The sequence below is a fragment of the Bactrocera dorsalis genome, chromosome 6, assembly GCF_023373825.1.
Source record: "Bactrocera dorsalis isolate Fly_Bdor chromosome 6, ASM2337382v1, whole genome shotgun sequence".
Lineage (NCBI taxonomy): Eukaryota > Metazoa > Arthropoda > Insecta > Diptera > Tephritidae > Bactrocera > Bactrocera dorsalis.
This window is the reverse complement of record NC_064308.1, coordinates 18473912-18618090: the sequence shown is the minus strand read 5'-3', so window position 1 is coordinate 18618090 and position 144179 is coordinate 18473912. Positions and strand designations below refer to the sequence as shown.

The window sequence follows — 144179 nt, the reverse complement described above, 5'->3', positions numbered from 1 at the left end:
ACTGGTGGTTCGCCTTCCTCTTGGATCCACTACAAGGAGGTGGAAGAAATACTCAGTGGTAATAAGGCAGTAAATTTCAAAGAACTCATGCAAGAGAGTATAGGTAATATAAAAATGAAATTTTTGTTTGCTCTTTTATTTATTATTTTATTTTAATTCAAGATGTGGAACCAGATGACAACAATGGTTGCTCTGCTATCTACCCTTCGACGAGCAGCCAATCCCAATCCATTTCAAGCGATGAGCTTTCAGGACTTTCGACGACTCCGGAGTCTGCAAAAAGAAGGAAATTAACCCATGAGCGTTTAATAGAGAATTTGGAAAAAACTTCAGATATGTTTGAGAAAGAAATGGAGTCCATGAGAGGGGTGCAAGAAAGAATAGTGGAACTAACCGAAAAAGCAGTTCTTTCGGAAGAGAAAAGGAATGATATTTTAAAAGAAATGAGTGAAAATACGAAAAGTTTTTATAAAGACCTGATTAATTTGTTAAATGAAAAATAAAAATAATAAAAATAACAAACTTACAAAATGAATTCGCAATCGCTCTTCTAATTGTTTCAGGTTCTGCTTCAAAATCTGCTGCAGCATCTGTGTGCTCGGGCTGTTCCAGGCGTACACTACTTTCGTAAGTGGTTTGTTCTTCTATCCATTTGTGGTTGATGACATCATTATCACAATTTAAAAAGTTATGCAATGAACAGGCTGCTTTTATTATAAGAGGAACATTTTTGATGTGGTTGTCAACTCCTTTCCCTATTCTCCTAAAACGAGCCTTTAGGTGTCCAAATGCATTTTCCACCACTCTTCGGCATTTGGACAATTGGTAATTAAACATTTTTTCATGCTCTGGAGGATGTACTTGGAATGGATAGGGCTTCATTAGATTGTTGGCAAATCGGAAAGCCGAATCACCCATAACGCCTACAGGAACATTCACGCCATTAATTGTTTTGCTTTTTGCAGTGAAGAATGGGTCCTTCAATGCAGTATTTAGTTTGCTACATTGGAAAATTTTTGAATCATTGCATCGACCTGGGCAGCCAACACTAATGTAGAGGAAGCGATATCTGGATAAAAAAGAAATTAATGAAAATATCAAGTGAAAATTCATTATACCTCTAACCTATAATCCACAAGGGCAAATAAAACTGTAGAGTACCACCCCTTATAATTGTAATAGTCCGTGCAATCCTTCCCAGGTGGCCGAACTTTAATGTGGCAACCGTCTATGGCACCGAGACATTGCGGAAAGCCAAGCTTCTCAAACCCATGAACACACTCATCCACTTTTTCACTGTTCGTTAATTGTTCTGTCAAATAAATGGGACGCAATGATTGCCACACTTCTTGGCAAAAAGCAAGAAATATTTCGCTGACGATTGCCTTCGAAACACCGAATAGTCGTGCAACAGTTTCATACTCCGCCGAAGATTTTAATGTGTAGACGGCAACAGCTACCCTTTTCTGCAATGGGATGCACTTCCTATAGCATGAATCCTGTTTAGTAATACCTTTGACATATTCACACAATATTTCAAAGGTTGCCCTGCTCATGCGAAAGGTTTCCTTAAAAACGCGGTCGTTCATTGATGGAACATCCTTTTCCCAGAAGTTCCCATGTCGCTTCTAAAGTATATGTATTTAAATGTGTTTATAATTTATTGTGCTTTTTTTACTTACGTATGCCCAAATACTTCTTGGGTTTATTTCCTTACAAAGAGGTATTGTTGTCAACATTAATATTTTATAATAAATTGATATTACTCGAGCTCTTCGTATCCGTAATTCCTGCTCACTTTGTTGGATAGCAATTTTATATTCTCGGCTACAGGAATTTAATGCAGCTAGATATTTATTGCTTTCTTCTTGGTTTGCAGCAAACAAAAGTAAACATTTTTTCAATTTTGAATCCATCACTCATTTATTAACTTATTTTTTACAAGAAGAAAATATGTAAACAAAAAAAAAAACACATATGGATACAGCTGTCAATTTCTCTCATTTAACTGGGTTATCTTTGCTATATGTGAACGCAACAAGGTTAGCTTCTAGGTTAATTTTTGTTAACCATAACCTGCTTATATGTGAACGTGCTATTACTTTATCTATATTCACTGTTGTAGTTCATTGAGCTATTATGAATAAATGAATAACTATTTATCAACTCTTCAGTGTCACGCAGAGCATGGATAAATTGGTACGAAACTCTTTGATTCGAGAGAGCGCTGTCAAAGTCCACATTTTTTATAACATTTGCCAATGATGCCACTATGGAAGAAATGTGTTAGGGAATTTTTAGTAAATGCTTTGGGAGTTTGTAATTTCCACACCACCGCTGAGGTATACAAAAGGCGCGTTACCGAAGTTAGTTTTGGGTGCTCGGTTCCCCTATAAGCCTATATCACCCATATAGGTACAAAATAAAATCACAACATTTATTAGTATTTATAATTTATTATTTATATTACTAGTATTACATTTATTTGTGCTTATAAATTATAATTATAGTAATATTTACATCTACTACGCTACTCCAAACAACATATTAAATTGGATCTATTAAATATTATAATACTATTTACAAAATTACATTACATTTCGCAAGTATGATATATTTTTTATCATGCAATAAATTGCATCTAAAACAAAATCAAAATAGGCACCATTTATGAAAAAATATTTCTAAATTTCACTAAATAACTATATTTTTCTACTAATTAAAATTATTTACGAACCTGGATCCATCCTTTTCCTTGTTGGGGAAATTGAAAAACCGTCGCGCTCCTACGCATCCAGCCACACACTTATTTTTAGTTCTCGGCATTTTCCTATAATACAAAAACATAATATATTTATATACATGTATTTACGATGGCTTTAATAATACACTTACCAACTTTATTTTTAGTAAAAACATTTATACACTGTATTTTTAATAAAAAACACTATATTTTCACAACACAATTACTTATGTACTCCACAATGAAAAATAACGAACTGATTTTGTCAGTTATTTTTAATGGGATTTTGTCTGGCAATTCATTGTTTTGCTTGTCACCTGATTCGTAGCCCATGAACTTTCAGTATTGCCATACCAAACCGTGGGATCATGGGCTCTCTCAGAAAGCGAAGAGAGGAGTTTCGGATCAATTTATCCATGACGCAGAGTGATCACTCTCCCAGCAATCAACGCGCTCTTATTCTGTAAGTGTTGGCGATGCTGTTACGTGTTACACTCATGATACTAAAAATGCATTAGAGAACAGATCTGTTACGTGGGTGGTCATTGCAGCTTAACTTATATACTTACACATACTCGTAATGTCAAATAGGCGATTCAACCTTAATTTATTATCTATTTTATACACACAGAAATTAAACAACTAACGTTCCCTCCTTTTATTTGTTCCAGCTAAATGATTGGTATAACAATCGAACATGATTTTGTCTTGAAAATAATTCAAATTCACTGCCGTTTAGTTTTACCCCATAAGGGTGCTCAAAATTCAGAAACATTTTTGAAGTTATACTTCTTATACGACACCGGAAAAGGTTGCGATAGATTTAGGTTGCGCAACTTTGCTCAATATGAATCTAACGCGACCTTGCTCCATACGAATGTAACGCAACCTTGTCTGCGAAGATGTTCGAGCAGCAAGCGAAGCGGTGACAATCGGCGATCGTTTGTTCGTTTTTTTCGGCACAGCTCGGCTTTTCTACCAACAACACAATGTTGCCATGCTTATGGTGTTGTTGTTTTCGTAGAACAATGCTTCAATTTTTGGTTGGTGACATATTCACATGTGTGCGCATATGTATGTTTGTATGCTTGTGCGTTATTGAAGTTATACTCCTTTTTCTTTCGTTTTTCTTTCATTTCTGCGAATTCTCAACTATTTTGCGTATCTTTTGGTTGAAATACTCTGCGTTGGCCGTTGAGAAATTAACACTATACTTCACAGAATCATTTCTGTGTGTCTTCATTTCCATTTTTGGAAATCGACCCGCGATGACGAGGTATATCGTTTTACCTGACAGCGTGAGGTTTAAGAAGTTAATTTCTAATTTTGTCTTGTGGCATATTAGAAATGATGTTTCTTCGAAAATCGTTCGCTTACAACGGATAAAACGACTTCTGAGTGGTGATTTTAATGACTAAATTCCTTTTGGTTGAAATACTCCGATCCGCCTCGGATTGTCACCCCTTGCCCATGTAGCAGCTTCTCCTACAAACATGCGTAAATATGTATGTATGTATACGTATGATCGTGAATACATATCGACGCAGATTTTTGCGAGAAGCACCAGAAAGTTGTGCAATTTATGATTTTTAGCTTTTGCCATCGTCGCGAAAAGACAACTTGTTGTCAAAGGCATGCTCGGGGAGATGTTACGGCCTCTGTTTTTATGAATGAAGCGAGATCCCTTGTGGAATTTGCGCCTGCGTTCATGAATGAAATCGTTTTTGTTGTACAATGTACTACACTTGTTCTCCGCCAATTTGACTTGTGAAGATCAATTTTTTGTTGGTGACATATTCATATGTGTACGCATATGTTTGTATGCTTGTGCATTATTTGTTTGGCAATGTATGCAAATATATGTACATATAAGTATATATGTGGCTAAATGAGCTTCAGTCTCCTGCCCCACACAACACCTAACCACAACAATAATCCCGCATCCAGAATACTCTACACTCACCGCATTAAAATATACGTCACTAGCACGCTTCTTTCACCACACTCATCTCTACACCACCTACAATCCACATCACACATAACGACATTATCACTACATTTTTCACCTCAACCAAAAGGGAACAAAAGCGGCGGAGAAACAAGTTCGCCACTTTCTTTTTTTGCGATCCGCCAACGAAAGCCGTGCTGTTCACCCCGAGTGCCAACTTTTAATATTGTGCCAAGATCCAATTTCATAATTCGAGCAAATTTCATATTTTGGTTATACATAAAATTCAGTGAAATACATTTGGAGAATTTTGAAAGTTAATTGTAAAAAAAAGGTTTAATAAAATACATTTTGTGAGTTTTTTGGCGGAATTGTGTGTTGCCTCTTTTTTATATAAGATTCCGAACGGTGAGTGCGAGGAAACCAATCGAAAAGTACATGGTCCTTCGAGCCCACAGAAAGGCACTATAGAAAAAAAAATCAAATTTAAAATTTTTAAAAAACATAAAGTGTGCGGTGACATTAATACATATAAAAACGAAATAAAAAGAAGGAAGCTAAATTAAAGTGAAGTAAAAAAGGGCATTGCTGTGACAAAACGGAGATAAGAAGAATTATTATCATACACACACTTAAACGAAATTCATTTTTAAAGCAATAACAAATATAAGTATTTGTAATTATATGAACATGTGTATATACATAATTACATGTTCAGGTGTAAAAATATAAAAACGAAAAATAAGTTTACAAAAAATAAAAGTAAGAAATCTAAATCAAACAAACGCGCCGCGTTATAAAAATCTAATTAATCTAGTACATAATTCGGGCGCGATCGGACAAAAAACAGCATAATAACAACACACAACAGGAAAACCGGAACGCTCAGGCGCTGGACAACAGGACGGGAAAACCGGAGCACACAGGCATATAACTCTTTCTCAAAAGCTTACTATCCCCCAAAACCCCTTGAGGCGAGATAAAGTAAGTGTATCGTTTCTCATTTATATTTATTATATGTATGTACATATGTATGATAACAAACGGATTTATATTTAATATAATCCGTTTGAACGGCACAAACCGCGCAAATTTTAATTATATATATTATCTATATATATAAAACAGTAAAGAAAAAAATCTTTTATTTGCCTATTTGCTTACCCCTGTGTTACGAACACACGTAAGAAGCTAATCAAACAACAATTTAATTTCAAGTATCCACTTGCAAGATTTTCCGTAAGAAGATTTTCCGTAATACTCCTTCTGTTCCTCAAAACAGCAAGCAGTATATCAAAAATAAATAAACAAAAGGCACAATAAAAAGACAAGAAGAGAAAGAAAAGAAATAATCGATTCGATCCTTCTGTTCCTCAAAACAGCAAGCAGTATATCAAAAATAAATAAACAAAAGGCACAATAAAAAGACAAGAAGAGAAAGAAAAGAAATAATCGATTCGAACATACATACATACATACATATCAACTAAAAACGACTCCGTATTATATTATACGAAGTTAAAAATTTTAATATCGTAACATACTCGTATTTGCAAAAAGAGGTGAACACTTACGCATGGTGAACTCTCTTTTGATTCGTGTCGCGCAAAAACAATACAATCATTATATACAAGTAAATATACTTAAATATACTTGAATATATATGCAGAATAGGGGAGTATTAAATATAAAATAATCAAATTTGAATATTTGCAATAATTATCCGACATTTATTTAACATAAACGGTCCGGTACAACAACAAATATATACATATACTTACATTGGCAAATATTTCCTTTTGTCTTCGCTGCATACTTTTTATTTATATTATAGCGCATTACATACAGACCAGGCACATATACGAAGAGTATTGACGCCTGTAACTACGAAAGTGAATACGAGGGCATACGAATAAGTCCTCAAACTTATATATATATACACTCATTTAAAATACACAATATATTTATCATATTATTGCTTAAATACTTCAAAAAACCTGCGTAACACGACATACGCGTATTTCAATACATTACTCGCTAATTCGGAAATAAAAACTCTTATTTACGCAAAAGAGTTTTCGGGTTTACAGTCGTCTGAATTTATACTAAAAAATTCACTTTTATTAATTTATTGATACTAAATGAGCACAGACTCTAAAGATTCTAAATCTACTCAATTTTTAAAAATTCCGAAAATGATTTCTGATGACAAAAGTCCAAGTACACCAGCAGAAGCTACACGCTCGAAGCAAGGTGCTACAAAGCAAAAAAGGGGAAAAGATATTTCTTACGCTAAATTCATTTCTGAGAGTGACAGCTTAATAAGATACTGCACTCGTTTTTCATCTTCACCGATTCAAGATAACTCTGAATCGGTGCTAGAAATCAAAAATCAAAATATTGACAATTTCTGGACACGTCTCCAATCTGCATATGACGCGATAGTAGAAACTGACGACTCAGATCTACCCGAAAATTTCAAAACCTCGGTTTACGCCAAATATGAAAATTGCCTTGACCAATATGAAGAGACAAAAGCCATGATCTCCGATCAATTGAAATTAATTAAAGCAATTGCACCTACTCCACAACCGAGAATAGAGCTGCCACAAATTCAAAGCCAAGAGGCGAGTTCAGGCATTCACCTTAAAGTGCCAGCATGCGATACAGAAACATTTCACGGAGGTTATGAACAATGGCCGTCCTTCCGGGACATGTTTACGGCCGTGTACATAAACCATCCTAAATTATCACAAGCGCAAAAACTATATCACCTCAGATACAAAACCAAAGGTCAAGCAGGCGTAATAGTCAAACAGTTCGCATTAAATGATTACAATTTCAATTTGGCTTGGGAAGCTCTAAAAGAACGTTACGAGAATGAAAGAATATTGGTCGACCAACAAGTCACCATATTAATGAACTTACCAAAAATTCAGAAAGAAACAAGTGAGGAGTTCATAAAACTTCAATCCACTGTTTCAAATTGTTTGTCGGTTCTATCGACACAGAATATTCCCACAGACAATTGGGACCCCATACTGGTAAACATATGTACCGCCGCATTACCAGAAAAATCATTACTTTTATGGGAGCAATCGCTCTCATTAAGACGAAAATGCCCAACGTGGCAGCAGATGAAAGATTTCTTAACTACCCAATACGAAATTGCGGAAAGGGTAGATAAAAAGACGGTCAGAACCAAAAACGTTCAACACGACCTAAATCGAAGTTTCATTAGACCCCAAGCTAGTAACAACAACAGTTTAAACAGAAGCTTTTTTAAAAATCAATCGTTCACATCTGAACAAAATAAATTAACGTCATGCGAACTGTGTAAAGGGGGGCACAAGCTAAAATCTTGCGAAAAGTTTAAAAAACTTAATATCAATGAAAGGAACAACGTTGTCAGATCGAAAAGACTCTGTACAAACTGTTTGTCCCACTCACACAATCTCAATAATTGCGAAAGCAAATTCAACTGCGCATATTGCCACAAAAGGCATCATTCTATGTTGCACTTAAATAACTTTCCCAACACACCTCAAAGTAGCGCTTTCTCAAAAAGAGCCACGGGTTTAGTTGCAACCGCAACTCCCGAAACACAAAATTCCGAATTTTGCCAAGAGACACCATGCTGCTCCAAGGCATTAAAAACTCAAACGCTGCACAGCGAGATCCAAAGTATGGTACTACTACCAACAGCAGTCGTCTTTATCGAACACCGAGGCAAACTGTTTAAACTCAGGGCCTTAATAGACCAAGGATCACAAAGATCATTTATTGCGTCTAGGGCACAAAATAGGCTACAACTGCCTACAAAATTAGCCAATTTTGAAATTACGGGAATGGGCGGAAGAGTAGTTCAAAACTCCAATAAAATCTGCCCCATTACCCTAATTTCCCCCCAAGCGGATAAGCGCATTCAAGCAGATGCAATAGTCTTCCCGCAACTCACGAACATGCTTCCAAGCTATCACATAAATAGCAAGCATTGGCAAAAGGTTACACACCTAAAGCTAGCAGATCCCAACTGCAACACCCCCGCTCAAATAGACCTTCTATTAGGCAGCGATCTTATATCACAAATTATAGTAGAAGATGTTGAAAAAATTTCGAAAACACTACTGGCGCAAAATACCATTTTCGGTTGGGTCCTAAGTGGACTAGTTGCGGAACCAGTCACAACAATGACAACTCAAGTTGAGGAAATCTCAAACGTGTACCTCAATTCACAATTGAGAAAATTTTGGGAGTTAGAAGAACTCCCATCCATTTCAAGTACAACACCAGAAGATCAGTATTGTGAAGACTTTTACAAAGCCACAACTACTAGATCAGATAGTGGTCGGTATGTCGTACGACTACCTCGAAAACAACACTTTCCCGACACACTCGCCTTAGGTCACTCTCGAACCTCTGCAATACAGCAGTTTCTAAGTATGGAAAAAAAACCTACTTAGAAAAGGTGAGCTTAAAAAAGATTATGATGGTGTCTTAGAAGAATACCTCCATTTATACCACATGGAGGAAGTAAGCCCATGCGAAAAAATCATAAAAGGCAAATATTACTCATTCTACTTGCCACATCATGCAGTAGTAAAGCCTGACAAAAAAACCACAAAGGTTAGAGTTGTCTTTAAAGCCTCGAGATCCACTAGCTCGGGGAATTCCCTAAATAATATTCTATTTACGGGACCCACACTCCAACCAGATTTAATGCTCCTCATATTAAATTGGCGTATATAAAAATACGTATTCAATGGGGATGTCGAAAAGATGTATCGACAAATACTGGTACATAAAGAGGATCAAGATTTTCAGCGGATTATCTTCCGAAAATCTGCCAATAGTCCACTACGCGTTACCTTTGGCGTAAACTGTGCCCCATATCTAGCCATCCGTACACTCCACGAACTGGCAGAAGACACAAAGTCAGAATTTCCTCTGGCAACAAAAATTTTAAAAACACAATCGTATGTAGACGATATCTTGTCTGGGAGCCACAGCCTCTCACAAGCACACGAGTCCTTATCACAAGTGATAAAGGCCCTTAACACCGCAGGGTTTCCCCTAAAAAAGATCACAGCTAATCACCCAAATATCTTGAAGAATATACCAAACGACAATTTGTTGGATACTAATTTCCTTATATTCGAAAAGGACAAGTACAACAAAAACACTGGGCATCCAATGGAATGCGATATCGGATAGTGAAACCTCTTCGCTTAGAAAGATGGTTCCAGTTCGCTAATAATCTGACCGACATTTCGCAGATACAAATTCCACGGTGGGTAAAGTATTCCCCCGAATACAAAGTGGAACTACACGGCTTCTTCGACGCCTCTGAAAAGGCATATTGTTGTTTTTTTTTTTTTTTTTGTTTTCGGAGGGGGAATCTTTCATAGATACTGATGCTTAGTTGTATGCAGTATGCACGATTCGTACTGCTCGCTAAAGGTGCACCTCATTCGGGACCACGCCTAATAAGTAATATCTTACTGTATTGGACTTGCGGAACAGTACGCCTACGTACTTAACCCTTAACTCCGTCATCTGTAGCTTTATGGAAAGGTCCTGCGGGACCGCCGCTAGGCATTACATCGCAGGACCAGCTTAGCCTACTGGCTCACGTCATTAGCTCGCTGTTTGCGGCTCTAGCTTCACTACTTCTTTGGTGTTCGGCTATTCTCAGCTCCTGCAGTATCAGAGCTGTCGTCCTCTCCATGGCATGCCATACTCGTCTGTTTTGCAGCATATGCTTTACTATGTTATCAGGAGTTACTCGGCCTGCCACTTCTATCTCCAGGGCCTGGCGCTCCACAGAAGAGCAAGTAACACCATTGTCATGACCATACCTATGCAGGTACTCTCTGAAACATCCGTGTCCTGTCAGAAACTGCGTCATGTAAAAGTCTGTCTCGCCATGCTTTCGTTCCACCCATTCTTGTACTTTCCCGATTAATCGGTGCGTCCATCTTCCCTTTGTTGCTGTGTTCCAGCGATTTTGCCATTCCTCCATGCTTTCTTGTCTTTCCGCTTTTCGCTCTGCCGTTGTCAGCTTTCTGCCTATACTTTTGCTTTTGTCATAAATCCGCTTCAGTTCTCGAGCCATTATATCTGGCGGCATTATCCCAGATATAATGCTAGCGGCTTCATGAGATACCGTGCGGAATGCGCTAATAGTTCTAATTGCGCTTAGCCGAAACACTGATTGTGCCATTCTGGCATTGGTCTTTTGCATAAGCGCTGGTCCCCATACAGGTGTGGCGTACATCACAATTGACTGGCTAACCTTGGCCAAAAGTGCTCTGCTACTTTGTCTTGGACCTCCTATGTTGGCCATAATTCTGGTTAGGGCCGCATTTACTCTGGCAGCTTTTTCGCAGGCTTTCTCAATGTGTGTTTTGTAGCTCAGTCTCGCGTCGATCATTACACCAAGGTACTTTAGTGCTCATCGTGTTGTAATGATGTGTCCGTCAATGTTGAGAGTGGTATTCTCTAGTTTTTTTCTGCTCGTAATAAGCACTGCTTCCGTTTTTTGTTCCGCGAGTTGGAGTTTTGAACTGTTTAGCCAGAGTTTTATTTTTGCTACCGTCTCACTACATATCCTTTGAATATGATGGAGTTCTTTGGCCACTATGGTTACCGCTATATCATCGGCGTATCCGATAATATGTACTTCCTTAGGCAGTGGGAGGCGTAATATTCCATCATACAGGACATTCCATAAGAGTGGACCCAGTACGGAGCCTTGTGGCACACCACCAGTTACCGTATACTCTTTTGGACCTTCGTCTGTGGCGTAGAGCAGTAGCCTATCGGACAAATAGCTCTGTATGATGCTCAACAAGTAACTTGGTATTTTTTTCACCTGTAACGCACGCAGTATGTGGGGCCAGTACGCCGAATTAAATGCGTTTTTCACATCGAGCGTTACGACCGCGCAGTATTGTTTATTGCCGTACATCCACCTTTTTCCTTCTATGGCCTTTTCCGCAATACCTGTGAGCTTCTTAATTGCGTCAACAGTTGAGCGTTTTTTGCGAAAGCCGTATTGGTTATTTGATAGGCTGAAGGCCTCCCCTTCCAGGTAACTTTCTAGTCGGACACAGATAATCCACTCCAACATTTTTCCCATTGTGTCGATCATGCAGAGTGGGCGGTAAGAGCTCGGTTCCCCTGCTGGTTTATTTGCTTTCTGCAATAGCACTAGACGTTGCCTTTTCCAGATTTTGGGGAATATTCCGTCACGTAGGCATCGTGTAAATAGCTCCACAAATGGTTTTGGTTTGTATTTCACTGTGAGTTTTAGGACCTTGTTTGGGATTCCATCCAGGCCTGGTGCTTTGGAGTTGCCGAACCGTTCAGCCGCTTGTAGCACTTCGAGCACATTCACTGGCGCTGCATCTGTAGTCTCTGCTTTTTCGAGGGATAAACTTCCAGCTTCTTGGCTTTGCTTAGGAAATAGAGTCCCTACCACATTTCTTAGCAAAGAGGGACAGGTCGGTGCTTGCCCCTTGCCTCCTCCTATCCTTCCCATCACTATCTTGTACGCCTCTCCCCATGGGTTTTCATCTACTTTTTCGCATAACATCTTGAAGCAAGAAGTTTTGCTTGCCTTTATCGCTTTCTTGAGGGCCCTGCGCTTTTCTTTGAAGATTTCTCTCATCCTTGTAACATTGTCGCTGCCTGCGCAACGTTGAAATAGGCGCCTCGCTTTGTGGCACTCGCTTCTCAATAAAGCAATTTCACTGTTCCACCAGTATACCGGCTTTCTATGGGCTGTTAGCTTCCTTCTGGACATAGCCGCATCACAGGCATTGTATATGTGTTCTACCAGCAATTCGGCTTGGAGTTCTACGTCAGTATCTTCTTTCATGGTATCGTCCAGCATAAATCGGAAAAGTTCCTCGTCAAGTGTTTCGATCCTCCATCCTTTGGACTGCACTCTTTGGCGACAAGTGGTTCTGCGTAGCCCTTGTGTGGGTTTGTTAATACTTATTAATATAGCCTGATGATCACTCTGGGTATATATGTCGCTTACCCGCCAGTCAGTTGATCGAATTAATGCTCTGCTAGCAAAGGATACGTCAATAATGGAGCCACGTCCATTCTTTTCGAAGGTGTTCTTTGTTCCTGTGTTCAGCAGGACAGCGCACACTGGGATATCTGTGGCCGAAATTCAAAAATTTCATGTTGTCTGATTTGAATGAAAATTTCACAGTTTGTTACCAACTATTTATACATTATTTTCCCAAAGTATTAGAATTCTATCTGCATTAGTTTTTTGTCCAGAAATACCCAAAGTTGGTGAATGTAGAGAACATCAAAATTAGCAAAAAATTTACTCAAAAGTCAAATCATTGATAGAATAAAACAACTATTGAAATTCAACTTTGTTATTATTTTTCATTTATAATATGTATCAAAGAAAAAATTTGCATCAAAATCCATTGAAAAAAATAATGCATAAAAAATTTTGTGGAACAACATAATTTGGACGTCAAAATTTCAATGTTCTTCAAATTCAAAGTGGTGCATCTTTTTAGCGCTGTCTACCGCTGTCGTCGTACATATACCGAATTAAAGCCTGAAGTCTCAGCTAAACGATAAAAAAAAGTCAGCTGCCCCAAATTGCCCCCCTTGAAAAAAACAATGTCAGAATGTCACGAAGATGTAAAAAAGTTGCTAAAAGAGACTTGATAAAAGAGAATTTAGTTGTATGGGAGGTGGGTGTAAAAGTGGGCGGATATTATTGAAATTTAACACCAACATATATAATGTCATAAAAATGCTATGTACCAAAAATCAGTGCTCTAGGTCAAAAATTAAGTTTCCCCTTATATGGGAGGTGGGCGTAAAATAAAATTTTTTAAAAAAATTTTTTCATTTTTTTCTTGATTGGAATCCAAAACAATGATGTACCAAATGTCATTGTCCTGCGACAACTCCTTATATTTTTAGCCGCAGTATGCACTAGCAGAAACCTATGTGCAGCGTCTAACACCGCGAAGGCTTTAAGCAGTGCCCTTCCTCTCTGGTTAGTGGCTTTGCTTCCCCATTCTATCGCCCAGGCATTGAAGCCCCCGCAATTATGTTTTGGGTAGTTGTCGTTGCATCTTTCACGAGTTCGTCAAGTATTTTTTCATATTCGTCAAGTGGAATACTTGGCGGTATATAGCAGCTGTAGAAATTGATCCCATATATTTTCGCTCTTGCGTAGTAGGTCCTTTCCGTTAATGGTTTGTGCTGGAACGTTTTGTCTCCACATGACTATATTGCTACCTTTTTTGTGGTATCTGAGATCCACTTGTCAGTCGTTTTATTTTTGTATTGTTCACAAATTATTGCTACGTCAATACTGTATTCGTGTACCGTTTGCGTTAATAGCTCCTGAGCCGCCTCACAGTGGTTCAGGTTTATTTGCAGGATCTTCACCTTATGTTTTTACTGCACGCTGCTATGTAAATGGGACATTTTCGGCTCCCTATTTGGTGTTCGGTGTTTGCTTTTCCATTCTTTTTGCACGCAATGCAGAAAGGGTTGTTTGTGCAGGATTTCGCAAAATGACCCTCTTCTCCGCACTTGATACAGCACTTGCTCCTGTCTTCCAAGTTTCTGCACGCCTTCGCCACATGCCCATATTCAAGACACCTAAAGCACTTCTTCAGTTGAGCTTTCTCCCGTATCCTGCAGACTGTCCAGCCGATCTTAATCTTCTGGGCCTGTAGCAAATATTTTGCTTCTTGCGCTGGAAGACTTATCACTGCTATCTGGGTACCTGCGTAGGCCGCTCTGATGGTTTTTATTGCTGATACATTGAAGAGGCCAAGTTCTTTAATTTATGCTCGTATTGCTTCCACTATGTCATCCTTTGTGGTAATATCGTCCAGGTCCCGCAACTCCACTGTGGTTTCTTGCTTCAATGTTTTGATTTGTGCCTGGTCGCCCAATATCCTGCTTATCTCTTCTTTATATCCTTCAGTGCTTCGTGTTTGCTCCTTCTTAAGTTCCAGTAGAATCTCTCCCTTGGCTGTCTTTTTTACTCTCGTCACATTTTTTCCAAGTTCTTGCAGTGTCCCATTTGTTTTGACTGTTCGAAGTATGTCTGCGTATGTCATTTCACCAACTTTAGCAATCACGATAGCATCAGGTAGGGGACGTTGTGTCGTGTTTGCATTCTTCTTAATCTTTTTTTTCTGGACCATGAACCATTCTTCGTCTGTGGCCGGTTTCGTTCTAACATCTTTAGGATAGCTACCTTTGTCCTCACTTGTTAGATCGACTATCGTTCTCATCGATAGCACTTCATGTGCGGTTTTGGTTTTTTTGGGGGGCGTTCTTCTCCCCATTTGCTTGCCGTCACGTGGCCTTTTAGGTGTTATTTCAACAACCTTTGTATGGCTTGGCACATTACGCTTTAATTCACCCAGTCGGGCGTGCTCCTCCTTGGCACATGCGTGGAGCTTCGCGATAGAACTAAGTAGCTCCCGCATGGGGTTGTTGATGGAGCGATGTGGTGGATGCATCATAACAGCTAACTTCTTTATCATTTCTCCTAATTCCGTCATGTGATCTCGTTCGCGTAGTCCTCCCATTAATGACGGCGTATTTTCCTGCAGTGCCGGAGGTGAAGATTTGGCTCGCGCAGGTCTATCCACCGATAGCACTTTTACAGGCGATCTGGCCAATCGCGAAGCCTTCTTAAAGGGATCCATCTCTGGGTACTCCACATTTTTGTTGCTGCTGTTGTTGTTGTCGTTGTTATTTTTTTCCTTTGTTTTCTCCATAAATCAGTTTTACCAGCGCATCGTGTGCAGGGGGGCGGGCCGAATTAGACAGGAGCGGGTGTACCCTCGGGGACGATGCCCCTACCCCAGTTCCCTGAGGCCTGTCCTTCGCTTTACCGGTCCCGGAATACGCGGACGAACCGGCGCTCGCCCGGAGCAATGCAGACTACTACTTCTGCGCCCAATGGACACTTTCTGACCAAGGCCCGAAGGGGCTGGTTACTGATACATATCGTGGCTAACACTTCGGAAGAGCAAGCTCACATCACCCTTTTCACACCATCAGTGGGAAACAGCTGATGGTGCTTCGTGGGACTCCCAGTGCGCCCCGGTATGGACCGGTCATATTCGCAGCCGCACCTAACATGGTGTACAGACGCTGACCAGGAAGCCGCTCACTGTGAGTCCGTCGCGCCTGGGTTTCTATCGGTCACATATATTAGAGAGGCGGTAACTATTCGCCTCTGTCACAGGAGTTTCATCGGCTTGGCTGGCTTTTATACCGCATCCTCCACTCCTGCCGCTCATCGTCGGGGATTGCTTATTCGTTGTAACTTATTTCGCAACTAACCTGCTACTACAGGCCGTCCGGCTATCCGCGACCTGCCGACCCCCCCCGGTAGCTTAGAGCTCAGCTGGGATGCCTGATCCCGTAGGATCCAAGACCTACCAAGGGGTCCAAGACCTACCAACGGGCCAAGACCTACCACTATATATGTGCGCACACAAAGCGATATTGCAACTACAAGCCACCTACTAGTGGCAAAAGCAAAAGTTGCGCCTCTAAAAACCATAAGTCTACCACGACTTGAACTTTGTGGCGCTCTGCCACTAGCAAAGCTAGTTTACATGGTGCAGACCCACTTAAACATGGCAAAATACAAATTATATCTATGGTCTGATTCCGAAATAGTTCTAGCCTGGTTAGAAAAGCCACCACACGCGTGGAAAACCTATATTTCTAATAGAATGGCGCAAATACTTGACCTAGTAGGATCAGCCACTTGGCGACATGTTGCCAGTGCTGACAATACTGCTGATCTAGGTACAAGAGGGTCCAAACCCCTGCATCTCGCCACCACCACCCTATGGTGGAATGGCCCCCGGTGGTTAACAGAATCTCCCGATTCCTGGCCACAATCGCCAATGCGCAACATAATTGCCCCCGAAAGTCGAAAAATCGACACCTACCACACAATATTGGATGATAATGACATCGTTGAACGATTTTCATCGTTCCCCCGAGCGCATCAGGTGCCCAATATGTCGTCGACCGCACCGGTTGATGCACTGCACCATTTTTAAAGGATTGCCACCACAGCAAAGGCTGCGCGTCGTCCAGGCACACGGCCACTGCCTCAATTGTCTGGCACCTACCCACACTACCCAGGAGTGTACCCCGGGAAACGTGTGCCAGATATGTATGTGGCCTCACCACACCATGCTGCACCGAACCACCAGACCCGACATCGGTCAACAATCTGGTAGCCACCACCGTGGTGCAGTAAGACAACCGCCAATAAGCCGGAATGAACAATCGCGTCGACAGCCAACCACATCATCCACCCGTATCCGGCGACAACAGAATGGGACGTCGACACGACGCCAGCAACAAACGCCCCGTCCGCGCCGCACCTCAGGCCTAAGCAACGTTGTAGCCACGCTCCAGCAGTTGCAACGACTTCTAGGCTGAAATATTCGCCTAGGGGGGCCGGGATGGCTAAATGAGCTTCAGTCTCCTGCCCCTCACAACACCTAACCACACCAATAATCCCGCATCCAGAATACTCTACACTCACCGCATTAAAATATACGTCACTAGCACGCTTCTTTCACCACACTCATCTCTACACCACCTACAATCTACACCACACATAACGACATTATCACTACATTTTTCACCTCAACCAAAAGGGAACAAAAGGGACGGAGAAACAAGTTCGCCACTTCCTTTTTTTGCGATCCGCCAACGAAAGCCGTGCTGTTCACCCCGAGTGCCAACTTTTAATATTGTGCCAAGATCCAATTTCATAATTCGAGCAAATTTCATATTTTGGTTATACATAAAATTCAGTGAAATACATTTGGAGAATTTTGAAAGTTAATTGTAAAAAAAAAGGTTTAATAAAATACATTTTGTGAGTTTTTTGGCGGAATTGTGTGTTGCCTCTTTTTTATATAAGATTCCGAACGGTGAGTGCGAGGAAACCAATCGAGAAGTACAATATGAATGTATGAACATGCAAGTCATGCGCACATGTAATAAGTATATTGATAAGTGATGAAAATATGATTTCAATTTCTGAACGCGCACATGCGTATACATACACACATTTGAGCATGTGCAGATACACAAGATAGGATAGAAGATGTATGCCTTTTAACATCGTATACTATACAAATAAATATTTTTCTTACTAATGGAAATTACATTTATCACGGCAATATTTAATAATATACATATATGTACATAATATTGCTGTGATTAATTTAATTTATTTAGTATAACTCTTCGCGGATGCATTTCTTATAGCAATGTGTAACTATATCTGAAACCGTAACGAGTCAACTTAGCTCGTCACGGTGATCCTAACGTAGATACGTATATAATCTACTTTCTGTGGTTCCCATGTTGCCTTCAGGATTTTACAAACTTCATGGCAAGCAGGATGAAAAAAATACTTATACATATAGAAATGCAACTCGTTCAGGATAGTAACTATCAAATTACACCGAAACTTATGCACATCAAGGGGTCATTTCTAATTATAAGTGCTGCCAAGGCAAGATTAAATACTTATTAATTTTAAACCCATTTTTTAATAACAGTCTGAACGATATAACATATATATTAGATTCAAATTTTAAGTAAGTAAAAAGTCGAAAGTAAAGTTGGGTTGAGAGTAGTAAAAGACATGAGAGATTGATAATTAACAAAACAATTGTTTGCCAGTAAATTATTTAATTTTATAAAAGTATAATTATACCATCATTGAATAAAGTTTCAATTTGACTTTGCAAAAATTAAAAAAATAATAATAATAATTTTAAAAGTAATGGCTTTTTGGGTTAGTCCTGATCCAATCGAAGCTAGGAGCAGTGACCATTACTAGTCCTTGCAAATTCATCTAAAATCAATCGCACAAAAAAAATTAGTTTTATTAATAGATGATCTAGTGCCTAATAAAATATATTTATTACTTTTTTAATCGATTTCATGTTTTTAAAAGGCTGTATAAATCTCATAGAAGTCTGCCGAGCGGTCACCAATTAAAAAAAACCTAGTTTTGAGAAGAACGTATTTGAAGTTGGAGCTGCTGCTAGTTACTTGATCTCGAACGTGGCAGAGCGTCCGAGAAACCCTTTGCTAAACATCGAATAACTCTAAAAGTATAGTAGAGGATCCGGCTTAAGAACAACACCCCTCATTCTTTTCCGTGACAAATTATTTTTTTTTTTAATAATAAGACTTATTGATTATTCAAATGAGAAATGATTGACAGTCTATATCTTAGCAAGACTATTTTTATATATAAATTTAGTCTCAATCAAAGAAAAAAAGTATATAGAAATTGCCATACAATGTTTGACTACCTTTTTTTAGGCAAGAATACGTGTCAACCAGGTGTAAACAGGTAAGCGGATGGAGTGATTTACCCTCATTCTTTTTCTTTAAAAATTAAATATGTAAATATTCTGAATTTTATTACGAATCCAACGATATATGATTGACTTTCCAAATCTTGGCAAAGCTAATGATTGACATGATCTAAAGTTTTAATAATTTCATGTAGAAAGAAAGTGTGACTGCAAGCGCTATATCTTTTTATATATACGGCAGAGAAGGATGTACAATAACAGCTGCGCATAAGACTCTTGCCAGAAAGAGAAAGGTGTGTGATTGATTTGTAAGGGCGCCCACAGAGTGGTCGCTTAAAGCCGAGCCGAGCGGAAACTCGCGTGTTGCGTAAATGGGAAAATCCACTCGGTCGGCTTTAAGCGCCCACTCTGCGGGCACCCTAAGATGAAACATTGACCTCAAAAAAGAATTTGTCATTCCTTACCACTGGTGGGGGGAAATGAAAACGTCTTATTATTAAAAAAAAAAATATTTTGTCACGGAAAAGAATGAGGGGTGTTGTTCTTAAGCCGGATCCTCTACTATACTTTTAGAGTTATTCGATGTTTAGCAAAGGGTTTCTCGGACGCTCTGCCACGTTCGAGATCAAGTAACTAGCAGCAGCTCCAACTTCAAATACGTTCTTCTCAAAACTAGGTTTTTTTTAATTGGTGACCGCTCGGCAGACTTCTATGAGATTTATACAGCCTTTTAAAAACATGAAATCGATTAAAAAAGTAATAAATATATTTTATTAGGCACTAGATCATCTATTAATAAAACTAATTTTTTTTGTGCGATTGATTTTAGATGAATTTGCAAGGACTAGTAATGGTCACTGCTCCTAGCTTCGATTGGATCAGGACTAACCCAAAAAGCCATTACTTTTAAAATTATTATTATTATTTTTTTAATTTTTGCAAAGTCAAATTGAAACTTTATTCAATGATGGTATAATTATACTTTTATAAAATTAAATAATTTACTGGCAAACAATTGTTTTGTTAATTATCAATCTCTCATGTCTTTTACTACTCTCAACCCAACTTTACTTTCGACTTTTTACTTACTTAAAATTTGAATCTAATATATATGTTATATCGCTCAGACTGTTATTAAAAAATGGGTTTAAAATTAATAAGTATTTAATCTTGCCTTGGCAGCACTTATAATTAGAAATGACCCCTTGATGTGCATAAGTTTCGGTGTAATTTGATAGTTACTATCCTGAACGAGTTGCATTTCTATATGTATAAGTATTTTTTTCATCCTGCTTGCCATGAAGTTTGTAAAATCCTGAAGGCAACATGGGAACCACAGAAAGTAGATTATATACGTATCTACGTTATGATCACCGTGACGAGCTAAGTTGACTCGTTACGGTTTCAGATATAGTTACACATTGCTATAAGAAATGCATCCGCGAAGAGTTATACTACTGTAATCAAATTGAAAGGTGAATTTTGTCCATTTCATCTCCTTCAAAGTAATCCCCTCCCGCTGAAATACACTTATGCCAAGGAACTATGCAGTCATCAAAGCATTTGGAGAAATCCTCCGTGGTGATGGCTATCAGAGCTTTCTTCGATTCAACTTTTATATCCTCAATTGAGTCAAAACGGTGTACTCGGAGTGGTCATGTGAATTTGCTGAATAACCAGAAGTTACACGAAGGTAAATCAGGCGAATACGGTGGTTGCGGCCCGATATTAGTTGAAAAAATGGCGAAATGATCACGAATAACCAAAGAAATATGAGATGGTGCATTAGCACTTCTTTGTTCAATAAATTCAGACATAGTAAAATTTGAAGAATTCACTTTTAGAGCTTCACAAAACGACGGGTATCTCAAATGCTAATGAATATTTTGACGTAAAATTCAAAATTCACCTTTCTATTTGATCACAGTAATATAGTCTCGCTGCTGCCGAAATTAACGGATTTGTTTTGTTTTTAATATTATTTGGATGAACTGTTGATCCTTTGTATTTTTATTTTTATTATATTAAATCATGTACTCAAAGACTAATGTATTTATCCTTTCGATTATATTTTTTCTAAGTTTGTATATTTTCCACTATACTTTATCAGTAACGTTACTTCAAATTTTAGGATGTTTACGATTAAAAAAAGCTATAGGTGTCTAACGATTCAAGCGGATTACTTTTAATACAGCTGGGCGCCGGTTCGTTTTCTTTTTGTATTTGCTAAAGTTAGTGGACGATGTCAAGCTAAGTGGAAAATCGACAACTCGCTTGCTTAAATAGAAAACACTTAAACGTTTTGTCAATTATGAGCGCTTCATACACGTGTTTAATCGCAAGCAGAAGACAACCAGTCTACGGTTGAATGCTTAACATTCCCGCATTTTTATTGCGCGATATATAATATTTATGAGCCCAAAAAACAAGGTGACATTTGAATTTAAACTGCGCGCGTCGAAGGATTTGGAGAATTATTTTTTTTTTACGTTAGTAGTACTGTCAGTCACATTTATGTAAAATTTCATGTCAAAATATTCATTAGTGTTTGAAATACGTGTCGTTTTGTGAGCTGCTAAAAGTGAGTTTTTCGTTTTTGCGATGTCGAAATTTGTTGAGCAAACAATTTGCATTAAATTTTGTTTACGGAATCAATTTTCTGCTGCGGATACGTTGAGGATGGTGCAGAAAGCCTTTGGTGATGAGGCTATGTCTTAAAAAAATGTTTACAATTGGTATAGTGAGTTCCAAGCCAGCCGTGAACGTGTCGAAGAGGAAGAGCGTCCAGGGCGACCATCAACCTCAACCGACGAAGCTTACGTTCAACAAATCAAAGATTTGGTGTTGAAAAACCATCGATTAACAATTTGCGACCTTGCTGATAAAGTTGGCATATCGAAAGGCTCAGCCAATACCCTTTTGAAGGATTTTTTGGGCCTCAAGCGCGTCAAATCTCGACTAGTACCGAAAACATTGAATTTTTTGGAAAAAAGGAGCCGCGTTGAAGTGTGTGAAACGATGCTTTCCGACTACTAGGGTGTCATTAAATGAATTATAACTGGCGATGAGACTTGAATCTATGCTTACGACCCCGAAACAGCCGATCAATCGAGCGAATATCGTGCCAAAAGAGAGCCGAGACCAAAAAAATCGCGCCAAAGTCGCTTAAAAATCAAGGTCATGTTGACTGTTTTCTTCGATTATCGTGGTGTTGTGCATTATGAATTCCTTCCAACCGGTCAAACAATCAACAAGAAATATTATTTGAACGTTATGCGTCGTTTGCGTAACGCTATCCGCTTAAAAAGGCCGGAATTATGGAAAGACAATTCCTGGTTTTTACACCACAATAATGCACCATCCAATACTGCCTCGTAATTCGTGATCATTTCACTAAAAACTCAACCCATATCGTTCCGAAACCACCGTATTCACCTGATCTGGCGCTGTGCGACTTCTGGCTGTTCACCAAGCTCAAAAGACCGCCCCGGGGACACCGTTTTTATACGATAGAGGAGATTCAAGCCGCAGCGAAGACGGAACTAAAGGCCTTCCCGGAAAGTGACTACAACTAGTGTTTCGAAGATTGGAAAATAAATGAATAAATAATAAATAAAGAATTTTCAAAATAAATACGATGTCACCTTATTTTTTGGGCACAGTAGTATGTTGGTTATTTGAACTTCGTGCAGTAACAAAGTATATAAACTCAATTGCAACAATACAAAATATTCAATATTCTAAAAAAGAGCAAAAAATATAGATAGAAATTAATAAAAACACGTAGAAAAATATATACATACTATGTTACCCGGTATATGAGAAACACATGAGAAGACTAAATACGTAAAAACTTTTAGAAAACATTAAAAAAATATGCAAAATCCAATGGTTTAAATTAACAGATTTATTTCATGTACGAAATGAAGTGTCATGTAAAAGATCAAGTTTTTTTAGATAAATCAGATCCACTTAGGATAAGCGATATAATTAAAAAAACAGTTGCCTATGCCGAAAAGATTTTTAATGTGAAATACAAGCTAGAATAGTTTATATCTCAATAATGTTACAATCAAAACATTTTATAAATAAAAAACAATTATTGTGTGTTCAAAATTCAAAACAAAATTTAAAAATAGAAATAATTATAATTTTCAGAAAAACGTCGGATGGAAAATTCTTTATATTATATTTTTTCCCATTGACAAATATTTCTATGAAACATTTTCAAAATTAAACGTCAAGTACAATCCCTTGGACTCTCATACCCATACCATACGCTAGCGACATAAACGCACGGTATGATGTTCTGGTATGTACATATGTAGCTGTAGCTCATGTAGCTGGATTATAGACAAATTTTAATAATCTAAAATTGCTTAATTGTTTTTCAAACTATACTCAGAAAAGATCTATACACTTTCGCTCGCGGTTGAACCAACTGTCGAAGCAGTTTTGCCACTTTGATTGAGAAATGTCCAAAGCATGTGTTCTAACGGCATCAAACGCCTCCTCAGGTGTCACAAAACGTTGACCTCCTAGTTTATTTTATTGGTACGGGAATAAAAGAATTGATTAGATGCCAAGTCAGGACTTTCCGGTGCTTTACCCATCAAACCGATATTTTTTAAGTGCTCAAAAATTCAGTGGTGAAGAGAGATTCGCCTTCTGTTGGCAACGGTCAAAGCTTTTATTGGATTCGGGTGATTTTAAAAAACCCATGCAGTCGACTACTGTTTACTTTCAGGCTCATTTGTATAAATTTACGACTCATCGTTGTCAAAGACGTGTTTTGAAGCATCGTTATCGTATTCTTTTAACGCTTCCCTTGACCAATCGACACAAGCCCTGTTTGAGCGATTCACAAATTGTGTGACATTCAACGAGAAAAAAAATTTTCTTCAAAGAAATATTCAAGCAATAAGGAATGTATGATAGTTTCATTAATGCCTATCTATATATATAAAATTAAGTGGCAAAACTTCCTGTTCGCATACTCCTCCTAGACGGCTTGCCCGATTTCAATGAAATTTTCAGGGGTGATTGGGGTCCGTTTGGAGAGTGCACATAAGAAATTTAATGGGTGTATCATTGCACGTTTTGCAAAAAAAAAAAAATGATACATCCCGCCTATACAAATTCTCCTGAAATAATGTTTTGCCGATAGATTGGCAGTCCTGTCAAATGCCTTTTACTAATAAACAGAAACAACTGGCAGATGTTTACAATTAATAAAAAAAAAACACTGACATCGCATGTTGATCGTTTTTTCCTGAATTGATTCGATTGTTCAAAATCGCATTGGACCGCATGCCGTCTGATAACCATCGAATCGTCATCAGAGCAGACAAAATGCCGATGGGGCAGCATGTCAGACGATTCAACGCACCAACAATCGATGAGTTGGTAATCGTCATTGTTGGTGAACAGTTTGAATCGCGAGATATTGTACTGCACCGTAGAAACGAACAACTTCAGCGTGTTTCCGAGCTACACCGTAGTTATAATGCATTACAGTATCCGATATTATTCTGGAGAGGTGATGACGGCTATCACATCAATATGCGATTGATAAATCGAAGAAATGTTACTACCGATTCAATATTTTGTGTATTGTTCATTTATAGCCAAAGAAACACCAAAAAAACTCAGTGCAAGAAGACAACTACATCCTGAAATGTCGCAAGCTTTTCCATCAGTATTTAGTTGATATGTATGCGAAGATCGAGACCGAACGTGTCCACTTTATTCGATTCAACCAAGCGAAATTGCGTTCTGAAGAGTACATCCATTTGAGAGATGCCGTGATGAATGATGCAAATGTGAATAGCATTGGACGTCTGACAATATTGCCAGCCACATACATCGGCAGTCCGCGCCATATGCACGATTATACGCAAGATCCGATGTCGTATGTGTGCCATTACGGCAGTCCGGATCTGTTCATAACGTTCACGTGCAATCCCAAGTGGAATGACATCAAATGCCATTTGTTCCCCGGTCAATCAACAACTGATCGTCACGACTTAACAGCACGTGTATTCAGGAAAAAGCAAAAAGCAATGATGGATTTAATTGTGAAACTTCGTGTTTTTGGAGAAGTTCGATGCTGGATGTACTCGATCAAATGGCAGAAAAGAGGATTACCGCATGCACACATCTTGATTTGGTTAGTTCGAAAAAATACGACCAGATCAGATTGATAAAGTCATCTCAGCGGAAATTTCAGATGAAGCAATCGACCCACAATTGTTCAACGTTGTAACAAAAAACATGATCCACGGCCCTTACGGCGCTATTAATCCAACGTCACCATGCATGATTGACAATAAGTGTTCAAAGCGCTATCTTAGAGCTTTAGTTGATGATACAATCACTGGAAATGACGGATATCCATTATATCGGCGTCGATCCGCTGAAGATGGCGCTAATTCAACGGTCATAAAAGTTCGGAATCAAGACGTTGATGCACATCAATGTAGAATATTGCAACTCTGTCAAATCGATCAAAAACATCTGCAAATACGTAAATAAAGGCAGTGATATAGCAGTTTTCGGAGTGGTTATCAGAGAATAGATGAAATTCAGCAATACCAAATGGGCCGTTATATAAGCAGCAATGAAGCGGTATGGCGCATTTTATCGTTCCCAATACATGACCGGCATCCCGTTGTTCTTCATTTGACAGTTCATCTCGAAAATGGTCAACGCGTTTATTTCACTGCAGACAATGTACAACAGAGCGCAGCACGACCACCGCGGACAACACTAACTACCTTTTTCGAGTTGTGTGAAAACAATGAATTTGCAAGAACATCGCTATATTCCGAAATACCACAATATTTCACTTGCGATCCATCATCGAAAACATTTCAACGACGAAAGCAAGGGGAGCGTGTTGACGGTTATCCAAATGTCCGTAAAACCGATGCCATAGGACGCATTTACACCATCCATCCGAACAACGCCGAATGTTTATATTTGCGTCTACTATTAGTCAACGTGCGCGGACCAAGATCATTTGATGATTTGAAAACTGTTAACGGTCAGTTGTGTGCGACGTATCGTGAAGCATGTCAGCGATTGCATTTGTTAGAAGATGATATGCATTGGGACACCGCACTTCATGACGCATCACTCACATCTCATCCAAAACAAATACGCGTACTATTCGTCATAATAATATCTACATGCCTTCCGTCAAATCCGCAAGAACTGTGGAATAAGTACAAAGCCTGCATGACCGAGGACTCATTAATTATGGCGCGTAATCGAGCAGACTTGCTATATACATACATTACAAATGTATAATGATGCTTTGATATTGGTTGAAGATCTGTGCCTTACAATTGCGAATAAGGCATTAGCGCAACTTGGCATAACTGCGCCCAATCGTTCAGTGATGGATATGCTTGACCATGAGCTTCAACGTGAACAACAATACGATTGCAATGAATTGCGTGCTTTCATACAAGCTATCATTACCAAATTGAATATTCAGCAGAAAAATGCTTATGATAAGATTAAACGAGCGGTTGACAATAACGCCGGTGGATTCTACTTTCCGGATGCGCCCGGTGGTACAGGGAAAACGTTTGTGATCTCTTTGATTCTTGCAACTATACGGTCACAGCAGAAAATTGCGCTGGCAATTGCTTCGTCAGGCATCGCTGCTACTCTACTTGATGGCGGCCGAACAGCACATTCTGCATTGAAATTACCGTTGAACATCCAAGTCGTTGAAACACCAACGTGCAACATATCGAGGAATTCAGCAATGGCAAAAGTATTGCGAGGAGCTGGAATAGTTCTATGGGATGAGTGCCCAATGGCTAACAAAAAGTCATTACAAGCATTCAATAGAACAATGCAAGATTTACGACAAAAGCAACAACTTTTTGGTGGAGCATTAGTCTTATTATCCGGCGATTTTTGGCAAACTTTGCCAGTCATTCCTCGATCAACTCCTGCCGACGAAATAAACGCATGTTTAAAATCGTCAGTTTTATGGAGACATGTTCAAAGGCTGACTCTTGCCATCAACATGCGAGTCCAATTGCAAAATGATCGATCCGTAGCGGCGTTTTCGAAGCAGTTGTTGGACATTGGCGAAGGCAAAATACCAATCGATGATACCAGTTTGATCACATTGCCGAACAACTTAGGTACACTTTTACAATCGAAAGAAGAATTGATTGAAAGTGTATTTCCGAATATTGTTGTACACGTCAACGAAATCAATTTTGCCATTCACGAAAAACTGCCAGGTGAAGCTACAACATATACATCGATTGAATAGTGTTTTGAATCAAGATGAAGTAGTCAATTATCCAACTGAATTCTTTGGATCCCCCCGGTCTGCCACCGCATCGTTTGGTCCTGAAAGTCGGTTCACCCATTATACTTCTACGAAATCTAAAGCCACCGACTTTGTGTAATGGCACAAGACTTTCAGTCAAAAAATTGTGCCAAATTTGGTTGAAGCAACAATACTAAATGGCAAGGAGCAGGTGAAGTTGTACTCTTACCACGCATTCCCATGATTCCAACGGACATGCCGTTTGAATTTAGCGCTTGCAGTTCCCAGTACGTCTTGCCTTTGCGATGAATATCAACAAATCGCAAGGGCAAACGTTTCAAGTGTGCGACGTCAATTTGGAAGAACCGTGGTTCTCCCACGGCCAATTGTTCGTCACATGCTCGAGAGTAGGAACACCAAGGTGCTTATTCATTTACGCGCCAGGTGGACAAACCAAAAATGTTGTATACCAATATGTTTTACAAATGTTTTATAAATAAGTAACAGTTTTACAACAATAAATAAAACACAAAGTAAAAACCCTTAAGAGTTTTAATCGATTTAGGTGTAGCGAAGTGCACAGGCTAACAGCTAGTAGTTGTGTAAATTTCATGTTACGTTACATGACAAAGATCGTCTTTGCGTAAAACATAAATAGTTTCCAAACAACAACTGATTTTGAACAACCTTCACGAAATTCATCTTGATCCGTGAACTCGATTGGATTCACCATACTATCGATAAGAACTGGTACTTGATAAAGCTTCATCGCCCATAACTAAATCGATGCACTGTTGCTGAGATAATCCACGTTGAAAATTGTAAAAATAATTGTGCAATCTATTCCATTTTTTGGCCAAAATGAACATTTTAATTTACAGTAAACTACACAAATAGCCCGTGCGATTCTGTAACTTGAGACATTCTCGAGTCTCTAAATTTGAGATTTTAAGTTAGAGACAATTTTTGAGACTTGAGATGATATTGCTATTCTGTAAGTGACAGTCACAAAATCTATTACATTTCATTATTCAGAGATGTTTTTACACTTGAATGAAAATAAATATGTCGATAACAAATATTAAATTTCTTATAACATGGTCAAAAAACATAATTATCAATAAAAATAAAAATATATGTTGACTTTGTTTCATAATATTTACGAAATTTATGTAAAATTGATTTATTTTTCATCTTTTCGTGTTTGAGTTGCTTACAAAATATAAAGAAACGACAATCGATTAATATCTATGATGATCTCTATTCAGAATATTCAAAATGGCAGACAAGAGCTCTTTTTAGTTTTGTGACCTGCTAACTACCAGGTCTCAATATTTTGAGACTAACGCTAGGATGGAGTCATGTCACGCAAGTGAGGAAAGTTCTCTGATCGCCATTCACTTGGGAGTGGCCAGAAACGATTCATTTACATATGACTCAAGCAGCTCACGACTTCCGGTCTTTGACCAAGTATCCTCTGGGTAGCCTAAGAACATCCGTTTGAAGGCGAGCTAAATTGAGAAGGCGAAACATTCCCTGCATAGGGTTGTGCGCTGGGTTTGGGACCCGCCACGTAAAAAACACCCCCAATGAAAAGGAACAACAAGCCTCGGATGAGTGACCCCTCTTTTGATGACGACCATGGCAAACGAAATAAGGACTACGAATTTAGGGCATGCACCTGGAATGTCCGGTTCCTTAATTGGGAAGGTGCCGCTGCCCAGCTGGTTGATGTCCTCGTGAAAATAAGGCTGACATCACCGCCGTCCAAGAAATGCGATGGACGGGACAAGGACAGAGACAAGTAGGTCCTTGTGACATTTACTACAGTGGCCATATAAAGGAGCGCAAGTTTGGTGTTGGATTCGTGGTGGGAGAGAGACTCCGTCGCCGAGTACTATCATTCACTGCGGTGAATGAACGTCTAGCCACAATCCGCATCAAAGCGAGGTTCTTCAACATATCGCTGATTTGCGCCCACGCCCCGACGGAAGAGAAGGACGGTGTGACCAAAGATGCTTTTATGAGTGCTTGGAGCGCACTTATGAGAGATGCCCCCGCCACGATGTCAAAATCGTGCTTGGCGACTTTAACGCCAGGGTGGGCAAAGAAGGTATCTTTGGCACTACGGTCGGTAAATTCAGCCTCCACGACGAAACATCCCCAAATGGGTTGAGGCTGATCGACTTCGCCGGGGCCCGAAATATGGTTATCTGTAGTACTAGATTCCAGCATAAGAAGATACATCAAGCTACCTGGCTGTCTCCGGATCGAAAAACCACCAACCAGATCGATCATGTTGTGATAGACGGAAGACACGTCTCCAGTGTTTTAGATGTGCGTGCGCTCCGAGGTCCTAACATCGACTCGGACCACTATATTGTTGCAGCCAAAATTCGCACCCGCCTCTGTGCAGCAAAAAACGCACGCCAACAAACACAAGGAAGGTTCGACGTCGAGAAGCTGCAATCACAACAGACAGCCGACCGTTTTTCTACTCGGCTTGCACTCCTGCTCTCTGAGAGCACTCATCAACAACTCGGTATAAGGGAACTGTGGGACGGCATTTCAAACTCCTTACGTACAGCTGCAACCGAAACCATTGGTTTTCGGAAAGTGCAAAAGAACAGCTGGTACGACGAGGAGTGCCGTGTCGCAGCGGAGAGAAAACAGGCTGCCTACCACGCAACGTTACGATCGACCACAACACGTGCGGGATGGGATAGATACCGAGAGTTGAAGAGGGCAGCGAGACTCATTTGCAGACAGAAAAAGAAAGAGGCCGAAATGCGTAAGTACGAAGAGCTTGATAAGCTGGCCGACAGGGGTAATGCTCGAAAATTCTACGAAAAAATGCGGCGGCTTACAGAAGGTTTCAAGACCGGAGCATACTCTTGTAGAACCCCCAAAGGTGATCTAGTTACCGATGCCCAGAGCATACTTAAATTATGGAGGGAACACTTCTCCAGCCTGCTGAATGGCAGTGAAAGCACAACACCGGGAGAAGGCGAACCCGATTCCCCAATCGATGACGATGGAGCAGACGTTCCATTACCCGACCATGAAGAAGTTCGAATAGCAATTACCCGCCTGAAGAACAACAAAGCGGCAGGGGCCGATGGATTGCCGGCCGAGCTATTCAAACACGGCGACGAAGAACTGATAAGGAGCATGCATCAGCTTCTTTATAAAATATGGTCGGACGAAAGCATGCCCAACGACTGGAATTTAAGTGTGCTATGCCCAATCCATAAAAAAGGAGACCCCACAATCTGCGCCAACTACCGTGGGATTAGCCTCCTCAACATCGCATATAAGGTTCTATCGAGCGTATTGTGTGAAAGATTAAAGCCCACCGTCAACGAACTGATTGGACCTTATCAGTGTGGCTTTAGACCTGGCAAATCAACAACCGACGTTGAGCGGCACCAAAAGCTCCGTCAGGATCGGGAAGAACCTCTCCGAGCCGTTCGATACCAAACGAGGTTTCAGACAAGGCGACTCCCTATCGTGCGACTTTTTCAATCTGCTGCTGGAGAAAATAGTTCGAGCTGCAGAACTTAATCGAGCAGGTACAATCTTTTATAACAGTGTACAGCTGCTGGCGTATGCCGATGATATTGATATCATCGGTCTCAACACCCGCGCCGTTAGTTCTGCTTTCTCCAGGCTGGACAAGGAAGCAAAAGAAATGGGTCTGGCAGTGAAGGAGGGCAAGACGAAATATCTCCTGTCATCAAACAAACAGTCGTCGCACTCGCGACTTGGCACTCACGTCACTGTTGACAGTCATAACTTTGAAGTTGTAGATAATTTCGTCTATCTTGGAACCAGCGTAAACACCACCAACAATGTCAGCCTAGAAATCCAACGCAGGATAACTCTTGCCAACAGGTGCTACTTCGGACTGAGTAGGCAATTGAGAAGCAAAGTCCTCTCTCGACAGACAAAAACCAAACTCTATAAGTCACTCATAATTCCCGTCCTGCTATATGGTGCAGAGGCTTGGACGATGTCAACAGCGGATGAGTCGACGTTGCGAGTTTTTGAGAGAAAAATTCTGCGAAAGATTTATGGTCCTTTGCGCGTTGGCCACGGCGAATATCGCATTCGATGGAACGATGAGCTGTACGAGATATACGACGACATTGACATAGTTCAGCGAATTAAAAGACAGCGGCTACGCTGGCTAGGTCATGTTGTCCGGATGGATGAAAACACTCCAGCTCTGAAAGTATTCGACGCAGTACCCGCCGGGGGAAGCAGAGGAAGAGGAAGACCTCCACTCCGTTGGAAAGACCAAGTGGAGAAGGACCTGGCTTCGCTTGGAATATCCAATTGGCGCCACGTAGCGAAAAGAAGAAACGACTGGCGCGCGATTGTTAACTCGGCTATAATAGCGTAAGCGGTGTCTACGCCAATTAAGAAGAAGAACGCTAGAGACTATTTAGTGAATAGTTAATAGTCTCAATTTGAGACTTTGCCTCAAAATGTCTCAAATAGAGACTAGAGACTGGTTACAGAATCCCGCTATAACGCTAGAGACTGTTTAGTGAATAGTAACTAGTCTTAAATTGAGACTTTGCCTCAAAATGTCTCAAATAGAGACTAGAGACTGCTTACAGAATCCCGCTAAGCGTGTAAACAACACAAATAGCGCTCGTATGTCAAAACCTCAGTATATACTCGTACAGTATTAAACCTTTGCTTTGTTTACATCAGGGATGGGCACATTTTTAGCCCGCAAAGTTAGCAAAGTGCGCACCGGGCTAGATGAGGGGAATATCAGTTTACGGAGAGAAGGGCATAACAAGTTGCGACAAAAATCAATCACATTCCATCGTAACTTAATGTTCATCGCAGAGTGGTTGCGGCAATACTGACATTGTACACAAATTAAAGAGCGGAAGTTTACTTCATATCGGAATTGTACAGTTGTGTGAACAAAAAGAGGTAAACATAATTTGCAGGGTTTAGAGTTTCGCATTAAAATTTGTTTTTATTTACCTTTGCATGGTGGGAAATTCTCATCACTGTTAGGAAAAAATATATAAGTTATACTTGTATCTAAAACCAATTTTATTTAATAAGAAAACAGCACATTTTAAAACTTCACACCACCTATATTTGTTCCTATTTTGTTCACACCACTGTACATGTGATAGATCAGTTAATGGTGGTGATGCCAGTTGTAAAAATTCATTTTAGATACAATTGGGCAAACTTTTCTCAAGTTGTGGGCTTTTATACGTACATATGTATATCTGCATAAATACAAAAGAAAAGATACTTGTGACCGTTATATTTACATATTGTGTTTAAACATATTGCAGTTCCATTTAATGAAAATGCTTATATAAATATATGATTTGTGATATTTTCAGTTTGGTTGTTTTATCAAAATCAAAGAATTGAGGTTTTTTTTCTATAATTGTTTTATTAAATTTTAAAAATCTAAGTTGCCTCTGGAAATGTATTAAAATAATAATATGCGCTATAGAATTGGAACACATATTTTCAAAAATATAAGAAATCATCAAATAAAAATATACAATATTTGCGCGGTATGGCATTATTGATTGAGAGTGGCTAAGCACACAAATAGAATACAAACGCTAATGGCAAAAACATCTTCTCACTTCGCCACGAGCGGCAAGCGTTTTGTTCTCGTTTTCATTCGAACAATGTTGTCATTACTTAATACGTATATGTAGTTTTGTACACATCTAAGTTTGCAATTATAATTTTTCATAATAAAAAATATCAAAACTGAAATCAAACTATTAAAACTAGGGGTAAAATTTAGAATAGCATCCCCGGATTTCGCGGATGAAATGGGTATCACTGGAAAGGTGACGTTCTCCAGATCACGAAAATATATATGTATAGTTGCCGCCGACTTATAGTTTTAAAGATACTTGCATTTAAAGCTGAAAAATTTACAACTTTTACATTGATAATTTGTATATTGCGAATAACTTTTTCACTTATATTATGCACTTTTCACTTACTAACACTTCACTGTAACGTTTCTGTATATTAATTTTTTTAATATTTGTTGTAAATAAAGCTTTATTTTAATTATTTTATTTTAGTTAAATTCTCTGCATTTGCACAATAAGAAAAATGCTGCCATGGTTATTTTTTTCCGCGCCGCGCTTCAAAAAAAATAACCATGGCAGCACTCATATGTGTTGAAAGAAACAGTGGTTCATAAACTGAAGTTATTATTGAAATTACTTTTTACAAGGAAGTTTAAAGAAATAACTTGGTTTGAAACTTTTTGCTTCGAAAATTATATATTAAATAAGAAGTAGGTTATCTGATTTAAATTTTGGTACTTGGTACAATAATGCGTGGAGCTATAGCAAATGACATTAAAACAAACATATAATTTATTATTTCAAATAAACAAAATTAAATGCTGATATAAAGACATATTAAAAAAATGATTACTAAAATCAAATATTTTTTATACTTTTTGTTATTTGTCTTATATTTTATAAATTTATAGTAGTTATAAAGAAACTTAAAATTGTTAGGCAATTTTACTGTTATTACCCACAGTGCAACTTCCCATATACATATGCGTGCGCTCTCATTTGTAAACATGGTGTGGTAAAATACGTTGCTCTTACTTCCCTCTTCATGTTTGCCCGCGATGATCCCCTCACCTGGCCCTCAAAATGTGCAGTCGTGCCCGCACCATGGATAACATGATACGTAACTTTAGCATTGGCTCTCTTTTTCTGTCAAACGCGTTCCCTGATTATTTGACAGCGATGGAGTTCAGGGAATTTTTGACAGTTGATTTCAGAAAAGGCGGGATGCCAGAAATAAACCGCTATAATTAACTGACAAAATCAGTGTGAAACAGAATTTCATAGAAGTGGTTGCATATTTGGAAAAGAAAATTTGTATGTGTTCTGTGTATTTATGATTTTGCATTTTGATATTTATATATGTATTTTCAAAGTTAATAATTAAGTATTTCCGTATAATTTAGTGAAAATGCCAAAAGTGAGGAAGTGTGTAGTTGGATGCGAGGGCGGAGAGCATATTTTCAACTTTCCTTCTAAGGAAAAGGATAAAGACAGGTTAGTCCAAAAGTTAAAAACTACGAGTATTTGTATATAGTATTTTTTAAATTTAAACTTTGTGCATGATATTTTATAGAGTTAATATAGTAGTTCTTAAAAATATGTAATTTACTAATCTAAGTACATATTGTAATATTATATTTGTAATTAAATTCTACTGCGTATGTTAAATAAAAGTAAATATTTTATTGTATCACAATATTGATTGTAGTACAGGGTGTAGAAATAATTTAAAAAATTATAGTATTTTGGTAGGAAAATTATAATTAGAATAGTATATGTATATATTACGTGTAGTATTTAAAAATAAATAATAGTTTAATAAGTAGAAAAGTAGAATAGTTTAATATTTGCTTCAATTAAAATAACTATAAATAAGATTTTGGTTGTAAGGTGTAGGGTTTCTTTGTTTGTATTTTTACTAGATATTTAATTTGGCTCAATCGGTTGGGTGTAGGAGACACCAAAATTAAACATCTGTTTGCCTGTGATCGGCACTTTTCCTTAACTATGAAGTTGAGAAAAAAGCTAAGGCTTAATGCTGTTCCGGACACACATTTGCCAAATGCACCGGAACCTAGTTTTAATAATAAAAATGTTTTCAGTTCCAATTCGATAATTGAAATGGGAACGGAAGATTTTTCTTTTTTAAATAATGATACCGAATCAGGATTGCTTGATAACGGTAATAATTTGATGCTATTAGCATCCGTGGCAAAAGAAGCCCAGGAGGAAGTAGGGTTTTTAGGGATAGCTAATTCCAGGGAAATAGGTAGTCAAACAAATTTAAGTTTAGTATCAGGAGCTCTTAGGGAACAAAAATTGGTGGAGGAAAATTTATGTTTGAAAAATAAATTAGAAGAGAAAGAAAGTTAGAAGATTTAGCAAAGAAATATAGAAGAGTAAAGAAGGAATTAAAGGAGAAAGAGGAAGGTTTTGATTTAATAGGCCACTTTAATAGTAATTTTCCTCCACAGATAAGCGCCATAGTGCGCAATAGTATAAAAAATTTCAACCGAAATCCCAATGGTCGCAGATACGACCGCTATTTTAAAACACTGGCTTTAGGCGTATACTTTTTATCACCTTTAGCTTACAGACACCTTAAGCCAATCCTTAGGTTTCCGGATGAGAGAACTCTGGACGAGTTTGTTTCGGAATGGCCCCGCGATCCAGGATGTAAAAGCAGTAGTATTAGATGTTTAGAGTTGAGAAGTCGGGGATTTAGTAAGGAACAAAAATTCGTGTCTATTTTGTGTGACTAAATGGCACTTAAGAGTCATATGCAATATTTATCTAAATTTGATAAAATTGTAGGAGTTGAGGATTACGGCGATGAAAATCGCACTTGTAGAATAGGTAATAGTGCGATGACTCTGATGGTCCAAGGTATTGGTGGAACACCTTGGTCTCACCCCCTATCGTATTTCATTGTCCATGGTTCCTGTAAAGGTGATGTAGCCAAAAAATACATTTTTGAGGCCATTACCCAGCTACAAAACATAGGTCTTAATCCATGCCATTGTGTTTGTGATCAGGGTTCTAACTTTCTCAATTTAGCTAGGGTCTTAGGGGTTTGCGAAGAGCGCCCATACTTCAATGTAAATGGCAAAGAGGTGTTCTTTTTTAATGATTGTCCCCACCTTTTAAAAAATACCAGAAATTGTCTCGAAAACTGTAAAAATAAAGTATCTTTTAAATCGCGTCCGATAAGTTGGTCCGATATAGTGCACTTTTATAATAAAGATTCGCAAAATCACATTCGCTGTCCACCGAAACTGCCTGATGCTCATATTGAGCCAAATAATTTTCAGAAACTGAGTGTCAAACTTGCTAGTCAAGTGTTCAGTGACACAGTCGCTTCCGGAATATTATCGATTTATAGTTCCGGTCATTTGACTTGTCCCTCAAATAGTTATTGTAATACGGCAGAATATATTTTATTTATTAATAAATTATTTGATATATTTAATAGTAGTAATTTGAAGCTATTTTGCCCAACAAAAAAGTTTTTTCGGCAACACCCGAGCAGTTGCAATTTTTAGATGAGGCTCTTAAACTTTTAAAGACGATTAGGGTTAACGATGACACCGGGGCTGACATCACTTCATCTTTCAACTACCTTAAGGGTTGGATCCTTAATATAAATAGTTTAAAACGATTGTGGCGATTTTTGTCACGCTCAGGTTTTCAACATGTACAGACGAGACGATTATGTCAGGACAACCTAGAAAATTATTTTGGACAAATCAGAAGGGGCGGTGGCAGATGTGTAAGGATAACACCTTATATGTTCTGCAATTTGTTTAGAAAATCATGGGGGTTGCGTTACGCCAACTTGGTAACCAACGGAAACTGCGAACCGACAGCTCCCAACGAAAGCTTTTCTCCTAACATTTCGAATGAAATAATAGAAAGTGTGTGTAATGACCGTTTAATGCAGGACTTATCGTGGCAAGAGTTCCAGGGACTTCCACGACCTGAACATTCGTTCAATAGGCTAGGATTAGACAGCAACTTCGAGGTAGATGATGTTGAGGTAGATTTTTTTAGAGACAATGCATTTGCATATGTTAGTGGCTATTTTTATTTAAAAATATTTAGGGCACACACTTGCTCTCAACCCTTACCTTATTTAGGAGATGAGTTTTCAGTCGAATATCTCTTTACGCAAGAAAGGCAAATTGACAGATGCAATTTAATTAAGCCGCCTCAGGGATTTTTAGATTACTTAAAAGAAATAGCAACAATTTTTATTAGGGAATTTGATTGTATTTGTCACAGGATAGGCGTAGGGCAGTTATTATTCGATAAAATGAAGCATGTCAGCCCTTATAAATGTTGTAATAAAAGCGACAGTAATGCTAATCTAGCATTATATATTAGGATTCGTATATTTTTCGCCCTTAAGTTTTTCAATAGGAACCTTAGTAGACCTAACTATAAAACAAAAATATTATGTGTTTCACATATGTAATATTTTTAGAAAAAATAGCTTCAAAATTGACACATAAATATAATATTTTCGAGATAATTTTATATTCTAATTTTTCTTCGGCTTCTTGTTTCGTCTTTTTAATTATATTTTGTTATTTAAAACTGGGTTCTGGGAAACTTTGGCATTGTGTATATGTATATTTATGTAAATATTATTTTAAGTTATATCAATTAAGTATATATGTATATGTATTGAATACATATATCTTCAATTTGTGATATTTTTAAATGAATTGTTTTGTTTTTGTGTTCATTTATTATTTTAAATTGTTACATTAGTTATAAGAAATGTATTTATTTATCTACGTACATATTAGTACTATGTAGCATACATATTGTGATATTTTTTATGAATTGTTTTGGTTTCTGATGTTTATATATATTCTTTTAATTTCTTAACTATGTATTTATTTTTAATATGTACATATATATATATTTTTCTGTTGTATATGGGTGATATAGGCCTATTGGGGAACCGAGCACCCAAAAATAATATCGGTAACGCGCTATTTGCATACCTCAGTGGTAGTGTGGAAATTGCAAAATGCCCAAAAGTAGTTTATAAAATGCCCAATCTAATATTTTTCAGCAGTGGCATCATTGGCAAATGTTATAAAAAATGCCACTGAGGGCTAATATGCCCATCCCTGGTTTACATTATTATACGCAACTCTAAAAAATCTTAGGGTGTTGTGTAACACAGTTTTTGCTACTTTCATGGTAATCAGGGTGTTGTATTAGCATTTAAGCTACATATAAATTTTAAAGAAAAAGAGGGGGGGGTTTACGAAAAGTTTTATTACTCAACGTATTTTTAATATAGCAGTTCCCTCGCGAAAATACAGTTATTATAGTACACGTTTTGTCTTGTCTAGTTGAATTGCTGAAAAGAATGAGTTAATTATGCAACTTGACAAATAATTATGCACGTGATAATGAGGACCTTGTAAAGTTGACCATGTACTAACTAAAATAGTGTGCAGGGGCAGGTTATAGTGCGCATAGGTGCATAATAATGCGCATGATAAATTACTAAAAAAGAACATGTTGATGAATATTTTCGCAACCAAGCTTCTTTCGTAATATTATTTCAAACGTCATTAAACTATATATGTATACTCGTATATACATTCTTTTGGGAATGTTTTCAAGATTTTACGCATATTGGCGTTATTGCCTGTTTCAATAGCATCACCGGAAAGAAGTTTTTCAAGTTTAAAGAGGATTAAAAACTATTTACGAAATACGACAGGTCAAGATAGGCTCAATGGTCTAGCATCAATGAATATTCATAGGGATATTGATCTTTCAGTTGATGAAATACTAGAAGAATTCTTTCAAAAACCAAGGAAAATATAACACGGAATATGAGATCCCGCGTAATCCTCAATTAATCACTGAGCTTCAGCGATACTGCTTGTACAAATGTAGAGAAAGTTCGAATTACGAGTATATGAATAACAACAAAAATCTTGTAACTTATTAAAATCTATATAAATAAAAATGAATCGCCAAAATGTATGTACGCTCATAACTTTCATAAGACTGAACCAAATTTGATAATTTTTTAAAATGTTCGTTGAGGTTCAGAGATAGTTTCTGCGGAGAAAATGCGCATAATTGCCGGAAAACCCCTAAAAACAGCTCTTTTCTTTTTCTCATACAATCGAATAAATGTGTGTTCGTTAGTAACGCTAAGAGAAAGGCAGAACCAATATTGATGAAATTTTAAAGAGAATGTTCTGTGTGAATCGGGGAAGGTTTAGAAATAAAAAACCTGTGTGCTTTTCGTGAGTCGGAAAATTGGATTATTCCAAAAAGTTAATTTTTTCCATACAATTTTTTTTTCAATTTATTTGTTTTGTTTTTCAATTATTTGAATAGTTCAAATTTATCGTTTGCTTCAAAAATTTTTGAAAATTATTCAATGAAAATGTTATGTGCGTTGCACATAAAGTGATCAATTACAAGTTGAAATTTGTCACGATGCCAAGAAGAGGTCGCGCTAATATCGGTCGGCGTTCTTTTGGCATCAACATACATTAGCAGCCCAAGGCACATGACCGAGTACTCCCAGAATGCGATAACATACCTGCAGTATAATGGATCGCGGTCAATGAGCAAGCGATCGCCACGATGTCACAGCAAGACTTTTCAAGCAACAGCTTTGATGGACTTTATCTTGAAGCAACGTACATATATATGGTGCTGTTAGATGCTAGATGTACTCTGTTGAGTGGCAAAAGAAAGGTTTGCGCACGCACACATTCTTCTTTGGATAGTGGATGGTGGTTACACCAGATCAAATTGATGAAATCATTCAATCATGCGGCAATTCCTGATGCAAAGAAAGATCCAGTATTATACGAAGTGATGAAAACCAATATGGTTCATGGACCTTGCGGACACCACAATCCCACTGCGGTTTGTATGTCTGTCAATAAATGCACGAAACAGTATCCACGTACTTTTATTTTGGAAACACAAACTAGAAATGATGGATATCCACTCTATCGGCGTCGCTCACCAGAGACAATGGCAGTACATTTAGCATTCAATTTAGAGGCGTAAGTATCGAAGTTGACAACACATGGATCGTACCATATTCCCCACTGTTGCAGTTTGGTGTAATCGATAAAATACGTTTATAAGTACGTCACCAAAGGAAGCAACATGGCGGTTATTGGTCTTGAACAATATGGTCGATACTTGAACTGCACTAAATCGCTTTGTAGGACATGTACTTTTGCAATTCAAGAACGTTTTCCGACTGTTGTGCGTCTCGCAGTTAATTTGGAGAATGGCCAAAGACTGTATTTCAACCCAGAGAATACAGTACAGCCAGTGGAAACATCGCCAGCAACAAAATTAACATTGACGAGTTTTTTCTCAACTTTCGTCAGTGATGCGTTTGTGAGAACATTGCTGTATTCGGAAATACCTTGATATTATACATGGAATGCATCGTCGAATAGTTGCGCAGAAAGCAAGGCCAACCAGTAGATTGACATCCAGGTGTCTTATCAACGAATGCATTAGGACGAATTTACACAATCCACCCGAAAAACGACGATTGTTTCTACCCTCGGATGCTATTGATTAATGTACGCGGTTCAACTTTATTTGAGTCATTGCTTACTGTGAATGGTTCGATGTGTGCAAGTTTTGGAGAAGTAAGCCTGCAATTACAAATGCTGGAACACACTAATCACTGGAATGAAAATGAAGTTCGCATCCTTTTCGATATAAACATCGACATTGCCAAAGACATTTTACATCGTCTTCGCTAAAAATTGGAAATGGTACAATTTCGGTTGATACTTCCGGTGGTTCGATAGCAATTCCATCTTCCCTTTATCAATTCACGAAAGATGCACTCATCACAAATGTTCGAACATTGGCCAAATCATCGTAACTACGATTCCCTAAGTGCACGCGCAATGTTAGCTGCCAAAAATAGTGATGTTGTTGACTTCAACTGGAAGATTCAAAGTAAAATTCCGGGAGACTTGCGCTCATACAAATTTAGTTCGAAGACTTAATTACTAAATTTAAAACCACCGGTATTTAAAATAGCAATCGCTAGGCAAATGTTTAACAAAATACAAGGTCTGTCGCAAACGAAACAGGACTGTTAAAAAAAAAAACAAAAAAATAATATTTTCAAAAGTTATATTTTTTTAGTCAAAGTAGTTTCCTTGTGCTTCGATACAGCGTTTAGCCAATTAGCATTTCAAATGTGTTGAAGTCATTTTTTGGAATGCTCTTGAGAATATCGGTCGTCGCCTTTTGGATAGCTGAAATGTCCTGAAATCAGTGACCTTTCATGGGCAAATGAAGTCTTCCAAATAGGTAAAAATCACAGGGTGCCAGATCAGGTGAGTAGGATGAGTGATTAATGGTTAATATGGAGTTTTTTTTTATCAAAAAATCAGTGACAAGCGTCGACCGATGACACGGCGCATTATCTTGCAACATGCGCCAGGACCCTGCCTCACGGTATTGTGGTCGAGCACGACGAATGCGTGACAAAAGACGCTTCATAACACCAAGATAAAACACAGCATTAATCGTTTGGACAGGCCTTTATTTTTGACTTCTGAAGACGACTTTTTTTCGGTCCTCACGACCTTCTAGGAATCGCTTAAACCACTCATGCACATTACTACGGGATGGGCACTGATCACCATAAACTTTTTTCATCATTTAAAATGTTTCAGTAAACGTTTTCCCAATTTAAAAAAAAAATAATGTTTTCTCTTTGTTCAAAATGCATTTTACGACCGATGACCAAAAGCTGCTGTCACTTTTTGATCGATAACATCAATTGTAGTTATCCAATTGTCTTAAAATTTTTACGAAATGTCAACAAGAGATCAAACTTTTTATTTTCTATACCCACCAATAGGTGGCGCCACCAGAAACTGTTATATTTAAAAAGTTCTGTTTCTTTTGCGACAGACCTTGTATGTAGTTTGATTATTGTGAATGCATGGGGAAAACAGTTCACAAAACTTGTATAGTGAAAACGCAAAGCAGATTAATGGCCAATTCACATAGAATTTTTGCTTCACTTTGAGTTAGATATTTGCTTTGACAGCAAAGTTCGATGTACCCTTTTGCATTATATGTGAAAGTATAAAAAGTTTCGACGGAACATTCGCAATATTTTTTTTGGAAAACATGCTAAAAGCAAAGCGTTCAATGTGAAATATCCTTTGTTTTATGCACTACGTTGATTCAATATGAGCTATCAGAAAGTTGTATGTAAATTTGCCTTGATCGTAATGAGCGATGTTCAGACGATAACTTTTTTTGCCGCCCAAACCGGTTTTCATAGGCGAGATGATGAAAGACGAAGAGCCCGTGTCGCTCGTGCTCGGGTGGCACGCTTTGTGTTATTCTCCGGAACAGCTTGCTGCAATTCGGCATTCCTTTTCATTGTGAAATTTTTTTTTATGTTTACAACAGCGATCGGTTTGAAAGAAATATTTAAATTGGGGAATTTAAATCTTATTCAGTGATGTTGTGGAATCCAAGACAGAATTGCTTAGCTGTCAGAATTGCAAACCAATTCTGATTTTCAATGGTGTCACATAATCTGTTTGAATTTTCGCCTTTTCGAACATACGCAAAACCCATATTCGGATCAGCTGTTTACTAATGTGACAAAACTTTCAAATGAATACATTTGGAAGCAATCCTATTAAAATTTTTAATGAGTTGCGAATTAAAAAAGGTTTTTAAGAGATGCCATTTACAGAATGAATAAAGACGCATTTGTGTGTTAAATTACGTTTATTACGTTTTATAAATCCAATATACTTAAATATCCGTATTTTTTTCAAAAAACTCAATAATTAAGACATTTCGTGTTTTATACTTATGTTTTCCCCTATAAAAATAAAGATAAATTAATTCGAAATATTAAAATAACTTGATTTCTAACACTCATTTCAAATCTGTGACCGACTATCTTCTTGCTTTGTTTCTGATAACAAAACCGATAAAATTGGTTTCCGTGACACCCAAAAATTTTGTTTCGAATATCAAACCAATAATATCTGAATTCATGGCATCTATGTACTACTTTTTTGATCGGTTTCAATTCTGATTCCGACAATTATCAGATTCCACAACACCCTTGATGACTCCCTTCTTTCGTATATGAAATTATGTGATTTGAAATGAAAAGAAAGTTAAATTAATTATTTCATTTTCAATGTAACGCAGCTTGATAAACAACATTTTTGGTTTCTGTTCCGGTGTACAGAAAAGACGGTTTTCCATTTCGTGAGTACGCCACGTATATCTGGCTGTGTGAAAAACATAGCATTTCCAAATTTATGCCACACACTATGCGACTACCCTTGTGTCCTGTTGATTGTCATCTGAAAGGCACAACAAGTTGAAACGGAATACGTTTGAACTGAAATGTCAAATCGTTAAAACTCAAAGGAATTCGTAGAACCAACATTCTGCCTCCTTGTATTCGATAGGTGCGTCACAATCAGACGGGTTCCATTACACAGTTTTGACGAAACATAACGACATCCAACGTTGAGAATCTCCAAAGCCTCTCCAATAAATTTAGAAATTCCACTGGATAATTCACGGCGTCGTCCTCATTGTCAAGACGTTCGAATGTGAATTAGACAACAGTGGCGAATATGGTACTATCCATGTGTTGTCAACTTTGATGTGTTGTTAACTTCGATATTTACGCCTCTAAATTGAATGCTAAATGTTCAGCCATTATCGTCTAGTGAGCGACGTCGATAGAGTGGATATTCATCAATTCTAGTTTGTGTTTCCGAAAGAAAAGCACTTATATTGTGTTTCGTGCATATATTGTCAGACATACAACCCGAAGTGGTTGTGGTGTCCGCAAGTTCCATGAACTATATTGGTTATCACCACTTCGTATAATACTGGATCTTTCTCTGCATCAAGAATTTTTGCAGAAATGAGTTCATCAACTAACCACCATCCACCATCCAAAGAAAAATGTGTACGTGCGGCAAACCTCTCTGTTGCCACTCAACAGAGTACATCTAGCATCTAACAGCACCACATATACGTTGCTTTAAGATAAAGTCCATCAAACATCATAGCTGTTGTTTGAAAAGTCGTAGTGTGACATCGTGACGATCGCTAGCTTATTGACCGCCATCCATAATTCCGCACGTATGTCACCGCATCCTGGGAGTACTTCTTACCTTGCTTTGATGGCAAAAAGAACGCCGATCGACATTAGGGCTACCTCTTCGTGGCTTCATGAAAAGCATAAGGTGTTTTTATTTCCAAACCTTTCTCGATCTACAACGAACAACCTCTGCAAATTTCATCAAGATTGGTGCAGCCGTTCTCTTTTTTTATTTATTTTTTACAACAAGTTGAAAATATGATATTATGTAAATGGTTGCCGCCACAGTTGATTGTCATTTGACCCTTTTTATGGCATTTCCCATCACTTTGGCCAGAACTTCCAGCGATAGGTCCTCACATTCTTGACGTTTATTGTCTTTAATAGCTGCAAGAGTCTGAGGCTTGTTGACATAAACCCGCTGCTTGAGCGTATGTTAGACGCGATTGGCGGTCAGCAGATAACACCTGATGTACCGTCTGGACTTTGTACGGAAACATCTTCAAACCTTGTTCCAAAATTCGTTGTAAACATCGTCGACTGATACCCATTTGCGTGGCACGTCGTCTGGTCGATGTCAACGACGCTTTCATGACATCCTCGGCAACAGCACAATATTCTCTGCAGAACGGCTACTCCGGGGTCTGCCACGCCTGGCAGCATCTCGTGTTGTGGCAGTCTCTTCGAGGCGAGCGGCTAAACGTCGCAGGGTTTCACCAGTAGGCGTCGGATGGCCCGATATTTTTCAATATGTTGTCGGTAAAGTTATGTTTAAGCCCTTAACAAATAACCTTTACGTAAGCAGAATTTATATCAAACTATGAATATAGTCATCAGTTGCAATATATATTTGAACGTATGCATGTACATTTACAAGGTTTGTTGAAGATGTAAGTTACTATTAAAATTGAGAAAGTTAATTCGATGTGTATGCCCTACTAATTTGTTGCAAAAGTATTATAAACTATATTCATAGTTTGATATAAATCTAAGAAATATACTAGATTATTAATATTAAATTTACTTAAATTTTAAGTTATTACAGTGGAATGGTGGAAACCCATTTAATTGTTTTTATTTCTATCATATATGGTGTATGTACATGGAAATGTTTAATATTTGTTTAGATTTTAATGATGCTTAATTGATGGATAATAAACCAGTTAGTATAGCTTGATGTTGTCATCTTCGTATTTAGCGATAGTAAATCCAGTGCGTTGCTGGGTTGCTACTTAGCTGCTCAACATTCACAAGTTGACTTAACGAACTTTGTTATTGCAAGCTTTCGCGTCAGTTACTTCAACCACCCTATTTTGCAACTCATTCGCTTAAGTCACAAAATCTGCTTTAAAAAACAATTACAATGTATTAATTGTAAAAAAGAATAAATTAACAAGAATAAATAATATGATAGGAGAAGAAATGTATAAAAAAGAAATAACTGAATTAATGAAAAGAAATGACCAGAGTAAAACATTACCCTACGTATCTACAGTAGAGGCAGAAATCAGAACAGAAACCAATAATCCTATTTGGGTCAGACAGTATCCATACCCCCAAGCGGATAGAGCATTTGTAGAAACTGAAATAAAAAAATTATTAGATAATGAAATAATACAGCCAAGCAAAAGCCCGTACAATTCACCCATATGGACAGTTTCTAAAAAAGGGAATGACGAGCAAGGCAACCCAAAAAGACGCATGGTTATTGACTTCCAGAAGTTAAATGCGCAAACAATCGCTGATAGATATCCCATTCCGGACATCACCATCATGCTCCAAAACCTAGGAGAAGCACAATACTTCACGACGTTAGATTTAGAATCAGGATTTCATCAAATTAAAATAAAAAAAGAAGACAGGGAAAAAACAGCATTTTCAATAAATAACGCCAAATACGAATTTCTACGACTACCATTTGGACTGAAAAACGCACCGTCGATCTTTCAAAGATGCGTTGACGACATCCTCAGACCATTCAAAGGAGTATGCGCATACGTGTATATAGATGATGTTCTAATATATTCAGCTAACCCTGAACAACATATGAAAGATATCACCAATATAATACACACTTTACACGCAGCCAATATGAAAATCTCGGATGAAAAGTCAAAATTTTTTCAAAGACAGACAGAATTTTTAGGACATATAATTAAAAACGGTAGAATTACAGTAGATCCAGGAAAAATAGAAGCTATAGATAGGTACAAAACCCCTACAAATTTGAAAGACTTAAGATCTTTCATGGGAATGACCTCATATTATAGAAAATTTATAAAAGGATTTGCATCCATAACGAAACCATTAACACTCTACCTACGAGGAGAGAATGGTAATATTTCAAAGAATAAAAGTAGCTCAGTACATGTAAAATTAGATGACGAAGCACTTAAAGCAGTTGAAACACTAAAAAATAAACTAAAAGAACAAATAGAATTATTCCAACCAGATTTTGGAAAAGGATTTGATTTGACTGCAGACGCAAGCAATCATGCGATTGGAGCTGTATTGTCACAAGGCAAGAAACCTATAGCATTCATTTCACGTTAATGTACGTGAACTGCGCGAACTGAACAGAGTTACTCAACAAACGAAAAAGAAATGTTAGCAATCGTTTGGGCACTCAAGAAACTTAGGAATTATCTGTATGGTCTCACTAGTAATACTACTATTTACACCGATCATCAATCCCTAATTTTTTCAATATCAGAGGACAACCCAAATTCAAAATTAAAACGATGGAAAAATTTTATAGAAGAATACGGAGCAAAAATTAAATATATTAAAGGAGATTTAAATGTAGTAGCCGACGCACTCAGCCGTCAAGTAAACGTAACAACGAACGACTCAATACACTCGCAAGAATCATCCTCGTCAATCAGAATTAAAGATGTCAGCGCTCCACTGAACCAATTTAAAACACAAATTGTGATAAAAAAATGTGAACAAAATGCATTAGAAAGAGCAACAATTTTTGCAAACCACGAGAGATTTTATGTTAATTACGTCACATCACAAGACTTGATAGATACACTAACGAAAATTATTAAACCCAATATCACGACCGCATTTCACACTACACTAGAAACCTGGTATGAAATTCATGATATTATAAACTCTTCATTTAATATAGAGAAAAAGGTTTTTTGTCAAAATCTATTAAAGGACATTACGAGTGAAGAGGATAGAGAAAATATAATTAAACATACGCATGAAAGAGCACATAGAAACGCAAAAAATAATATATTAGAGATACTAGAAACTTGCTATTGGCCAAATATAAAAAATGATGTAATCCGACTAACTAGAAATTGTAGCATTTGTAAAGAGAACAAATACGAACGCCACCCGACAAAACAAGTTTATGCAAAAACACCCATACCTGAAGGTATAGGCACACAAATACAAATGGACATATTTGAAATCGATGAAACAATGTATCTCTCATGTATAGATAGATTCTCAAAATACGCATATATGAGAAAATTAAAGGACAAAAGAGAATTCTACAAAATATTAGAGGAAGTACTCATACAAATATTCCCATTTTGTAATAAACTAATGACTGATAACGAGACTATATTTAATATCATAGCAGCAAAAGCTCTATTCCATCGGCTATATATTGAACATTCAATGACCGCAGCAAACCATTCAACATCGAACGCTCAAGTTGAACGGCTGCATTCAACCATTCTGGAAATTACTAGAATTCGCATTAAACAAAATAAATCAACTGCGACTGAAGAACTATTCAACGCAATCAAGGAATACAATAGGACAATACATTCCGTCACAAAAAGGAAACCTATCAAATTATTTTTTGAAAGGAGCAAGACTGAAGGAATAAAAGAACTGATCGAAAATAAGCAGGAGTATTTGCTATCATACCACAATAAAAAACGAACACAAAAGGAATATAAAACAGGACAAACAGTTTATGTGAAACAAACCGACGAAATAAAACAAATCCACGCTATTTGAAGAAAACCGTACAAGAGAATCGTGAGGACACAATTTTAACAACGGAGGGGAAGATCGTACACAAGGACAACCTCAGAAACAATGATGATGATAACGCTAACATTAATCCTAGCAACATCCTTAGCTCAGGAAATAACCGACCTACAAGATCGCAAGTACGTGTTAACCGAGACTGGCCCATCATTTTTGTATCAAGAACATGAGTACCTATTCCATATGACGAACTTAAGCAAAATACTTAAACCATACTACAAAATCGCCGAACATAAAGGAGAGATGCCTAGTGAAGACGCAACAGAAACAGCATTGTTCAACAGAATAGAAATCCTCAGAAAACAACTACTGAATAATGGACGAGCCAGACGCTCAAGATCTCTTGATTTCTTAGGATCGATTTTGAAATTTATCACAGGAGTCCCAGACCACGTCGACCTGATTGAAATTAAAACAATACTCAACGACATAATTGAAAATAATAACAAACAAAGACAAATTAATTCCAACTTTGAAATAATGATGAAAACATTTAATATTAAGACAATTAAACAAAAAGTTGTATTGCAGGAATTATACAAGGAGTTATTTGACTTAACTATGACAATTAATTTCGCGAAGAACGGAAATTTTTATTCAGCAGCAATAAATACGGACGAGATTGAAAGGATATTAGCAAAGGGACAAACTAGTATACCGGTTATTGACATACTCGAATATGCAGACACGCATGTAGATTAGACGACACTTTCATTGTAATTTATAAATATCCAGTCATTGAAAAGAAATGCACAACATACAAAGTTACTCCATTACCCTATCGTCAAGGCATTTTGGATATGAATAAAATCGTAAGTGAATGTGGAGATAAAATAATATTAGCATCTAAACGTAAAAGTAATTTAAGTAAATATATTTGTAAACAAGAACCTAATGACAATTGTACAATACCAATGATCAAAGGTTACGAAGCCCATTGTAATGTTATCCAAGAAAATAACGCACCTATTAAAGATTTAGGACATGGTAATGTCGTATTACAAGGAAAACATATTTTAAACGGAAAATCAATAGAAGGATTGAATTTAATACAATTTAAAGAAACAATTATTATTGACTCAGAAGTATTCCACAACCAGGAACAAGAAATTAAAGATTATATTATAGCTAATAGAAACGAAAGAATTCACATTCTTGAAATATTGAAATCAGAAAACGTATATCAATTTGACAACATTAAAAAATTAAACAAATTTTTGATACCATTTGAAGAACACCCAATCAAGAATATGTTCATAACTATAGGAGTACTTGTAGTCCTAGGATTAAGTATATTTGTAATATTCAAACTATATATATTATTTATCAAACAACTGTATATCTAAGAAACTACAACGCTACCATAGAACGTGTAGGAATGACTCATCTACTCAAGACTCAAGTATAGATCAAGAGATCTATTTTTCACAAGAGAGGGGAGAGTTAATACTTTAACCTTTAACCACAACCTTATCTTTCAGTAAACATTAAAGAAAAATCATCAAAACAACTTTATCTTAGAACAATAGAAGCGCACTATCAGTACAACAAACAATAACAACCCAAATAGTTATTTACTAGTAAACAACTAGCATCTCAATAGTATGAGCAGCGATAAGCATAGCCTATATAAGCAACTGGAACAATAGCCTCGAGGTCACTTTGCCATTATCGACTGCCGAGTAACAAGTTACCACTTGTAACACTTGTAAAGATAAGTGTAATATATTCAATATTGTAGTACATGTGTATACGTTGAAATATTATACAAATAAAGGATCAGTCAGAACCAATCTCATTGGCTGACTTAAAATTATATATTTATTTTATTCATAACGAGTAAATAAATTAACTCGAGCAACTGATTTTGATTGGAACAAATTATTGGAAGAGAGTGGAGAACGCGTTAACGACGAACCACGTCCAGGACAACTATCAACATCAACTGATGATCAACACGACAATGAAATAAAGGAAGTGGTGTTTGAGAATCGACGATTAACACTCAAATGTCTTGTTGGTATCCTTGTAATGTCGGAAGGATCAGTGAAAATGATTTTGAAAGATTATTTGAGCCTAAGGAAGTGAGAGCACGAATGGTTCCAAAATCACTGAATTTTTTCGAAAAATCGCGTTCAAGTCTGTGAAACAATACTTTCCAACTACCAGATGTCATGAAGCGATCGCTGGATTTATGCTTGCGCCCCGCAAACAGAAATTAATCGATCGAACATCGTGCCAAAAGTGAGCCGAAGCCGAAAGAACCACGTCAAAGCAGATGAAAAATCAAGGTTATGTTGACAGTTTTCTTCGATTATCGAGGTGTGTTGCACACCAGAGTTGTTGTTGTTGGTTAACGGTTATCAGTCCCCGTTAGGATGGTAAGGGTTATCCAGGTTTTCGTCGACGTCATCTAGCGGGAGGCCCAGGAAACGTGCAGTTTCGACGGAGTCGGACCACAGGGAACGGGATGTTAGACGAGTGGGATTGGCGGGGCATGCAAAGAGGTGGCCAGTGTCATGCGGAGACTCATTGCATGCAGGACATATATTGGATATGTCAGGTGGAAGTTTAACCTACTACAGTATCCAGAATGAAGCTGCACTAGGTTCACTCGCGTTCTCGCGGCAACTCGAGCTCTTCGTCTGCGATGAACGGTGATTCGACTCCAAGAACGTCATTCACTAAAAGGGAGTCGGTGAAGGTGTTGACAGCTCCACTGTGAATAGCGGTCAGTACCTGGCCGAAGTTAGTTGCCTCCGAAGTCCGGTCGGCGTATTGTTTGATGTCGTCGACGTATTTAAGGAAAGACCTCTTGATGTTCCTAGGAGGCGGTTCCGCTCCAAGGAGGTGGCTGTAGGAGATATTTCTACGAAAACATCCTAACAGGAATTGTTTGAAAAGGAGTTTATTATGTTCCTTAACTGGGAGCTTAAACGTCTCACTATGTTAGTATTCGATGTGAGTTAGAGGCATCTTGTCGTGGTCCGGATTCCAGGGTTCTGGAAGTTCATCTGCATACCACTGCATCCGGGCGGCCATATTGGTGCGGCGTAATTGAAGATCGGCCGGATCGGAATTGCCTTGTATGTTGCCAACAACGTTTTTTGTCTTTTTCCCATGTACTGCCGGCTAGCGACTTGAAGATTTTGTTGCCACTCTGTACCTTGGCGTTAACGCGGCGTATGGGGAGTGAACAAGCGTAGACTATCAAATGTTACACATAAAATCTTAGGATTATTGGCAGTCGGAATTTTGACGCCATCGACTGCAATATTAATTTACTCCTTCGTCCAGTTCGTAAGTAAGAAAACGAGAAAGGTCGGAGAGGTAGCTGTTTACTTTTGAACACATATCATCGACTCCGTCGCCCGACATCAATATCGTACAATCATCAGCGTACGAGGTTATAGAAACTCCCTCTCGTGGCTGTGTGAGTTGCGAGATGAAGAAGTTAAACAGTAGCGGAGAGAGGACAGCACCCAGTTTCTGCTCGAAATAGTACGGATGATTGTCGACCGCTCAGGTAGTTCATGGTCCACTTCTTCAGTCCTGGAGGAAGCGTAGTTTCAGTTTCAATGTCCTCTAATAGCGTTGGAGGATGAAGCCATGTGCAGAAGTTCACACAAGTGAGGAAAGTTCCATTCACTTGGGAGTGGCCAGAAACGATCCTTTTACATATGGCTATAGCAGCTCACGACTTCCGGTCTTTAACCAAGCAGCTCCTGGGTAGCCTAAGGACATCCGTTTGAAGGCGAGCTAAAGTGAGAATGCGAAACACCCCTACATAGGTTTGTGCGCTGGATTTGGGACCCGCGACGTAAAAAAACACCCCCAATTAAAACTAACAAACAGCCTCGGATGAGAGATCTCCTTTTGATGACGACCATGGTAAACGAAAAAAGAACTACGAATTAAGAGCATGCACCTGGAATGTCCGGTCCCTTTATAGGGATGTCCAGCTGGTTGATGTCCTCGTGAAAAGAAAGGCTTACATCACCGCCGTCTAAGAAATGCGATGGATGGTACAATTACTGAGACTAGTAGATCCTTGTGGCAATTACAACAGTGGCCATATAAAGGAGCGCAAGTTTGGTGTGGGATTTGTAGTGGCAAAAAGACTCCGTCGTCGAGTACTGTCTTTAACTCCGGTGAATGAACGTCTCGCATCAAAGCGAGGTTTTTCAACATATCATTGATTTGCGCCCCAAATGACTTAAGGCTGATCGACTTCGCCAGGGCCCGAAATATGGTTACCTGTAGTACTAGATTCCAGTACAAGAAAATACATCAAGCTACCTGGCTGTCTCCGGATCGAAAACCCACCAACCTAATCGATCATGTAGTGATAGACGGAAGACACATCGCCAGTGTTCTAGACGTGCATACGATCCGAGGTCTTAACATCGACTCGGAACACTATCCTGTTGTAGCCAAGATTCGCACCTGCCTCTGTGCAGCAAAAAACGCAAGTCAACAAACACAAGGAAGGTTCGACGCCGAGAAGCTGTAATCACAACAGACACCCGAACGATTTTCTACTCGGCTTGCACTTCTGCTCTCTGAGAGCACTCGTCAACAAAATTCTACGAAAAAATACCGACCGAACTGATAAGAAGCATACATCAGCTTCTTTGTAAAATACGGTCGGACGAAAGCATGCCCAACGATTGAAATTTAAGTGTGCTCTGCCCAATCTACAATGAGGAAGACCCCACAATCTGAGCCAACTACCGTGGGATAAACCTCCTCAACATCGCGTATAAGGTTCCATCGAGTGTATTGTGTGAAAGATTAAAGCCCACCGTCAACAAACTGATTGGACCTTATCAATGTGGCTTTAGACCTGGAAAATCAACAACCGACCAGATATTCACCATGCGCCAAATCTTGGAAAAAGACCCGTGAAAGGAGAATCGACACACAACACCTCAGAAAATAATTTGAGCTGCAGAACTTAATCGAGCAGGTACAATTTTTTATAAGAGTGTACAGCTGCTGCGTATGCCGCTGATATTGATATCAGCAGCCTCAACATCCGCGCCGTTAGCTCTGCTTTCTCCAGATTGGACAAGAAAGCAAGACGAAATATCTCCTGTCATCAAACAAACAGTCGTCGCACTCGCGACTTGTCTCTCACGTCACTGTTGACATAATTTCGTCTATTTAGAAAACAGTATAAACACCACCAGCAATGTCAGCCTGGAAATCAAACGCAGGATTTCCTGCCAACTGATGAGTCGACGTTGCGAGTTTTCGAGAGAAAGGTTCTGCGAAAGAATTATGGTCCTTTGCGCATTGGCCACGATGAGTCGTATGAGATATACGACAACATTGACATTAGCGAATTAAAAGTTAGCGGCTACGCTGGCTAGGTCATATTGTCCGATAGGACGAAAACACTCCAGTTCTGAAAGTATTTGACGCAGTACCCACCGGGGGAAGCAGAGGAAAAGAAAGACCTCCACTCCGTTGGAAGGACCAGGTGGAGAAAGACCTGGTTTCGCTTGGAATATCCAATTGGCGCCACGTAGCGAATATTTTTATTATTATGGCATAAGCGTTGTTTACGCCAGTAAAGAAGAAGAAGTAGCGTTGTGTGATTGACTGTGTCAAAAGCTTTTGAAGTGTCCAACGCTACGAGGATCGTTCTCTCACAGGGTAGTTTCTGGTTGAGGCCACGAACTATATTAACGTCTATGACTCTTGGTGCTGTGCACTTTTTGGAATCCATGCTGGTGGTTGGCTAGGTTCAGGTGATGAGTGAAGGTCGGGAGTAGCAAGGCCTCAAGTGTCTTCACTGCTGGGGAGAGGAGAGGACGATAGGACTTCCCTTTGTTGAGGGGTTTCCCATGTTTCAGTAATGGGACCACTCTTCCGACTCTCCACACATCGGGTATTTGAAGAGTGGTCAGCGATAGGTTGAGGACCTTGGTAAGATAGCTTACTCCCGTCGAGCCTGGATGCCTTAGCATAAGCATCTTGATTCCAGTAAGGCCAATGGGTTAGGAAGATTTCGCTTTGTTGATGACATTCTGAACCTACTCATCGATGAAATAAGTATCACGCAGTCGTTTGGCATTTTTCGCAGCCGTCGGTTAACACAATCGGCGAATCTCCTAATTGAGATCCCTTGTTCGGGGGTCTCCAGGATCGGCAGGCGTAAGGTGTCGCGCTCATTAGGTAAAACGACTGGGAAATTTGGGGGGGACTCGGGGGATGTATATAGTCAATATTTCGAGCTCGACATCGCCTGACCGGATAGCTATACCCTGACATTCTAGGGTAATATCCCTGCGGTCGATGTCTTCATCGCTTGATAATACTGCATGGTGTTGCGCAATATGAAGGCTAGGCCACCATCATTATCTCGCATGCTATCCTTACGTAAGACGTTGAAACCGGCGCAACTTAGAAGATCTGAACGGCTGTTTAGCTTCTTGGACCGCTGTTATCGATACGCGTTTCCAGTTCATAAGTGCAACTATTTCTTCGATCTTGCTCTGGAGTTCGTTGCAGCTGAATTGAAGAATGCGAGTTTGTCGGGGGTGTCCGCGGGTGTCCGTGGGTGATCCTGGGGGCGAGGGAGTAGCGTATAAGTGGTGTTTGTTGCAGCTGTAGAACCCGCAGGGGCGGTTGTCGCACTGTGATGTAGTTTGGTGACGCCACTGTTGTGTGGGGGCAGACTCCTGCAGAATGGGACAACGTACGACTCACTCCACTCACGCGTGGTGCGAAAACCTGAACACGCCAGGAAGTGACACTATCCAGTACAGGAACTACACTTGACTGATGTGACGTTCCGACGTATGACGGTCTGACACACGGAACAGACTGTGTGAGGAACCAGTCGCTCGAAGATTAGAGCGGGAAGGAAGGGTGGGGAGAGGGACAAGTCAAATTGGGAGCTATGTTGCCTGTTGTTGGCAACTCGGAGAGAGTGGTGGCGCAGCTCGCGTATTGTGTGCAGACAGTCGTAGAGACTAGCGTCGTAGTATTGCGTTGACAACTTGGGGCCACGTTACTCGTAGCCTGAGCAGATCTTAAGATGGTTCCATCCATTGCATGTGTTACACCTAACCGAGGTAGAGTTTGGATGGAGCCTTTTAATGCAGAAAAATTCCTCCGGGCCTGGGTTAGACTTAATGCCAGCACGAGTCAGGAGGATATGGAGTAGGGTGGGTCGATTCCGGATTTTTTTCGATTCGGGAATTCTAATAGTGCGGAAAAGTTGCCTTAGTACTTCCTGATTCCAATGCAACTTTTTGTTTTGAGATCGGATTGCATCTTCAACCCGAACCTCGGCCTTGAAATTTCGGAAATTCGCCTAAAATCGTGAAATTGTCTACCTAGCACCTGAAATACGCATCTCATGGCAAAATGTATAAAACAAAAGTTATTTGTCACGTCATTTGCTACCGAAATGGTATATGTGATCATGGCCGTAGGACGAACCGTTCCCGAGATACGAGCGAAAAGGCGGCGCGCCACAGCGCAAGGTCAAAATTGTTGCAGCTCTCAGCTAACCTGTATTGGTCACCCAGAACCCACCGCGTAGAGGTAGCTGCTCTTCGGGTTCCTCCAAAGCCCAACCCAACCAACCAACCATATGTCAGGCTTGTTTTAGTCTGAATCTGTGTCAAATTTATTGATAAAATCAGATTTTGTACTAAACTTTGGCACTTGTTGCCTAGATTTCAGTGTAGAGCGTATAAAAAGATCACGAGATTGGGGCCAATAACTTTAGAAGATGCCTCTGTCACCAGTTTGACGATTCTCTCGACTGCCACGGTGTGAGAGGGGAATTCACTAAATTTTCATACCTCTGCAGTGTCCCCCGACAGCCCTTTTATGAGTTCTTCGCTAGAAACTGAACAAAGAACTGGTGGAACAGTCAAGGTAATAGTCTTCCAGTTAATCATATCGTAATAAGTATTAGCTTTGAAATTCAGCTTTGGCACTTTATTACATCTAACTCTTCCATTTATGGTGTCAGACTCTGCTTCTCTGGCTGCCAGAAGACGGTCAAGGGCCAACTTTCTGACTTCTATCCGTTCGTCAGTCATCATACTAAGGAGAATGTTTTCTGGAAGAGCAAAGAAAGCATTCTGTTGAATGGATGAATCGACAACCTTGCGCAGTTTAGCGGGTAAGTATCTCGACCTTTGAATTGCAGCATAGAGATGGCGCGAGCCATCTTTGATTGAACTGTTGAATCTTATTGAGAACCACAAAGGTGAGTAAACTGTAAGTATGTACTTGACCAAAATCTTTATTTCCTTTGTTGGTTTGTCAGTAGAAATGTATAATCTCAGAATTCTTTTTGCACAGGTGAGCCAGCGAGATTTGCACATGTTACCTGGATGCATCGACGCTAAATCTGAGGAACATTGACCGGAAATAACAGCTTCTGATATTTTATAGAGATAAGCTTGGTCTGTGCTAAGTTGGGTCGGATTAATAACCTCAGAAGGTAATTGGCAGGATGGAAAACTTTCAAATTTGACAACAGGCAACTTCTCACAATAAGGGAGCAGTTTACCTATGTCGCCAGAGAATGTATTTGGACTCTTTGAGACACCATCTATGTGTTCGAAAAGAGCACGGAATGGAAGTTCGTTGAAATGTAGAAGACAAACAACCCACTGTAATGGCCTACCTATTATTTCTTCTACTTTCCGAAAGATTCCACCTTTCCAACCTGTGTTCGTGTTGGTGCCATCAGCACCGACAACTTCTAGATGTTCCACATCAACTGAATTGTCTTGTAAATGTTGCCATATAGCTTGCGTCTCATCCTCAGCTGACCCGGAGAAGGAGAGGTGACGTGGCCAAAGTAATGACAACCAGGTTCCGCTATAAGAGAAATATGTTCCTCTTTGACAGTGTCGCGGTAGTACTTTTCACCTTCGCTGACTTGTGTAAGTGTATTGTCTTTGCGGCCGTCAAAATACAGCCCATATACGGAGTCAATACTTTCGGTGTTCTGGAGCTTAACACCAACACTTTTTTTTGCCCGACTAATCTTGCATTTGTCAGTGACAAAGCTAGCCTGATCCTCTGTTATCAAACCTGCTTTTTTGGCATCCAGAAAAGCCGATGAAACAATCAAGGCCGCTGCTCTATCACTTACTCCAAATCTTTGGGCAGCTAAAGCAGAGTGTTGTTATACTAGTGTGTTTTGTTTGGTTTTAGAGGATGGAAGAGAAAATTCATCATCACCATCGTTTTTCGAAGAATCAATGTGCGACGCGCCTACATTTTTGTCGTCTGTATGAGAGTCTGGCTGATCTGAATGGTCACGTGTTCTAGCTGATACTTTTCTGGTAAGTGTTGATGTTGAATAACGTTTTGAAAGCTTTTCTTTACGTTCATTTTTCTTTGTAATCTTTTTTGTTTCAGGTAGATCAATACTTCCAATGCGACCAATTCTTCTGGTTCTCTGGTCCAAGAGAAATGGTAGGAACATTCCTTTCCTTTGGACAAGTTCAAGAAGAAAAATAAATGCATTTATAAGCAGCGATGTCAAATAATTTTCCGGCAGAAGAGACAAAGTCGTCTCTTTTAGAGCTCAAACCTATTGGGTTCCTTAAAAACATTTTTTTAAGAGTCAGAAATTTCTTATGGTATGTGGTGAGCATTTGTACAACTCTGGTGTGTGAAACTATCGGAATAGATGACTTTTTGAAAGTATTTTCAACCTTTTTTGCAACTATTTCTGTAACCTCTTTACTCCTAGGTTCATAGTTGTCGCCTCGGAGTCGCCCTATACCAAATCTTTCAAACTGATAACACAAAAGAACATCCTGGTAAGTAGGTAACTGGGACTCAGAGAGATTGTACGGATATATGCCAAACACAGGACATTTCTGTCTAAATTTAAATTTAGATACAGACATTTTGAGTTCTGTGTTTTGTTGAGAGAATATAAGTGATAGCACTCGGCGAAATCGACGACAAGAGTGAAGGAACTCGATGAAAAAATATTTATGTGGAGACCAGTCCGAACGTGTCGTATGGCGCAGGGAAATGAATGTAATTGATAGAACTCGGCGAAATCACCGACAAGAGTGAAGGAACTCGATGAAAAAATATTTGAACGTGTCCTTTGGCGGAGGTGAATGAATGTGAGTGATAGCACTCGGCGAAATCAACGTCAAGAAGTGTGGCCGCAAGCCGATTTTCACCTTGCGCTGTGGCGCGCCGCCTTTTCGCTCGTATCTCGGGAACGGTTCGTCCTACGGCCATTATCACATATTCCATTTCGGTAGCAAATGACGTGACAAATAACTTTTGTTTTATACATTTTGCCATGAGATGCGTATTTCAGGTGCTAGGTAGACAATTTCACGATTTTAGGCGAATTTCCGAAATTTCAAGGCCGAGGTTCGGGTTGAAGATGCAATCCGATCTCAAAACAAAAAGTTGCATTGGAATCAGGAAGTAATAAGGCAACTTTTCCGCACTATTAGAAATACCGAATCGAAAAAATTCCGGAATCGACCCACCCTAATATGGAGCCACAGGAGGGTTGCTCTAATGACGACAAACTTAGATATACACTTACCGATCCAAACGGGGTTCGATCACCGAAAAACAGCCCTTGATAACAGATAAAATCCGGGTGAATTCCGGTGCGTAGAACCGGCTGTCGTGGGGAATGAATTGCAACGATTAATAAATTTTTGTTCATAATCGAGTATTGATTCGTTACTCTGTCTTATTCTGTCAGTTCGATTCATGTGCACCAATCGAACGGTTTGTCTTCAGTTCAGCGATAGAAAACAACATTGAATTACTAGCGATCAGTTTATACATGATTTGTTTATGAACGTTCGCATACCCGTAAATGATTCATATTCATACTTCAATGATTAAATGTTCGACGGCGTTCGGTTTGCATATACTCGTGCCCTTCCGTGCTATTTCAAATCTGTATGTATGTATATACATCTATATATATAAAAATGAATGTCATTTTTCGTTGTGACTTTATAACTCAAGAACGGGCTCACTTATCCAAACCAAATTTTTATGCTTTGTTTGGACTATTCAGTAGATGGTTTGCGTTTTGAAATTTTAAGAATCGGATATCAGGATCTCGAGAAATAGGCCAAAACGTGGACCCGGGTAACCCTAGGATGTGTTTGTACAATATGGGTAGCAAATGGAAGCTGTTGATGGTTTCTATAGTATAGCATATTTTTGATGCCGCTCCGTGACTAGGGTCTCGAGATATCGGCCGAAATATTTCAAAAATTTCACCACACATATGTTACATTTTTCTTTATTTAACTCGTACCTACTTGGAAAGCTGAAAAGCGCTCAATGTATGGTGAAATTATTTTTAAAAACGTACCAAAAACCCATTTGTTTGGTCAGATTCATCCCACTTAGCCAGCGGATTATACGTTTTCATATTAACATACATACATCAATAATAGTTTTTAGTATGTAGCAGGCAGATCGGCAAACAAAGTAGGCTTTGAAAAGACATCGAACTATATTACGGTGCATTTATTTTGCATAGAAAATACATGAATATGCTGACGCTGGTTATCAATTTTTGCAAATTTATTTTATTGGTGATGAAAATCGTGAATTGGATCAACGTTATGCAATTGCTTTGAATACGAGACGGGAAATTATTTGTGAGCTACAAAGGTTTTTCCATCAGCATAACGCATTAGTTCAATTATTCAAAATTGCTCTCGATCGTATGCCCTCTGATCATCACAAAATCGTAATAAGGGCTGATAGAACACCTTTTGGAGAGCATGAAAGGCGATTCAATGCACCGACAATTGATGAGGTTGCAATTGTAATTCGTGGTGATCAGTTTCAATCGCGTGATATTATACTTCACGGTAGAAATGACCAATTGCAACTGGTTTCGGAACTTCATCGTAGTTACGACGCATTACAATACCCAATATTGCATTGGAAAGGTGACGATGGCTATAATATAAATATACCAATGATTGATCCACGAACAGGTAAATAATATTTTCAGTGTGTTGACATTTCATCATTTGTAGAAATTTCTTAAGTCACATTTTCAACTTATTTTAAGGTCTACATGTACAGAAAAAAGTTAGTGCCATGAATTTTTATTCTTATCGATTGATGGTTCGTCCACAAGAACAAAATTATATCTTGAGATGTCGTAAACTATATCATCAGTACAACGTTGATATGCACGTCAAAATAGAAACAGAACGTCTTAATTTTATTCGTTCAACCAAGCAAAATTAAGATCTGAACAATATATTCATTTGCAAGATGCGATAGCGAATGATGCTAATATTAATGGTCCGATGCTTTAACTATATTGACATCTTCGTATATTGGTAGCCCACGGAATATGAACGAATATGCACAAGACGCAATATGTTATGTAAGAAAATACGGTCGACCGGATCTGTTCATTACATTTACATGTAATCCGCAGTGGGATGACATCAAAAACAATTTATTTGCAGGACAGTCGACAACCGATCGTCATGACATTACTGCGCGTGTTTTTCGGCAAAATGTATTTGGGGAGATGCGTTGCCATATGTACTCCATTGAATGGCAGAAAAGGGGATTGCCGCACGCACATATACTAATTTGGCTGGTACATAAAGTAACTCTGGATCAAATCGATAACCGTGTGGTGAACTAAATATGAATTCACCATGTATGATTGATGAAAAGTGTTCGAAACGACATTACTCAGTATCAAATGGGTCGCTATATTAGTAGCAATGAAGCTGTCTGTAGGATTATGTGCACGAAAGACATCCTGCGGTTGTTCACTTGGCTGTACATCTTGAGAATGACCAACGTGTTTATTTTAATGTAGCAAATTTATTGGAAAGAGCAGCGCAACCACCAGCAACTACGTTAACAGCTTTTTTCAAATTATGCAAACTGATACATTTGCGATAACTTTGTTATATTCTGAAGTGCCTCAGTGTTACACATGGAATGTGTCTTCGAAAAAATTTCAAAGACGTAAACAAGGAACAGCAGTTCATGGGGATCCTGGCATTTTCCAAACAGATGCAATGGCCAGAATATATACAGTACATTCAAACAATGTTGAGTGTTTTTATTTGAGATTGTTATTAGTTAACGTGAATGGCCCAAAATCATTTCAAGAATTGAGAACAGTCAACGGTCATTTGTGTGAAACATACCGTGAAGCATGCCAACTTTTGCATGCATTGGTACTTATTGAATTAAATACCTCAAATAGATTGCTGATTTAATATACTTGCAGATCTGTATGGACCTTTACTGCATATGATTTAAGTGAATATTTTCGAAGATATTACAGATTTGAAAATTCCGGGACGTAGTGTTTGCGGCGGTAACTTGGCAACCGGGGCGTGCATATAAATAGCGTATTGGAAGCCGCAGTTCCCCTATTACACTTTGAATTTAGCAGTGATCGGATGCATTTATTATCGTAGCTTTCTAGCGAGGAATATTTTTAAACGGAAATGATGAAATATATGCGTACAATTTCAAACTGATCCTTCCTCAATGGAGCCATGTGACAATAGAACACACCGACGCAAAAATTCGGTTTCATAAGAGAGGACTCAAACATTTCTCAGTATCAGCAATTCGTTGCTTTTGTTAGATAATAAACTTTTGAGGCAACCGCTTTGCACGCCGCTTTCGCGTCTTTATGGCGTCATTGTCCTCGGTGCTCCTTTCGCTTCTTTCCAACTTAGCAAACCTCTTTTCAACGGTTGATTTCCCTGGTGCAAAGCCTAAACTCAACATTATTTTCCCCCAAAAAGCAATGCTTTATTAACACACGAAATGCTTTATGATCCATTTTTTTGTAAACTAACACAAGTTGCTTCACAAAAATGCCATATCTCATTAACTAATAGTTATAATCAAACTAATAGAAATCATAAAGATGGTACATAGTAGTAGACAGCCACAGCACAGCGTGGATGGGTCCTCTAATATTATACAATATGTATTATTATGTATAATCTATGAGCAAAACATAGTAAGACTTTGTTCATCACTTTAAAATACTAAAAGAATAAATTATTCTTCACAATCTATGTTGTCCCCCTCAAAGCCAACGTTTTCCAATCCTCGTTGTTAAAGTCAATTTCCGGAATAGCCTTCAATGTGTGTAGCGCTTCAATTGACCACGAAGCGGTGTGTAAGTATGCTGAATAGCCAGAAGTCACACGAAGCTAAATGAGGCGAATATACTGGTTGCTTGACGATATTTGTAGAAAATTTGACGAAAAACTCACCAAGAATCAATGCAGTATGCGACTTTGCATTATTGTGGTGGCCCATAATTCTGGCCTCTTTTTACGAATAGCTTCGCCCAATAACACCATACACTCAAATAGTATTCCTTGTTGACAGTTTGGCCGGACGGAAGGACCTTGGTATGCACCAGAGAACTGCAATGAGTATGATTCAATCAGAACCCGCCAGCGTCAACTGATTTGATGCAATATGAACAATCTGTTCTTCGATCACGATCGAGTAGACGGTATGGCTAACTTCGGTTCAAATCGTATCATGTCAGTTCAAAGCGTTGCGACGATTGTTTGAATCGAATAAATGTGTAACTGCGAGTAAACTACGAGTACAGAAAATTTTCTGGTAGATTGATTTGAATCATGTTTGGTAAAAAATGCATCAGCTTTGTACATGTCAGAGGTGGAGAAACATCGATGTTCACGGGCATCGATTTTTTCGATGTTTTTAGCGAAAACATCGATGAAACATCGACATTTTAAATAAAAAAAATTAGCAGTTATTTTAGTTTATTTGAACTTTATTTTGATTTGTGATGTTTAAAAATTAAAAGTCAAATTTTCAACAAAAAATATACATTTTATTAATCACTTATCAAATAAAAAAAAAACGAAAAACAAATTAAAATAAAATTGTTTATGATATTCATGTCCCACTTCTTTGGTATATTGTCCTATCCTTAGTTTGTAAATAAAAACTAAAAACAAAAACAAATTTAATATCAATGTTTCAATATATACATGGTCCAAAGAAAATATTAGTTATTTAGGATATTGTGCTATTCCTACTATACTATTGCTTATTTTACTATCCCTACTTTACTATCCTTACTTACTATCCCGAACTCTACTATGTATATACATATATTACATATTATTTACATGTTTGCTTTTGTTTAAGAAGAGGAGCTTATCGACAACGGTCGATGATAGCCGTGTGCGACGCTCACTTATAAGTTGTTCAGTTTTACTGAAAACTCTTTCAGATTCGCACGAAGATGCGGGAACGCAGAAGTATTTTTTAGCTAACGTTTTAAACGCGTCGCCATCTGTAGTAATCTAAAATATAATTAATACAATAAATTGGAAAAATATGTTATTGCATAATTTCTTACCTGCCAGTACACAAGAGGGTCACATTTTTCCGGCTGGTTCTCCTTTTCAAAATGCTGTCTCATCAGGATAATGCCATCTGCCCAGGAAGAGTGCACCTTGTTTTGGCTTTTGACTTGTAGAAATGAAAAGGGGCTTGGTTCCTGTGTTGGTGATGTTGGCGGATGTAGTGGGTTTGCAGGTAGTTGTGTAAACAGTTCATGCTGCACAGCTTTGACACCTTCTTCCGCATTAAAGGGATTACAAAATCCGTGTTTCTTAAAGCGGGGATCTAGTATAGTAGCAATTCGTGGTATTGTGCGTGTTTCACAGCTTGTGAGCCTCTTGGTAAGACTAAACTTGATGCTCGTCAATATGTTTTTGCCTTTTTCTGTGTTGACTTTAATATTGTTTATTTTATGATTCAGTTCGCATATGACAGGGATAATTATGGACGCCGATACTTTTGTGTTTGTAGATACAGAAAGCGTCGCCTCTTCGAAGGGGGATAGCAACTCGGAAATATCATTTAAAATATCCACTTCTGCTGCTGAAAACGGCAATGGAGCGCCACGAGAAGATACCAAAGCTAATGTAATAAATTCGTTTGTCTTCAGTATGCGCTTAATCATTTCGTATGCACTATTCCAGCGAGTTGGCATTTCTTGCAGAAGAGAACGCGGATTGTCCCCCTGAGCTTCTTTAATTATGTGCATTTCGAATATGCGATCTGGCTTCTCTTAAAAAAGCCAACTACCGACTTACATTTTGTAAGAATTACGTCGAAATCGGGCAATTTTAGAACATCTTGCACAATAAGGTTGATTGTGTGCGCTACACAAGGCAAGTGCTTATACTCAAGCAACTCACATGCTTTTAGCATCGTCGCATCATTGTCAGTCACAACACAAACAACCTTATTCGCGACACCCCAATCATCAAGCACGTCCTTTAGTGTTTCAGAAATATTAATAGCATTGTGATTGGTAGTGTCAAGAAGTTGCCTTGTTGCTAAAATTGCCGACTCCAACGTAAAACTATTTAAAACAAAATGGCACGTAACTGTAATGTAAACTTCGTTTGCTTTGGATGTCCACAAGTCAGTCGTTATGGCCACAAAATCAATATCGTTAAGTATAGACTGAAGTTTATTCTTAAGAGACTCATATTGAGATGGAAGCACTACGTCGCGCAGGTGTGACCTACTAGGTAACCTGTAGCGGGGGTCCATTTCTTTCATGAGCTCTTTAAATCCGTCGTCCTCCACACAAGAAAAAGGTTGAACATCGACAGCAATCATGTTCATGACCTTACTGTCTAGGAGACGTTTTCGATTGGAGTCATTTTCATAAAAGGAAACCGATTTTCCAACAAACTTTTCTAAGATGTTTGGTTTCTGTGCAGTTCCCCCAACTTTAAGCCGATCAGCATGAACGTGCTTTAAGTGGTTCATTAGATTTGTTGTGTTTCCATTTCTTTATTGGCTTACCACAGTAATTGCATATCCCATGCGTTTTTTCGCTGTTTCTTTTAAAATGATCCCAAGCTATAGAAACATCACGCCTCCTCTTCTTTTGATCCTCATCAGGCTTTGGCTGTTCGCTTGCTGTTCCTGTAAGAATTAAACTGTATTAATGCCTATTCAATGCAAAAGCAAAAATGCATGTGAATGTGCATGTGCTTTTCTGCAGAGATTCATCTACAATGCTTTTCTGAAGATAAATTCGGATATTTAGTACTTACTTTTCATAAACCTGTCCATGTTTAAGTAGAATCACATTCACGCCAACACCACCAACAAGTATAACTAAAATAATAATATTCTGTTAATAATTTATAATGAGATTAAATCATATATGTACTAACAATTCGACTGTCTTCCTCTATGTGCCTTAGAGATGGAAAAACATCGATTTTGCCCAGCTAAGCGTCGATGTTGCCGATGTTTCGAAAACATCGATGTCATCGATGTTCGCATCGATGTTTCTCCACCTCTAGTACATGTGCGCGTGTAACAAATTTTCGATGCGTAATGAAAATTCCATCGAGTACGTACATACATATTATATAAACATACATTTGTTACATGAATGTACTCGATGGGATTTTCGTTATATATATAACATACTAGCTGACCCGGCGAACTTTGTACCGCCTAACAGTCAATGAATGTGGTGTTACAGATAAGCAGAACTTTATGATTTTTTGAAAGCAATACAATGAATACATATAATATTTATAGCGGCCCGGTACGTGCTTCGCTACGTATAAAGTGAAATATTAAATCAAACTCATTTATAAAAAAAAATATATTTAATTATTTGCTAGCTATCCAAAACATTTGGATAAACAATATTTTTTGTTTTTCCATTTTGAGCATGAATAAACAAACGGCTGGGGGTACCGACTCTGGAACAGGCAACATAAAGTTGGCCATGTGAAAAACATGATTCCTCCAAATTTTGTGTTTGCCCTTGAGCTTTGTTGATGGACATCGCAAGTGATAAACGCACAGGATATTGTAATCGTTTGAATTCAAATGGCATATCAGTTGGAATCATAGGGATACGCGGTATTAAACAAAGTTCTCCTTTTTATTTACCAGTTAAGATCGTAGCTTCAATCAAATTTGGCAATAAATTTTTCACTGCCAATCTGGTGTCATTACACAGTTTTGGTGGATTAATATTTCGCAATAATATAATCAAAGAACCCACTTTCAGATTCAAGCAATGCGATGGCATACCAGCCGGTTCTAATGAATTTAAAAATTCAGTTGGATAATTCATTGCCTCATCTTGATTCATAGCACTGTCAATTGATTTATATGTCGTGACTACGCCTGGGAGTTTTGCTTGAATTTGAAAATTAATCGCATTGATATGAATGTTCTCCAAAGAACTGATGACTTCAAACAGGCATTTATTCCATCAGCAGGAGTTGACCGAGGAATGACAGGCAATGTTTGTCGAAAATCCCCTGACAGTAATATCAAAGCACCACCAAAAAGCTGTTGGTTACCACGTAAATCTTGCATTGTTCGATTAAATGCTTCTAATAATTTTTTATTCGCCATTGTACACTCATCCCTTAAAATAATTGACGTTAATCGCAGAACTTTTGCCATAGCAGAATTTCTTGAAATATTGCAAGTTGGAGTTTCAATCACCTGTACATTCAATGGCAATTTTAATGCAGAGTGTGCTGTCCGACCACCTTCTAATAATGTAGCAGCAATTCCTGAAGATGTAAGTGCCACTGCAATTTTCTGTTCCGATCGAATAGTGGCTAAAATCAGTAATATAACAAACGTTTTGCCTGTACCACCAGTTGTATCCAAGAAATATAACCCACCTGCATTATTGGAAATGGCTTGCATGATTGTACCAATGTTTTATTTGCAATCCGTGGACACATATCTTCAATTATTATCAAAGCTTCGTTGTACATTTCCAAAGTTATCAACAAATCAGGATTTCTTGCATGATGACGCATACGAATTAAAATATCTTCTGCAATATTATGTTTATATTTGTTCCATAATTCAAGTGGATTTGATGGCATACATGTTGATAATATAACGGCAAACAGCATTCGTATTTGTTGAGGATGAGCCGAAATAGATGCATCATGAAGTGTTGAATCCCTATGAGCATCATCTTCCAACAAATGCAAAAGTTGGCATGCTTCACGGTATGTTTCACACAAATGACCGTTGACTGTTCTCAATTCTTGAAATGATTTTGGGCCATTCACGTTAGCTAATAACAATCTCAAATAAAAACACTCAACATTGTTTGAATGTACTGTATATATTCTGGCCATTGCATCTGTTTGGAAAATGCCAGGATCCCCATGAACTGCTGTTCCTTGTTTACGTCTTTGAAATTTTTTCGAATACACATTCCATGTGTAATACTGAGGCACTTCAGAATATAACAAAGTTATCGCAAATGTATCAGTTTGCATAATTTGAAAAAAGCTGTTAACGTAGTTGCTGGTGGTTGCGCTGCTCTTTCCAATAAATTTGCTACATTAAAATAAACACGTTGGTCATTCTCAAGATGTACAGCCAAGTGAACAACCGCAGGATGTCTTTCGTGCACATAATCCTACAGACAGCTTCATTGCTACTCATAAGCGACCCATTTGATACTGAGTAATTTCATCATTTCTATTCTCACCAGCAACACCGAAAATAGCCATATCGCTCCCTTTATTTACATACTTGAAAATATATTTAATGGATTTGACAGAATTACAATATTCCACATTTATATGAGCGTTGAATATTTTCGATAATAATGGACAATACGGAACCACCCAACGATTATCAACTTCAACTTCCTGGTTATGCATTCTAATGGTTGCCGTTTTGCCATTATCATTAGGTGATCTACGTCGATACAACGGATATCTGTCATTGCCCGTTATTGTGTCTGAAGTAAATTGCCTTGGGTATCGTTTCGAACACTTTTCATCAATCATACATGGTGAATTCATATTTAGTTCACCACACGGTTATCGATTTGATCCAGAGTTACTTTATGTACCAGCCAAATTAGTATATGTGCGTGCGGCAATCCCCTTTTCTGCCATTCAATGGAGTACATATGGCAACGCACCTCCCCAAATACATTTTGCCGAAAAACACGCGCAGTAATGTCATGACGATCGGTTGTCGACTGTCCTGCAAATAAATTGTTTTTGATGTCATCCCACTGCGGATTACATGTAAATGTAATGAACAGATCCGGTCGACCGTATTTTCTTACATAACATATTGCGTCTTGTGCATATTCGTTCACATTCCGTGGGCTACCAATATACGAAGATGTCAATATAGTTAAAGCATCGGACCATTAATATTAGCATCATTCGCTATCGCATCTTGCAAATGAATATATTGTTCAGATCTTAATTTTGCTTGGTTGAACGAATAAAATTAAGACGTTCTGTTTCTATTTTGACGTACATATCAACGTTGTACTGATGATATAGTTTACGACATCTCAAGATATAATTTTGTTCTTGTGGACGAACCATCAATCGATAAGAATAAAAATTCATGGCACTAACTTTTTTCTGTACATGTAGACCTTAAAATAAGTTGAAAATGTGACTTAAGAAATTTCTACAAATGATGAAATGTCAACACACTGAAAATATTATTTACCTGTTCGTGGATCAATCATTGGTATATTTATAATGTAGCCATCGTCACCTTTCCAATGCAATATTGGGTATTGTAATGCGTCGTAACTACGATGAAGTTCCGAAACCAGTTGCAATTGGTCATTTCTACCGTGAAGTATAATATCACGCGATTGAAACTGATCACCACGAATTACAATTGCAACCTCATCAATTGTCGGTGCATTGAATCGCCTTTCATGCTCTCCAAAGGTGTTCTATCAGCCCTTATTACGATTTTGTGATGATCAGAGGGCATACGATCGAGAGCAATTTTGAATAATTGAACTAATGCGTTATGCTGATGGAAAAACCTTTGTAGCTCACAAATAATTTCCCGTCTCGTATTCAAAGCAATTGCATAACGTTGATCCAATTCACGATTTTCATCACCAATAAAATAAAATTGCAAAAATTGATAATCAGCGTCAGCATAATATTCGTGTATTTTTCTATGCAAAATAAATGCACCGTAATATAGTTCGATGTCTTTTCAAAGCCTACTTTGTTTGCCGATCTGCCTGCTACATACTAAAAACTATTATTGATGTATGTATGTTAATATGAAAACGTATAATCCGCTGGCTAAGTGGGATGAATCTGACCAAACAAATGGGTTTTTGGTATGTTTTTAAAAATAATTTCACCATACATTGAGCGCTTTTCAGCTTTCCAAGTAGGTACGAGTTAAATAAAAAAAAATGTAACATATGTGTGGTGAAATATTTTGGCCGATATCTCGAGACCCTAGTCACGGAGCGGCATCAAAAATATGCTATACTATAGAAACCATCAACAGCTTCCATTTGCTACCCATATTGTACAAACACATCCTAGGGTTACCCGGGTCCACGTTTTGGCCCATTTCTCGAGATCCTGATATCCGATTCTTAAAATTTTAAAACGCAAACCATCTACTGAATAGTCCAAACAAAGCCTAAAAATTTGGTTTGGATAAGTGAGCTCGTTCTTGAGTTATAAGGTCACAACGAAAAATGGCATTCATTTTTATATATATAGATATGGGAGCTCAGAGAAGTATTGACCCGATTCCACCGATTTTTGATACACAGAAATATTATTACAGAATGAATAACATAGAAATTCTACGTATTAAGTTTAGTCGAAATCGGTCAATTGGTCTCAAGATATGTAATTTCCCCAAAAAGTCACCCATCAACCAATTTTTACACCGATTTCCATGAAACCTTCGCATATCATTTGGGAAGTAAAATTAAATGTTCCTGGTGTATTTAGTTACTGGTTTTTGCGCTTTTAGTGGTTTTGAAAAGTATCGTTATAAAGGTTTTGAGCAGGTTTTTCTTCCGATTTCATCCATTCTCACATTGTCGGTAGGATACTGTCTTACTCGTATAATATTTACGTTGAGCAAATTTGATTGTTGTGTTTGATGTTGTATTTACCAGTATATAGAAAAATCGAAATTAAGATGATTGGAGAAAACCGAGAAAAGCTGCTGCGCGCCGAAAATAGTTAAACAAACGTCTGCTGATGTGAATCGCTCGTAGATCGTGATCGAAAGGGGCCGTCCTCTGCCAGGACGAGAGTTTTAGCTCATTGGGCTGTGAAGAGTTATGGTGGGTTGATGTACGGCGTGTATTGGTGTGTGTGTGAGTGTACACTGATGCTTCCAGTCGATGAGTGTTGTCTCCAAGTGTGGTGAGTGTGCCAGTGTTGCTTTGTGAGTGGTGTGTTGTGTGGTGTAGTGGTGTATGAGGGCGGGAAGCTTAACTCATTTAGCCAAATAGTTTAGGAGATATGTACATTAAACTTGTTAGAGAACGAGGCCACACACACCTTTTTAAACAATTTTGTCCACAGGTGCCCCTTGTTACTGCGATCTTCTGTACTAAATTATATCTTAATTTAGTGCTTAGTTATGACTTTTTATAGGTTGTCGGTTAAAGGCGATTTGTAATCGTGGCATTGGTGTGTGACCATCTACGAACTCGTAATTTTTCTATACTAAGAAACCCGCATACCAAGCTTATGTTAATACAATTATGAGTGAAAATGTTCTCTTTCTTTTAATATTAAAAATAATTTTTACAAAAAGCAATGTTTGTAAAAAATACAAACGATTTTCTTAATTTAAAAAGAATTGTGATGTTTTCACGTCTCTATCTACACCTGACGCCATAATATGATGAGTATAGTAAATTGTGTTAGTTATTTTGTTTTGCCAGTTTTATAAGTTTTCATTACAGGAAAAACGGTTTTTAAGGGTGTAAATTAATTACAAAACGTATTTGAAATTCTTCCAGTTATTCGAATATTCAGGAATATATATTCGTATACTACATTCCTCAATAGAGTATTGAAAGTTAAGAATACTTCAAAGTCAGTTGTATCTGCTGCTTGACTAAAGTAAATATTTGTCAATAGTTTATTTACATATTTTTTTTGTATATTTTAACCATTTTCATACAATAGAGTTTAAATTACTCATTTTGTTTGTTGTAAATACATCGATTTCCTTGAATAATATACTATAGGTATAAATATTCAAAATTTAAAATCTTATAAACATGTAGTTGATGTTTTTATCTTATTTTGTTTCGTTTTTGGGCAAACACACATAATAAAGACGCAAACACAGCTAGTACTTCGTTACAAATAAAAATAATATCGCTATTGGTAAACAAAATTTTAAAACTTTAGCTTCTTTATCAATTCCCAGACATATTAATTTATCTGCGTACCTGGTATACCGTTATATTATTTTTTAGTGATTAGGTAATATAATTACTGGCAAAATAATATTCAAAAGATTTAAAACGTGGATAAAGTATAAGTCTGAATGTAGATGTACATAACCGACTTAAATACTACCTAGGGAAAGTATTTCGGCATAATTGTCCAAAAAACGACTTTCAAAAAAGTCATCAAGACACGATAAAATTACTCCAAAAATGTTATGGAAGTATCAGGTATAAGGCCTTCGCGGCCTTACAACTTCCTAGACGACTTTTTGGCAGCGAACTAGTTTTTAGAATAGGAAACTTATCTGGATCTGTTAGAACCCTTGGCTGGTGGTGGTGGCATTCTGGCACCTGAGTATGATGGGGTGACACCCATCAGAAATGGCTGTAGGGCTAATGTCGAAACTGCCTCCGTCCCGTTAAAACCCTGGCTTGAGTCCCTTTGAAATGCCGACTCATTTCAAGAATTTGCCGATTTAACCCTGCATTACTAACCTCAAATCATGTCGCATGGTTACTAACCATGGGTCTTATCAACCCTCATTTGTATTATCTATTAAAATCGTTTAAACTTATAAATTGCTAAAACGTATACGTCTTTTAGTATATTGTAGTATTTTATTGTTAAATTTATAAAATGATGTGTTAAAAAATTAAATTATATACTTAAATTGAAATTAAGTTTGTATTCATTACAACATAGCTAAAAAAGTGAAAAAAAGTTATCCAGCCAGATTCCGCATAAAATGATAAGTTTTAAAGATATTGACTTCAAATAAAGTGCATTTGAAACCTGAAATATAAAAGTAAAATGTTAAAAAGAAAAATTGGAATGACTAATGCAAAAATTTTTCAATTATGTAATGTAATCGACCCAGGCTATTTTTTAAAACAATTTTTTATGCATAATATTTTACATGTTTCTTATTCTTATTGTTTATAAACGTTTAAATATGTACAAATTTAGATTACACATGTATCTTGCGTTAAAAAATATTCTTTATTTTTTGTTAATTTAAAAAGTTTGCGTGTCTGGGTCGATTCGACCCTAAGGTTAGCAATGGAGGGTTAATGTATATGTTTATAAATATATATAAAATAAGGATATCTTCATTTCTGATAAGGTATTACGGAGAAGTTTGACAACATAATAGCATAATTCATTATTTTATTCTCAATTAAGTATTGTACATATTTGTGTTATCATCATTTAATATGTTTCTCTTAATATAAAATACATATATTGTTCAGCGACGTGTTACGCGGGAAAAAACAAGATTTTCTTAAGAAATTGAATTGCAAAAAATATAAATTTCTGAGTTACATATATTTTCACTCTGCGATGTTTCAACATTGACCATTTTCCAACAACATCGCGCAGATCGATTTCGTCTACTTTATCCTTTGAAGAAGAAAGCAGCATCAAAGAATTCAAACGTTCATCCCCCATTGTTGTACGCAAATCGTTGAAAACAAATTTCAATTTACTAAAAGAACGTTCACATGAAGCTGACGTGACAGGAGCAGTCATTATGTAATGAACAATTTTATACGCAGAAGGAATGACCTTTCTCAATTTGTACGCTACTATAGAAATGTCATCGAAAGATTTACACTCTTTACATGAATCAAAAAGAATTGTGTTTCAGCAAAAATACAATCTAGATCTTCACTGAAGAACTTAGGTTCCAATTGCACAACAAATTGTATAGATTCTATTGTAATAATACTTCTGTTAGCTGGAATCCTGAACATCTCTTGAATGGGTTTGAAGGTTGACATAGTTTCTTGCAAATTATCTTGAATACAATTTGTAAAATTTTCGAGGACAATTTTTAAGTCTTTTCTATAAAATGTCTGGAAATCAAAATTACAAGCAGTTGCTGGATTATCGTCATATTTTTTTGGAGCACGGCGTGTTCTGTGGTGTTTCGAAAAGTCATTTTCAGGGTTGATCTGACACTTTTCAGCAAATGCAACTGAACTCGCTAGCAATGCGTTAATTTGTGAATCGTCATTCATTTGTTGGAATGACGTTGCTTTCAATCAGCAATAATGCGTCAATGACGTTCAATTTCTCGGCTTCCAAACTTTCTGTCAAATTTTTTACTTTAAACATTACATTTTTACAAAAAAATAATGAGCTAATAAAATCAAAATCCAGAATTTTTTTAAGCAGACCAGAAGCTAATGTACGTGTATTGTTATCAAAATTTTCTGAATCTTTTTGAATGACTTCCATAGCGTTAACAATACCTTCGAAAGAAATCCACACAGCTTTTACTGTTTCAGTCCGAGCAGTCCATCGTGTTATTGACAGGTTTTTCAGTTGCAATGCATTCTCAATATCATTTAATTCTTTTCGCAAACTAAGAAAACGTTTCGTACTTCCAGAAAAAAAAACGTACAGTGTTTCTAAAACGTTAAAGAATCCTTTAATCAAAACACTTGAATTGCATGATGTTTCAACAAATATGTTGATCCGATGAGCATGACATGGTATATAAGGGATAGATTTCTCACATTTTTCTGACAATTTTCGCTGGGTTCCTTGGGACATGTTTTTTGCAAAATCGTAGGACTGGAAAACAATTTTTTTGATCGAAATCCCCATTGAATTAAGAGCTTCTACAATTTTTTTAGCCAACCCTTCGCCCGATTTTTTTGATAGGACAAAATCCATCTTCGAACACTCGTTCATTTGAACGCCGATTCACTCGCTGATTTGAATTTTTAACATTGCTGTATACCTATATGATACGCTATGATAAACTAATCATAATCTCCTTCGTCAATTTAAACAGAACGAGTTTCTTGTGAATATAAATATTGCACATATAAAAGTAAATTAGGAGATAACCGACTTTTGAAAGAATGACGATCGATAGTAAATTCATTCTTCGAACTTAAAAAAAAATATATTAAACCACTGTTTCGAGCATTGTAGTGTTTTAATAATCCTCGTGGAAATTACGAAAAGGTGTCTTTTTAAGCTTGCTTCCGCAATTATAGAGCTATTTATTGCGTTTTACTGAAGTTAGAATTTTCATAAATGCCGGCTAGTGAATTCGCAAAGGATATGACGTAAAAATTAATGTGCAATAATATATTGTGATGAAAATCTTAAAAATATTCAATAAGTTTTTACAACAAATTTCCGGGTACTTGGCAACTCTTACTGGAATTGCCGAAATGAACTTTCAAATTTTTAGTTATGATATTAAAACGGCCGAAAATGCCGACTCGTTCATAGATGGGAGGGTGTCACATTAGTTTAAAGATTTTAATGTTGACCGAATATTGGTTGCCAGTAGTGAGAAATCTTTATTATATACATTGGCCCTTAGCCCCACTTCTGGAAGAGTCCCATGCGTTGACAACGACAATTGCTTCCCCAGAGATTGCAGCGACACGAACTATTGTAGCAGCAGTCATTGGGCCAACTATCGCAAGCACCGCCACGAGATATGCAGCCACGCCGGAAAACATGTATACGTGATGAGCTAGATGGCAAAATAAAAAATATGTTAGTTTGCATTTGTTTACAATCATTTTTTTTGTATTTTGATATCAGAAACAAGAAACAAACGTTAACTTCGGCTGCACTGAAACTAAAATTATTCTGACCATTCACTTTGTAATGTTAGCTATATGCTATGGAATGTTGGCAACACCCTGCGTGATGCTGACAAGCAGCACCCAACTTCACACATACAGTTGGCAAAATACAGTTGGCGAATACAGTTGGCGAAGAAGAGCAAACACAGTTGATCATATATTTTTTTATTTAATTAAATACCAATTCATTTTAATTTAATTATAAACAACATGTTCTAATAAATATAATAATCACTTTTTACATGGGGGCTCAACCATTCAACCGCTCAAGCCAGTGGCGTAACTACAGGGTGGCAAGTCGGCAAAATGCCACGGGCCCCCAGCCCGAAGGGGCCCCCGGTCAGAGGAAATCTCAATTCCCAACATTTATTATTACACATACACATTACTTAAGTAAAAAAAAAGTTTTGTCTTTAATTTATTTGTTACCTTCTTAGTTGCATACATAGCTAAAAAAAATATACCTAGGTATTAAACTTTCAATGCATTAGTAAAAAAAAATTTAACCCAGTTTTAGAAAGAATGGTCAAAATCCAATTACTCGTAATAATTTCGGAAACATGTGTGGACAAACATACCTCAAAAATTTGTTTATTGGTTTATATTTATATTCACTGGGCATGTCTCAGGGTGTCTCGCTGAGACTAGGTATATTGCCGCCATTAAAATCAGTGTTGCCGTTTAAGCGCATTTCGCGCTAGATAGCGCAATTCTAGACTCTTCAGCGCTTTTTTTCTCAATACAATGCGCTAACAAATATTTTTCGGAATCTAGTAGAAAATTGTAAAAATTATTGACGATCGTAAATTTAAGCCAATAAGTTAATTGTCAGAGCCGTAAAACGTTAGGAAAATAACGAGCTGGGAATTCCCCAAAGGGTTTAGTATTCGCCGACAACAATGTTATTGATGCGTTTAATATTTTGTCTCTTTTTTACATTAAAGTGTTATGTTATGACTGTCTCTGATCTTACTAACAGAGTTCAATTATAATGATACGTCATCAGTTGAAAGTTCTTAAGAAAAATTGCCACACTTTTATGTTGCCTGAACACGGTTTGAAGAAAATGACTAAAACTGTAAAAAAAGAAACGGCATCTGGTGAAGGCACACCAATCGCACCCGAACGTAATGATGACCAGAAAGATATTCAGTTATTTAATTTAGTTGATTTTGATAAATGTAATAATGGTTAAATAAATTCACATAAAAGCACATCTTCTCTTATTGCCATTAAAAATGCACAGCTAAAATTTAGCGCAATTTTGAAATGAGTTTGGTGTATTTTTTTCTTTCTCAAACGGCAACACTGCTTAAAATTTATGTTGGTAATACTTGCTGATGCTTGGGGAATCCCCGATTCGAGTTTGTATATATGAAAAACTCCACTATTGTATTACGCAAGAACTCACCAAGCAATTAGCAGTTTATTGTTGTAAGATTTGGTTGTTTGTTGCAAGTGAAGATATATTTAATTAGTTAATTGTGAAAATAGGTTGACAATGTCTACTGGGTAAGAATTTTATTCTAATATTTAAATTAATTTATACTATTACAATTATTTTAATTTTTAATCTACCCATAAAATTAATCATTTACATCGTCGGTAGGTATCGGTAGTAAAGTTTGAAATCACAAGTTACGAAATTATTATTTAAAATAATGATTCTCATCGCGCATTTCAAAATCAATTCACTATTTTGACATTCGTAACCACCAAAACTATTTCGGTACCTATGTTCATCGTTCTTTCAAAACTTACAAAATTTGACACTTGAATTGAACTTTGAACAATCGGTGGACTTTCGTTATAAACATTTTTACGGTCGCTTTTTTGGCATTTGTTAGCAATTAAGTAGATTTTTCAATAAATAAAAGCTATAGTATTATTACAAACTTTTTGCGGTTTTGTTCTAGAAAGTATCAGAGTGGAAGCGAAAAAAGAAAGCGAAAGAAGGAGTCTGAAGAACAAAATAAAAAGTTACCTAAAATAAGTCAGTACTTTAATAATCAAGATAGTATACAAGAAGAAGTGGCAATATCGCAGGGCCCGATAACAGTGAATATTTATATTCAGAGCAACCACAACTGTAAACCAAAAGGCCCCTTGTTAAGGGATAGTAACAATAGATCTTTCTTAGATAAATATTATTACACTGTTTCTAAATCTGGCGTAAAGTTAGAACGTACATGGCTGTCCTATTCTCTATTGCTTCAAAAAGCATATTGTGCACCATGTTGGTTATTCGCAAATAGGGCGTCTAAAAATATACAAAATATTTGAATGGAAGGCAATGATGATTGGAAACATATTGTGGAAGCCATAGAAAGACATGAGACATCGAAAGAACATTTGCATTCATGTTTTGTACATCGACAGTGGCAGTTACATGGAACACTAGATGAAGAGCAAGAGTCCATTATCAAGAGAGAAAATTTTTTTTGGCGCCAGGTACTCACTAGACTTCTTGATGTTACTCTGATACTTTCAATCTGTAATTTAGCTTTTCGTGGTCATAAAGAAACGGTATATGGCAACGATTCTGGTCCAAAAGGAAATTTTTTGAGTATTGTTGAGTTATTAGCCAAATACGAACCTATTTTACAAGAGTTGCTAAGCAAACCTAAGGACCAGATTAAATACTTAAGTCCAAAAATACAAAATGACCTCATTGCTGTTCTGGTTCAAAAAGTGGAAAATGCCCTGGTAAATGAAATAGTCACCGCGCCGTTTTATTCCATTTTGTTTGATACTACTCAAGATATTTCCAAAACAGATCAATTGTGTGAACTTTACCGTTACTGTGTAATCGAGAAAGATGAAAATGGAACTCCAAAGGCTCTCGTAATTAAAGAGTCATTTTTAAGATTTCATGAGGATCAAACTGCCTTAGCAATGTCCAAGCAGATAATAAAATCCATAAATGGCAAAAGTATTTCTCTGAATAAGTGCCGTGGACAAGGGTACGATGGAGCTAATACTATGAAAGGTACTTATGGCGGAATTCAAAAACTCATAAGAGATATAGAGCCAAATGCAGTGTATGTCCATTGTGCTGCTCATAATTTAAACTTGGTAGTAAATGATGCAGTAAAAGAGGTCATAGAAATACAAACATTATTCGAAACTGTGCAACAAATTTATAATTTTTTTGGCCATAGTATTAGACGATGGAATATATTATCTAGTTTTATATCTGACAACAAAAAAGGAGAAACCGTTATATCATCAAATTCAGTAACATTAAAAACAATGAATCCAACTTGATGGGCAGGACGCTTTGATGCCATGTTTGCTTTAAAGGTTCGATTTGTTGATGTTCAAAAAGCGCTAACAAAAACCATTTTATCAAATTCCAAATCAGATGAGAGAAATGAAGCTATCTTGCTAAAGAAGAAGGTAGAGAACTACAATTTTATTATGTTGCTGGTTTTCCATTGCAAAGTCTTACAAACCATAGACGCGGCTTCTAAAGCACTTCAATCTAAAGCCGTCGATCTTTCAAATGCTTCAAAGCGTTTGCAAGTCTGTCTAGAAGAACTTGAAAAGTATCGACATGAATTTGAAGATTTAAAAACGGAAGCAAATAGTATTGCAGTTAAATGGTCTATAAACCCTGAATTTCCTAAAACTCGTCAGAGAAAAGTGAAACGTCATTTTGATGAAATTTGTGAGGATGAACGTCTCCAAGATCCTGAAAGCTTGTTTAAAGTGAACGTATTCTATCGTGTATTAGACATCATCATTAATCAACTTAGATCGCGTTTCCTTGGAATGATTGAAATTGTTTCCAATTTTAGTGTTTGCAGCCTGCCACTTTGCAAAACTTGAATGATACTGATTTATTGGAAAAGGCTTTAGCATTTGTCCATTTATATAAAAAAGATATATCTATGTCGTTTTCCAAAGAAATTCTCAGTTTTCGATCCTCTTTTAAACACGAAATAGAAAGGTCGTCTTATTAATAATAAAGAATCATTTTATATCTTCAAGCTTTCCTGAAGTGTGCACTGCATTTCTGTTATTTCTCACCATTCCTGTAACTACGACTAGTGCCGAGCGATCATTTTCAAAACTGAAATTGATAAAAACTTATTTAAGAAATTCTATGGGACAAGAAAGGTTAAGCAATTTGGCTATTCTATCCATCGAAAATTCTATGGCCCGAAATTTGAACTTTGATGATGTCAATAACACTTTTGCTGAACAGAAAGTCCGAAGAAAGGAATTTTAATAATTAAAATTGTGTACTTAAAATAAAATTGTGATTTCAGTTCAATATGTACTTTAAATTAGGTACCTTTAATTAAAAGTGAATAATTAGCAAATCAAGAAATTATAATTATAAAGTTTGTATGTACCTACTTCACGTAGTGATTTATTAGTTAACTCTTACAAATAAAAGTGTATAAATAAATATTATAAAATAAAAAATACTATTGTTGTTGGTTCAGCTTCTTTATATATTGGGGAAGTGGGAGGGCAGGGGGCCCATTCGATGAATTTGCCACGGGCCTCGAACGGTATAGTTACGCCACTGCTCAAGCTCAACCTTTGAACGGATAAGTTGTTAGAATGATGCCTGTATGAAGATCGAGCAAAAAGAAGAAGGAAGTAGCAGAAAAAAATCTATTTGAAGCTGAAAAAGTTAATCCAGAGTTAGTAAAAGTTGATAAAGAGAACACATTTTCATTAAAGTTGATCGAAATGGAGAAAACAGCGGAAAAATTCGAAATTCAGAACTCGAACGTGTATGGTAGTGGAATAAATTCAAGCGGTCTAGTCGAGTTATTAAAAATGCTGAACTCAGGCAAAAACGCGTCAGTCGACCAATTCAAAAAACTTGTTCCAGAATATGATGGCGTGACAGTTCCAATTGGAAAGTGGTTGGAAAATTTCAACGAGAATGCTGACGCATATGAGCTTACCGAAAAGCAAAAATATGTAAATGCGAGGAATAAAATGAGAGGCACGGCAAAACTGTTCCTGGAAACAGTGAGTGTTTCGAACTTCGATGCTTTGTGCGAAGCGATCAAAGAAGAATTCGACATAAAGTTCAACAGTGCTGACATACATCAGGAGTTAATGCAAAGGCAAAATAAGAACGACGAGAATATTTACGAATATATTCTGCAAATGAGGAAGCTGGTGCACTGGGATCGATAGAAGACGAAGTAGTTATTCGCTACATTGTGGACGGAATAAAGGTGCGTGGCGATTTGAAATATCCATTGTATAGTTCTAAAACATTTAAAGAACTAAAAGAGCGTTTCGGAATTATATAGCAAATTAGTCACAAGCAGAGCAGCAGCGGCGCTGTACAAAAAAGAAATTATACGAAGCTTGCACAAAATGTAGACATTGTTAAAATGCTTTAAATGCAACGGCAATGGTCACATCGCAATAAATTGTGAATATGCTAACAAGTGATAAACGAAGTAAGTGAATGCGAATTAGCAACAAGTACATCTCATGTTTGATAGACACAGGTGCAGATGTGTCACTTATGCAGCAATGTGTTCATGAAAAAAATTTTGGTAATCACGGCCTACAAAAAAGTTTTGCGAGACTGTATGGTTTGGGAAATATTGCGATTGCGGCAAAAGGTTCGTTATCGTTAGAAGTTGAAGTTGATAATATAAAAACTGAGCATACATTTCTTGTCGTAGCTGATCATAAAAAAAACAACGAAGTTATTGTCGGATATGATTTCATTCAGCGTTTCCAATTAGAGTTTAATGCTAAGGGATATGTTTTCTCCGATAAGACAAATATACGAGAAGAGGTTGAATTAAAATGCGTATACAATATTATAGAAAAGGTGCCAGAAATTGATGATCCGCCTCAATATAGAAATGATGTTAATAAATTAATAAATGAATACAATCCTGCAGTTATTCCGATTGAACATCCTTTTCTTCTTCCTCTTAATTGGCATAGAAACCGCTTACACGATTATAGCCGAGTTAACAACCGCGCGCCAGTCGTTTCTTCTTTTCGCTAGGTGGCGCCAATTGGATATTCCAAGCGCAGCCAGGACCTTCTCCACTTGGCCATTCCAACGGAGTGGAGGTCTTCTTCTTCCTCTGCTTCCCCCGACGGGTACTGCGTCTAATACTTTAAGAGCTGGAGTGTTTTCGTCCATCCGGACAACATGACCTAGCCAGCGTAGCCACTGTCTTTTAATTCGCTGAATTATGCCAATGTCGTCGTATATCTCGTACAGCGCATCGTTCCATCGAATGCGATATTCGCCGTGGCCAACGCGGAAAGGACCATAAATTTTTCCCAGAACTTTTCTCTCAAAAACTCGCAACGTCGACTCATCCGTTGTTGACATCGCCCAAGTCTCTACACCATATAGCAGGACGGGAATTATGAGCGACTTATAGAGTTTGGCTTTTGTTCGTCGAGAGAGGACTTTACTTTTCAATTGCCTACTAAGTCCGAAATAGCATCTATTGGCAAGAGTTTTCCTGCGTTTGATTTCCAGGCTGACTTTGCTGGTGGTTTTTATACTGGTTTCTAAATAGACGAAATTATCTACAACCTCAAAGTTATGACTGTCAACAGTGACGTGACAGCCAAGTCGCGAGTGCGACGACTGTTTGTTTGGTGACAGGAGATATTTCGTCAAGCCCTCGTTCACTGCCAGACCCATTTGCGTTGCTTCCTTGTCCAGTCTGGAGAAAGCAGAGCTAACGGCGCGGCTGTTGAGGCTGCTGATATCAACATCATCGGCATACGCCAACAGCTGTACACTCTCATAGAAAATTGAGCCTGTTCGATAAAGTTCTGCAGCTCGAATTATTTTCTGGGGTGTTGTGTGTCGATTCTCCTTTCACGGGTCTTTTCCAAAATTTGGCGCATGGTGAATATCTGGTCGGTTGTTGATTTGCCAGGTCTAAAGCCACACTGATAAGGTCCAATCAGTTTGTTGACGGTGGGCTTTAATCTTTCACACAATACGCTCGATAGAAGCTTATATGCGATATTAAGGAGGCTAATCCCACAGTAGTTGGCGCAGATTGTGGGGTCTCCTTTTTTCCTTAAATTCCAATCGTTGGGCATGCTTTCGTCCGACCATATTTTACAAAGAAGCTGATGCATGCTCCTTATCAGTTCTTCGCCGCCGTTTTTGAATAATTCGGCCGGCAATCCGTCAGCCCCTGCCGCTTTGTTGATCTTCAGGCGGGCAATTGCTATTCGAACTTCTACATGGTCGGGTAGTGGAACGTCTGCTCCATCGTCATCGATTGGGGAATCCGGTTCGCCTTCTTCTAGCGTTGTGCGTTCACTGCTATCCAGCAGGCTGGAGAAGTGTTCCCTCCATAATTTAAGCATGCTCTGGGCATCGGTGACTAGATCACCTTTGGGGGTTCTATAAGAGTATGCTCCGGTCTTGAAACCTTCTGTAAGCCGCCGCATTTTTTCGTAGAACTTTCAAGAATTATTCCTGTCGGCCAGCTTATCAAGCTCTTCGTATTCACGCATTTCGGCCTCTTTCTTTTTCTGTCTGCAAATGCGTCTCGCTTCCCTCTCCAACTTTCGATATCTATCCCATCCCGCACGTGTTGTGGTCGATCGTAATGTTGCGAGGTAGGCAGCCTGTTTTCTCTCCGCTGCGACACGGCACTCCTCGTCGTACCAGCTGTTCTTTTGCACTTTCCGAAAACCAATGGTTTCGGTTGCAGCTGTACGTAAAGAGTTTGAAATACCGTCCTACAGTTCCTTTATACAGAGTTGTTGACGAGTGCTCTCAGAGAGCAAGAGTGCAAGCCGAGTAGAAAATCGTTCAGCTGTCTGTTGTGATTGCAGCTTCTCGACGTCGAACATTCCTTGTGTTTGCTGGCGTGCGTTTTTTGATGCATAGAGGCGGGTGCGAATCTTTGCTGCAACAAGATAGTGGTCCGAGTCGATGTTAGGACCTCTGAGCGCACGCACATCTAAAACACTGGAGACGTGTCTTCCGTCTATCACAACATGATCGATCTGGTTGCTGGTTTTTCGATCCGGAGACAGCCAGGTAGCTTGATGAATCTTTTTATGGTGGAATCTAGTACTACAGATAACCATATTTCGGGCCCCGGCGAAGTCGATCAGCCTCAACCCATTTGGGGATGTTTCCTCGTGGAGGCTGAATTAGCCGACCGTTGTGCCAAAGATACCTTCTTTGCCCACCCTGGCATTAAAGTCGCCAAGCACGATTTTGACATCGTGGCGGGGGCAGCTGTCATAAGTGCGCTCCAAACGTCATAGAAGGCATCTTTGGTCACATCGTCCTTCTCTTCCGCCGGGGCGTGGGCGCAAATCAGCGATATGTTGAAGAACCTCGCTTTGATGCGGATTGTGGCTTTACGTTCATTCTCCGGAGTGAATGATAGTACTCGGCGACGGAGTCTCTCTCCCACCACGAATCCCACACCAAACTTGCGCTCCTTTATACGGCTACTCTAGTAAATGCCACAAGGACCTACTCGTATCTGCCCTTGTACCGTCTATCGCATTTCTTGAACGGCGGTGATGTCAGCCTTTATCTTTACGAGGACATCTACCAACTGGGCAGCGGCAGCTTCCCAATTAGCAGCCGGACATTCCACGTGCATGCCCTCAAATCATAGTCCTTATTTCGTTTGCCATGGTCGTCATCAAAAGTGGGGTCTCTCATCCGAGGCTGTTGTTGGTTTTTCATTGGGAGTGTTTTTTTACGTGGCTGGTCCCAAACCCAGCGCACAACCCAATGCAGGGGCTGTTTCGCCTTCTCACTTTAGCTCGCCTTCAAACGGATGTTCTTAGGCTACCTAGAGGATACTTGGTCAAAGACCGGAAGTCGTGAGCTGCTTGAGTCATATGTAAAAGAATCGTTTCTGGCCACTCCCAAATAAATGGCGATCAGAGAACTTTCCTCACTTGCGTGAACTTCTGCACATGACTCCGTCCTCCTATTCAGCTGAAAATAATATCAAAAGACATGACATAGCCAGTAAAGTTGTTTTTGCAAAGAAAAAAGATGGAAGTTATCGTGTTTGCATAGACTATCGTAAACTAAATGCTGCTGTATTAAAAGATCGTTTCCCTGTTCCAATCATCGATGAAGTGTTAGAGAAGATGCAATCAGCGATATTCTTTACGGTTATGGACCTCAAAAACGAGTTCTGAATGTGCCGATTGAAAAAAGTAGTCAGAAATATACAGCATTTATAACCAGAGAAGGTTTGTTTGAATTTTGCTAAGGCACCGTTTGGATTTGGTAATTCACCAGCAGTGTTTATGAGGTACTTAAACTATATTTTTCACAGATGGATAAACGACGGTATCATGGAGTTATACAATATGTTTTCGGTTTTCGGTTGTTTTCGGTCAGACAGAGGACAAATGTCTGAAGAATGTAAAAATGGTTCTGTAGAAGGCGCAAAGTTTCGGTTTAGAAATAAAATGGTCCAAATGCAAGTTTCTAAAAGAGAAAATTAGTTTTTGGGTCATGAAATTCATCATGGTAGTGTATGGCCTGGAAGAGATAAAATCACCTAAAAATATCAGAGGCGTCCAAGCTTTCTTAGGTTTGACGGAATATTTTAGAAAGTTTCTTCAAAATTATGCCATCACAGCTAGGCCATTAACACAGTTACTGAAGGAAGAAGCAGAATTTCAGATTGGTCCATCGCAGCAACAAGCGATCCAAAAAGACTTTTTCATAGCACATTTAGAAAAGAAGGTGAAGCAACACATATCAAACTGCGTTGAGTGAATAGTACACAATCGCAAAGAAGGAATGCAGAAAGAATTTTTACATTGCATAAATAAGGGTGACTACCCACTGGCAACTATCCATGTCGATCATTTGGGTATCTTAGATTCTACGTCGAAAAACTATAAGTATATTTTCGCAATAGTTGGTGGTTTTTTCTAAATTCGTTTGGCTATTTCCGACCAAAACAACAGACGCTCAAGAGGTAATAAAGCATTTGAGTACATGGGTAACAATTTTTATAAAACCCGCAACGTATTATCAGCGATAAAGGTGCAACATTTTTATCAAATTTATTTAAAGAATTTTGTAACGAAAATAAAATTGAGCATATAAAAATAACAACAGGCGTTCCTAGAGGCAATAGACAAATTGAACGAGTCAATAGATTAATTCTTTCTATGTTGTCGAAATTGTCAGCTAATGATCCAGCTAATGATCCAGCTATGTGGTACCAGTATGCAGCATTTTTGTACCATAAAGCTATAAACGCGCACGTTCACTCATCAACAAAATTTACACCTTACGAAATTATGTTTGGAGTAAAGTTAAAAGGGAAAGGTCTAGTGACATTATAAAACTACTCCAAGAAGAATTGTTGGAGGTATTCCAAGAAGATCGTCGCACAATGAGAGAAGAATGCAGAGCATATATTCAGAAAGCTCAAGAAACGTAAAAAAAAAAACTTTGACAAAAAACGAAAACTCAGTACAGAATATCAAAAAGGAAATTTAGTCGCAATAAAAGTAACTCATTTTTCAAACATAAAGTTATCGAACAAATTAAATGGACATTATAGAGTCAAACGCAATAGGAGGTACTCTGTCGAAAAAGCAGCAGATTTTATGGGACCCAAGGTTACACCCACTAGGGTTGATAATATGAAGCTTTGGGTGCATTTCGATGAAAACTGGTCATCTGAGACAGACGATGAGCAGGATGGCCGAATGTAATGTTGGCAACACCCTGCGTGATACTGGCAAGCAGCAACCAACTTCACATCTCAAGGAGTAGCGACAGTTGGCGATCACAGTTGGCAAAATACAGTTGGCGAAGAAGAGCAAACGCAGCAGATCATATATTTTTCTATTTAATTAAATACCAATTCACTTTAACTTAATTATAAATAATATTTTCTAATAAACATAATAATCACTTTTTACATGCCATAGTAGTATGATATCGATATAATGACAGAATTTCAGTACCCATCGTCACCTTTCAAGCTGACTTATTGAAATATTTTATTTTACGTTCCTATCTTTTTCCATTAGAACTATTGTATTCTTAGCGAAATGCATAAGTAAAGGACATAAGGAAAGAAGATATTTTGTATTCGAAGTTTACGAAATCAAGTAAAAGTAATAGATCTCCGCGCATAATATGGAAGAATGGTCATAAAAGACCCCGAAACACTATAGGCGCAAAATTTAATTTCAAGTGCATGGAACTGGTTGGTCATCAAATTAAGTCTTATCTAGCAACGCAATGGATTTGATAAAAAAATGTCTACCCGAAGATGAAGCATTCGCAAAGATGATGTTTCAGCGTCTTATTATCCTCCGCGTATGCTCTGCATTCCGCCGAATGCACTCTTCAAATTTTTTGAAGGAAGGATCTTAAGAGTATGTACACTGTGATGACTGCTACAATATTCCTAAGTTTGCTTTTTCCTAAAAGTAGACGATACCCTAAAGTGGCGTGCTATGTCCTGTGTTGCTAATATTCAAAAACCTGAAGTGTTTCTCTAGGGTGTATTGCTTCAAACGACCCTTGGAGGAGCTGAATAGTATAGGGCAGGATATTGTGTTCCTGGCAATCCCCGAGCTATCAACTCGTCTGCCCTTTCGTTTCCTTCTATTCCTATATGATTGGGTGCCCAAATGATATTATATTAACCGTGTTATTCATTGAGAGTAACTATTTATTGCCTGCTAGATAACCCAACGCAATGAGTTCGTCAGTGAATACGTAGCCACACCTTGGGGCAATGGCTCTTTTGCAGGAGTTCCAGATTCGAAGGGCTTTGGAAATCCTGTTCTCAAGGTCTAGCTTATGTTTTCTATCTAGTTATGATAATCCCCGAGATATTTAATAGGGCTCGAGCAATAGCTCTACTCTTTCAAGATGGGGATTGAATTGGGAAATTTTTGGTGTTATGTTAAATGTGGAATGTTTTTAGTTGAAACTTTTCGCTTCTTCCTCTAACTTCCCGAAACGCTTACAATAAGCCAATCGGTGTGCCTCAAACATCCGTCCTGATTTTGAAACTTGGAACTGTACTCTTACGTCTTGTGATGGACTGCAGACTTACGTGTCGTACAATATGAGAGTGAGGGAGGCTACGGAGTCAGACTTTAAGATAAAATATGGTAAGAAAAACAAATATAAAATTCTATATAGTCCACCACAGTCATATTGGGTAGTCGAAAAAGTCTTCTCGTATTTCTATTCAAACTTCAATTTATTTTTTTTTATATTTATACTAATAAATAAATAAACAAATCTGTACCAATTCGGTCGACCACTTTTTACCATTTTTCCGCCAGAGATATTATTGCAACAATTTTGTTCTGCTACACGAACTGATACAGCATTGTCATTTTTTTTGGTTAAATGAAGCCTTCCAACACTATATGGTATGATACAATGTGATTGGTAGCACTGGAGATATACAAGTGCAGCGACATCTACTGACAAAATACGAAAAAACTTTTTCGACCCAATATTACTTAAGTTATTTACAACACAGATTGTTTTAATCAAAATATGTTCCACAATCCAATTTTTATACTCTTGCAACTAGTTGCAAGTATTATAGATTTGCTCACCTAACGGCTGTACGTATCACCTAAAACTAATGGAGATTAATATAGGATTATATATATGAGGTATTCCATACCAAATCGACCACTTTTGAACCCGATCCCTTTAGGTTTTGCTGAAACTTATCCATCCTTTTCTACCCTTTGAAAAACATTTTTGAGAATTTCAAATAGCCATAACTTTTGTAGAAATTGACTTTTGGGAACGTTTTTTTTTTAATTTTTGTTTTTGAATGAATTTTGCGGAAAAATACACGAAAAAGATTTAACACGATCAATTGAAGCATGTTCGCGAATAACGTTGTAAGCGACAGATTTAGAAATGTTAAGGAAATGAAATAAACGTTTAAAGCTTAAAGTTTTATCTATTTTGGATTTTTTTTTTTATTTTTTCAGTAGTAATCTGTCTATTTAGAATGAATAAATTGAAATAAAAAATTAATAAAATAGTTAAACTAATAAAAAAAAACGAAATTAAACTCTTTAAATGGAAAAACGTTTTATATCCAAAATTAAATGGATGTTAACACGTTATTCCACTATGCATAACATATAGTAGGATGGCGTTTGAAACGTTTTTCCGTCAACGTATTTGGAAAGTAAAGGTTTCAAAACCAAAAAAATTGTATTTCAGTAATAAACAAACAAAGAAGGTTATAAACAAAACGAAAAATCTTTTATTTCAAATAAATTTAAACGATATTTCCGCAAAATGTAATTCACAACGGATATGTAGTAAATAGTATAGAGTATCAATATATGTATTGGTTTATCTTTCATGGCAACTGTTTATAAAACTGTGCACAGTTTTCTGGTAAATACGACGCCATTGCCAGAAGGTCCTACTTGTTTTCATCACTTATTTTTATTGGATCATTCCTGAGCATTGGCAAAGTATAACTCGCATAATTTAGGTTTTTTTTTTGAGCGCAAATTATAAGAAGTCCATGTTTCTGCTATATTATGCTGCTTACGCATTTTAAGTGTGTTTGGATCGTCTCTAGAAATTTGTATCCACTTTGCAGCAGTTATTTTGCACAAAGGATTTCTATATAAATTTTTGACTGGCATCTCAAAGTTTTTAAATTCATATAGAGCCATTTGATGAATCTGCAATGGATTCGAAGGCCTTGCAAAATGAATCATATGCCTGTGTATAAAGTTGAGCTGTTTTTTTCTTTTTTTCGATAAGTGCAAAATCCCGGTCGCATGGCAGAAAGCTGTGCCCTGAACTAAGAAATTTTTGATTCACTTCAGAAAAGTATTTGATCAGAAGGCTGTGGCAATCATAGTCCAGTTGTTATTTTGTCCAACGCATCTATCGGACCATATAATCAATTTTCTAATTTGATCAGTTTCCAGAATACTGAATTTTGATGTAATGTGTTTCCAAATACTTGAAGCTATTTCAGCAGCTCCTCTTTTAGCAATCGTTTCGTGCCATGTGTACATATCGACCGTATTTTCTGAGATATTATGGACAGCAAAATTATAATTGGAATACTGTCGCTGATAAAATACATCAGAATGTGTGAGATTCGGTGTAAAAATCACTTGCTGCATATCGACATATATGACTACGGTATTTTGTGAATTTTTGCCAGCGTTGGAATCATCTCGAAGTTGCGCATATGCTTTATCTGCTTGCTCGTGATGAGCTGTCGCCAATTTTTGAATATTTTCAAATCGTTCCGTATTTTCAGGGGGAATCATATCAATAAAATGCTTGTCACAAACTTTGCAAGTATCACTTCTTGGGAAACCAAATCGTAGTTTGTGTTCTGTATGAAAAATGTGCTTATTTGTGTCGTACGAAATTTGGGTATCCGGATATTTAACTTTGTATAACTCGTACATTGTTTTAATATTTAAATTGGGGTTAAGACAATTTTTCGAGATGTTGAACGACCATAGTGACTTTCTTGGCTGGGAAAGCTTACTATGTGTTCATCAACGCTCAGTTTTTCCTGTTCTATGATTTTGTGGGGACGATTTTTATGTTTTCCTTGCTGATCATCAATGTTTTTCCCATATTTTACTTTTTCAACCAAAATTTGAACTCTGCGCTGCGTTATCTTCATATTTTAAAATAAAAAGTAAAGTAAAAATCAACGTAAAACAACAACAAGAAAACATTTACCTGAAATATGTGACAAAACATTTTTTTGCACACTCTCTCGCTTTTTCCGTTTGAAAGCACCAACAAATAAAATACTGTTGTATTTCGTATAGAACTCCCTTCTTCAACTCTTCTTCTTTTAGACTCGCTCAATTCAAGAAGTGAGGATAGAAATAAACATTGCTCGTTATAATTTTTGCTATAAAAGTTATCAAAAAGGTTCTTCATTTGTTCATTATCAAGTTTTGCACAATGGAAATTACAATGGCAATCAAAAATCTATTACAAAATAGTTCAAAATGTATATGAAATAAAAATTATGTACTTAAAACGTTTTTCCACTATACCTGCTTTGGGACATTGTTTGCTGGTATAACTTGTTTTTTTCTATTAATATAAGATTGCCCACTATTTCTTAGCTTTTTATTATTCAAATCTTTCCAATTTTCTAAATTTATTTTCCTTTTGGAGCCTCTAACACACTTATCAAGCACACAAGAACACTCAGTTTTTGCCATTGTACACACAATAAATAAGTCACTTGAAACGTTATTCCACTGAGTGCTTATATTAAAATGCGATTTGAATACGAACAAGTGCAATAATATGCCTTATTTTGATTTGGATTGATAAAAGAGAGCCATTATAACAGTAATCTGCAAAAAAAACCGGTTTTGAAAAAATTGTCGCTTACAACGTTATTCGCGAACATGCTTCAATTATATAAAATAATCGGTAAAATCGTCATTTTTTGGAAGTTCCCCTTTTTTTCCTCAAAAAAACTTCAATTAATTTGACAACTATCCCTGCTAATCCCGGAGTGGGCCGATTTTTTTATATTTTTTTTTTATTTTTTTCCGTAAACTTTATTTTCATTATATAAAAAATATAATTTAACAATTTTATGATATAATATTCTCAACTTATACATACTAGCGTATAGTTTATAGTATACTGACTATAAGTAAGTCTATAATTGTCCAACCCTAGTTTATCGACCTTACTAATGGTAAAAATTTGAATCTTGGTGATAATATATTCGTAAATTAAGTCTATAAATTGAGAATATTATATCATAAAATTGTTAAATTATTTTTTTTTTATGTGATAAAAATAAAGTTTACGGAATTTTTTTTTTTTTCATTTCTGAAAATTTTACAATTTTTTTTTAAACAAATAAAAAAAATATAAAAAAAAATCGGCCCACTGTGGGATTAGCAGGGATAGTTGTCAAATTAATTGAAGTTTTTTTGAGGAAAAAAACAAAAATGACGAACTTCCAAAAAATGGTGAACTTCCAAAAAATGACGATTTTACCGATTATTTTATATAATTGATCGTGTTACATTTTTTTCGTGTATTTTTTCGGAAAGTTCATTCAAAAACAAAAATTAAAAAAAGGTCCCCAAAAGTCAATTTCTACAAAAGTTATGGGTATTTGAAAATAAAAAAGCCATTTTTTTTTTAAATTCATAACTTTTTTGAAATTGGAGAAAAAATTTTGAAAAAATTCTCAAAAATGTTTTTCAAAGGGTAGAAAAGGATGGATAAGTTTCAGCAAAATCTAAACGGGTCGGGTTCAAAAGTGGTCGATTTGGTATGGAATACCCCATATATAAACGATCAGGGTGGCGAGAAAAGTTGAAATCCGTTTGACTGTCTGTCCGTCCGTCCATCGGTACACGACTTAAGTAAAAATTAAGATATCTTCATGAAACTTGGTATTCGGGCTCCTCCTTTTTCTTCTTCACTGGCGTTGACACCGCTTACGCGATTATTGCCGAGTTAACAACAGTGCGTCAGTAGTTTCTTCTTTCCGAAATGTGGCGCCAATTGGAGATTCCAAGCGAAACCAGGTCCTTATCCACCTGGTCTTCCGGCAGATACTGCGTCGAATACATTCAGAGCTGGAGTGTTTTCGTCCATTCGGACAACATGACCCAGCCAGCGTAGCCGCTGTCTTTTAATTTGCTAAACTTTGTCAATGTCGCCGTATATCTCAACGAATACGATATTCGCCGTGGCCAACGCCAAAGGACCATAAATCTTTCGCAGAACTTTTCTCTCGAAAACTTGTAACGTCGGCTCATCAGATGTTTCATCGTCCATGCCTCTGAACCAAATAGCAGAACGGGAATGATGCGTGACTTATAGAGTTTGGTTTTTGTTCATGGAGAGGACTTTACTTCTCAATTGCTCACTCAGTCCGACAAGAGTTATTCAACGCTGTATTTCCAGGCTGACATTATTGGTGGTGCTTATACTGGTTCCAAGATAGACGACATTATCTACGACTTCAAAGTTATGACTTTCAACAGTGACGTGAGAGCCAAGTTACAAGTGCGACGACTGTTTGTTTGATGACAGGAGATATTTCGTCTTGCCCTCGTTCACTGCAAGATCTATTTTCCTTGCTTACTAATTCAGTATGGAGAGAGCAGAAGTAAGGGCGCGGGTGCTGAGGGCAATGTTACCAAAATACTCAGTATACGTCAGCAGCTGTACACCCTTACAGAAAATTGTTCCTGATCGATTAAGTTCTGCGGCACGAATTATTTTCTCCAAGAGCAGATTGAAGATGTCGCACGAAAGGGAGTCGCCTTGTCTGAAGCCTCGTTTGGTATCGAACGGCTCGGAGAGGTCCTTCCTCATCGTGACGGAACTTTTGATGTTGCTCAACGTCAGTTTTCACAGTCGTATTAGTTTTGCGGGGATACCGAATTCAGACATCGCGGCATAAAGGCAGCTCCTTTTCGTGCTAATAGAAGCAACTTTGAAATCGACGAAAAGGTGGTGTGAGTCGATTCTCTTTTCACGGGTCTTTTTCAAGATTTGGCGCATGGTGAATATCTTGTCGGTTGTTTATTTTCGAGGTCTAAGGTCACAGTGATAAGGTCCAATCAGCTTGTTGACGGTGCGCTTTAATCTTTCACACAATACACTCGTTAGAACCTTATACGCGATGTTTAGAAGACTTAATTGGGAAGGTAGTTAGCGTAGATTGTGGGGTCTCCCTTTTCGTGGATTGGGCAGAGCACACTTAAATTCCAATGGTTGGGCATGCTTTCGTCCGACCATATTTTACAAAGAAACTGATGCATGCTCCTTATCAGTTCTTCGCCGCCGTGTTTGAATAGCTCGGCCGGCAATCCATCGGCTCCCGCCACTTTGTTGTTCTTCAGGCGGGTAATTGCTATTTGAACTTCTTCATGGTTGGGCAATGGAACGTCTGCTTTATCGTCATCGATTGGGTAATCGGGTTCGCCCTCTCCTGGCGTTATACTTTCACTGCCATTCAGTAGACTGGAGAAGTGTTCCCTCCATAATTTTATTATGCTCTGGGTATCGGTCACTAGGCCACCTCTTTAGATTCTACTACGCTTCGGTCTTGAAACCTTCTATTAGAATTTTCCGGCATTATTTTTGTCGGACAACTTGTCAAGGTCTTCATACTCACGCATTTCGGCCTCTTTCTTTTTCTGTCTATAAATGAGTATCGCTTCACTCTTCAACTCTTTGTATCTACCCCAACCCGTAGGTGTTGTGGTCGATCGTAACTTTAAGAGGTAGGCAAATTGTTTTCTCTCCGCTGCGACACGGCACTCCTCATCGTACCAGCTATTCTTTTGCATTTTCCGAAAACCAATGGTTTCGATTGCAGTTGTACGTAAGGAGTTTGGAATGTCGCCCCACAATTCCTTTATACCGAGTTGTTGACGAGTGCTCTCAGAGAGCAGAAGTGCAAGTCTAGTAGAAAATCGTTCGGGTGTCCGTTGTGATTGCAGGTGCTCGAAATCGAACTTTACTTGTGTTTGTTGACGTGCGTGATGTTTGCTGCACAGGAGCGGGTGCGAATCTTGGCTGCAACAAGGTAGTGGTCGGAGTCAATATTAAGACCTCAGAGCGTACGTATGTCTAAGCCACTGGAGCCGTGTTCTCCGTCTATCACAACATGATCGTTCTGGTTGGTAGTTTTTCAATCCGGATACAGGCAGGCGGCTTGATGAGCCATATTTCAGGTTCCGGCGAAGTCGATCAGCCTCAACCCATTTGAGGATGTTTCGGCGTGGAAACTGAATTTATCAACCGTAGTGCCAAAGATACCTTTGTTGCCCACCCTGGCGTTAAAGTCGCAAAGCATGATTGTGATATCGTGGCGGGGGCAGTTCTCATGGTCGGGGCAATTGCGCAAATCAGCGATATTTAGAAGAACTTCGCTTTGATGCGGATTGTGGCTAGACGTTCATTCGCTGTGATTAATGGCAGTACTCGGCGACGGAGTTTCTCTCCCCCCACGAATACCACACCAAACTTGCGCTCCTTTATGTGGCTACTGTAGTAAATGCCAAAAAGACCTACTCGCCTCAGTCCTTGCCCCGTCCTTCGAATTTCTTGGATGGCGGTGATGTCAGCCTTCTTTCTAACATCAACCAGCTGTGCACCGGCACCTTCCCAATTGAGGGAGCGGGCATTTCAGATGCATGCCCTCAAATTGTAATCCTTAATTCGTTTGCCATGGTCGTCATCAAAAGTCTTTTACCCGAGGCTAGTTGTTAGTTTTCATTGGTACCTTTTTTTTATGTGGCGGATCCCAATCACAGCGCAGAGCCTTGCGGAGGGGCTGTTTTGCCTTCTCACTTTAGTTCGCCTTCAAACGGTTGTTCTTAGGCTACCAAGAGGATACTTGGTCAAAGACTGGAAGTCATGAGCTGCTTGAGCTATATTTAAAAGAATCATTTCAGGCCATTCCGAAGTGAGGGGCGATCAGAGAACTTTTCTCACTTACCTGAACTTCTACACATGGCTCGATCCTCCTTAGTACAAACAAAATTTCAAGTTCGCAAATAAGCGTAACCAGACCACTGCCACGGAAACAAACCGCCATTAATGAAAAACATATAAAATGCCTTAACTAAGGATTAATTTATGATTTAAAACTCAAATTTGGAGCATGAGAGCTTTGCCCTGTCCCCGAGTAAATTTAATGTACATATCTCCCAAACCATTTAAGTTATAACAACCAAATTCGCCCAACACCAATTCTACGAGTACTCCTGATGATAGTGGAATGTAAGAAATGTAATGCGATGAAAGCCCCGTTCACACCCCATATAACGGTACTGTTCAAAACTACTAGGAGTGCGATAAATCAATAACTAAAATCGCCAGAAACGTAAAAATTTGCCGCCGGGATGGTATGGCAATGGTTTTTAGGGGTCGTGGTAAAAAGTGGACGATGGGCGTGGCACCGTCCTTATCTCGGGACCCGACTGATCGATTTCGACAAAATTTCGTAAGTGGCATTCTATATCTATATCAAGTTGTGAAAACAAGCGAAATCGGACAATAACCACGCCTACTTCCCAAATAGTAAAACTTTAAATTCCACTTTATTCGTTCAGTTTCCAATACAAGCACAAATCAAGAAGCAAATAATATAATGGGATAAAATCGAGAACGAATTATGTCATTAGTGTATGCCTCCTTATGACCAAAAATTGTTCAAATATGAGATTATCGAGTATTTTACTCATAACAGTGTATCTTTTTACCTAAAATAGGTAATTTTCAGTGAAAACTTGGCCTAGGTCCTATATAACTAACATCAGGTTTTTTGAACATGCGTCTGATTTTACTCTATATGATTGGTTTTACACCTTGAACTGTTTCCCTGGTTTTGATTCTTGCAAGATGCAAGAGTATAAAATGTTCGGTTGCACCCGAACTTAGGCCTTCCTTACTTGTTCTACTTACTTTTCGTTATATGGAGTTAATTTTGCAACTTCTTCAAATATATCGTTGTAGTTTTCGACATCCGTGTAGTGGGGTCCGTAAGGTGCATCTGAAATTAATAATTGAAATTAAAACCCCTTTGTTACCAATAAACAAATGAAGTCGAATATTTTCTCTCTCACAATCTGAAAGGATTAAAACCAATTTTTATAATTGGTTTATATCTATGGTGATTTGGACAACAGTTTTGTTAATATGGCTGATTAATTGACCGATACATTCAGCAAAAGGTCAACTAAAAGTACGAAAATAATTATGCGGCTTCACGCCACCATTTTCTGTACTGATCCACATTATACAAAAAAAAATCTGTCGAATGAATTGTGTTAAGATATTTTACATATTTTGGCAAAACGACCGATGTTTTCGAAGTAACTCACTTATAGGCATTGAGGTCACCGAATACGGTCGAATGGTATCAATTTCTTAGGTATTATCCTTAAAGTTGACTTCAAGGCTTCTAATGGTTTTCGTTAGACAGTTATCGCGCTTTTATTACTTTCGACACCTAAATATAACTTATATAAAAATGGGATATCTTGATGAAGTTCGCTACATTTTACACCATGAAAAAAGTAATATTGTAGATGAACAAGATACGCAAATGTAATTTAATAGGACTTACTGTGCGATTCTGTAACGTGAGACAGTCTCAACTCTCTAAATTTGAGATTTTAAGTTAGAGACAATTTTTGAGACTTGAGACGATTTTGCTATTCTGTAAGTAACAGTCACAAAATCTATTACATTTCATCATTCAGATATGTTTTTACACTTGAATGAAAATAAATATGTCGATAACAAATATTAAATTTTCTATAACATAGTCAAAAAACATAATTATCAACAAAAATAAAAATATATGTTGACTTTGTTTCATAATATTTATGAAATTTATGTAAATGAATATGATTTATTTTTCATCTTTTCGCGTTTGAGTTGCTTACAAAATATAAAAAAACGACAATCGATTAATATCTATGATGATAGTATAGTAACTAGTCTCAAATTGAGATTTTGCCTCAAAATGACTCAAATAGAGACTAGAGTCTGGTTACAGAATCCCGCTATTAATCTGATATATTATTAATAGAGAGAGATTCTGGTGCCACGTCCATTGTCCATTTTTGACACCGGCTCCTAAAAAAATCTTCCAGAGCATCTTAGTACCAGATTTACGAGTATTTTATGAGTTATCGCACTTTAAGTAGTTTTTAACAAAGCCATTATTTGAAGAATATTAAGTGAGCGGTGGGCGTCATTTTTAACCAACTTAAACTGTGTTGTCCATATGATATTATGTATTATCAATTCACCTTGATATATGCGTACATTAAGGTGATTAAAAAAAATTCGTTTGGTACTCGGAAAAATAGGTTCCTAGACACTTCTAAGAAAGCCTCTCCAAGCTTGAGTTCTTAATTGTAACGGGAAGGTCCTCCTACTTACAGTTTTCAATTTTTTCTTATTATCAGATAGAAAAATTTATATCTCGCTTCCAACTACTTGAAAAAATATCTTGTTCCTTAGATTTTGTAGGAAATTTACTGCTCTATAAAAATGGTCTGTTATGATTTTTCGATTAAGTTAAGCGTTTACGAGATATTCATCGTCAAATATCAATGCATATTAGGGTGGATTAAAAACACAAAATTTTTTTTTCGTTTGGTACTCTGAAAAATAAGTTCCTAGACACCTCTAAGAAAGCCTCTCCAAAAACCTATGAGTTTCATCAATTATAATGATTTTTTTTATTGAGTTATAAAATTCATAAGAAATAAAAAATTTTCCCAAAAATAATCAAGCTTTAACTATTAATATCTTTTAAACGGTTGGATTTACGAAAAAATCATGCCAGAAAATACGGCATATTTTACAGTACTACTACGATAAAGGCAAAAATGCATCTCAAGCCGCCAATAAAATTTGTGCAGTTTATGGACCCGATACAGTTTTCATTTCCACCGCACAACGATTGTTTCAACGTTTTCGTTCTGGTGTAGAGGTGGTCGAAGATGCGCCACGCTCCGGAAGGCGTGTCGTCGAAAATTGCGATAAAATCGCTGAATTGGTCGAAAGAGACCGGCATAGTAGCAGCCGTAGCATCGGTCAAGAGCTGGGCATGACTCATCAAAAATTCATTTAAATTTCAATAAAAAAAATTCAATAAAAATACCGCAAGACTTTTTTGACAACCCAATATTATAAGCGTGTTTATTATTGCATAATTTTATATACAAACAATACGTGACATGAGGTTTATCTTATATGTACAAACTAGAGGAACCGTCCACGCTTTACTGTGGCTGACACATACAAGAAGCTTTCCAACGTAAACAGGACTTTTTGAATCTGTCGCCCCCTGATGGCGCCATCTATATGTCGACCGGTGCTTTAGAATCTGCTATCTTTATCGATTGTCCAGCAACAATTTCATGACATTTCATCGATTGCATTGTGAGGTTATTGTGTGTCAGTATGGGAAAAACTGGTTTTCGCACGAAAACTTGTGTTTTCGTCCATGTAAAATCTGTCAAACGAAAACACAGTTTTCGCTGAAAACTACTTGAAAACTTACATTCCACTCATTATAATCGGTGCCTGCTCTAGTTTAATCGATACTTTTGGAAGCCATAATTTGCCGGCCCTAAATTGTCACTTTATATTTGTTTATATTCCATATAAAAATACAGCTGTCACTTGATGTTAATTTCAAAACAATGGAAAAGCAAAAATACAAAAAAAGAAATTTGTGGAGTGATAGGGCAGAAGCCCTACTAATTGAATTGTGGCAGAGCAAAATAAGTGCTTTTCGCGGTTCTAGGAAAAACAATCACATAGTGGAGGAAATGTCAATGGAGTTGCAGCAACAAGGTGTGCATTTCACGGCGAGTGAAATAAAATCGAAAATGCACAGTCTTTCACAGAGATATAGGTATGCAATTGAATAAAATTAGGGAAAAATAGAATTTTTATATATATGTCATGTTTTACAGGAAAGAGAAGGCAGCAGTCGGGTCAACTGGCGATTCTATTAATAAAAGAAGGAATCATTTTCAGAGCATAATTAAAAAAAAAAATTGAACAAATTGAAAAGCAGCTCGAGAAAGCAAGTCAGGAATCCAGTAAAACCAACAAAGAAATTAAGGACTTGACAAAAAAAATGGTAGAAACGACAATAAAAAAACCGAAATGATGGAACAATATACATATAAAAAATTCTAAAGAAACAAATGAACGCTTACTTCAATTTCTAAATAAATAAGAAAATTAATGAATATAAGTAAGTATTTTCTCTTTAATAATATATGTTTAACGTTGATATGTATAATATTAGTTTTTATATGGAAAATAAAATTGCATTTTGTTTTGTGTGTACAACTTTATCTTTGATTTAATGTATATGTAATTGTGTAAAATGTAGACTTTGTGATACAATATGCACATGTACTTACCAAAATATGTACAAAGTGCTGTCCGAATCATTTCTCCATTAATTGAGTCGTCAGATGCATATGAAATATCACGCGGATTCTGACGTCTAGTCTCCAACTCTTCCAAAGCGCGTAACCATTTAGCGTTTAGCGTGTCGTTGTTATCATTTAAAAAATTGTGAAGAACGCAACATGCTTTTATTATGGAGTTGGCATTCCGTACAGAGTTGTCAATTCCTTTTCCGATCGATACGATTCCGGAGCGTAGTTGAATACCTTCTCACCATTAGGGGCCATCCATAAATTACGTCACACGAATTTAAGGACTTTTTAATCCCTCCCCCCGTCCTTGTCACAAGTTGTCACATTTTGAACTAGTCCCCCCCTTTCGTGACGTCACACATTTTCCAATTTTATGGATTTATCAAAAAATAAAAAGAAAAACAGGTTATTCTATTTATTCTTATATTTATTGAATAATCTTTAATAAAATCAACATTTAGTTAAATATTAAAGTACAGACACAACGAATGACTAGTCAAAAAATAACAGGCATTTACTTAATTATGCTAATGCAAAGCTTAATCATCTTGTGTTCATGGACTTTTGACCCACTCCTTTATATCATTTATTACTGCTAAATCAGGCACTTCATTTTCGTTCTGAATTTGGATGTCAGGAGCATCTTTTGTATCAACATCGTCTTCTTCCATTCATAAAGCATCGTCATCATTCATTAAACAGAAAATCTCTCGGGCACGTCTAGCCGCAATTCTTCGAGGACGAATCTTCGCGATAGGTAACAGCTCTTGTTTTTTATGTGATTGTTTGTGTTGATTGGTGGCTTATATGAAAAAATATAGGCCGCATATGCTATACGATCTTTTAAATAAGTATGACTCGAAACTAGGGCAATAACTATCATATGGAACTTGTTTCAGATGGGATGATGCTTGGAGATTTAATAATATCTGTAGTAATAATGGAGCAAACTTAGCGTTGTCATCACTGCCTGTGTCTCCATAACCTTCTGATGTCTGTTTAATTAACACAGGTGGTGGTAAAAATCCTTCTTTTAATAATTTCCAAAGACTAGAACGTCTTACACCGCAACATGCAATAGTTTCAGTAACAGTTGGTGCAACACATTCAGCGACGAGTGGAAAATTATCAATGACTAACTTGCTCCAAATGTCAGCCAACACATTGCCCGCACTTTCGAAGTTTCGTTTTTCTAGATCTAAGTCAGCAGTTCGATTACTTGAATCAAGATGTGACCCAAAATCATCATGATTTAATAGTACACCAGTAAGATCGCGACTGAGAGGTGCCATACGTCGTTCAACTCTGTTAAATGCACTCCTTGCTGGGGCGTTTGTAGCTATATAAACTGCATCTAAATGAAAATGTTTAAAAAGTTGTAAAGCTGAAACTATAAGGCGGGAAACAATTTTGTAACTTTGATTAAAATTAAAATATAAAATAAAATAAAGTACGATTCGCAGAAGAGCCCCAATGTTTACAAATTTATTGTAATTTGAGTTTTTAGACTTTACTTAGCATCAACTAATGCCATTAAAACGGTGGAATATCATCCTTTATAATTATAATAATCGCCAGCTTCGTCAGATGATGGATGAATCTCAATGTGGCATCCGTCTGTAAACAATTATTTAAACATTAGCGCAAATTTAAGATTTTGTAGCCAATATTTACCAATTGCTCCTAAGCATTGTGGGAATCCAATTACCTCGAAACTAGTCACCAATTCGGTAATACTTTCTTTGTTTAGAGGCAACATTTTAAAACAGGATGGCTGCAGTAATCTCCACATTTCGGTGCAAAATTCCAGTAAAATTTCGCAAACCGTAGATTTTCCTACACCGAACATGTTGGCGATACTACGATACTCTGCAGCTCCCTAAAGCTAATAATGCTATAGCCACTCTTTTCTCTATAGGAATAGCTTTTCGGTAATTTTTATCCATTTTTTGCAACGGGCGGAGGATGTCACATAATTTATCAAAGGAACTTCGGTCCATGCGAAAGTTCTCTTTAAAAAAAGCAGATCCGTTTCGTTGGCAATCGTGTTCCCAAAACTGATTCCTACGTTGCTGGAATTAATAATATATAATTGAAAACTTTTCCATCAGTAGGAACATGTATGTACAGGCTTTTGCCCAACATGAATTAATCGGCATCCCAAGGTCCTTTATTAAATCTAATACGATTAGATGTTGTTTCTTTAACTCGGCTGTCTTTTTTTCCAAGGCATGGTGCTGAGTAGTAAGCACCATGTCGATGAGTAGGATATCTATTTGGCTTCTCAAAGCCAATGCTTTCGCAATTAACATTTTTTTCTCAGAATTCTAAAAAACACGATCTTTAGTAATAATTATAAGCAAATATTAAGGATTTCAAAACTAACTTAAACAAACAACTAAATTTCTAAGCTGTCAGTGAAAACTCAGCGAAAACACAAATTGTCGGTCCGAACGACTTACGTTCCACAACATACAAATTTGTTTTCAAAGTGTTTTCAATGTCGTACGAACATAGTATAAGCCTGCAACCTTGAAGGTTTGACCCTGCGATTTATTAATGGTCATTGCAAAAGATGTTTTTACCGAAAACTGTAAACGTTTAAATTGGAATCTCAAACCCAAATGGTTGCCACTGCAAATTTAGGTGGATTCAGGTTTCTTAATAAAATAACAGGACAACATACTTTCAACAGCATTTTGTGAGGAGGAAGTCCAGACGGGTTCAAAGAGTTTAAAAATTCTGTAGGAAAATGAAGAACTTCTTTCAAATCGAGAATAGTATCGACCGAATAGTACATTTTCGTCGGCGCACCAATATTTGAAAGAATCAAGTTATTTATCTTATCTAATTGTTCGTTAGTTGGTGATAGAATCGTCCTTTCTTTGAACCAAGATATTGTCTTAAAACTTATGTTATCAATGTCAGGATAGACATTGACTAACTCATGGATGTTGTCTATGAAAACACAAAGGTTTTCTAAGTCAATTCTTTCTTCACTTCGTGGTAACTCTCCATTGACAACTTTTAGCAGCGTCTCTGGAAATAGCCTGTTCTCACGTGAAGATGACGAAATCCTCATATTAGTTTTAAGCTCTAATTTATTGACATCTTGCCAAAGGTTGGATCTTTTTAGTGAAGCATTTATTTCATCAGCAGGTGCTCCTCGAGTAGCAACTAGTATGATTTGACGGAAATCTCCTGAGAACAGAGTTGTATATCCACCCATTGATGTATTTTTGTTACGCAAATCACGCATTGTCCTATCCAGTGCTTCCACAGATGTCTTGTTTGACATGGTAGCTTCGTCCCATATTATTAATGAGCAGTCACGCATCAATTTTCCTGTATTGCTCTGTTTAGAAACACTACAGACGCTATTATTATCATCGGTGGCGATTTTCAGCGGGATCTTGTATGTAGAGTGTGCGGTTCGGCCTCCTTCCAAAAGCTTAGTGGTAATGCCGGATGACGCAACAGCTAAGGCAATTTTTGCGGCAGATTTTACTTTTTTTTAAAGCAGATTAATTAAAAATGTTTTTCCTGCACCTTCTGCTGTATCAATGAAAAAAAATTTCCCTTCATTGTTACCAATTGTTGATAGTAACGCAGTGAATCCTTTTTTCTGATCGATGTTTAACCATAGTAATTGCACTACTTTGTTCAAAGCTTCGTCAAATATGTTTTGAACATATTGTACATCGTCTGAGTTTAACTCTCGCCGTCTCTGAATCAGAATATCCTTGGCCATATTTTCTTGAAATTTATTTCATAGATTAACAAAATCAGCTGCTTAATACAGTCTGCGTTTGGAATCTAAGCTGAAAAAATGTAATTCTTTGCGACATCACATGATAAATCTCAAAAATAATAGTATTTCTCCACTATTTAGTGGATGTTATTTTACATATAAACCTTCCTCTTCAATCAAAATCCGCTGCGTAGTTTTAAAAATTTAAGATTAAAAATCGACTTTCCATCGATTTTATACTATGTAACGATGTATATATAACAAGTAAGGAAGAGCTAAGCTCGGGTGCAACCAAACATTTTATACTCTTGCAACTTGAAAAAATCAAAGCCACTTTAAGAAAAACAAATCATACGGAATAATCTCAGCCGGATGTTCGAAAATTCTGATTGTTTAAATGAGTTAAGCCTCCCCTCACTCTATCTGTGAAAAACCAGCACACCCTAACATGTTACACTTAAGAATAACATCACACGCAACAACTGAGAAGAACATGCATGAAGACACCACCTATACCAGTGTTTCCCAAAGTGGGCGATAACGCCCCCTTGTGGGCGAGGCAGGTGTCAAGGGGGGCGGTAAGAGACCTAGAAAGAATATGGGGCGTTGTGTAGAGGCCTGGGCGGTTATTTGTAATTTTATTTAGCTAGGAGGCCTCTTAGACAACGACTACATGAGCTATCGACTCTCAACAACAACTTGTGGACATCAACTAATATGTATTAAAAGATTGCTCAAACTCGGTTCTATATTTCTCTCCGCGTAGTTCATATATCTGTCATATTTTATTGAATATAGAAAAAATGAAAATCATCGGTCGCTCCGTTTCATAACGGGGCCTTTCTACAGGATAGAATTTATAGAATACTAACTGTCAAACGTATTGCTATTGCCATTGCCAAATCTGTATGTGGGCATTTGCTATCAAAATATAATCATAAAGATCCTTTTTTTACAAATGTATTTCTAGGAAAAATAAGAATTCATATTTTTTGACTACTATATAATAATTGTGCTTAAGCACTCCTATATAAACAATGTATTATTTATTTTATATTCAGTTGTGGTTTTGCGCGCAATAGATGAGCATTACTTACGCCTCCTTTACACTACTCGCGAAGTTAAACGTATTTCTCAAAGCAAAACAATGTCGGAAGTAAAAAAGAAGAGACGGCAATACTGTGCGGAATACATTAAATTCGGATTCATTGAAAATCCCACAAACCCTATATGTCTTCTATGTCTAAAAACATTTTCGAATGAAGCAATGAAGCCTTCAAGACTGCAAGATCATTTGAATAAAATGCATCCAGATAAGAGAGACAAGAATGTAGCATATTTTCAAGACCTAGAGAAGAGGCATTATACTCAGCCAAGTGTAGCAAAACTATTTTCGGCGGCTGCTAAGCAAGATGACGACGGACTTCGACCTTCGTACAATATTGTTAATTGCTCAAAAAGGCAAACCACATAACATCGGAGAAGAGTTAATATTACCAGCAATAAATGAAGTAATAACTACCGTGCTTCATAAACCGGCCGCAGATATTATCCGAAAAATTCCTTTGAGTATAATTCTGTGCAAAGACGAATTGATGAAATGGCTGAAAACATTGAAGAATCATTGTGCGATCACCTGAGGACAAGCCAATTCTCAATTCAGCTCGATGAGTCCACTTTACCAACTAATGAAGCATTGTTGTTGTCTTACGTGAGGTTTATTAAAGATGAGAAAATATGTGAAGAACTATTATTTGCTAGAAATTTGGAGACGATACAAAAGGCGAAACAATATTCAATATGTTGGAAACGTTTTGCGATGAGAAAGAGATTCGTTTGAAAAATATTATTTCAATTGCTACGGATGGCGCTACGGCTATGATAGGGTGTCTAAAGGCTTAATGGCGCACTTAAAAAATAAAATTCCAGATGTCATTGGTGTACATTGCGTTATTCATAGACAACATTTAGTTGCTGGAAACTTAAGTGAAAAACTATTTCAATCACTGCAATATGTCATCAAAGCAGTCAACAAAATCCGCAACAGCTCTTTGAATGATAGATTATTTCATCAGCTTTGTGTTACTAATGACGAGGATTTCAATCGTTTGTTGTTTCATACTGAAGTTCGTTGGCTATCAAGAGGCAATTGTCTGACTCGATTCTACAACCAACAGCATAGAGTTCTTGGAAACTAAAGATACAAAATTCCAAGACAAGTTCATAACATCAAAGAATGATATAGCTTGCATGACATTTGGAAAACCTCCACATTGACTTTACCGAACGATACCAGGACATTTTGAACTTGGAAATACCAGACTGGGTGTTGGATCCGTTTTCAAATGTCAACACAGCAATGTCACCTCAGCTGGAAGAAGAACTTATAGAATTGACAACAAACGAGGAAATAAAAATCAAGTTCAAAAATGGTTACCAAGAATTTTGGCTACAAAAACCGATCTCGCAGTTGTACCCTGGATTGTGGTCAATCGTTCAACGACTCTTGATAGCATTCCCATCGTCATATTTGTGTGAGCGTGGATTTAGTGCTGTGACAACACTGCTTACTAAAAATAGAAATCGTTTGCTTGTTACCGAACGTGGCGACTTGCTACTGTTCTTGAGTAAATTGGAACCTGATATTAACAAACTTATTAAACAGCATCAGATTCATCCTTCACATTAGTTTTTATATATGGATCGATTATTTTAGTTTTATTTTTAATTAAAGATTCTCTGTTTTAATACTATGAAATTGTGTTTCAATAATCATTCTAATTGGCAGGTGGAGCGCGTAAGAGTTACCTTGAGACCCAAGCGCCGTTGTATGTTACCTACTGCGCTCAGGTTTCAAGTTGCTGGTTATAGTAAAAGTTTCGTTTAGAATTCTCCGTATATTATACATATGACTATATAGGTCACAATAATTAATTTGAAGTTATATTGGTTTTTAAATACGTGAAAAAAGGGGGGCGCTAAAAAAATATTTATTCTCAAAGTGGGCGGTAGACTAAATAAGTTTGGGAACCACTGACCTATACGGACAGCAGCAACTAACAAACGGACTAGATCATCGCACTCAACATTCACTTTCGCATATTTACATCTATCGACAACAATCGTGCGCGCTACGCTCAGTCTTTTTAATAAAAAATCATCTGGATACTGTTTCGTCCGGTCGACGTGGATTTTAATCGTACATTCGCACGTAGCGAGTACCTTTAAATTTTTTACATATTTTGTAATTAGGTATAAAACAACAAAATTACCTTTGCTAATTAAATTACCTTATCTAAAATAAAATATTGCAATTTTTCTTGACTCGGTGAGAAGTTTCAAGCGTTTTTGAAACACGAAAATTATTTAGGGTTGCGCAATTTTAAATCACCCCAATTACCTGTCGTGAAAAATACTTATAAATTGTTCCGGTAACGAAAATGCGTGCGTTCGGTTAGACGGTTCTAATTACAATGATCTTCTTTATTTCACTTAATCTAATTGCTAAGCCTAAATCTTAAAACTAACGGCTTAAACTAGTGGTAATATAAATATGTATTAAAATTTTTTGGAATACTGGGTCAAAAATTTCTAGCAGGTGGAGATTACAACGCAAAACACACGTATTGGGGTTCACGTCTTATTAATCCGAAAGGACGACAGTTGTGCTACACTATTATGAATTAGCATAATAAGCTGGATATAATATCTCCTGGTAAGCCGACATACTGGCCCAGTGATAGAAGAAAAATACCAGACTTAATAGATTTAGCTGTAGTCAAAAATATAGATAGGTCGCTTATGACAGCTGATACATGTACAGACTTACTCGTGTCATCTGATCATTCTCCTGTACTAATAAAGTTATACGAACAGCCCATGATATTTGAGCCAAAAGTTTCTCTAACATCACATAAAACTAACTAGCTGAAATATAGAAAGTATATCAGCACCCACATCAATATTGATTGCAAAATAAATGCAGGAAGAGACATTGATGAAAATATAAGAGAAATTAATGACGTAATATCTAATGCAGGTGTATTGGCAACACCAAAACTACCAGTTGGTTTTAGAAAGATCACCAATAATGAAATAGAGAAACTTGTAAATGAGAAAAGGCGAGCTAGGCGGGAATAGCAGTTAAATCGATCCCCTTTAACTCTGCTTCAACTGAAAACTGCTGTACGAAAGTTAAAAAAAGCGCTTAAATGCGAAGAGGAACACAACACTGAAAATTATATAAAGAAACTGTGTCCAAATTCTCGCAAGCAAAACTCTCTTTGGAAAGCACAAAAGTCTTTCAAGCCACCAGTAGATTCCAACATGCCTCTAAGACTGTTGAATGGTAATTGGGCACGTAGTGATGAGGATAAGGCAAATTGCTTTGCAAATCACCTAGAAAAGGTATTTCAACCCAATTGCCCAAAGAACAACTTTGAGTTGCCAACCTTGCCCAATACCGCAAAAGAGTCGCATGTGTCTATTAGGACTTCTACTTCTGAAGTTACTAGAATAATAAAACAGCTTACCCCCAAAAAATCACCTGGACATGATAATATTACCCCAAAAATGCTAATTGAGTTACCAAATATTGCCGTAAAGGTGCTCTCTTTGCTCTTCAATGCAATTCTTAATCTCGGACACTATCCAAATTCATGGAAAAAGTCGCAGATCATCTTGATAGACAAACCTGGGAAAGACTTAACACAGCCGTCTTCATACAGACCAATCAGTCTTCTACCCTGTCTTTCTAATACTAATTACTATCAAAGATGACTCCTTTCCTCCACTAAAATAATATAATACCAATGCACCAATTTGGGTTTCGTGAAAAACATAGCACGATTGAGCAAGTAAATAGAATTACTAACGAAATAAGAAAAGCATTTGAGCACAGAGAGTACTGTTCAGCTATATTTCTAGACGTGGCTCAGGCGTTTGATAAGGTATGACATGAGGGCCTTTTATACAAGATTAAAAATATTCTACCTTCAGAATTATATAAAACATTGGAATCGTATTTAAAAAATAGAAAATTTATGGTAAAAGTGGGAGATTTCATATCTGATGAAAGACAGATAAGGGCTGGTGTACCCCAGGGCAGTGTTCTAGGCCCAACACTATACATCATATATACAGCAGATCTTCCAACAGCTAACAATGTATTAACTTCTACTTTTGCGGACAACACAGCTACATATAGTGAGCCGTAACAAATGCCACATAATAGCATCAAGAATATTAGCCGAATTTAAGTGCTCGGAGAATGGCTAGCTAACTGGCGTATAAACATAAATGAACAAAAGTGTAAGCAAGATACATTTTCGCTTAGACCAAAAATGTGTCCGGCAGTAAAAACTAACAATATTTTACTACCCCAAAAGAATGAAGTAACTTATCTTGATATTCACCTAGATAGAAGACTTACGTGGAAAAAACATATATCTAGTAAAATAACTTGCATGAAGATAAGAGCTGCAAATTTAAATTGGCTATTAAATAAAAACTCCAAACTTAGCCTAGACAACAAAGTGCTTTTATATAATGCGGTCATAAAGCCGACTTGGATGTATGGCATTCAACTGTGGGGTACGACCTGTGCAACTAATATAGACATAATACAAAGGTTCCAATCAAAAATGCTTAGATCAATCACGTGTTTACCATGGTACATGCGTTATGAAAATATCCATAAAGACCTTGGTATTTCTGTGGTAAGGAAAGAAGTAGAAGACAGCAGAATTAAATATATATCTAAACTCCGTGATCACCCAAACCCTTTGGCTAATGTTTTGGTACATTCCTGCAATGAAACACGCCTTAAAAGAAGAGATATGCCCGCATACTGAGGAGCAATGTATCACCAAAACAATCAATCAATCACTTGCTTGAGCGTGTCTAGTTTTTAAATAGGTTTAAGATTTCATAACTTATTGTTAGGCTTTCAAAACAAAAAGCAGATTCAATAAATAAAAATATATTGAAACAAAAAAAAATTCCTTCAACCTCCATTGGAAGCAAGGCCAGCTTGTGGATGGGACGCTTAATTGTGCCCGCCTTAGTCGCCACGTCTGCGACTCGCACCTTGCTGTCTTGCCATTCGACGGTGGCGACGACGCGGCCGAGTACCCACTGCTGTGGCGGCACGTTGTACTCGTGGACGAGGACGAGGTCGTTGAGCTGCAGATTGCGAGTTGGGTGCAGCCACTTGTTGCGTTCCTGAAGGCCCGTCAGATATGTTTTGGACCACTGTCGCCAAAACTGTTGCTTGAGAGAGCAAACAAGTTGCCATCTCTCGCAACAACGAACCGGATCCACTGGCACCTTCTCTGGGGGTAAAGCCCGCAGGGAGCATCCTATTAGTAGATGCGCTGGGGTTAGTGCCTCGCCGTCGTTGGGGTCCTGGCTCAACGGTGTTAGGGGCCGAGAATTGAGGATGGCCTCCACTTCGGCCAACACTGTTGCTAACTCCTCTGCTGTAAGTAGCGCGCTGCCGGTTACCCGAACGATGTGGTGTTTGGCGGACTTCACCGCGGCTTCCCATAATCCGCCGAAGTGCGGCGCCCGCGGTGGTATAAAGGTGAAGCTGCACCCTTCGTCTGCTGCGAACCTCTTCAGGTCTGGACCCATTGCCAGAAACGCCTCCTTCAATTCGCGCAGCTTGCGATCGGCGGCGACGAAATTGGTGGCGTTGTCGCTGAATATCTTCGTCGGCATCCCTCGGCGTCCAATGAACCGTTTTAGGGCGAAAATAAATGAATTAGAAGATAGGTCCGAAACTAATTCTAAATGTACTGCTTTTGAAGTGAAGCAAACGAAAACTGCAATGTATGTTTTTACGTGTGGTCGACCGCGCATTTTTAGAGTTGTGTATATCGGACCACAAAAATCTACGCCACGTATAAGAAAGGGCCGTAGTGCTCGAAGTCTTTCGACTGGCAAATTTCCCATTATTTGGTTTTGCAACTTCGGCTTGTAATGAAAACAATGTATACAGTTTCTTACGGTTCTACAGCAAGCTTCTCGGGCATTAATTAGCCATATGCGTTCTCGAAGAAGCGCAACCAACGCTTTAGCCCCAGCGTGGTGATTTCGAATATGCAGGAACCGTAAGTACGTTGTAACAAAGTGCGAACTTTTATTTAATAAAAGCGGAAATTTGGCATCGTATGGGAGAGGTGCATTTAATAAGCGACCTCCTACTCGGATTAATTTGAACGACAGCGACATATCCGAGTACTCATGCAAAAACGGGTTGAGTTTTTGCAAGTTTGCGGGTAGGGTGGTGACTTTATGCATTTTTTGAATAACATCCGAAAATTCTGAATGTTGGACCACCTGTGCAATTTTTAGAAAGCTCAAGTTTAGCTCTTCTGAAGTCAATTTTTTATGAGAAGAGAATTTTTCAATGAGGTCCAATATTGAATTTTTCTCAGCAGTCGAAATTAATGTAAATTAGTCTTCTGGTGAGAGCTGGAAGTGGTTATTAATTGGCCATAATACAGTGTCTTCTAGGAGGAACTGTGGACCGTCAAACCATAATGAATTATTCAATTCATCCACGTTACAACCCCGAGACACTTGATCCGCAGGATTTTGTTTCGTTGGCACATGTCGCCAATGTACTTTGTCAGTCAACTCTTGGATTTCGGACACTCTGTTTGCGACGAAGGTTTGTAGTGAAGATGGATATGTTTCAATCCAATGTAAAACGATTTCAGAGTCTGTCCAAAATGTAATATTTTCGAAATGTCGACATAGGCGCTACTCTTGACCATAATTTCGAAAGAAGATATGCTGCCGAGAGCTCAAGACGCAGAAGAGATTTGGTCTTCAGCGGAGCCACTCCAGACTTTGCAGTAAGCAGCATGCATTTAATACCACTAGCAGATTGGCTTCGTATGTATATGCAGCATCCGTACGCCCTTATTGAGGCGTCGGAGAAGCCATGTATTTGGCAGATGGCACTCAACTTAACGTTTACGTAACGAGGAATACTTATCGATGAGAGCTGCATTAGGTTGGCTTTAAAGTTCTGCTAGCTAGTGTAAAAGCCCAATGGAATCGAGTCATCCCAATCTAGTTTTTAGATCCAAAGCTCTTGCAATAAGATTTCTGCTTTGGTAACTAGTGAGGCTAGTAATCCAAGAGGATCAAAAAGGCAAGCAGAAACTGACAATATGTTTCGTTTAGTGGCTCGCAGATCATTAAAATTGTCATCTGAAACAAATCGAAGCAAATCCTCTTTCGGCAACCAATGGATTCCTAATGTTTTAGTGGAACTTTTGTCATTGAAGCTTAATGACATTTCAGTGCAATCACTGTCGAAAAATTTAGGGTGGTTCGAAAACCACTTCGTTAAGGAGAATCCTGCCGAGTTTAATATTTTAATTACCTCACTTCTCAAAAGATCTAGAGACTCAAAACTTTCGGACCCTGTTAATAAATCATCAACATAAAAGTCTCTTTTGATGGCCAATGAACCGAGTGGATATTTCATTGTATTGGCATCACTGAGCATTTGTAAACACCGTGTTGCGAGAAATGGAGCAGGCGCAGTGCCGTATGTTACGGTGTTAAGACGAAAAATTTGTATTTGCTCTGAAGAATGCTCTCTCCACACAATAAGTTGATAATTTCTGTCTTCTTCATGCATAATTATTTGACGGTACATTTTAGTAATGTCCGCTGTTAGTGCATACTTATGTAAGCGAAAACGAAGAAGAGTTGAATATAATTCTTCTTGGATGGTTGGACCTACCATCATTCAACGCTATTTGAGTTGAAGATCGACTTGAGGCATCAAATACAACACGTAATTTGGTTGTTGTGCTTAAAACGCATTGATGCGGAATGAAGTAGTGTGGCTCACTCAGAATCTCATTGTTCGTTGGGCTCATGTGACCCAATGCTCTATATTCATTCATAAAGTCGAGATACATTTTACGAAGTACCGCCGAACTGCGGTTTCATATGAGTGACCGAGTAACTTACGATCAGCTTTAAAGGGCATTCTGACTTGAAGCCGTCCTGAAGGCAATACTTGAGTTGTATTAACGAAAAAATTTTCACACTCTTGTTGCTCTGGTGTGAATTTGATGCCATTTGATTCTGAAGGTAATTCTTCTAGAGCCCAAAATTTTTGGACTACTGAATCGATTGACGTAAAGTCTTCTTCAGCTTGGCATAATGTGCTATGTAATTTGGGAGGAAAACTTAGATTGCTGACGTATTTGCCAGATACAACCCACCCTAAAAGGGTTTTATGTAATGTTGGTTGATTAGGATAATTTTTAATTTGGCCGACAGCTATAAGATCGAAAAATATTTCCGCACCCAATAAGATGTCAACTTTTTTACATTTGTGGAATTCTGGATCCGCCAATTCAATATTGTGCCGAATTTTCCAGCCATTAATATTGATATTATGGTCTATATGATTTGCCGAAATACTTCGCATTATCCAGAATTCCGCCGAAAATTCGTAATTGTTTTGCCCCCAGTCCTGAGTCCAGCAACGCTCTCGCAGGTAGGTACTCTCCACAACTGGTCCTCATCTGAATCACTGCTGTTGCCAACATGACCCGATCCGGCATACTGGCTGTATGCATGACATGAGTGGTTGATGGTTGCGGATGAGGTGCAGCGGCGAAGGAAACCGGATACTGGTGCAATAATATGTGATGCGATCGATTGCACACACGACATCTATCCGCTCTGCACTTAGAGACAGTGTGTCCCTTACGCAAACAATTTATGCATAAGGGCACCGATTACACGAACTCGAACCTCTGCTGCACCGGAAGCGCCTGGAAAGTGGGGCAGGAAGTCAAATAGTGGTCCTTGGATTTGCACTGCTGACAAGGAGACTGCCTCGTATTTGCTGCAACTAGCGCCGATTTGGTCCTGTCCATATGTTGTTGTTTCCCATGACTCGCACTGCTTGTTGGTATGGGCTTCGTCCCTGAATTTGATGCTCCTTCCGCTGATAGCTGCTGGAATCTTCGATTTAGGGTGGCTTCCCATTCTTTCCACAGTGGCAGCTTGTCATAATCCAGCTGTTTCTCCCATTTGGATCTGGTAGCTGAGTCAACCTTTGTCATCACTATGTGTATAATAGCGTTGGTTATATGTTTCTCATCACCAAGCGGTTTAACTGTTCAGTGTTTGCCAAAAGCAAGGTCTTTGACTGCGCAACCTCAAACAATGAAGCTACGTCTTTAATGGACTTTACTCGTGTTTCGAGTTCAATATTGAATCTGTCAAGACATTCTAATATGTCCTTTTGAAGTTCCGCTCTAAGTGTAAGTCCAGTATCGGTGGCTAACTCACCGGGCACGCATTTCTTGCGACGAATTCGTCGTTCCATCGAAATTTTGTATTTTTCTGATTTTTGTACAGCAAAATCTATTGCCTCTCCTGCTAGATGCAACCGTTTCTCTCTAATGAATAGACGAAGTGCTTCTAGTTTTATGATTATGATAAAGATTTACTTTGCAATGCAATCTTAGCATTGTTCACTTCCGTTAGCACTTGATTCCAAAAGAAAAGAAAACAAAGAAATGAGAAATTGCACACAGCAGACATAAGATTTTGTGCAGCACCTCTAGTTTCTAAATTTACGTCTTGGTCACATAGTTCCTCAATTGCAGATATTATCCCATTTTCAGCCAATACATACTTTTACTGCACCATAATGAGCACTCCAGCGCGTTGTCGAAAGTCTTTTAACAGATGTTTGCAGTGATTGAGGAGCACTTCCTAGCGGCTTGTAGAAGTTGAAAAAAAGTTAAATATCCACTGCCCCGAAAAATGTAACACAAGTCACATTTTGTGCAAACGAATGTTGTCCGCATAAATTAATTGAATGATCTATACAACCAATAAAAATTGCTTTATTGTTTTTTTCTTTTACAATAGTTTGCACCCCCCCGTGTACACCACTCATAACTGCAGCATTATCATAGCCTTGAGAACAACACATCATAATATCTAAGCCATCGTTTTCAAGCTTCTTTAGTATTTCAGCGCTTAAATCAGCTGCTTTTTTTCCATGTAAGGGAAAAAATCCTAAGAATACTTCTTTGACTTCTACTTTTCTATTATTAATTTTTACTTAACAAATTACTTCAGACATTTGATCGACATGTGAAACGTCAGGTGTGCTATCAAACATGATTCCGAAATATTTGGCCGATTTAATTTCGTTGACAAGCTGACATTTTACTTGATTAGCTAAAACATTTATGAACTCATTTTGGATTTCTGGCGATAAGTATGTTACTTTAGGTGATTTTTCCAGTTCCAAATATAATATACAATATAATAAATAATATATACATACTAGCTGACCCGGCGAACTTCGCCCCGCCCAATTTTTAGTTTTTTTTGGAAGGCATAGACTCGTATAACTTTACCACAAATAATATAAACTTCAAACAACGCATTTTCATTTAATGTTTTTAATGTTTGTAGCGCCATCTACTGTAACATACCGCACTCAATACCGCTCTTAGCGCCACCAACTGGTGGATAGCTCTTTGCTAATAATAAACAAATAATTTGCAATAAATAAATAATGCGACTATAAGGAGAGTTATAAACTATCCTATCTTTCAAGTTGGACCAAACTGCACACAGTGTTAAAAATTTCATTAAAATCGGTTCAGTAGTTTAAGAGTCCATCGCAAACAAACAATGTGACACGTGATTTTTATATATTAAGATGTTCTTTGAGTACAGCATCATACTTTGACAGCAGTTTAACTAGTTCTAAGAAATTACCTTTATTACCTTTACCCTTGGGTTTCATCATGTCCACGAAATGCTAGGTTTTGTTTAGCCAAAAACAATGTTATATCAAGTAATCAAGATAAAAGATTTTTCCACTTCTGTTTTTCCGTATTCGTTAATTGCAAGGTTGTGTCATCTATTGTGGTGTAAGATTTTAATCTCATTTCCAATGTTTTCCACTTTTCGAAATTTTCTAAATGTTCACATGAAGTTTCATGGTCCAATACTTTAGGATTTAGTTTCCACCACTTCTGAAATCCAGTTGTAAATGTTCTTTGTATGTTACTGACAGCAAATAAACGATAGCCAAAAACAGTACAGGTTATTTGAAATAGGATAAAATACCATCCATGATCGTAAAATTTTTTCACCACTAGGCATCTCTTTATAAAACCATTCCTGTGAAAGATGACGAGAATCATCTTTAACGCATAATCATAAACACAGAAACAATTCGTGCATACTTATGTAAACAGCGCATTGATCACTTCAGCGAGCTCTCAATTGCACAAAACATAAGTACCTTCATAAGCACATACATATATACATATAAGTCCAAGTATTAGGGTGTACCTAAATACAAAATCATTCGGACATCAAAGATTTTAATAAATAAAAAACGCGGTTTTTAATCTTTATATATATAAATCTTCTGACCGTGTGTTTGCCTTGAGATTGCTCCTAAACGGATGGGCCGATTTTGATGAAATTTTGTCTGTACGTTCAAGGAGATTCGGGAAAGGTTTATGTTTACAATTTGGTCCACTGGAAAATGTTTTTTAAATTATTTTTTCATTTTTAATCAATTTTTAATCAATTTTTAATTTTGTAATGTTTGATCGATAGATGGCGCTACCATCGCAGTATCCAATATTCAAACCTTAAATTGGCGTAAACGTGTATGAAACAAAACGATGCCAAAGTAAAAGGCGATATCGTTGGATATATATCATTATGAGGAAAAGTCGGAAAATTGGACATTTCTAAAAAGTAAATTTTTTCCATACACATTTTTTTTTCAATTTTTGTTTATTTTGTTTTTCAATATTTTGATTTGTAAATTATTTGATTCGTTCAATTTCGGTCGCTTGCTTTTTTTTCGTCTATTCAAAAGAAAAATTATTGAAAATTATTCAGTGAAAACTTTACGTGTGTTTCACACAAAGAGGTCAATTGCAGATTGAAATTTGTTACGAAGCCACCAAGAGGTCGACCTAATATCGGTCGGTGTTCTTTTTGCCAACAAAGTATGGCAGGCCAAGGCAAGGCAAGGCAAGAAGTACTCCCAGGATGCGGAGACATACGTTCGGAATTATAATTCGCGGTCAATCAGCAAGTGATCGTCACGATGTTACAGCACGACTTTTCCTACAACAGTTACGATGTTTGATTGTCTTTATCTTGAAGCAACGTATATGTGGTGCTGTTGGATGAGATGTACTTTGTTGAGTGGCAAAAACCTCTGTTTTGCATGCACACAATCTTCTTTGGATGATGGTTACACCATAATATGATTCATGGACCTTGCGGACATTACAATCCCACTTCGGTTTGTATGTCTGACAATAAATGCACGAAACACTATTCACTCTGCTTTTCTTTCGGAAGCACAAACTAGAAATGGTAGATATCAACTCTATCGGCGTCGCTCACCAGATAACAGAACGTTCAGCATTCAACTTAGAAGAGTGAATATCGAAGTTGACAACACATGGATCGTACTGTATTCACCATTATTGTCTAATTCACATTCAAAACTCATATCAGTGTTTAGTATTGCAGTTTGGTGAAATCGATAAAATACGTTTGGAAATACGTGACCAAAGGAAGCACAACTTTCGTCAGTGATCCATTTGCAAGGACATTCGGAAATACTTTGATATTATAATTGGGATGCATCGTCGAAGAAATAGTTACGCAGAAAGCAAGGCCAACCAGTAGATTGACATCCAGGTGTCTTATTAACTAATGCATTAGGACGAATTTACACAATCCAACCGAAAAACAACGATTGTTTCTACCTTCGGTTGCTATTGATTAAGGTACGCGGTTCAACTTTATTTGAGTCATTGTTTACTGTGAATGGTATATGGGAATATGTGAAAGTTTTGGAGAAGTAAGCCAGCAATTACAAATGCTGGAACACGTTAATCACTGGAATGAAAATGAAGTTCGCATACTTTTCGATATAAAGATTGTCAAAGACATTTTACATCGTCTTCGCTAAAAATTGGAAATGGTACAATAACGGTTGATACTTCCGGTGGTTCGATATCAATTCCATCTTCCCTTTATCAATTCACGAAAGATGAACTCATCAAGAATGTTCGGACATTGGCCAAATTATCGTAACTACGATTCCTTAAGTGCACGCGCAATGCTAGCTGCCAAAAATACCGATGTTGATGACTTAAACTGGAAGATTCAAAGTCAAATTCCGGAAGACTTGCGTTCATACAAATCAATCGATCATCTTGACAATGACGACGACGCCGTCAATTATCCAGTGAAATTTCTAAATTCTTTGGAGAGGCTTGGTATGCCACCGCATCCTGTGCGTCTCAAAGTTGGACCTGTCATTATTATGTTTCGCAATCTTCATGCACCGAAATTGTGTAATGAAACCCGACTGATTGTGAAGCACCCATCGAAAACAAGGGCGCAGAATGCTTGATTGTACGAATTCCTTTGAGTTCTAACGATTTGCCATTTCAGCTCAAATGTATTCCGTTTCCAGTGAAAATTGAATTTGAGATGACGATCAACAGGATAGTCGCATAGTGGGTGACATAAATTTGAAAATGCTATGTTTTCCACACGGCCAGATATAAGTGGCATGCACACGAGTTGGAAAACCATCTTCTCTGTACATTAACGCACCGGGACAGAAACCAAAAAATGTTGTTTATCAAGCTGCGTTACATTGAAAAAAATGTAGAAAAATCTCAATTAAATGATATCAACACAATATGAATTTTCATTTCAAATTACTTTTCATTTCAAAGCATATAATTTCACGCAGGACAACGGCTGCGGGGTCAGCTAGTAGTAATTAATTCAAATATACTTTCAAACTAAAATATAAATAAATAATATTATTTTGTAAAAATTGTTCATAATGAAACAAATCAAACTCCACCTGCAGGAGCTACATGCTCAAAACAGGTGGTTAAATTTATTTCAGAAAGTGATAGTTTAACAAGATACTGCACTAGATTTGCCGCGATACTGATTCACAAAAACTCGGAATCGTTATTAGAAACAAAAAGTCAAAATCTTGAAAATTTGTGGACTCGCCTCCAAGCGGCTCATGATGCCTCATGTGACACAGAAACATTCTATGGAGGTTATGAAGAATGGTGTCCTTCCGGGACATGTTCACAGCTATTTACATCAACCATCCAGAACTATCAAAAGCACAAAAATTGTATCACCTCCGATACAAGACAAAAGGTCAAGCAGGCGTCATAGTAAAACAGTTCGCTCTTAATGACGATAATTTCAATTTGGCTTGGGAAGCACTAAAAGCGAGATGTGAAAACGAAAGAATACTGGTCGATAAACAAGTAACGACACTAATGAACTTGCCAAAAATTAAGAAAGAAACAAGTGTAGAATTCAGCAAATTAGAATCCACTGTTTCTAATTGTCTGTCGGTCCTATCGACACTAAATATCCCCACAGACAGCTGGGACCTTATTCTGGTAAATATATGCACCGCTGCATTACCAGAAAAATTGTTACTTTTGTGGGAGCAATCGCTCTCATCACGAAAGTGTCCAACGTGGCAACAAATGAAAGATTTTCTCACCACCCAATATGAAATTGCGGTTAGAAGAAAAAATAATCAAAACAAAGAACATTAAACACGACCAAAATGGAAGCTTAAATAGACCCCAAGCTAGAAGCAATAAAAACAATGTGATGGTCAAAAAAAAGACAAGACCAAATTCGACGGTTTCCCCCTATTTCGGGTCCTACGAATCGAACTGCATCATTACTTTTTTGAGTTACAATCATGGTTTCATACAAAAATTTTTGTTGAAGTTTTTCATCAAAATGGCCCATTGTAAGAGAAAGGCACATTTTTCTTCGGTCTCTAACTTTTTTAATGTTGGCTTTTTTGGTAAACTTTCTTTGGCAAAGCTTCTCAGAATAAGTCCGTCTTTAAGTTCTTAGATGAATGTAAGCCCCAAAATCAATGTTTTTTGTGTCCTTATAGCCAATATGTCGAAAAAACTGAAATTTAATCAATTTTTTTTAATGTTTTTTCCCTCACGTTTCGTCAATATTTTCATTTACCCTTTGATACTTATACATTAAGTGACATCTTGTAATAGTAAAAAACTTAAGCAAAGACAACGTTCTGAGCAAACTAACCATTAGAAAAAAAACTTAACAAAATTTGTATTTTTTAAAAAAGCTACACAACTATGTTTGTGTGCTGTTTTATTTTTTTGTATCTTATAAGTGTTATCAATAAGTATCATAAATTTGTACACAATATTTAAATTAAATTTAATAAGACCTATCTATCAATGTCCAACACAAATCAACAAGCAACGAGTCAAGCTTTTAACCACTGCACTGATTATTCTGAGAAGCTTTGCCAAAGAAAGTTTACCAAAAAAGCCAACATTAAAAAAGTTAGAGACCGAAGAAAAATGTGCCTTTCTCTTACAATGGGTCACTTTGATGAAAAACTTCAACAAAAATTTTTGTATGAAACCATGATTGTAACTCAAAAAAAGAGAGTGTGCTTATGACCGCACGACTGAAGTAAAACTTCTTTCTCTCTATCTATATGTAGTTATATATATGAATGTGTGTGTGCAATATATACATGTATGCACATATACATATATTTATTTCCTACAAATATTTAAATTTATTTTATGTTTTCATTAGTAAATTAATACTTTTGCATAGATCTTTTATTTTTTTGCATTGTTTTATTCGTTATTTTCATTATTGGTTACATCAGTAATTACTGTGGTTGATTGTAAAACCGAGACAATAGGCTTATGATACGAGAAATACGTTACATATATTTTAGAATTAAAATTAGACAGAAATCTAGAAAAAACTGCATCGATTGTTGTTCCATGTCTTGTAAAGGGTGATTTTTTAAGAGCTTGATAACTTTTTAAAAAAAAAAAACGCATAAAATTTGCAAAATCTCATCGGTTCTTTATTTGAAACGTTAGATCGGTTCATGACATTTACTTTTTGAAGATAATTTCATTTAAATGTTGACCGCGGCTGCGTCTTAGGTGGTCCATTCGGAAAGTCCAATTTTGGGCAACTTTTTCGAGCATTTCGGCCGGAATAGCCCGAATTTCTTCGGAAATGTTGTCTTCCAAAGCTGGAATAGTTGCTGGCTTATTTCTGTAGACTTTAGACTTGACGTAGCCCCACAAAAAATAGTCTAAAGGCGTTAAATCGCATGATCTTGGTGGCCAACTTACGGGTCCATTTCTTGAGATGAATTGTTGTCCGAAGTTTTCCCTCAAAATGGCCATAGAATCGCGAGCTGTGTGGCATGTAGCGCCATCTTGTTGAAACCACATGTCAACCAAGTTCAGTTCTTCCATTTTTGGCAACAAAAAGTTTGTTAGCATCGAACGATAGCGATCGCCATTCACCGTAACGTTGCGTCCAACAGCATCTTTGAAAAAATACGGTCCAATGATTCCACCAGCGTACAAACCACACCAAACAGTGCATTTTTCGGGATGCATGGGCAGTTCTTGAACGGCTTCTGGTTGCTCTTCACCCCAAATGCGGCAATTTTGCTTATTTACGTAGCCATTCAACCAGAAATGAGCCTCATCGCTGAACAAAACACGCGCGCGAAACACATTTCGAACCGAACACTGATTTTGGTAATAAAATTCAATGATTTGCAAGCGTTGCTCGTTAGTAAGTCTATTCATGATGAAATGTCAAAGCATACTGAGCATCTTTCTCTTTGACACCATGTCTGAAATCCCACGTGATCTGTCAAATACTAATGCATGAAAATCCTAACCTCAAAAAAATCACCCGTTAGTTGGCTCATTACGGTCATTCTTCTTCTTAATTGGCGGAGACACCGCTTATGCGATTACAGCCGAGTCAACAACAGCGCGCCAGTCGTTTCTTCTTTTCGCTACGTGGCGCCAATTGGATATTCCATTATTCATTTGTAATTCTAATTTATCTCGTAGAAAGTTTATCAAGAGTTGTCCATTTTCGGATGCGAAATTGATATTGAAATCTCCTGCTAAGATTAGTGGCAACGTATGATAGTTTTCTCCTAGTTCTTCAGAACCTACTCGACCATAAATCATAAGTCTTCTGTATATAAACTTTATGATATTATTAACTGTGTTATTGGGCGACATGTAAACAACTACCATTATGATGTTTGTTCCATCGTCCAAAACACGGGAAAAATTAGGAAAAATTATTTTAATTTTATTTCTCTTTATTTTGATTTAAATAAAGTAATATTTCAAATAAATTATATTTATTTCCACTATTACAAAGTGAAGATATGCAAAATGAACTTCATTTCTTTAAAGAAAATTGATGACCTTCATGAAATATGCATATTCGCATTATTTCGTTATCATTTCCATATTTGTACCAATAGAATTTCTATGGCATGTACATACATATGTATATTATTTCTTTGACACATTTGTCTGTATGTTACGAAAACAAATGCGAGCCACATACATATGTACATACATTCATAAGAACAAGTGTCGCACGCATCTTTCGCATCTCCGTTGTCACGGACAATCAATGACCGAAACTCAAAGAGTCACGCCCGGAACACATAGAGCGGGGCAGGCTGCAAGCGACATCTGTCAAATATTAAAATACACACGTTCTTATGGACACAGTTATGTAGTTGTGCAGCTGCCTAAATAACTGTGTCCTTAAGAATGTGTGTGTTTCAATATCAGATTCAGATGGCGCATGCAGTCTGTCGCGATCTATGTGTTCAGCACATCAATCTGTCGAAGCATTGACGCGACGAGACGCGAAAGAAACTAACAAACGATCGCCGATTGTTACCGCTTCCCTTGCCGCTGTAACAGCTTCGCCGTCCAACGTGCGTAAATATGTATTCATATGTATGAACTTGCATAAGGAGCATGCATGCATGTGTTTATGTCTTCATATTCATATTCATGCATACATATATTTATGTCTCTTCATATTCTTGCGTATGTGAGACAGAGAACATAATGTATTTTGTACACATTTTCGGTGTCAAAATGAAACAAAATATAAACAAGCAAAACGAAATTCTTCGTTGGGAGTCTCTTCATATTCTCTTCTTCGGCATATATGCCTTGTCATCATATGCCGTAAATACATATATTTCTGTCTCTTCATATTCTCGGTTAGAATATGTGAGAGAATTGTAAACAATGTTAAAATTGCGAGGCGAATTCCGACCTTACATACAATGTTAACAAATTTTATGTTCTCTGTCTATACTTTTAAGTTCTCTGGTTCTTGCAAATTTGTGTACATGCACACATAATTACATATGTATGTACGTGAATATGCGCGACCGCTTGGTTTTTTAATATGTACATATGTTAAATGAAATGTCGTAAATTTGGCAACGCGGTGAGCCTTCTCTATATTATACGTTCTCTGCGTTCGCCTCGCCTGATCACACTTTTCGTTGCGCGTTCGTCAGCTTACTCCCCAAGCCAATTACCGTTCGCCTCGCCTGATCACACTTTTCGTTACAAATTCGCCTGATCACACGTTCGCCTGATCACACTTTTCGTCACGCGTTCGTCAGTTTACTCCCCAATACGCTGGGTCGATTCCGGACTTTTTTCGATTCGGGATTTCTAATAGTGCGGAAAAGTTGCCTTAGTACTTCCTGATTCCAATGCAACTTTTTGTTTTGAGATCGGATTGCATCTTCAACTCCAAATCCGGCCTTGAAATTTCGGAAATTCGCCTAAAATCGTGAAATTGTCTACCTAGCGCCTGAAATACGCATCTCATGGCAAACTGTATAAAACAAAAGTTATTTGTCACGTCGTTTGCTACCGAAATGGTAGATGTGAATATGGCCGTGGGACAAACCGTTCCCGAGATACGAGAGAAAAGGCGGCGCGCCACAGCGCAAGCTAACCTGTACTGGTCACCCAGAACCCACCGCGTGGAGGGGCTGCTCTTCGGGTTCCTCCCAAGCCCAACCCAACCAACCTACCATATGTCAGGCTTGTTTTAGTCTGAATCTGTGTCAAATTTATTGATAAAATCAGATTTTGTACTAAACTTTGGCACTTGTTGCCTAGATTTCAGTGTATAGCGTATAAAAAGATCACGAGATTGGGGGCCAATAACTTTAGAAGATGCCTCTGTCACCAGTTTGACGATTCTCTCGACTGCCACGGTGTGAGAGGGGAATTCACTAAATTTCCATACCTCTGCAGTGTCCCCCGACAGCCCTTTTATGAGTTCTTCGTTAGAAACTGAACAAAGAACTGGTGGAACAGTCAAGGTAATAGTCTTCCAGTTAATCATATCGTAATAAGTATTAGCTTTGAAATTCAGCTTTGGCACTTTATTACATCTAACTCTTCCATTTATGGTGTCAGACTCTGCTTCTCTGGCTGCCAGAAGACGGTCAAGGGCCAACTTTCTGACTTCTATCCGATCGTCAGTCATCATACTAAGGAGAATGTTTTCTGGAAGAGCAAAGAAAGCATTCTGTTGAATGGATGAATCGACAACCTTGCGCAGTTTAGCGGGTAAGTATCTCGACCTTTGAATTGCAGCATAGAGGTGGCGCGAGCCATCTTTGATTGAACTGTTAAATCTTATTGAGAACCACAGAGGTGAGTAAACTGTAAGTATGTACTTGACCAAAATCTTTATTTCCTTTGTTGGTTTGTCAGTAGAAATGTATAATCTCAGAATTCTATTTGCACAGGTGAGCCAGCGAGATTTGCACATGTTACCTGGATGCATCGACGCTAAATCTGAGGAACATTGACCGGAAATAACAGCTTCTGATATTTTATAGAGATAAGCTTGGTCTGTGCTAAGTTGGGTCGGATTAATAACCTCAGAAGGTAATTGGCAGGATGGAAAACTTTCAAATTTGACAACAGGCAACTTCTCACAATCAGGAGCAGTGTACCTATGTCGCCAAAGAATATATTTCGACTCTTTGAGACACTATCTATGTGTTCGAAAAGAGCACGAAATGGAAGTTCGTTGAAATGCAGAAGACAAACAACCCACTGTAATGGCCTACCTATTCTTTCTTCTACTTTCCGAATGATTCCACCTTTCCAACCTGTGTTAGTGTTGGTGCCATCAGGACCGACAACATCTAGATGTTCCACATCAACTGAATTGTCTTCTAAATGTTACCATATAGCTTGCCTCTCATCCTCAGCTGACCCGGAAGGAGAGTACTTTTCACCTTCGCTGACTTGTGTAAGTGTATTGTCTTTGCGGCCGTCAAAATACAGCCCATATACAGAGTCAATACTTTCGGTGTTTTGGAGCTTAACTCCAACACTCTTTTTTGCCCGACTAATCTTGCATTTGTCAGTGACAAAGCTAGCCTGATCCTCTGTTATCAAACCTGTTTTGGCATCCAGAAAAGCAGATGAAACAATCAAGTCTGCTCTATCACTTACTCCAAATCTTTGGGCAGCTAAAGCAGTGTGTTCTAATACTAGTATGTTTTGTTTGGTTTTAGAGGATGGAAAAGAAAATTCATCATCAGCATCGTTTTTGGAAGAATCTATGTGCGACGCACTTACATTGTTGTCGTCTGTATGAGAGTCTGGCTGATCCGAATGGTCACGTGTTCTAGCTGATACATTTCTGGTAAGTGTTTATGTTGAATGACGTTTTGAAAGCTTTTCTTTACGTTCATTTTTTTTTGTAATCTTTTTTTTTCAGGTAGATCAATACTTCCAATGCGACCAATTCTTCTGGTTCTCTGGTCCAAGAGAAATGGTAGGAACATTCCTTTCCTTTGGACAAGTTCAAGAAGAAAATTAATGCATTTATAAGCAGCGATGTCAAATAATTTTCCGGCAGAAGAGACAAAGTCGTCTCTTTTAGAGCTCCAACCTATTGGGTTCCTTAAAAACATTTTTTTAAGAGTCAGAAATTTCTTATGGTATGTGGTGAGCATTTGTACAACTCTGATGTGTGAAACTATCGGAATAGATGACTTTTTGAAAGTATTTTCAATCTTTTTTGCAACTATTTCTGTAACCTCTTTTACTAGGTTCATAGTTGTCGCCTCGGAGTCGCCCTATACTAAATCTTTCAAACTGATAACACGAAAGAACATGCTGGTAAGTAGGTAACTGGGACTGAGAGGGATTGTACGGATATATGCCAAACACAGGACATTTCTGTCTAAATTTAAATTTAGATACAGACAATTTGAGTTCTGTGTTCTGTTGAGAGAATATAAGTGATAGCACTCGGCGAAATCACCGACAAGAGTGAAGGAACTCGATGAAAAAATATTTATGTGGAGACTAGTCCGAACGTGTCTATGGCGCAGGGATATTAATGTAAGTGATAGAACTCGGCGAAATCACCGACAAGAGTGAAGGAACTCGATGAAAAAATATTTGTGTGGAGACTTATCCGAAGGTGTCCTTTGGCGTAGGTGAATGAATGTGAGTGATAGCACTCGGCGAAATCAACGTCAAGAAGTGTGGCCGCAAGCCGATTTTCACCTTGCGCTGTGGCGCGCCGCATTTTCGCTCGTATCTCGGGAACGGTTCGTCCTACGGCCATGATCACATCTACCATTTCGGTAGCAAATGACGTGACAAATAACTTTTGTTTTATACATTTAGCCATGAGATGTGTATTTCAGGCACTAGGTAGACAATTTCACGATTTTAGGCGAATTTCCGAAGTTTCAAGGCCGGAGTTGGGGTTGAAGATGCAATCCCATCACAAAACAAAAAGTTGCATTGGAATTAGGAAGTACTAAGGCAACTTTTCCGCACTATTAGAAATCCCGAATCGAAAAATGTCCGGAATCGACCCACCCTATTCCCCAAGCCAAGCGCGCCTAAAGAAGTGTTACTTCAAAAAGTAATGATGCAGTTCGATTCGTAGGACCCGAAATAGGGGGAAACCGTCGAATTTGGTCTTGTCTTTTTTTTTTTTTTGAAAAAGCTATCACAGTGAAATTTAAACAAAAGCTTTTTCAAAACACAAACGTTCACATCAGAACAAAGAAAACAAACGTCATGCGAACTATGTAAAAGAGGGCATAAACTTACATCTGGCGAGAGGTTTATAAACTTAAAAATTAACGAACGAAATAATTTTGTCAGGTCAAAAAGACTTTGCACAAATTGCCTGTCACATGCGCATACGTATAAAAATTGCAGAAGCAAATTTAATTGCTTTTATTGTCACAAAAGACACAATTCAATGCTTCTTTACAGCAAATATCCCAACTCACTCCAAAGAAGCGCTTACACAAAAAGAACCACGAGTTTAATTGCAAAGGCAAATAACGAAGTCCACAATTCTAAAAATTGCCAAGAGACACCATGTTGCTCAAAGGCACAAAAGGCTCATAATACAAATAAATGCCTTAATTCACAATTAAGGAAATTTCAAAAGTCAAGGAAACTTCTCCCCATAACAAGTAAAACTAAGGAAGATCAATATTGTGAGGACGTCTCTAAAGCCACAACTACTCGATCAAATAATGGCCGGTACGTCGTACCACTCAAGCCACGATTTTTCAACACTTCACGAGAATTGGCAGCAAAACCACAAAAATATGTAACTTTTCGACCCCGCAGGATGGCTTTCACCAAAAATGATAGAAAAGCATGATTCAAAAATCATGAGCTATATGGCGCGCTACTACTTGTCAAATTAATGCATACGCACTTATACACAATATATAAAAAAATTGTTCAAAAAATCGAAAAAACGACGCCTATCAGAGACTACTTCCTAATAATCTTGAAATAATTAAAAATAATTTTATTTATACTCAAAATTAAGGCTAAGGGTACACCATGCCCAATGCGATACTGTGACGCACCTAGACTTAGCAAAGGTAGCTCTTATTGCATCTACATAAGCGCTCCTCCTAAGGGTAGTAAGTGGGTTGGTGGGTTGTTGTACAACTTGAACATTCCACTTAAAAAATTATAATTCTAAATGAAGCCGTTCGCAATTACCGGCCACTCTCTCGCAAGATCTCTCTAATTCCACAGCTCAAACCTCAAAGCTGAGAAGCACGCACTCTGGCCATATCTGAGTCAGACATGGCGTCGCTATATTTCATAATAATAACAAAAAATGCAAACGATTGCCGATAAACAGATGTAAGAAAAATTCAAATAAAAATTATAAATAATAAATCTATAAAACAATCAACCACAAACGGTTCTTATAGTAATATGTTTAGAGCCAAAACAGTTTTTAACATTTGCAGCAAGTATTCTGCGCCCTCGGCTCTTCCACCAACAGTAAGTTGAAATATACGTTACGGCACATACGTATAATACTAGGCAAAATATTAGCTTAGGGGGCCCAATATGTTTAAATGAGTTAAACCTCCCCTCACTCTATCTGGGAAAAACCAGCACACCCTAACATGTTACACTTAAGAATAACATCACGCGCAACAACTGAGAAGAACATGCATGAAGACACCACTTATACGGACAGCAGCAACTAACAAAAGGACTGGATCATCGCACTCAACTTTCACTTTCGCATACATATTTACATCTATCGACAACAATCCTGCGCGCTACGCTCAGTCTTTTTAATAAAAAATCATCTGGATACTGTTTCGTCCGGTCGACGTGGATTTTAATCGTACATTCGCACGTAGCGAGTACCTTTAAATTTTTTACATATTTTGTAATTAAGTGTAAAACAACAAAATTACCTTTGCTAATTAAATTACCTTATTTAAAATAAAATATTGCATTCTTCTTGACTCCGTTTTAACACTAATATTAGTTATATAGAGGCTAGGCCAAGTTTTCGCTCAAATTTATCGATTTTCGGCACAAAGATACACTGTTATGGGTAAAATACGCTCTCCCATTTTCATTGAGATAACGCACATATTGGCCCATATATGCGGTACAAAGTCACCCGGAAGTTCGAAACTCTTTATTTTAACTATATGGGGGCTAAGAGAACTATTTGTCCGATTCCACCCGTTTTTGGCATACGACATACTATTGTAAGAAAAAGATTATCCCTTAATTTCAGTTTTATATATCACACATTGACCGACATTTTCGATAAAAAGTCAACTATAGATACTGGGGTCCACATATACGGTACCTAGGGGCTTGAACAGCTTTTATTGGATTTAAACAATTTTTGGTCATAAGGTGGCACACATTTAATGCACTCTTCTTGCAAAGTTGTATCCCTTTATTTTATTTGCTTCTTGATTTGTGTACTGGAAACTGAACGAATCAAGTGGAATTTAAAATTGTGCTATATTGGAAGTAAGCGTGGTTGTTGTCCATCTTCACAATGTGATATAAGAAAGTAAAAAGAGTTATATGAGGAGTGAGCAGGGTTGTCCTCTGATTTCATCCATTTTCACGCTGTCGGTAGAAGTTCTTATAAGATTTGTACTCAGCAAATTTGGTTTTTGTAGCTTGAGTGGTTTAGGAGATCTGTACATTAAACTTGTTAGCTGGTGGGGCCGCGTTCACTTAAAAAAATGTTGCCCATAGGTGCCCCTTGCTACTGCGATTCTATATACCAAATTACAGCTTATTATCTTAATTCAAGGTTTAGTTATGGCACTTTATATGTCTTCGGTTAACGACGATTTGGGAGCGGGGTAGTGGTCCGAGTACGCCCATCTACGAACTTGAAATTTTTTGTATACTAAGGAACCCACATACCAAGTTTCATCGAGGTATCTCAATGATTACCCAAGTTACAGCTTGCACGTACGGACGGACAGAGAGACAGTCACCCCTATTTCAACTTTTCTTGTCAGCCTAGTCATTTATATATAAATAACCTAAGTTGTCGTCGACGTCATCTAACGGAAGGCCTAGGAAACGTGCTGTTTTCCCGGGTTCGGACCAAAGGGAAAACGGTGTCAGATGAGTAAGGTTGGCGGGGCATGTAAAGAGGTAGCCAGTGTCATGCGGAGACTCATTGCACGCAGGATATATGCGAGATATGTCGGGGTCTATTCTGGTCAAGTAGAAGTCTAACCTGCTACAATATACAAAACGAAGCTATGCAAGGATCACTCGCGTTTCTCGTGGTAACTTGAGCTCTTCGTCTGCAATAGATGGTGATTTGACTCCAAGAACGCCATTCACTAAAAGGGAGTCTGTGAAGGTATTGATAGCTTGACTGTGAATGGCGGTCAGTACCTGTCGGAAGTTAGTTGAGTCCGAAGTCCGGTCGACGTATTGTTCGATGTTGTCGACGTAGTTAAGGAAAGACCTCTTGATATTTCTAAGAGGCGGTTCTGCTCCAAGCAGGTGGCTGCAGGGGTGATTTCTACGAAAACATCCCAGCAGGAACTGTTGGAGAGGAGTTCGTTATGCTCCTTAACTGGAGCATAAGCGTCTCACTATGTAGGTGTTCGATGTGAGACATCAAGAGGCATCCTGTCGTGGTCCAGAGTGCAATATTCTGGGGGGTCTGTAGCTTCTTTATTTGCGTTCCACTGCATCCCGGCGACCATATTGTTGCGGCGTAGTTGAAGACCGCCCGGCCGATTGCCTTGTATGTTGCCAACAACGTTTCTTTGTATTTTACCCATGTGCTGCCGGTTAGCGACTTGAGGATTTTGTTGAGGCCTCGTACCTTGGTGATAATCGTGGTCGTATGAGTAGTGAAGGAGCGTAGACTATCAAATGATACACCTAAAATCTTAGGATTATTGACAGTCGGAATCTTGACGCCGTCGACTGCAATATTAAGCTCAAGTCTATACTCCTTCGTCCAGTTCGTGAATATAGTCGCTGTGGATTTGGTGGGGGAGAGTGTTAGGTTCCGCGCAGAGAAAAAGCGAGAAAGGTCATAGAGATAGCTGTTTACCTTTGAACGCATTTGATCGATTCCATTGCCCGACGTCAATATCGCATAATCATCAGCGTATGAGGTTATGAAAACTCCCTCTGGTGGCTGTGGGAGTTTCGAGATGTAGAAGTTAAACAGCAACAGGGAGAAGACACCACCCTGTGGAACCCCCTGTTTAATTCTTCTCAGTTTAGATTTTTCTCCTCGAAATAGTGTGGATGATTGACGACCGGTCAAGTAGTTCATTGTCCACCTCTTCAGTCCTGGAGAGATCGTAGTTTGTTCAATGTCGTGCAGTAGCGTTGTGTGATTGACAGTGTCAAAAGCTTTTGGCAAGTTCAACGCTACGAGGATCGTTCTTTCACACGGTGGTTTCTGATTGGGGCCACGAACTATCTGAGCGTTTATGACGCTAAGTGCTGTGATGGTGCTGTGCACCTTTCGGAATCCATGCTGGTGGTTGGTTAGGTTCAGATGGTGAGTGAAATTCGGGAGTAGCAAGGCCTCAAGTGTCTTCACTACGGGGGAGAGGTCAGTTATTGAGCTTTAGCAGGAGAAATGGATTTGAAAAATTTCGCTTTGTTGATTACATCCTGAACCTTCTCATCGATGAAAGTAAGTGGCGCGCAGTCTTTAGGCATTTTGCGCACCCGTGCACTTTTTTGGATTCGAAAAGGCATGGTCATTGAATTGAATTTCAATTCGGTGATCATGCTTTTTCGGGTAAGACAAAGTCTTCACAGTACACCAAAGCTTACTCACACCGGTGGAAAGGTTGCAGGACTTCAGATGCTCTTTCCATTTCGTCCGCTTATGGTGATTTACCAATCGGCGAATCTCCAAATTGAGATCCCTTATTCGGGGATCACCGGAGTCGGCATGGCGTAAGGTGTCGCGCTCGTTAGCTAAAACGGCTGCTTTGGTTGGGAAATTTGGGCGGAGATCCGCTATTCTTCCAGCCTGGATGAAGCGAGCGGTAACTGTAGCGATCTCCAACGAATACGTTGTTAGGAACGGGTAGAGCGTTGAAGGTGTTCCTAGTAAATTCTGTGAAGCCGACCCGCTTAGTTTCTTTAAAGTTAACGAAGGTACGGTTGTCCACAAAAACAAAATCGGGAGGTTTCTCGATAGAGATAATTATGGGCACATGGTCTGATGCGAGAGTTAGCATAGGTCGCCAGGTAATGGTATTTATCAGACCACCACTAGTAATGGTAATATCGGACGAGCTGTTACAGGTGCCCCTAACTCTGGTGTGGGATTCGTCCTTGATTGTGCAGAATGTCGAATCGTCAATCTGTTCTGCCAGCTACATCCCACTACGATCGTTTGACAGGCGGGAATGCTAAAGATCGTTGTGCGCGTAAAAGTCGCCTTGTATCAGACGGTTTTACCACAAAGTAGCGCATCTATATTCGGGTGATATCCTGTAGGGCAACATGTAATTGGGGGGATGTATATATTAAATATTCCGAGCTCGACATCGCCTGGCCGGGTAGCTATACGCTGATATTCTAGGGTAGTTTCCCTGCAGTCGATGTCTTCATCGATTAGATTATACTGCACGGTGTTGTGTCATATGAAGGCTAGGCCACCACCATTACCTCGCTCGCGATCCTTACGTAAAGCGTTGAAACCGGCACAACTCAGAAAATCTGAGCGGCTGTTTATCTTCTTGAACCGCAGCTATCGATACGCGTTCCCAGTTCAAGAGTGCAACTATTTCTTCGATCTTGCTCTGAAGTTCGTTGCAGCTGAATTGAAGTATACGTTTGTAGCGAGTGATCATGGGAATAAGTGAACAAAACTATTCTTTGTAAATACTCTGTAGCAACTGGTTGCAAGGATATAAAAATAAATCCATTCTTTTTACATTTAATAGAAGGAAGGTTGGAAATTTCCGATGTAGGCACAGTTTTGCTTGATAGCTTGTCGTTATTTTTAAAGAAATTTCATAATGCTACTCTCGCAAGCTTCTCTTGAGGGAATTTTTTTCACAAGTGACTACTTTTTTCAGACGGTCCAATCGCTGACAGTATATGTTCATCATTTATTATTTTCTTTGGTGGTTTCTATCACTCAGTAGATACAAAAATGCTGTAAACTCTAAGGAGAACAGACTTCAAGCGACATATATCAAATATTGTATTAAGGACATAGTTATATAGACAGCTGCATGTTTTATTTATTTATTTAAATTCAAAGTACTTAATTTCACAAAATTCGAAATGCAGAAACGACAAATTACGAAATTGTGTACATCAGCTGTTTGATATGTCACTGCCATCTTAAGGTCCGTATCCAGGTCTTAAGTAATTGCTCAAAAAAAAAAAACATTATTTCTTCAAGTAATTTTGACAGCTGGTTCCGCATTGTGATCAATCCACATTAGAAGAGCAAGAGAGAATAAATAAAGCAAATAAACTTTGTGTGTAATATGTATGTATGTATGTGTGTAGTATCATAAATATTTTCATTGCGATTTAAGGAATGTTGTTGATGATTGGTAAGATCTATACAACATTTCAAAATGAAATATACTTCATAATAATGATTTTAACTCATTGAGGATGAATTTAACGATTACTTTGAATTTCCTTCAAGAAACAATTGTTGATTAATTGTTTCTTCGCAAAACCAGGAATGCCAAATACAAATTTTATTGAAAAAAAGTATTTAAAATTAGTACTAGATTTCTTTAGAGCTGCATATTAGCAGAAGAAAATTTACTTCAGGAATTTTTCTTGACCATTTCTTAAGCGTTTTTTTTATATGAAGTTTTTACATTTCTTGAGAGCTGGATACTAAGAATGTCTATCTACACTATGACGTTTAAATCGTCTACTAATAAAAATATATCATAAATAAATATATTTTAATTTTTATTAAATAAAAATATTTATAGTTTTTGCCAAGTATTCACTGTCTCAAAATATACAGCACTGCGTGATAGGGATTACTAAAGCCATTGGAAAAATAATGTGTTTATTTTTTTCTTTACCTTATACTTTTTTTCGAAGCTAAATTTTTTTTAACATCCTAAAAACATTTAAATAAAACTGAAGCTGTGGTTTTATATTTCCAAAATATTATTTTACTCATTGAAAGCGTTTGATATACATATGTAATGCTCACAGAATATTGTTGTATGGTATATCTTCAATTCAATTCTCAATTTCATGGAGAAACGTAATGGTACCAACTTAACTTGTCTTACCATATGTTGCATTTTTTTGAAACTTTTATATGAGTAATTATCGACTCACCGAAATCATGCGGTGCGCTGAGAAGATCAATACGCCGCTTTGCACGAGTTTCAATTCCTGACGCATCCTGTGTTATAAATATAACAACAGCAGCAAAACATAAACTTCTTAATTTGAATAGATAGAATTGCATCACTACCACACCTTTCCACACTTGATTTATCCCGTTATAAAGTTTTTATTTAAAATTCCGAATCGAACTGCATTGCCAATAGAAATATACTTAAACCTTTAACTTACTTCTCGCGAACTATGTTTAAAGAAACATGTATGTATGTATGTATAAAAAAATGCGAAATGTTACGTATCTACCAGCCGGTGACTTTTCGTTTAATACCGTATTTTTAACGGTTACGTATCTACCAGCCGGTGACTTTTCGTTTAATACCGTATTTTTTTAATTTTCAAACTTGTCATCAAGCAAAATGTAACGGGTGATTTTTTTGAGGTTAGGATTTTCATGCATTAGTATTTGACAGATCACGTGGGATTTCAGACATGGTGTCAAAGAGAAAGATGCTCAGTATGCTTTGACATTTCATCATGAATAGACTTACTAACGAGCAACGCTTGCAAATCATTGAATTTTATTACCAAAATCAGTGTTCGGTTTTTTTTTTTTTTCGGACAAATTTTGTTCAGCGATGAGGCTCATTTCTGGTTGAATGGCTACGTAAATAAGCAAAATTGCCGCATTTGGGGTGAAGAGCAACCAGAAGCCGTTCAAGAACTGCCCATGCATCCCGAAAAATGCACTGTTTGGTGTGGTTTGTACGCTGGTGGAATCATTGGACCGTATTTTTTCAAAGATGCTGTTGGACGCAACGTTACGGTGAATGGCGATCGCTATCGTTCGATGCTAACAAACTTTTTGTTGCCAAAAATGGAAGAACTGAACTTGGTTGACATGTGGTTTCAACAAGATGGCGCTACATGCCACACAGCTCGCGATTCTATGGCCATTTTGAGGGAAAACTTCGGACAACAATTCATCTCAAGAAATGGACCCGTAAGTTGGCCACCAAGATCATGCGATTTAACGCCTTTAGACTATTTTTTGTGGGGCTACGTCAAGTCTAAAGTCTACAGAAATAAGCCAGCAACTATTCCAGCTTTGGAAGACAACATTTCCGAAGAAATTCGGGCTATTCCAGCCGAAATGCTCGAAAAAGTTGCCCAAAATTGGACTTTCCGAATGGACCACCTAAGACGCAGCCGCGGTCAACATTTAAATGAAATTATCTTCAAAAAGTAAATGTCATGAACCAATCTAACGTTTCAAATAAAGAACCGATGAGATTTTGCAAATTTTATGCGTTTTTTTTTTAAAAAAAAGTTATCAAGCTCTTAAAAAATCACCCTTTATAACGAAAAGGAGCCGCTAATAAGTGCGACATCACAATATTAACTACGTGACAAAAATTTGTGTAAGGAACTTTTTTTAGCCGACGGATAAAATATATAAAAATATCTATATTGGTTTTTTATATATAAAAGATCCTGATGGCGAGACAAGTTGAAATCCGGGTGACTGTCAGTCTGTCACTCCGTCTGTGCAATCTGTAACTTGAGTAAAAATTCATGAAACTTCGTTTGAGCGGTCCTTGGCTAAAAAATTACGACCAGTACCATGCCCACATAACGCATTTAACCGAACCCCTGTAAAAAAAATAAAAAATAAGCACTAAATTAAGATAATTAGCTCTAATTTAGCACAGAGCATTGCAGAAGCAAGGGGTACCTGTGGACAGAAAATTTGATAAAGTGTGCGAGGCCCTTCCCTCTCTTTAACCCCTACTACAACCAAATTTACCAAGCTCAAATATTATAAGAACTTCTACCGACAGTGTGAAAGTACATTAAATCGGAATATAACGATGCTGTTAAAATCTGCTTAAAGCGGGCTAAAACCACTACATATGTACACCAGAAACATTTAATTTTACCCTCGAGATGGTATGATAGGGCGTTAATGAAGCCGGAGTCAAAATAGACGATGGTGAAAACACATATCTCGAGATTCGTCGGACCGATTTCCACCAAATTTGGTATGTGGCTACTGACATTTTTATGTTACAGTTCGAAAACGGGTGAAAGCGAACTACTCCCACATAACAGTTTTAAATTATATTTCGTTCTTTCCTTTCGAGTGTACAAACAAAAAGCAGTTGTTATAACGGAATAAAACTTTGCACCAATTATTCCTTTGGAATATGCCACCCTATGGCTAAAAATTGTCCAAATCCAACAAAAATTGTTGAAGCCCCTAGGTAGTGAATATATAGTTCACTGTTCACCGAAAATATTTGTCAATGTATCAGATTAATAACTGAAATATGAGAGAATCGTTTCCTGATAGTAGTATGTCTATGTGCTACAAATGGGTTGAATGGAGTCAATACTTCCTTTAGCCCCATATGACTAATATAAAGATTTTCGAACTTCCGGGTGACTTTATACCGCATATAACGACTAACATAGATAACTCACACTTAATAAAATTGAGGGAGCTTATTTTTCTTATAACGGTTCATTTTTGTGCTTAGAATGAACAAAATCTGGTGAAAGCTCGCCCTAGAACCCATACAACCAACAGGCCTTTTGTAACTGAAGGTACTACCCTGGCTTTAATCCTTGCAAGTTGCAAGACTATGAAATGTTTGGTTATACCCGAACAAAGATCTTCCTTACTTGTTTTTTATATAATATTGTAAGTCTCTAAAGCTATTGTTGTTGAAAAGCAAATGATTCCACGGCAGAAGAGTCTTCTTACAGTTTACTTAGAAATATGAATAAGTTATTATATGTACATATACTCACATATTATTTATTGCTGAACCGGATATAGTAACAAAAATTTGTAATACCCAAGAGGAAACGTATATAAAATATATACTTATATGCGTATCGATATGAGTCGGTTTAGTTATGCCCGGCTGTATTTTCGCCCGTCGATCCGTCTTTATAAACAAACTAGCTTATCCGATGTCAACCTGAAATTTCGGTTATGTTCTTTTCTCGGCAAAAAGCTGCTGATTTATCGGAGTTGCCGCTATTGGACCACTATAGGATATAACTGTCATACAAACTGATCCGTTAAAATAAAGTTCTTCCAGGGAAACTTTCTTATTTAACTTCAAGAAATTTCTCCAAACACATTGATCAGATCGGACAATTATATCATATAGCTGTTATACGAACTGGCCGATCAAAATTAAGTTCTTGTCTTGGTTATTGTATGTATATCTTCAAGAATTTTGGCATAAATTATTATGCAAAGCAACGCTACAGTCACTAACAGTTGTAAAGATCTTCAAAAAAGCTTATTTTTTCCTTATAAAGTAACCTCACTTTGACTTGAAAATTGCTTTATTAAACAACGTGGCAAGAAAGAATTTGCAAAGACCTTTACCGATAGGTGAAAACCGTTTGTCGATTACGTTTTCAGTTTTTGTTTCACATATAACTGCTGTAAGAAATGCACATGTGAGGGATATTATAACTTCGATGCGTAATAAAAATGATATTATTCTTAATTTTTAAATAGTTTTTATTTTCGAATGCTTACTGCTTATCGTAATGATCCCTGAATAATGTTGTTAGCTAATGTATGAAGAGATACGTCAATTTAAAACAAAATGTGTTTGCAACAAACCAATTCAAAGTAAAGTCATATCCCTACAGGGTAGTTACCTAGGCAACTAAATACGCGCACATGCTTTTTACTTATATACGCCTTGAGACTGCCATGATTTTCTAATAGCCCAGCAAACATTACAGAGGATTAAAGTTGTTATCTAGTCGAGACAATTATAAAGAATTATATTAGATTCGATTGGAGACTGATCGTAACACTTACAGGTTTGTCCGGAGAGTAAAAGGACTGGGTCGATTTAAAAAAATAGGCGTGTCATGAAGACACGCGATAGAAGTGAAACTGAATGATTGGATTGGGAAGGATTTAATTTTCTATGTTTAGAGGGAGAGGAATCATTTTAATCACGTGTCAAACACTTCTTGATAGTAAATATTAATTTTTTCATCATAATAGTTATACTTTTTTCAAGATACAATAATATTAGTATGAATATGATGAATTAAATCTCAATCAGCTTCACCTTCATTCTCTGGTAGACTCTTCATGAACGAAATGATAGGTTTGTGGTAACTAAAATAGGTAATGAAGACTCTTGACTCCAAATTTTCGATGTAACGTGAGAAAACTGCATCGATCGTGGTACCATGGCGTGTAGGCGATTAAATTGGTGAATTGTTCATTTCCAATGACAGTTTCTGTTGCAAGAACAGAATTAATGGCTTGGAATCCTCTGAAGCAAAATTAACATTAAAATCTCCACCTAGAATCATAGGTATTTTGTCCAGCTCTACTCCAACTTCTGCAGCCCCCACTGGAGTATACGGCAGCAAGTGAAGGTGAATAAACTCTATTATTTTCGCCATCTGCTGATTTGGTGAAATATAGAGTGCTATAAGCATAATCCGCTGTCCGCTTTCTGTGCGACATTCAGCTGCACATATTTCTCCAACAGATGACAACCCAATTGAAAGCGATTCTAGTTGTTTCAAGTTCAGGTCCATATTGGGTGTCATGATGTTCGTTCCATGAGCAGTATTGCAAAGTATTGCGACACCCCCTGCTCTCACATTATGTCTTTTGAACTGTACGACACAATTAAAATTGGGAACATCAATTTCTTGATCGTGTACCTTCCACGTCTCTGAAAGTATCAATATATTAGACCGTAGAATCACCGGATCATTCAAATCTCCGCTATGAGCTCCTAAGCTTTGGCAATTGAGGGTTGTTATTGATAAGCCTGGTCTGCTGATGAACTCTCGGAGAATGTCAGTCAAAGTTATAAATGGATTTGTTGATAATCTTCTAAATTCTGATTGTAGCTTGTCCATTGATTGAGCTTTTTTCTGTCCATGATAAAATTTGTTCTTTCAATCCTTCGCAACGATGTACAATCCCTGTATACTTGTGACACGGGACAAGGCTAAGTAAAGGAGTTGTTGAGAATGTGTCTTTTCGTATCCATAGACGATTTGATTAAACGTACCATCTTGAGACTTGTGGATAGTAATAGCACACGCTGATACCAATGGCAGATGATTTCTTTTGACGAAAATCGTTTTATTATTGTTCAAATATATCGTAGAAGTTCTTCGTGCAATGGGAACTGCCATGTGGCTGATGTTGTTTGCTTGGATAAACGCAGCACTATCGTCCACACTGTCACGTAAGAGGTTAGCACGTGTTTGCCTCCGTTCCCTGCTATCTCGTTCAATTTCAGTTCTACTTTTTTTTCCGTTTTCTATTCTGATCAATTCCTTCATTCGCCCGTTTTTTCTCCCGCCACGTTTTTGTCCTTTCTGCACCCGACTTCGGCATATTTGCACAAAACTCTCGATTTAAGTAATGAAGACACGCACAAAAACAAAATACGTTGCTTATGATCACTGTGTTAGAAAACAACAGCTGTTTTCCGCGATCGCGACGCCGCCTGAACGCAGAGAATGACATGAAAGACAGAAAGTCTTCCGTCTCATTCTCGCACGATATACAAGGCCTCTCACTCTCGCCCGATAGTCGAGACGTAAGGTAGTCCGTCTCACTCTCGCTCGATTCCCGGAGGCCCTCACTCTTACTTACTACGTTAGAGCGAGCGTCACCAAAAAGGTTGCCGATCGAGATTTCAAAACCCTCCCATAAGAAGGTTTCACTTCAAAAAATTTATTGAACCAATCGTTACATTTCTTTAAAAACTTTCAAAATAGGTTCCTTCTGCGTCGGTTGCGAGTTTTTGTCGGCAACTGACCAGCCGCTCGTTAGTTAGCTAGGAACGCCCTCTACCGAATCAAGTCGGTGCGCGCACGCTCCAAGTCGCAGTGGAAGAAAATCTGTCTTATTACAAACCCTGTAAATATTCAAAAAATCATTTATATGTTTAACAAGTCAGTTTTAATTTGAATAAGTATTTCATTATGTATTACATTGGTATTCGATTGGAGAACTTAATCAGTTGTAGAATTATGCTTTGACGTTTATCTTCATTGCTTCGAGATTAGACAAAGCCACTAGTTATCTAGTTATTCTTAATCGGAAACAAACGTTTATGTTTGCTGGGAATATACATTTTGAATGCTTTCAAAACGCACTATTAATAAAACATTTTTACGTACTTTCTTCCACTCAACTCCGGTTTGTCCCTTGTATAGGGACTATGTAAGAATCAATATTTGTTTAACAGCGTTCCGCTTCTCTTTAAAGTTTCGCACTTTACAGCAAAAACAGCGAATTCCGTAACGAACAAAATTTGTCAAAAGTTGAGCCCATAGTACCAACGTAGAAATCAGTTGTTCTCTTTTTTTTCATTTCAACAATGTTAACATTGCTCAATATGCATATATATAGTCTGTCAAGTAAGAGCGTTGTTGACTTTACCGACAGTTAATGAAAGATTTCGCTCTAATTCCTTCATGAGCCGATAGAGAGGAGCTTTGTCCTTGATGCATTGTCAACAAAGGTTCAGTTGTCGCTGATCTTTTGAAATAGAAGTACGTTAAACGGCATGAGTGCTAAGTACGTGTCGCGCTACGAAGCTGTGTTCTTTTGCATCCACCCGAAAGATCCCAAAATGTCGCAATCAGCGGCTGCTAAATATATGAGAAAGTCGAAGGCATTTGTACAGAAGTGGATACAGCGATATAAAGTGGCTAAAAATGTCGATGATTGACCAGAACGTGGTTCGATAGGAAAAGTGAACAAAAAAGATGAAAAGGATAGTGAATCTGATTTCGCGGAATCCTGCTTTAACACTACGGCAAGGATAAGCAAAATTAATGGCAAAAGGTTTAGATATATCGTACGAAACTATCCGAACGAGAATATTGATAGAGATTTTGAAAATGTCATTTTTACTGATGACTGGGCACGTTCTGCCCTCACGCGAGCTTGGTCAACTTCCACCAATAGGCTTGTTCAGCGGACCGTAAAACATGGAATAAAGGTGCATCTTTGCACCTTGTACCTCTTTACTGACAACCTAAATGCCGAGAAAATGATAAAAATCTACAAAAAGGCTTTACTGCCATCTGCCAAACTATGGTTCATCAGAAAAAATGAAGATTGGATTCTGCAGGAGGATAACGATCCTACACACCGCAGCAAGCTCAGTACTCAGTGGAAAACTCAATCTGGTATCGTTAGATTGGATAAAACGTCGCAGTCGCCCGGTGCAAACCCTATTGAAAATGTGTGGGCATATATTAAACAGAAGCTTCATAGAAGACGCACACACACTTTGAAGCAATTGTCTTACGAAATTCGTCGGATCTGGAGATCCTTTCCACTAGAATACGCGTCAAATTAGTAGAAAGCATGCCTCTGACGCCAGGCAATTATCGACGCCGATGGTGACTGGACACATTATTGACCACATTGCATCTTTGTTTATAATGTGTATCATGTATACTCGTATATAAATATGAAAGCTTCGTCAAATATTTTTTTTTTTAATTATCCCGACCACGACCTTACTTGACAGACTGTAGTTTTGTACACATCTACATATCCACACTGAAATCAAACTTATAAAAATAGTTTATATATTTACAAATAATAGCATTCGACTCTGATTTTGAGTTAGCTTAAGAAAATTGCAAACATATTGAAGCCAATTTTTATAATTATTACAGTACTAGCTTTTTACCCGCGGCTTCGCCCGCAGTAGAGCCATTAAATAAGTATGAGAGATAAAGGGTAAGGGTATAATAATAGAAATGAGTCAAAATGATAACTAAATTTTATTGCTTGGCTGAGATCAACAATTTTTAAAAATTCCTACAGACAATGAAGATTCAACACCCTAAAATATGCGTATTGAAATGCAACAACTAATGTTAAAATATATTTCACCGTAACAAAAATCAATAACTCTGAATTCTAACAATTTAAAAGAATAAAATACAAAGTATTAATCTAGGATATTTTTGTAGACCATGTTATAAGTTTTCCCGTCGGGTGCAAATACATATATGTGTGAATTCTGGGCATTAGATACACGTGAACAGGCTACATAAAGTTGACCATGAGAGAAGCATGGGTTTTCTAAATGCACTCCTGCTACCAGTAATGTTTGTCCTTGTGCCTTGTTTATAGTAACAGCAAAGCTAAGCTTTGCAGGAAACTGAACCCTTTTAAATTTGAATGGAAAGTCAGTGGGAATAATTGGTATCCGAAGTATTATAACAATATTTCCCTTACCGACACCTGTTAAAATAGTAGCACCAAGTATGTTCTGTCCCAATTTTTTTATCCGAAGCTTTGTTCCATTACATAGGAAAGGATCATCTAGATTTCGCATAAGCATTACTGGTATATTTAGTTTCAATTGAAGTTTATGTGACGGTACATCCTATAGTTCAAGTGAATTTAAAAACTCCACAGGATATGAAGTACTTAGTTCCGTATCTATAATTGTATCCATTGACAAATATTCCTTCATTTTTCCTTGAACCTCGTTTAAAATATCAGTGCTGATCCTATTAACAATTTCATTTCTTGGTGCTAATATTGCTCTTGCACGCAACCACTGATCACTACACAAATTTTGTTGCAATTCCGGAAAAACATTAGCAATGAAATCCACATAACTTTCTACTAAATTACAAAATTCTCTTGACAGTAATATATAGCCTTCAACGTCAACAGCTAAACAACCATCACCAATTTTCAACAACATTTCTGCGTAAAGTCCTGAATCCACGTCATTATGAAGATGCACTCTCATATTAGTTTTCAGGCGGAGTTTTTCAACTGCATCATTTTCTAAGAAAAGCAGAGTAAGAATTAACATCAGCGAGTAAGATCTAAAATAATAAAATGACTGCTAACCACAAAAATTACGGATTACCTCAAAAATTTGAATAGTTTTATACTGCATGCAACGACAGAAGAAAATAACAAGAAATATAGAAAAATTAATATTAAATATTATGTTAATACAACTCTAACAAATAATTTCGACCAAATTAGTTATCACAAAAACGATAATCACGGACTTTTATTTAGATCATTAAAAGAGAAATAATTCTTTCATACATAACTTTTGTGTATCTTGAACGGTTTTCGCAGCGCAAGGAACAAAAGCCCTCAAAGATAAATAATTTCCCTCGTTTTTTACACATTTACCACTGTTTCTTCGCTCCTATTGTTCGCAGCGTAGTGCTATATAGCCTATAGCCTTCCTCAATAAATGGACTATCCAACACAAAAAGAATTATTCAATTCGAACCAGTAGTTTCGGAGATTAGCGCGTTCAAACAAACAAACTCTTCAGCTTTATAATATTAGTATAGATTTCGTGACTGGCAACTCTGCGTTGTGAAAGAGCAATCAGCTGACCCGTTTCTAAGGGAAAAATCCAAATCGTGGGAAACGTACGGTAAAGCGGGCGATAGAAGCAGTGTTGGCTAATCATTTACATTGCGCTCTCATAAGATAGGTTGTATCAGCTGATTCGTTCTGCGGTTTTGCGTTGTTCGCTGTTTCTACTTTTAGAAACATACGTAAGTTGCCTTTTATATTTCGGGTTTAGGCAACAATATGTAAACTTACAATTTTGCCTTAAAGTTTACTCTTTTGATGTTCAGAACGTTTTGCTTACAGTAAGTTAAAATATTCTTCTCGACCAAAAAATGAAACTAAGTCGCGAACATTTTCGCGCGAACTTGTGATGTGTGAAAGGAAACCTCACAATAAAAAATCGGTTGTGCTTGCTAATTTCAATATTTTAAAGGAAATTTTCTATTATTTAATTGAAATATTGGGTAGTCGAAAAAGTCTTTTCGTATCAATAAATGTCGTTGCAGTCGTATATCTCCAGTGCTAAAGGTGAGACTTTAAGTTTCATTAACCAAAAAAATTTAAATTCGGGGAAGTTGAAAAAAGTTTCAGTTGTTCAAAAATAAGTGAAAATAAAGAAGAAATTCACAATATTTTGAAATTTTTGTATAAAAAAGGGAAGAATGCTACGCAAGCCACCAATGAAATTTGTGAAATTTACGGAGACGATGCTGTACCAGTTCGTATAGCAATGGTTCGCTCGCTTCGGTTCTGGAAATTTCAATTTACACTGATGAAATAATGCCTCTGGCTGAAAAATGGCAAAAAGTGGCTGACCAAAATAGTACTTATTTGTTTATTTATTTATTATCTATATACGAGGGCTGCTATATATATATTTCTGGCCTAATAATGAAAATAGGAATTGTTTACTCACTTGTTTGGCGTCCACGACACTTGCTGCGGTTGGGTGTCTCACACTGGTGTCCCCACCGTTCACTGCACCGATTTCGAGGATCAATAGAGCACTTTAACTTTATTCCGCTGAACCCAATTTTGCGAGTAGTAGGGCGCCACAGAGCTCAAGTCGAGGTAGACTTAGCGTTTTTAGAGGAGCCACCTTAGCCTTAGCTACTAATAAGTGACTTTTGGTCGCGTTATCGCTTTGTGTGCGCACATATATAGTGGCACAGTATGCCTTCTCAGAGGCGTCACAGAAGCCGTGTAATTTGACTTTGTGTTCGGGGGAGTAGTTTACCCACCGTGGGATTTGTATCTGTGAGATATCGTTTAGATTGCTCGCGAACTGTGACCACTTTTCTAAACGAAGTGGTTTTACTTGTTCGTCCCAATCGGTCCCATCTAGCCATAATTCTTGTATCAGGATTTTAGCTTGTATCATAATTGGTGAAAGCCATCCTGCGGGGTCGAAAAATTTTGCCACAGAGGATAGAATTTGGCGTTTTGTAATGGCGGATAATGCAGATATTGACTCGGCAGTGTATAAAAACTGGTCAGATATCGCATTCCATTGAATCCCCAGAGTCTTTGTTGTACTTTCCTTTTCGAATTTAAGGAAATTAGTATCCAACAAGTCTTCTTTCGGTACATGTTTTACTATATCGGAATGATTAGCAGTAATCTTTTTCAGTGGAAACCCTGCGGTTTTCAGGGCTCTTATAACCTGTGATAAGGTTTCGTATGCTTGTGGAAGACTGTGACTTCCAGACAAAATGTCGTCAACATACGTTTGCGTTTTTAACACCTGGGTTGCCAGAGGAAGTTCTGACTTGGTGTTCTCTGCCAATTCGTGCAATGTTCGAATGGCTAAGTATGGAGCACAGTTGACGCCAAAGGTAACTGTTTTTAACTTAAAGTCGCGTAGTGGACTAGTGGGTGATTTTCT

General features: G+C 37.7%; 5 protein-coding genes and 1 pseudogene across 6 annotated transcripts in view; 3 read left to right on the top strand and 3 right to left on the bottom strand.

Annotated features, from left to right (window-relative positions):
* The window catches only part of LOC125779533 (uncharacterized), a 2100-nt gene extending 1799 nt beyond the window's left edge, over positions 1-301 (top strand). The window contains exons 2-3 of one of the 2 annotated variants that reach the window (XR_007423291.1): positions 1-103; positions 163-301. The exon at positions 1-103 is cut by the window's left edge and continues 312 nt beyond it. Coding sequence is in view for 1 of the 2 variants with exons in the window: in XM_049460896.1 (XP_049316853.1) it covers positions 1-156 (156 nt within the window). In the remaining variant the exon portion in view is untranslated. The other variant, XM_049460896.1, reaches the window with a different exon arrangement.
* Positions 135-2448, bottom strand: LOC125779312 (uncharacterized). The gene is made up of 4 exons (XM_049460587.1): positions 1683-2448; positions 1126-1628; positions 528-1069; positions 135-273 (listed from the first exon to the last, which is right to left on the bottom strand). Exons 1-4 carry the CDS (start codon positions 1914-1916, stop codon positions 200-202), a joined length of 1353 nt encoding a protein of 450 aa, XP_049316544.1. The 5' UTR covers positions 1917-2448; the 3' UTR covers positions 135-199.
* A 1499-nt stretch (positions 2449-3947) lies between these two features.
* Positions 3948-4146, top strand: LOC125779914 (small nucleolar RNA U3; annotated as a pseudogene).
* Positions 4147-62937: 58791 nt separating this feature from the next.
* On the bottom strand, positions 62938-65546 carry LOC125775343 (zinc finger BED domain-containing protein 4-like). The gene is made up of 4 exons (XM_049460766.1): positions 65396-65546; positions 65273-65336; positions 63553-65141; positions 62938-63496 (listed from the first exon to the last, which is right to left on the bottom strand). The coding sequence occupies exons 3-4, from the start codon at positions 64243-64245 to the stop codon at positions 63305-63307; spliced, it is 885 nt and encodes a 294-aa protein (XP_049316723.1). The 5' UTR covers positions 64246-65141; positions 65273-65336; positions 65396-65546; the 3' UTR covers positions 62938-63304.
* Positions 65547-70973: 5427 nt separating this feature from the next.
* On the bottom strand, positions 70974-133134 carry LOC109579237 (uncharacterized). Its single transcript, XM_049460919.1, has 3 exons — positions 132904-133134; positions 95510-95597; positions 70974-74948 (listed from the first exon to the last, which is right to left on the bottom strand). Exons 1-3 carry the CDS (start codon positions 133034-133036, stop codon positions 74789-74791), a joined length of 381 nt encoding a protein of 126 aa, XP_049316876.1. The 5' UTR covers positions 133037-133134; the 3' UTR covers positions 70974-74788.
* LOC125779390 (zinc finger MYM-type protein 1-like) lies at positions 75314-79635 on the top strand. The gene is made up of 2 exons (XM_049460728.1): positions 75314-76575; positions 76980-79635. Exon 2 carries the CDS (start codon positions 77347-77349, stop codon positions 78328-78330), a length of 984 nt encoding a protein of 327 aa, XP_049316685.1. The 5' UTR covers positions 75314-76575; positions 76980-77346; the 3' UTR covers positions 78331-79635.
* Positions 133135-144179: the final 11045 nt, after the last annotated feature.

What these genes read in the sequence shown, in the direction of transcription:
- LOC125779312 (XM_049460587.1), bottom strand. Translation starts at nt 1,916, where the DNA reads ATGGATTCAAAATTGAAAAAATGTTTACTTTTGTTTGCTGCAAACCAA. An exon ending in CAAGAAGTATTTGGGCATAC is followed by an intron (nt 1,629 to 1,682) that starts GTAAGTAAAAAA and finishes CATATACTTTAG; the next exon opens with AAGCGACATGGGAACTTCTG. An exon ending in TTTGCCCTTGTGGATTATAG is followed by an intron (nt 1,070 to 1,125) that starts GTTAGAGGTATA and finishes TTTTTTATCCAG; the next exon opens with ATATCGCTTCCTCTACATTA.
- LOC125775343 (XM_049460766.1), bottom strand. Translation starts at nt 64,245, where the DNA reads ATGCACATAATTAAAGAAGCTCAGGGGGACAATCCGCGTTCTCTTCTG. An exon ending in ACCCTCTTGTGTACTGGCAG is followed by an intron (nt 63,497 to 63,552) that starts GTAAGAAATTAT and finishes ATTATATTTTAG; the next exon opens with ATTACTACAGATGGCGACGC.
- LOC125779390 (XM_049460728.1), top strand. Translation starts at nt 77,347, where the DNA reads ATGGAAGGCAATGATGATTGGAAACATATTGTGGAAGCCATAGAAAGA.
- LOC109579237 (XM_049460919.1), bottom strand. Translation starts at nt 133,036, where the DNA reads ATGCAATTCTATCTATTCAAATTAAGAAGTTTATGTTTTGCTGCTGTT. An exon ending in CAGCGCACCGCATGATTTCG is followed by an intron (nt 95,598 to 132,903) that starts GTGAGTCGATAA and finishes TATTAATTTCAG; the next exon opens with ATGCACCTTACGGACCCCAC. An exon ending in TTAACTCCATATAACGAAAA is followed by an intron (nt 74,949 to 95,509) that starts GTAAGTAGAACA and finishes TTTGCCATCTAG; the next exon opens with CTCATCACGTATACATGTTT.